Below are 122785 nucleotides of genomic sequence, written 5' to 3'. Positions count from 1 at the left end.
ACATTATTACTATATGACATACACAACTAATTATAATAACCCAAAGGAAGCCAGAGACATAAGCTATTGCAGAGAGGTACAAACAATTTATATTAGAACAAGTGACTAATTATGCCTCAAGGAGTTGGTGAAACATTCATGGCAGTGACAGTATTTGATCTGTTTTGATTGACTGAAGGAGAAACTGTTCCTCTACTGTTCTGCCATTTGGCTTAGTCTCTATGTTGTAATGTTCAAGAATGTGGGCTTTGGAGTAAGACAAACTTAGATCGAAGTCGGGACTCAGTCAAACTAGCTAAGTTGCCACATTGCCACAATGGAAAATAAGTCAATTTCTCTGAGCCTTAGTGTCCGATCCTGTAAAGCAGGGGAAAATTATGAGTTTTAAATGAGATAAATACATGTAAAACATAACTTATGTGTGTCTGAAACATTATAAGTGCTTAATACTTGTTATTATGGTGAGGTAAGCTGCTGATCAGCAACTTTGAAGAAAGAAACACAAGGAAATGAAGCAGATGGTTCATAGGAAATAAAAGGCATTCACTTCAGATAAAATCTTTGGGGACAGAATTCTCCCAACACGTAGGTGCATTTTGGAGACATAGAAGACTACAGTTGCACATAGGAAGGGAAGTAATGGACTTCAATGGAGAAAGGATGGTAGCAAGTGAGGCTGATACATCCATCATTGAATCAGCATTGCCTATAAACTCACAAACTGATGTGGGACAAATTGTAATGAATTGCAATGATTTGGGTTCTGGAACTTTAGAATCCCTTTGCATGTTAGTTGGGAAGCCCTATTGATATGGACAATAATGGCAGCTAACATTTTGCCAGGTGTTTTCTGTGGACTAGGCACAGTACTAGCATTTTAAAGTATAATGATTTGGGTAACTGGGATACGTGGTTGAAGGAGGGAGCCTGGTAACCAGGAAGGTGAAGGTTATCTGCCTGGGCCCTAATCACCAGCACTGATTCAGGAGTGATTCAGTTGATTCACCTTGATCTGATTAAGCAGGTGAGTTCTCTTTTCTACCCTTATGCCTCCTGAGGCTTCATACTTGGACGAAGAAAGTGACTTTCCTGGGTAGATGAAAATTGTTCTCAAGGTAAAATATACAAAGATTTGAGCTCCTCTTCTGAATCAGCCCAAGAAGACTCACAGATTTCAATGGTGGTGATGGAGGAGGAGACAGTTTTATGCTGCTTCCTGGATGAAACGAACAACAGTGCGAAAGGATAAAGGTGTGTGCAGAGTATATTTGGGGATCTGTGAATAGTTTGGGGTGGAAGCATATAAAGTGCCTGGTGGGGCTAAGGTGGGAGAGCAAACTGGACAGGTAGATTGAGCTACAGTGAAGGATCTTGCAGTCTGGATTTTACTGTGTTGGCGATGAGAAACCAAATAAGATTTCAAATAGGGGTGTGCCATGACTAGACCTAAGTTTCAATGAGATAATTTTCTGCAGCTATGTGAGGGATGCTTTGGAGTCTAGAAGTCCATACGGAGGCTATTAACAATAGCCCAGAAAGTGAGAGTTTTTATATTTTTTCCTTGTTTTCAAAGTTACATGAGCTTATTATAGAAAAAAATAGTATACAGAAAAAACTAAGAGGGTATAATAAGCAAATACCAGGAGTAACAACTATTAAACATTTTGATGTATTTTATTCCAATCTTTTTTCTCACAGAATTGAGATTTTACTGTAAAGTTTGTTAACATTCTGATTTTAACATGTATTTTCCCATATCAATTTTTTAAAAACCCATAATAAACACAGCTTTGATGGCTACATAAGGTTCCACTATAGATTTTTAATAATTTACTTAAGCATTCTCCTAATATGAGTGTTTGAGGTTAAACACCTAACATGAGTTGGGCCAGTCAGAGTCCTTTTCTGGAAATTTTCAAACAAGAATTAGGAGAATCAAGTCATTCCTTCTCTGGAGGAAATTGGCATATTTCCTGCTAAATGAAGTACTCTTGTGGCAATAAAATCCCTTTTTTTCCTTTAGGAAAAAGAGAATAGGGGGAAATGTGAGAGGAGATGTGGTCCCTGCATGAACCAGTTAGCAGAAAAGCTTCTCCACCTTATTAGTCCTGCTACTCACTTTTGCTTCCTCACTCCCCACATTCCCAAAGACTTTGCTCCCCTGGAATCAGCCCAGAGACTCTGCAGTGAAGTCCAAATTCCATGACAGCTAGGAGGTGGGTGGATGGGTGAAATGTGTTCTCGGCATCTCAGGACTACTTCAAGCCTTTTTCTAGAGAAATATGGTTATCCATGGTGGTTAATTCTTCAGGATTATACTTCAGTACAATTATGGGTTACAAGTGTTGTTACAGGAACCTGACTACCATGTATTTTTTTCCTATGGAAAAAATGTCCAAACAACCACTGATAAACACATTTTTCAAGCAAATACTTTATAAGTTGTGACTAACTTTTCTTGTAAATTGAGAGTTAAATTCATTTCTAAGCTATGGCAGTATCTGACTTTAAGGACACACACAGAAATCTAGAGCATTCAAAATAAAATTTTAGACACAGTCCAATCAACTTACCTATAAGGAGCTTATTATGAAATCATGGGAGAACCCCATGACTTATACATATTGTATATGTGTCAATATGCGTACATACATATGAAACTTACAATTTGCCAAAACAGCTTCCTTTTATATGGATAAAACAAAGCAACACAGAAGACAAAGCATGAGTGCAAGAGAAGGAGGTAATAACTACCATTTTCACTAGTAGGACACCTCAGCTTTGACAATGAAAACATTAGGTATTTCTTGAAGATTATTCAAAAGATAATGCTTGAAATGGGTTTTGTAAATCATTTATTATGATTGAAAGGGAAGAAAATGATAGGAGACAAATATTACAATTAAACATGTAACATTATTCTCTTGTAACCAATCATAATAACATACTTTGAATTTTTTAAATGGCTATATAAAAGTAATTTCCCAGAAAATAAAATTTTCACATCAGTTACAGAAAATTGATTTCTTTCCATCAAAATATTTTATCTCTGCTCTATCAAAAATAAATGCCAAGTCTAGGGTACTACCATTTAAGCTAAGTCTTCAGTACTTGTTTAAATTAGATTTTCGGGGGGCTTACCAGATGGTGAACTAACTATTGCCTGAGAATAAAGTCCTCACACGTATGTAACAGCTCTGCCAAGCCTGTGGTTCACCGACTAATGATTATTAAATGGTTTTCTGGGAACTCAGAAACTACTGTATCCCAGCCAAAAGGCTCCTGAGAGTCATCTCAAACTGGTAACCCATTTATTCTCAGAAATTAATTTGCTTACCCAGTGAGTGGTTGTGGTTCAAAAGATTTAGGAGAAATAGTAAATGGCAATCTATTTCTATGTTTTTTTTTTACCTTTGTCATTACCAATAAAGCAAAATCTTACTTGATCAGTATGCTTCTTGGCTCTGTCCTTTCGAAGGACGCTAACATGGGATGGAGCATTTTTAAAAGGCTTATAGTGAGAACAGTACATTGCCATAGGGAGAAAGCAGCAAAAAAGAAAACATGAAGGCTCTGCCAACAAATTAATTCAGCAGCTAACTTTTTTTTCCCAATTGGTTAAAAAAAATACCATACACAGAGTGATAAATATACGTCCAAAATATAAAATATTCTACACATAAATAAAATTAAGTATACTCATGATTACTATTTCAATTAAACATTTTTGCAATATAATTTTCATGTCTTATCACAGTTTCATTTTTATCATGAATAATAAGTATTTTGACACAAACCGGAATGTACTGACCACTTACGTAACCTAGTAAGGTAATACGTTTCTAGACTCTTTCACCTAAAAATTTACCTCCTTTGACAGAAGAGTTACTTTCTCTTTCCTTTTAAAAAATATTTTTGGGAATTTATTTTTAAACTATAATTAAAAAGGACTGTATGAGGAAAAGCTTTAAGAATGGTCTTTGTTTTCATAGATATTATTATTTAACAAAGGAAGGTCAAGATGACCCAGCACTAATGCAATGAAATGTGGGCAATATTCCAGTGAACTTGGGTTATGTTGACAGCCAAAGAATGTCAGGAATCACTGTCTCATTTTAAGTTTTACACTCCAGTGATCTGAAAAAGTGACAGGGTACACTTTCTAAAACCACCTAGGAGGTTCTGGTTACCTAGCTCCTGTTTTCTCACACAATGAGAAATAGGGCCAGAAGACTTACTGCACTTGCTCTAAAATTTACCCTTCAACACCACCCTGCAGCTGTTTCTTAAACTGTATACTCTACTTCTTTCTAAACACCATATCATTAATTAAAAGCACATTTAATTACAGTACTTAATTTTTTGGCAATGAGCATTGCCAAATAATCAACTGGTTTGCCAAATGAGAGTTTGGAAAAACTCCCTTGAATCTCACTTTCTAAAGATTGTTAGAATATTTTTTTAAAAAAGAGAAAAAAGCCTTGATGTGTCTGATGGCAAAGGAGAAGGTGATGGAAAAAAATGACAAATTCTAACCCAGTTAAGCTAAGAGAAAATCAGCACGTGGGAAAATCTGTCTTTAGGTCTTATTACTAGCATTCATTTGCATATTTATGAATCAAATGAAAGAGAGTAACCCTCATTATTTTTAAAGAATGGACTACTACTGTGTGTGTGCCATGCTGCCAGGATGTAAATGAACTTATTTGGAGCCGAGGCAGCCATTGGTTAGAGAACAGGGAGTGAATGTTCAGGTCCCTGAGCTTTCAGAGTAAAGTGGGGCCTTTGGTTGGTCTGCTTGACAGAAGGGGCTGGCTTCCCATCACCCTGGCTTGAGGACCCTGGGTCCGAGCTGAGAGCAGCGCTGGAGCAGAGAGGTGGTGAACCACCTTCTGCTGATAGAAGTTGTTCATGTAGCTGGCGATCAAAAGAGTGATTTCAAGAATCTAAAACAAGAAAAATGGAATTGTTATTCTCCTGAGAAGTTCTCATCACTTCCAAAAGAGAGTGAAGGGTTGGCCATGGGTGGTCTCCATCTGCAAGTACCCAGGCTACCAGACTTCCCTTTTAACCAGATCAAGCAGTGCAGTACAGTTGATCCTTGAACAACACAGGGGTTAGGGGCCCCAACACTCTAAGCAGTCAAAAATCCATGCATAACTTTACAGTGCCCCTCTGTAGCCACGGTTCCTCTGTATCCGCAGTTCTACATCCATGGATTCAACCAACCATGGATTGTGTAGTAATGTAGTATTTACTACTGAAAAAAAATCCATGTGTAAGTGGACCCATGCAGTTCATACCCATGTTGTTCAAGAGTCAACTGTACTTACATGTTCAGCACCATCAAGGCACTGACCTATTTTCCCATTACTTAAACCAGCAGAAAGTGATACTTTAAAAAAAAAAATCAAATTTAGTGGCAACATTAGAAAATGTGACAGTAGTACAATTCTACCAGTTATCCTAAAGCCACATTTGTGAATACATGAATAAGAAATTCAGTGTATTATATCAACTCTTTAAACTAAAGCACTGAGTGTACCATGATCTTCTACACTTACAGACTTCACTTAAGTATAGATTTAATTAAGAAACATATATGTGATTTTTTAAAGTTTCAAATTCTAAAACAGTAGTCTCTTTTAGTTGAGAATTTTAAGACAAAGTCTTCAAAAAATTAATTTCTCATTCTTTTTCCTAAAATCAGAGTTACATGTTAGAATGCAGCCCTTTTATCTACTGCTTTTATTTAGAGACATTAAAACTACATAGTTTGCTAAAAACAGTAAAGAAACAAGTATGCCTTAATTTTAAAACCTCACTCTTTTCAATAATGAGTCTATAAAGTGAATTACTACAAGTACATAAGGTAATGTACTACAAGTACATAAAGTACCTGACAATAACAACTTATGCCAGGACCACTTATTTTGAACTTTCTGTATACCAGGCACTGGGCTATAAATACTTTACAATTCCTTCATTTTATTCTTAATCCAGGAAAAAAAAAAGGTAGCATCATAGCATCATACAATTTTTTAGATGAAGAAACCAGGGTTTAGAAAGATAAGGTAAGCCAGAATTTGGACCTATGGTTGTTTGATTGTAAGTAGAGTCTGTTTTCCCATGAGGAACTTATTCTTTGTACAATATATGTTTTAGTCTGAAAAAAACTAGCATAAAAAAGTTAGCATAAAGCCTTCTACTCACCTTGGGTTTTGCCATAGCAAAAAGTAATTTCTCTGTTGGTTTGTCCTTTGAATGTGCATTGTTAATGACTATCATAAAATCATCTTGATAACCTCCAAAGGTCATTAGACTCTTGTACACATAGCTGATTATTAACCTCTTCAAAGAGAAATAACAGTAAGTATGTTATACAATCTTTATTTTCAAAGAAAGATGAGAGATGATTAATAACATGTATCTCCATTAAAATGATGATGTGGTCAACCACTGCAGATGGAAAATATGTTTTAAAAATTCCATAAAGTTCCAAAAAGCAAAACTTGAACTTGCTGTGCACCAGCAACTATTTACATAGCATTTACACTGTATTTGTCCTTAAGATTTCTATCTGTCTGTCTATCTATCTATCTATCTATCTATCTGGTTGAACCATATGAAACTGATTCTTTTTAAGGTTAAAAAAAGGTCAAATATTGGCAAATCCACATAGTTCACCCTGATATATAAACTTTGATATGTGTAAACATAAACAGTATCATGCATACTACTTCTTTTTTAACATTCTGCTTCTTTTAACTTAACATGTTATGAACATCCTTCCATGACAACAAATGTACTTGTATAACATTTTAAATGATTTTATAGACATTTATTTGGATTTTATAGACACATATACATTATTTAACTAATCTCCTATTGAAGAATATTTAAGTTTTTTATTTGTTACTATCTTAAACAATATTCCAATGAATATTTTGGGACATATTTCATAATACACATAGCCTAATTATTTCTTTGGTTATAAACCTCAACAGCTAAAATTGCTATCTCAAAAAAGTAAATCTTTCCAAACTCAAAAAGCTTATACCCATTTACTTTCCCAGCATTACACTTGCTAACACAGGATATCATTATTCTTTTGAAGCTCTGCCAATCTGATTGGTGAAAAGTAGAATCTCACTGTATTAAACTGAATTTATTTGCTTGATGGTGAGATTAACATTTAAAAATACATTTATTGAACATTAGTATTTCTTCTGTGAATTGCCTCAGCCCATTTGTCTATTGGTGTGTTCATCATTTCCTTACTGTTTGAAAAAACATCCACATTCATAAAGGATACCAACCCTTCATCATACATGCAGCAAATATTTTTTCCCAATGTGTTACTAAAACAATTTAAATAATATAAGTCAAAGATGTACAGCCTAAAAGGAAAGGAATCTGCGTATCTAATGATCAGCTTGCAAGATTCTGAGCAGACCATCCCAGCAGTGAACACCTCTAGTGCTGCAGGCTGGCAATGTCTACTTCCTGACCTGTGTGTCCATCTCCTGGGATCTAGGAACTGGTTTACTTAGCTAAGGTAACTCAATACTTGTGTACTACTTCTGTTGACTTTAAGTCACTGACTTTATAATCTATCTTCAGATTATTTATTCAAGAACTAAAAGGCATTCAGGAAACATAAATGCCTTCAAAAAAGTTTTTCAGCAATTATAAGGAGAAACAGTTAACTATAACACTAAAGGATAACCTCGTTTCCAAGAAATTCTCAGTGATCCCGACTATAGCCACAAGTTGGAGAGCCCACTACACCTACCAGGTGAATTTAGCAATCCTTGCCTACCAGGTTAAAAAAAAAAAAAAAAAGAACAAAAATTTTAAAAGTACTCTGATACATATAAAATATGATAGAAAATAAAGTAAATTTCAGATAAATAAATGAGTAAATAGAAATCACAGTTTGATTTTATATTTAATCATGTAAAAAGCTCTAAGATACTGTCTATGTACAGATGAACTGGTAATTGATATTATGGGATAGTATAGAAATTGTTATAGAAGGCTTCGTGAAACTGAACTTAAAACTTTGGTAACTGAAGTTTCTACCTAAATGTTATCTTCAACAGTTGCATTTTACACAGGAAGCAATCTTCCAAACACAATAAATGAACAGTCATTTTACAAATACAACCATGATTGCAATTTGGTCATGGTATCTTAATATTTTTCTCATATACAATATATAACCTGTCTAATTTTGATTTAAAAGATTAAATTGTAACCATAGTTATATTTGTAAAATGACTATTCATTATATAGTATTAGGCAGAGTGTTTTCTGTGTATGAGAAAAGTCAGATAAAGATATCATTACCTTCTGTTTACAGTACACTGAGCAATGGAAATAGTTGACTCAATGCAGAACTTAAGGATTTAATCTTACCATGGAGTTGTATTCTAAGATGCTTAAACCATCCTCATGTATAGCCAGCCACATGAAAGTACTTCCAAGTGATGATGGGGTTATGGGCTATGAAGAGGTGAAAATACACTACATAATAAATGCTAAGCAAAATTACAGAAATAATTTTCAGTGTAAATGCAATGCAGCATTTGCAATAACACAACAACATCTTGTTATCAAAAATCTCACCTGGGGAGCAGGCAGCGTGGTATAATGGAAAGAGGAGTGAATTAGCAGACCTGGGTTTGAGACCCAGATCTGCCATTTATTAACGTGTGCATTTGGACAGGCCTCTTAAGCTAACCCCCAGCAGGTTTCATCTCTCCTTCTTCAGTGTTCCTGCATCACTCTGTTCATGTCACCCTTAACCATATTCTCCACACAGTAGTTGTTTCCAGGCCTATTGCAATACTGGTTGTGAGTTCCTGGAAGTGTGAGTACAACCTATATGAAACCATGGGCTGATGTATCCCTAGAGCTTAGCTCAAAGTTTGGCAAACAGAATTCATAAATACTAAATGAATGAGCAAATGAGTGAGAGAGTAAATGAGTGAATGGATGAATGAATAAAAAGAAGAAAGCAGAGTTCAGCTGTTGTCTTCAGTCTAATGATTAAGCCTACTGAGTGTAAGAAATGATTTACGGTATGGGGAAGTGGAACCAAGGGAAAAGACAGAGACGCTAATGGCTTTCCTTCCCTTTCCTTAGTGTCCCTTCATGGTTTTCTTTAAATTGTTAGAAATTTCCTTATTTTCTTTTAAAAAGCCAAATGTACTAAACCTGGGGTTACTCAGGTTATCACTTTATATTTTACTGAACTGAATAACCCCCCATTCTTTCTTACTTTTGCAAGAAACAATTTGGCACCAAAGAATGGCCACTTCCTGGCTACTGTCAAATAGATTCGCACACAATCAGCAGCACTGTGTCCCCGGAGGGCCATCCATCTGGTTGACAGTCGCTGGCAAAGCTGCCTAAAAAAAGAAAAGAACAAATACAAAAGAAAAACACATAAATAGTGTATGATCCTCCCAAGATAAAGCTCTCCTTGAGCCGATCCTAAGCACCCCCGGGAGACATACTCACAACCTAGGTGAAGCTGTTGTTTTGTGAGTCCCATCTCACCACTGTCTACCCCTTGTCCTTTTTGTAGCATTCCTTCCACCAAATTCTTGTACGGTTAGTGCTCTCAGTATGTATGACCTAAGTTCCCCACTCCCCACCCCCTTTAGGTAAAATTTTAAAATCTGATAAGCTAACATCAAACCGCATAAATTAGTTTAAAAGGGAATAACTTTCATTTTTAAAGAAAAGTACAAGAAGTCAAGACTGAAGAATGAATCCCCAACAGTGGAATTTTAGGTGCTACCACTCCTGGTTTGGAGACATGCTAGCTGCAGGGGAAACCTCTTAAACAAAAGTACGAAGGCAGCCACTTATTCTACACGGACAACAGACTGATCTCAAATGTTTCTGTTTTGGAAAAATTCATGGTGAATTGGATTTGCCTTTATTTTTGAATCTACAGCTTTTCTTTATATGGTCTCAAAAATCAAAACTTCAAATTAGTTCAGTTTAATTAAAATTTTATATTATAATAAAAAATCTTGTGTAAAAAGATAGTTTATTTTTATTCCAATTTGTTTATAATGGAATACCCTAAGAGATAAAAATTTTTTGGTAAACACTTAATAAAATTAAACATCTTATTAGCCAATTTTTTCATTTTCTTTATTAGCACGATTAATTTGGACTAATGAATAATTAATTTGGACTAATGAATAATTAATTTGGACTAATGAATTTGGAGAATGAATAAGGCCAAATGAAAAGTAGATCTTCTAAATTAAGGTAGATTTTTTTCTCATTAAAAAAAGTTTAAATCTAGATACTACAGTTTCTAGGCACATCTTAAATAAAAAGAACTATAACCTCCTGGTATTCAACAGTACTTAAAAAATCCTGAGAAAATTGTTATGTACAATTTTTTTCATCTTTAAAATTTGAACAGAAAAATGTCACTGAAAAACTAGTGTGCATCTGCCTTTTCAAGAGTTACAAATAGTTCTTTACCTTAACTGTTCTTCAGAAGAGTCATCTCTATACCTTTTAGGATAAAATTTCTCTATGAGTTGTTTTATAGTTTGATTTGCTTTGCACTGACTAGTAACATGCCCTGCTGGAGTAGAAAAAGGTCTTTCAAAATCTCCAATCTCCACCTAAGTGGAAACCCAAAAAAGAGAAAATACAGGATATTAAAAAAGAATTTTAAGATAGAAAATTAGTTTCTTTTTTCTAAACATTCTTTATAACATACAATATATAAATCTATTTGTCATGATTGTGTGATTATGGAATTTATAATCATATATAAATACTATTATTTAAATTTAAATTTCATTTGAAGTCTAATTATGAAAATAATCTATAATTTAAACATTCCAGTTTCATTTCTACATTAATCACTCTAGGTTAATATCTGGTAGTATTTGCTAAAGGTCACTTACTCTACCATTCCTGTTAACAGCACCAGATGATTTTTCATTTTTAAGGTACCATTTTGGTTGATAATAGTAAGGCAAAATAGAACTTAGAAGTGAAAAATTAAAAACTTATAAAGCTATGAAAAATCTTTAAATAGTATTACTTGGACTTTTTCAGGATCTCTACCGAACATCCTGGGAGCAAGTACTATTTTCTCATTACTTTCTTCCTAGATTTTCTCCATAAATGTTACTGTATTCATCCCCTCAATCTATTATTCTGTCATTTCTGGAAATAAAGCCCTTCATTCCCCCTTTTCCCTGAATGAAACAATGTTCGATCCTTACTTCCATTAACAGGCTACACAGATGCCATCCTCTACCAACCCATCCAACCACTCACCCATCCATCTCTCCATCTACTCTCCCACTCATTCATTCACCCAAACCTATACTGAGTCCCTGTTATATGCCAGGCACTGTGCTAATTTATATGAGAAAGAAAAAAGCTGAACATAGTTCCTATCCTCAAAGAGTTTACTGTCTAGTAGGGGAGACTGAAGAATAAATAAATACTTGTGATAATCTGTGTTAAATGCTTTGTATAGGGTACCAAAGAGGGCTCAACAAGTGAGATGGGGTGGGGGACATACTGAACATCCACATCCTTACCTAGAGTACTCCCCAGCAAGCAGATGGAGGGTTCCATCAAGACTGGGATGGTCTTACAGAAAGCCCAGGGTCTCTATCTCCGCCTTCAAGTAAGCTGTTAGCACCACCAGCCTCTGAGATTCTGACCCCTGTGACCTCCCTTATCTAGTTCTTAATCTGGCCAGCTACTGTCTAAATTCCTCAGCTGAGCTTTGCCCTTACCGTCTATTCTTGTGACTTTCTAGTTTCCTTGACCTGGTCCCTTACTTGATGGTTTCTTGGCTTGGCTTTGCTGTTCAGTTTTTTCACCCTCATCTCCTATCTAGTCAGGTATCATCTTAATTTCCTCACACCAAATAAAAGTTGTCCACCTGCTCTTCAAATACATCGAAATCCTTCCCCCAGAGCAAGCTTTTCATTGTCCCCACCTATCACCAGGCAGTACTCAGCACATCTAGCTGTGAACCCTTAGACCAGGATTTAACCTCTAAGGATATGGTAGTTGGACAAACAATAGTTACAAACATAGAGGCCGCTTAAGGCAAGCTTGGCTGTTAGGGAACCCTGTAGTGGGATATTCAAGCTCAGGGTCTCCCTCTCTGGCTCCTGGCATACTGTGTGGCACAGAATGAGCACAATAAATGTTTGGAGAATCAACTCCAAATGTTTGGAGAATCAACTCAGATAATCCCCAATATGCCTCACATCAACATGACCCCTTACCAGACACCATGTACAGCAATCAGAACATCAGCTCCAAGAATTTCCTGATTAAGACAGAGAATATCAACAAGGACCTATAGATATGCAAATCTACAACAGAAATAACTATTTTCTTCTACAGATCTCAGATTTCCTTAGCATATTTCATTTATCTTCACAAAAACTGCTCTGAGGAAGAGACCAGAGGTATTATTTAATTTTCCTTTTGTAGATGGAGAAATTATACTTTTTAGTTAGTAATATGCTCAGAATTTTCTAGGTATATGGTTTTACCTTTCTACCCCTTCCGAAAATTCATCTAAAAAATATTAGAAGTGTGTATCTCCAAAGGATATGATAATTTTTCTTGGAGAAGCTTTCCCCAGAAAATTAAAAAGTAAGAAGATGAACTTATTAAATTTTAGCAAAAATAAGAGTGATTTTAACAGAGCATCTGTGCCTTTAGAGAACCAAAGCCTAGAATGGCATGTGATAGGAAATCATTCCTAATTCTATCACCAAGAAAAAATGTGACCTAGTTCTCATTTCTTCAGCTTTTTATCACTAGCAAAAAGGGAACACTCAGTGTAGCACTGAACGCTTTAAAGTCTGGATGACCATAAAATTGTTATGAAAGTAAACTAAATTATCAACTAGTCATTCATCCAAGAACATTTATGGAGAATGGACCGTGTATAAGGCACTGTGTTAGATACAAACATGAACAGAGAGAGCCCTTGCTCTTAGGAAGGCCCCAGTCAGTGGTGCAAAGCAGAAACAAATAACTAATAATAAACCACTGGGGTCAGGACAGTAATACATACATGCAGGGCATTACAGAAACCCCAAGAGGAACATTTAACCCAACCAGGCAGAATTCAAGAAGGTTTTCCTGGAATGAGTGACCCCTAAGATGAAAATTAAAGGATAAGCTGAAGTTCACAGGTAGAGGCATGGGAGTAGAGGTGTTCCAAGCAGAGGAGACAAGTAAAGTTTAAGAGGTGAGAATAAGTGAATCATATACAACTCAGGACCATAAAGTTCAAGGTAAAGAGTATTAAAAGATAAGGCTGGAGAGGCAGGCAGAGTTTAGATCATGACAGTCCCTCCATGTAAAGAGAATGACACAGCTAGATCCACAGTTTTGCTGTATCTCCATTCCAGTTACTGTATATTACTGCTGCCTGACAAACCACCACGGCAGTTTCTAGGCCCAGACCTTAGAAAATGGCAGCTTCCACATCTTGTCTCTTCCGGGACAGCTCTTGCCACCCCACCACCATTCTGTGAGGAAGCACAAGCAACCACTTTAAGAGGCCACGAGTAGGTCTTCTGGCTGACATTCCCCAGCAGAAGATCCAAGTAAGAGCTGGCATCAGCCCCAAGACATGTGAGTGAATGAGCCTTCAGATGATGCCAGCCCTCAGCTGTAGAGTCACAACCAGTCTACAAGCTATGCCAGCTGATGCCATATGAAGCAGAGACAAGCTGCCCTTATACATCCCTGCCCAAACTGTCCTTTTGAGCCGAGTCTTGGAGTCATTTGCCATGCAGCAATAGGTAATTGGAACAATCTCTCTAGATTCTGCATGGAGGATAGAAGTGTGTGTGGGACCAGACCAGAGAAAAACACATTACTTAGAAGCCTGATGCAGGAGAGCAGGCAGGATGTGATGATGGTCTGAACCATAGCAATGGTGGTCAGCATGGAGAGGAGGGAACAGAGTTAAAATGGGCAGGGCACATTTTAACTGGGGGAAAGGGAGAGAGGGAGGGCAGAGTCAATGATGATTCCTGGATTTGAAGCTTGCTTGGCGGACTGAATGGAGGCAGTGAATACGCAAAATGTGAAGGAAAAGAAGGGAAGATGATTAGTTCCCGATATGTTGAATTTAAGGAGCCCATGAAAGAAATATGAGCTGGAGAGAAAAGATTTGGGAATCATCAGCACAGGTGGTAGATAAAATTAAGAGAATGAGTAAGATGTCCTGGGATGGTACGTAGAGTGAGAAGACTGAAAACCCTGGGGAATCTAAGCCAACGACACATCATTTTCCCTTAAGTAACCTGTGCAAAGACCCAGATGGCGTAGAGACTGTGGGTTGTCTCTTATGACCATTCTCTCCTTCTTTCTGAATAATAAAAACCTTGAATTTAGCTGGGCTCACTGCTGCCCAGCTAAGACCACATTCTCCAGTCTCTCTTGTAGGTTGGCAAGGTTGTGTGACTTAAGTTTTGACAGAGAAACATAAATAGAAGCGTTCTGTGTAACTGCTGGGAAGTTTCTCAAAAGCAGGAGGGCATGCCCTTCTTCAGTCCTTCCTCCATTATGATGCCTGGAACATTGATGTAATGGCTGGAGCTCTGGCAGACCTCCAGGACCGTGAAGATGACAGCAGAATGGAGGGTAGGACAAAGCCTATGCCCCTAATGCCTGTAGAGGTGCCAGCATGCCTATCTCTCGCTGGGGAGGGGCAGATTTCCCCCCCACACACATCCCTCTAGAGTTCTCTTAGCTGGTCTAATAATGAAACTGACACAATACAGATTAACAGGAGAAAAAAAACCAATTGAACGCACAGAGGTCTCATAGAAATGGGACCCCTGAAATGACCAAAGCAGGTGTTTATACATCATTTTTAGACAAAGAAACAATTATTTATGAAGATTTAACAAAACAAAGGGGTTTGTGCTTGGGATAGCAGATTAGTGAAGAAGCAACAAAGTTTGTTTATACAGCTTTCTTAGCCTTGAATTCCCTAACTCTGTTGACAAGGATGCTTTTTATCCTCCTGGTAGAGGGAGGATACATTCACATGGGAAGATTTATTTCCTGCTTTTAAGGGAAAAGAGGGAGGTAGGAGTGTTTTTTAAATATATATCATTTTTTTCACCAGCTGTTTCTCAAGTAACTTTAATTAAAAATAATCAATATGCCACTGAGGCATATTTGGGGGCACACTGCCCTGGGCCCCAACACTCTCCATATGAGAGACAAATAACACTTCCATTTTAACTGTCATTATTAATTTGCATGCGTGTGTGGTTTACAGCCAACTGAACTTAATTGATACAATAGGTAAATAAAAGAAAGTACTTTAGCTTTTTAGAAGACTGATCCTATTTGACTACTGAATGATTTTAGCGTGGCAACCGCAACCCCACAGTTCAACACTCAAACTCCTTTATTAAATGCAAAGCCTAGTGGGATATTTTCAAGAGATTAAGAAACTAGGTTCCCTTTATGGAATATTGTCTCATTCTACATCACCGCAATTGTTAGCAACGGGAGTCAGGCTGCAATTATAATGCCTGTAATTTTTAAGGTGTTAATCACAGCAAATTGAATTTAAAGAATTACAAAAGGTATATTGTTTTACTACATTTAATTCAGTGGAGAAATTAGTATTTTATCATTACAAAACATCGCTCTATATAACATGGAAGTTACCTGAGCTAAAAGAGCTGCCATTTCTAACGCCAGGTCCCTGTTCAGAGGAAAAAGTCCATTTACTATTTGATCATTTGTCTGATACATTAACAGCAGCTTTTCTCTATCAGTCTCTCCACGAGCTTGCATTGAGAAATACAGTCTGTAAAAAAAGAGGAAATTTTTCATTAAATGATCTACTTACAAAGGAAAAAAGTAAAGAGAAATCCAGAGGACTGATATGGGGTTGCTCTAACAATAGTTCTCTCAATGATACAAACTTAGACCATTACTATCGGTTAATGACCTCTATTTCTATTCTTTATAACGTTTATCAGCAAACTGAGGAAAAACTGCTTTGAAGTTGAGGCTGATGGATGCTTCTATGCTACCTGTATGCCCTGAAATACCTTAATACCTTAGATGTTACTGAGGAAGGACCTCAGACACCAGTGGGCTGTATAAACCCAGTTTTCAAAACACCCATGATCTTTCCTAAACACCTTGGACACACCAGGGAATAGAAAATGAAGGTTTCAATTCAAAATCAACATCGAATGGTCAAGTGGGGCAGTTTTCTCTGGGAATCTAAAAGATAATATTTGCATATTTAAATGTTTTGACTTTTTTATGCCACGCTCTGATAAACAGCCTTAAGATCTCAGAAATAGTTTACATGTTATCATTATTATTTGTTGAAACATGACATGACTTTTGTTCGCCTAGGTTTTCCTCAATTCATGACCCTCTGTGTTTAATCACTGTGCTGTTTCTTGGTATGTGAGGCTTCTGGGGCTCTGATTCCAGGCTGCAGGGCAGGCAAAGAGCACTGTAAACACTGTAAATGCCGTGACAGTGGGGTGGGTAAGCAGCCCCGTGACATACCTTAATATTGTCATGACAACACAGTGGCAGGAAAACAGAGATTTAGATCTGGCATTTGTTAAGTGTGTGCTCAATTAGCTATAACTGGATTTCCAGCCTTTTTTCCCCTATCCACTTGATGATAGGGAGAGGACACCCTATCATCAGTTACGGAATCTTTCGTGGTAATTACCTCAAATAGCAAGGAATGAGAGGGCAGCAGGTCAGAATCTTGGGGGAAGCACGGGGGGTGTACTTTGAAAAGCTCTTCCTCCCCATCGTTCTGATTATTCTTTCCGTTCACGCCAGCTTAAGAATCACTGGCCTGGGCCATCATTCAGAGTGGTTTCTTTTTCTTTTTTTTTTTTTGCGGTACGCAGGCCTCTCACTGCTGTGGCCTCTCCCGCTGTGGAGTACAGGCTCCGGACGCACAGGCTCAGCGGCCATGGCTCACGGGCCCAGCCGCTCCGCGGCATGTGGGATCTTCTCGGACCAGGGCACGACCCCGCGTCCCCTGCATTGGCAGGCGGACTCTCAACCACTGCGTCACCAGGGAAGCCCCAGAGTGGTTTCTTGATAAAATAATTATCTGTGACTGCATGATGGCAAATTGTTAACTGGTAGGAGAATATGGCTGGGCAACAGAAATAGATTCTATATTCAAAATGGTGTTAGCAAAGGGATATAAAATAAAGAGAATAAAGTTTAAGATGAAAGCCCTCCCTTTCTGGCATGTGAATGTTTTTGTACTTAGCTTATTTTCTCCACTTGAAGTTAAGAACTATGTCTTATTCATCACTATAATGCACTAGGGTTTTTTTAGCTAAGTGTTAACCACTGGAAGGTTCTTAGTAAAAGTTTGAATTGGTAATACAGCTAGGAGGGAAAAAAGAACCTGTAGTTCAAATGGCTACAGGCAAGAAGAGCTAAAGTGCATTTTCTATCATTTCTGGCATGCCAATAAGACTGCACCTGGGAAGGGAAAATGAAGCACTATAGGCACAAAAGAGAAAAATAATTCCAGACACACATATAGGAATACAACCTGTAGGAATCATAGGCTCAAGTCCCTAATGGAACAGTTTGGGCTCCAACAGCTATATAGGGATTTGGAGAGAATGTGAAGAGGAACTAAAGAGTCACAAAAATGATCAGGAAGTCAGAAAATCAAATCCATGGATCTTGAATAGGAAAGGTGCCGGGGTTACATGATCTGAGTCTCTCCCAATATGACCAGCTTCCAGCTGCTCCCCAATCCTAAAGGGGCCTGAAACAGAGAAAGGGGCTTCTGTCACAGCAGGGAGGGCACACGTTGGAAGGCTGGGGCATTCCCAAATGCCCACCTCCTCACTTGACATCCAGGAAGCTGAACACTGTGGGATGGAAATCATGTCACTATGTGGACCAGTATCAGCAAACACACTGCTCCAAGTTCAGCAGAGCTCTCGGCACTGCTGGGTAATCGTTTTGCTCGCCTCCAACCGGCTCCATATTTCAGTCCTCAGAGCATTTATTTCCTACTGTTGCCTTTCTCATCATCATGTAAACTTACTGAGGAAGCAGCCTGCCTTCACTCTCCATTTACCTTCCTTCCTTCCTCTGTCCACCATGGTCTGCTAATAACACTACGAAATCTGCAGTTGTGACTCCCCTTCCCTGTTCTCCTCCGGCCTCTATGGCTACCACAAGTCCTGTGCTCAGAAGTCACCACTGTGAGAAGCCTTCCTCTCTGTTCGCACAACAGACATGCTATATTCACAACAAGAGGGGTATCTACTATGTGTTAGGCTCTGATCCAAGTGCTTTACATTTGCCAACATTTAGTCCCTCAGGCAACCCTAAAGGTAGGTACTGTTTTCATCTCCACTTCACGTAGAGGGGACTTGAGGCACAGAGATGGTGAGTGACTTGTTCAAGGTCACAGAGTGAGTGGGGGAGCCAGGATTCTAACCCGGCAGTTTCTCTCCAGAGCCCATGTTCTTCACTAGTCTGCTATACTGTCACTGTTACAGCATTAATCACATTGCTAAGAATTCATGTCTGTGTCTCCCTATAAACTGTAAGATTTCTAGAGGGTAGGAAAATTCTATTCACCTTTGAATCTCTAGGGCTTCAACAAGGCCTGGCACTGGCAGACACTGGATAGATGTTTACGGCATGAATGGATAAATGAATGGTGGTGAGAATTGTTACATATGGAAACTATTTGCCAAAAAAACCCTGAAAAATCCCTTCTGTAGCCTTGGGTAAATGAGTTAACTCTCTAAAGCTTCAGTTTCCTCATCTATAAGATGGAGATTAATGATAACACCTACCTAGAGGTGTTGTTAGGATTAAATGAGATGACGCATATAAACAGCTCAGCATAGGGCCTGGCATGTGGTAAGTGCTCAATAAATATTGGTGGTAGTTATTATTATTACTATTATGATGATGATGAGCCTTCTCTAGAGGTCTTTAGAATCACAAGAGTCTCTTCATACTAGAATTTTTTTTTTTTTTTGGTGTGAACACAGCTGGAAGAAACGGGATACACTAGGTGACCTGTGAAGAGGCTTCTTGGCTTAGGATCCAATGGATATAGGTGCTCTTACAGTCAGCTAAGGGTGGCAGAGATGGGAATGTTAAACGATGTTCCAGAAAACAGTAACAAAGAATTATTGAAAATAATCTTTCGTTTCAGAGAGGGGAGAAGGAAGAGTTGTTCTCTGTAGAGAAAGACCCTTGCCAGTTTTGTTTTGTTAAAAACATGCTTTGATTTTGCAATTTCAAATAGACAGTAAGAAACCAAATTAAATAAGTGGCTTAAATATGAATAGAATTTAAACGTTAGTTACCAAATGGTTTTCTATGAGAACAAGTTCAAAACCTATTAATTAGATCATTAACCCCTAAATCTAAATAATTAAAATTCCATAACTTACTAAATATAAGCAAAAATTCCATGATAAAGAGAGCTGTTGCTTTAGTTTTGCTTATTACAGTGCTGCCTGACAGATGAAGAATCAAGTCCGCAGCTGCATGGTAGGTCACAGCCAGCTCCCCTCCTAACTGTGTCCCTGGAAATTAGGGCTCATTGTCTAAGCTATTTTACACATGTGCAAATCACGACCACATTTAGAAACAGTGCTTTCTCATAGATGTGGCTATCCAGCCATTTCAGATTTCTGTTAAAAATTAAACATTATGATCGAGTTGTTTTTTCTCTGATGTCAAAGATACTGTCATAAAGCTTTGTTGTTGTTAACAAGGCATTGTGTTATTCATGACTGTCTTTGTCCTCCCTGGTGGTGTTTGCTAGACTTGGCACAGTATTCTTACGTCTTTCAGACCACTTTTCTCCATTTCATCCATTTAATTTTGGTTCCAACTGTGGCCATCACAGTCAAAATCAGTATGTATTCAGCATTCATAAGCTACGCAGTGTTAGGAATAGTCTTAGACATGGACGTAATTCCACTTAGTGCCAACAAAACCAAATGAAAATTCCTGAACCTCTTCTACATAAAGATATATGGCAGGTCAGGTCCAGGAGCTGGCTTCCTTCCACAAAAGACACAGGCAGCAACACGGACCTCTGGATCAGTGCTTCTCAAAACTTAGCATGAGTAAGAATCACCTGGAGAGTTGTTAAAACAGACTCCTGGGCCTCATCCCCAGACATTCTGACTTAGTAGGCCTGACATGGGGCCAAATAATTTGCATTTCAACGTGTTTCCATGTGATACTGAAGCTGCAGATCCAGGACCCACACTTTGAGAACCACTGCTCCAGCGATCACAAAACTAAAACAATCGTCTGGAAGGTCCACATCTTCCAGCTGCTGTTCTTGCCAGTCACCAAAGGGCCACAGATGAAGACTGCCATCAGTGGAGACAGGTTCCTCTGGGAGTACAGCCTATTAGATTTCTAGTATCTAAATAATCCTGCTTATCTCTACGAATAGGAGATTTTAAAACCTTAGATACCAAAGCTTGACAGTTACCTTCTCGTTACCCAGAACTCCTGCGAATCACCTCAGCTCATGAACCCCTGAACAGAGAAGCTCTCGTGGCTCAAAACCACCATTTATTCAGATCAAAGGAGTCTGTTCAAACAGTGGTGACCCTTCAATGTCTGAGTGTGTAAGAGGAATCCACAATATGAATGCACAATATTTATTTAACTGTTCCCCTATTGATAAACTTAAGTGCCCCCTACAACACTTATTTTTCACTGTTATAAAGCATACTGGAATATTCTTGCCCACTTGTGCGGGTATTTCTGTGGAATAAAGTGTCAGAAAAAGAGATCCTGAACTGGATCAAAGGCTGTTACATTCTTTATGTTACATAGTACCCTTACTTCTCATATCCCAATTTCAGATCTATGAACATATTCCAAAAGTAGCCTTCTGAAAGAAGTCAACACTTCACCAATAATTCTACCAGGCTCTTGGTCTGATATTTTAGATTTCTTACTTTATGGGATATGAGTCAAATAAAACAAGAAAATACTTTTTTTAAGTTTTTTTGCTGTTGTTGTACAGTTAATATGACCTGGTCAGTGAACACTCTTTATTAAATACCACCTTCTACTAATACATGGAAGAAAAGAAGATATTAAAAAAAAAAAAAAAAGAAAGAAAGAAAACCTGATTTCTGATCATTTGCCAAAGTCTTTTAAAATTGTATCAGTTGAGAAAGTGAGTGCTCCAGCCCTATCAGCTTTTTCCCAGTTCCTGAAACACTGCACAGCCTCCTTATACAGGCTTTGAACATCCTTTTCCATCCATTTCCATTCTCAGCGCCCTTCTGACGTGGGCATAAGCATCATTTCCTTAAAGAAGCCTCCCAAAGTCTCCAGGCTAGGTCAGGATTCTTGCCATGTGCTCTCACAGAACCATGCTCTTTTCTTTCAGGGAACTTAATATGTTATTATATACTCATTAGAGTCATTGTAAAATTAGCAACCGTCTTCCTCACTAGCCTGTAAATTCCAAAAGATCAGGGATTGTGTCTGCTTTTATTATCATTTTATCCAGAGCATCTACCTAAGTGCCAGGCTTATAGTTGAAGCTCAATAAATACAGAGGAAGAGAGAATATGAAAGAATAAGAATGAATGGATATGAATATATCACTTCTGAAAGACTTGGGTAAACAAATACTTCTTACTACAGATCTGCAGTAGGGTATTTGAGTATTCAGTCTTATGAAAAAATGTAATAATAGTGTTAAAGGAAATTTTGAAAGTGAAAAATTATATCAACTACCCTAAGAGAGCAGCTATATTTTCCTATAGTTTTTTTCTAATCTTTGTCCAAGTGCATATTTTTATAAAATATAATTATTCATGACATTAACAAACTAGAATTAGAGAAAAAAATTTATATGACAGTTTCTTCTTCTTCCTACAGAAACAGTTACCATTTATAAGAAAACATATAAATGAATATAACTTTTAAGGCTATTCAATAGGAAACTAAATTGTAGGTGCAAGATTTGAACATAGACGCATACTCCCACTTTGGCACTTGGCAATGGCATTACACACCTGTTTTTATAAGTGAGACGAACAGTTCTCGTACCTTCCCATTTCCCGGGCTGTTGTTCTTTGGAAGCCTGTTCCCATTTAGAGATAATGTCACAAATCTAGAAGGGAAGTGGAAAATGGAGATTCATAATATTTTTCACATTGGGTATTTTTTGAAGACAAGCATGTCTATAGACTGAAATTTTTCAATTAATGTGATCAAACCAAATGGACTGGTGCTTGCTTCTGCAGCTCTGAGTTTAGAATTTAATTATAAATCACTCTTTGGTCCTCTTATCCTTTTGGACACACATTAACTTTGGACTATGGCCATGAATTTTTTACTCAAAAAGGAATCTTAATGAAGGACTGCATGAGACTGGAAACAAGAAGATTCCAGGAATTTTTTCATGATTTAGTCACTGAAGAAGCAACTTCCCACCTTCTGAGTTTATAAAGATGGGAATAACTGATGTTATACCAAGGAAATCTGAAATATAATGTTAAGCTTTTTGATTGGGAAAGAACAAAAATTCTTCAGGAACCAAATAAATGTTTGTTTGTTTTTTTTTAAACTGGTCATTTGAGAATTATAAATTACAGTTTTCAGAATTATGGGGTAAGCAGTTATTCACCAAAGCCCCTAATATTTACTCAGTTCAAGCCAACCAAAAATACTAGCTTATCTTATTGACTAATTATTAACAGTGCTCAAGGAATGTCTGTCTCAAAAATTTACATTTGGAATTGTTGATCTAAACAGGATATACTTGGAGCTGAGAAGAAAAAGACATTCATTTATCTAGATGTCTCAAAATGCAGCTGAAGAAATAAGGCAGGGGTGGGGTGGAGTGAGGTGGAAATCCTATCTTCTGACCAGTACTCCTTAAGGAACTAAGTATGAGCTTTAACATAGTCTGCGGAACCCCATGGACACCCAACAGATCGTTCTGCAAGTGAAGCTGGGCTTCTGGGAGTTAGATGAAAGTACTGATATTTCACATGTTCTAAACTCATGGATGTGTCCCTTGCTTTGCTCCAATTCTTTAATCTCCAAATCATAGAAATACCTTTACTCCATAACAAGGTACTTATTCCCAAGAGCAATCAAGGACCACATCAAGTAAGAGGGTCCAGACCTGGTTCTAGCTGTTTGATTTGCCATAAATCATTTTTCACTCTGGGCTTCAGTTTCCTCATTTGCAAAATAAGTGGGTTATTTCTCTAAGGTCCCTTATGGTTCTATATTCTATATTTTTAATTGTTGCCATTGCTAGATGGAAACTTTATTACAGTTATTTTACTATGACCTAGAAAACATTTTTAAAGAATCTTCCAATTCTCTGTCTTTGCTCATGATTTTCCTTATATCTGGAATCTCTTCTTTATTTCCACAGGTCCATATTCTACCAATCCCTCAAAGACCAGTTGAGCTCTTCCCTAATTTCCAATCTGAACTTAATCTCTCCCTTTGTAGAATGTTCACCTCGCTCTTTATATATTTATCACTTTCAGATTGAAGGTTATCAGTGTATAAGGCTACTCTTTCCTAAGCAAATTAGAAGTTCACTGTGTGCAGGGACAATTTCTCGACCTTCTTTATACTACCCACAGGGTCTGGACCAGCTCCTGGGACACAATAAACAGTTCCATGAATATTGCTGAGTGAATGAATAAAATGGAAAGCTATTTTATTAGACCTTCCACACCTCCACTCTTTTTACCCTAATATTTAGGGTATTATTACTATTATTAATCCTCTTCCTCTCTTTAACATGGAGTATGTGTGTGTGCAGATTGTATTAAGAATTCTACGGCTTCAACAAAGTCCTGCAATATTATTTTTATTATGAAAATTAGATTGCTTAAATTTTTGGAAAATTCTTGAGCTAAACTTTTTGCAAATAGCAGAGTAGCTTCTTTGCTGTTTTCTGGGTCTGCCTCCTTAAAAGGAGTTGGTTTTACCTTGATGTTTCCTTGAAGACAATGCTCTAAATCCCTGCCAGAAGGATCATCTGTGAACAATGCAAATCCAGACTGTGCTGGCCTCCTCATCCCTGTATCCTGGTTCAAAGTATTCAAAAATTCTTCCACTGTGGTGGATGCATCAAATCCAACTACCTAAACAGAAATAACAAAGTCGTTCTCTTAATAAAAAGGTACAAACATTTCAAACTTAGATTCCAGGGGGGAAACAGGGCATTCTTGATGCATGATTAATGATAGCATATTTATCTAGGTGTTTTAACATTTTTTCCAAAGCTCCGCTGGAGAAATTTAATGTCATCTTAGTCATTAGCTTGATGTAAGAATTCAGAAATCTTGGCTTCAGCCAACAGACATGAATTCAAAATAGAAAGATCATTTGACAGCTGCAAACATCTTGCAGAGATATTATGCCTGCCCATTAGAAGCAAACCAAGAACTACAGTACAATATGTAATCTTTAAGCAAAGGAAAAAAAATAAGCACATTTAATTTTTGTTTCTTTAATATGCAGTTAAGTATCTGAATTCCACGATAACAGGCTTAGAGCTACAAAGACTAATTGTTAGCTTTGGAACATGTTTGCTTGAGTTAATAAGCAAGCAGTTAGATCTGAGTTGGGAGGGCTTGGACAGTTTTCCCAGATAATTCCTGAGATCTGGAGACTTTAAAGAGACTAAACCTGTACACATCCCACACGTTAGTAATTATTTTCTCACCTAGCCGGTACCCAGGTGGGGAAAGGCCTCAACCTTTTTGTTTTTCTCCATCAGAATTATAATGGTAGTGAAACTCCTCCCTTATTTGGTTCAATTATGGATTTTTTTAGTGTGAATCCTTTTTAGCAAAACTGTTTCACAACTCAGCTGTCCTGACAGAAGGTCTAATACATTTGCATATTTATCACTGCCAGGAGCTGACAGAAATAGGGAGACAGTCTCACTTCCCAGTTCCACAGAGTGCACTTAGAATTCTAGACTAAGCATGTTTTCACTGGGTAGAAAGCCTAATCTACCTGATATATCCCATTCATGAAGTGTACGGGGATACTGAAGGGCAAAGAATGATGATACGGGTTTCGAAGAAGGGTGGAAAGAATTTCCATTCTTGAGGGTCTTGCCTCTCGATCTCCATTCTGTTGCGTTCTTTCTACACATCGTTGGCAGTAAATGGCATATTTTCCAAATTCTGTCCTATAATACAAAACTTAAGATAAAGCCTAAGAACAAATTTAATTAAGACAACCTTTTACATATATGAAACCATTAAGAAAGCTTTCCTTGGTATACAAATATTACAATGTATTATGCTAATGTTGACAGTAATTTTTCTTTTCTTTTTTTTTTTTTTTTTGCTGTACGCGGGCCTCTCACTGTTGTGGCCTCTCCTGTTGTGGAGCACAGGCTCTGGACGCACAGGCTCAGCGGCCATGGCTCACGGGCCCAGCCGCTCCGCGGCATGTGGGATCTTCCCGGACCGGGGCACGAACCCGCGTCCCCTGCATCGGCAGGCGGACTCTCAACCACTGCGCCACCAGGGAAGCCCAATTTTTCTTTTTGAGTGATATTAACTGCTGTCACTTTTCTCAAATTCTAGTGTCTTTACTTTTGCTACTGACTAAACCAGACTTCCCCACAAAACAATCTTTATTGTTATTGTATTATTATAGTCACAAAATAAATTTAAAATTACCAGACATTTTATGGTCAATATACAATGATTATATTAACAAATATAAAGAAGATAACTGTATAAAGACTAGTACAGGATAACTTAAGAAGTGCATGATGAGGAGAGTTCTCTTTTGAAGAACATAGAAGTTAATGCCATTCCTGCTAAGCAAGGTAAGAAAATATCTTCAAACAAAAATAAAAATATATTTTCCTTTTTTGCAAAACATGCACTTCTTTAAAAATGTTAAATGTTAAACAAAACCAGTGGAGTAAATAAATCCAGTAAAAGCTAGATAGAGATCTTATTTGCCCTCATTTGTTATATATAATTTTTATTCTGTTTATAAAAGCAGGTTGATAATATCTCTAAATATATTTTTATTCCAGTGCCTTCTAGGTAGACTTTAAAATGTCACCTTTGTCTGGCGGGGGTAGGGGGTCCTCAGTGACTGCTATTGGAATCACATGACCTTGATGACAGAGTCTCCAAAATATATTATGAGCTGGAGTATATTTTCCTACTGCTTTCAAGTTGTTTTTTGATTCATCATTTGTTTGTTTGTTTGAATCCCAGAGTCTATTTAAACAACCTAACATGAACCTCTTGGACAAAATGATCCTGATAACCCTTGGCTGGGTGCCCTGGGTCTCACTGTAAGAAAGCCACTCTGACAGCTGAATTTTATGAGTCTTTTTCAAAGGAGTAAAAATTCTGAAGTAATTCAAATACATACAATTATAAAAGGTGGGAAGACCATCAGAGAAGTCTTCTACATAAAAGAATTCAATGTGAAGAAAATAGTAATAGGAAAAATAAGGAAACAAAATAGTTGCTTTTATTGAATGAACACCCACTAACGATAAGACATTCATACTTGAAATGTACATAGACTTTTCACTTAAAATATTCTTTGTCAGTTTTTCAAGCTTTTACTGTAATCTTCCACAAGAGATTTAACATAACAAAGGAAATATTTTCCCAGCTCCGCATAAATGATAACCAAAGGCTTCCTGTACCAACATTTGTTTCACACATTCTTCCACAAATGTACCTGGCAGGTTACTAAATACCTTTGACTTATTGTAGACACTCAGAGGCCACATAAATGGTTTAGCTGGCTAGAATTCTGCGTACCTGGAATCTGCATTCCTCTTTAGGTGGAGCCTGAGGAGCCACAGGAAAGGATGATGGGGAAGGAAGAGCCCAACACAGAGCGCTAAGAGCTGCCAGCCCTGGGCAAAGAGAAGCATCACAGGTCAGACACCATGTGGTCGTCAGAGATCCAAGTCAGGGCAAGTATGACTGACAGAGGCTGTGAGAGCAAGGGGATGATGACAGTCTTACTTGACCCCACAATGTTTTTGCTTTTTCCATATATACATTACCTGCTTAGAGTGTTTATAATACATAAAAACATAAAAGCTTCCTATTGGGTCAGAACCATAATCCATCTAGTTGTATATGTCGTTGTCTACAACTGAGGTACCAGAAGACATGATATGGTAGTCCTTTTTGATATCACACCCAAAGATCAGGGAAATTGTTGCTTTTTGTTCATTTATGTATTAACTCATTCATTGAAATATAAGTAATGGCACTGAGAAAGGGCAGATTGAAAAATAGTAAAAAAATTATTTATACAAAAAGCAAAACCTATCTACCCATATATAGATACATACCTAAATAAGGGGCAAGTACAAAAATATTAACAGAGGTATGTCTAGGTAATAGAATTGTATGTGATTTTTATTCTTCTCTTGCTCTGGACTATATTCTATTTTCTATCTTAATTTTTTTAATTAAGCAAGTATAACTTCAATAATTTTTTAAATGTCATATAAAAAAGGAGAAGGGGGAAAGGCCCTGCCCTTGAAGAACCTACAGTCCAGGAGAAGACATTATATATTGAAACAGTAATTTATAATAGAATATCGCTAATACATTGTAATAATATTTTTTAAGTATAACCAATGGAGGGAATGACTTACTGTTGCGGAAGTCAGGAAGGAATATATGGGAGAGATGTTGCTTGGGCTGGACGGTGAAGTCACAGGTAGGAAGAAAGCAGAGGGATCCAGGTAACAGGAATAATTCCAGGTGCAAGGTGAAGGATAATGCAAAGGCAGGGTGTGTTTGAAGAATGGGGAGAGTTTATTCATTCACTGTACACTGGAGGCAGGAAGTATAAAATGAAGTGGAGAAAGAGGAGGCCACTGGAGCCAGACTATGAAGGGCCCTTGATTCACATAAAGATTAAGCTTCAGAACCCCTCTATGCACAGGTCCCCTCCAAGTCCCTGGGACAGGCCCGACGAGCTGTCCTAGTCATATGACATGGTCATCCGTTCTTTTAAAATGTGTAAAAGTAATGTATTTTGTACTCTTTTTCTTGGAGAGTATTCGCTGCATAAGCTTCAAGTCCCACAAAACCTGGATCCACCCCTGAGAGTCTTACAGGCTAGGGTAAGAAATTTCTATTTTATCCTGTAGTTGACAGGGAGTCAGTAAGCAAAGATTAAAAGAGGTATTCACTGAAGAGTAAACACAAGTGACCAAAAACCCCCTGAAAATAAATTCAACTGCACTAATAATTAAGGAAATGCATCCAAAATCAATAGTGAAATACTACTTTTTACCTGGAAAGGAATTAAAAGAAGAATTACACTGAACATTGTTGAAGATATAGGAAAATTCTACAAGTGGACTCAATGAAATTCACTGGACTTGTACACAAAATTTAGGTTCAAAGATGTCTAATGTAGTGGTATTTATTATAGGAAAAATAATTGGAAAAACCTAAATGTATAGTAATTGATATTAATGCAACTAGTATTAATGTTTTGTAGACTACTGAAGGCTATAGGAGAAATGATTATGTTCTATAGTTTTTAAAAAGTAGTATGTACACTGTAGCTCTAGTAATGTGAAAAACTGTGAGTGCATAAAGATATACACATATACATTTATATATAAATATAGCAACTGAAAAGATATACATAAAAATATTAATAGCTGTTTTTCCATTTCATACTTTTTGTAATTTTCCAAATGTCTGTATTGAATATGTTTTTTTCTTACAATCAGGAAAACAACATCATTTAAAATTGCATGTATATGTATCAACAGATACCTGCAGTGGTCCTGGTTGATTCTGTGGCTGTCTCCGTCTTGTCTGTTTAATGAGCTGACAGCAAATTTCATTCTGTAGCTCAGGATGTGTCAAACAGATTTGCAAAGCACTCTGGGCTAGAGATATGTGGTAATCAATTGCAGGAGAGTCAACTGCTGCATTTATAAAAAGTTGGCAGGTCTGAATTAAATGAAAAAAATAGGTATACTCAGGGTGAGAAATGATCAGATTTATTCTGCATGAAATATTGATTCTCTTCTTAGCAATAGCTTTTGTTTAAAAGGATGGAAAAGGATATATTGTGATAACACTAATCAAAAGAAATCCAGAGTGGCTACATTAATATCAGACAGAGTAGATTTCAGGGCAAGGAATTCTGCCAGAGATAAAGAGGGTCATTTTATAATGATAAAGGGGTCAGTTCATCTAGAAGACATAACAATCCTAAATGTTTTAATAACATAGCTTCAAAAGACATGGTGCAACAACCTATAGGACTATAAGGAGAAACAGACAAAGTTCACAATTAAAGTTAGAGATTTCAATATCTCCTGTCAATATTTGAGAGAACAAGTAGGCAGAAAAATCAGTATGGATTTAGAAAATCTGAATAACACTATCAACCAGCTTGAACTCATTTGTAGAATACTCCACCTCAGAGCAGAATATGCATTCATTTTAAGGGCATATGGAACAGTAATAGTCCCTGGTCTACCAGACTATAAACATCATAAAGACAAGGACTCTTTCTTATTTATCTTTGTATTCTCTACACAGCACAGAATTTCTAAACTTATTTGACTACAATCCTTTCCCATCTTTATTTTTTTCTAGTAATACCAATTGGCATCTTTAAAAACTAGTTTACTGAGGAAAATATTTTGGGAAATAGTAGAATAAATAACTTAAAATGAATGCAAATAAATACCTTTTCCCCCCAAAGAGATTAAATTTTGGAGTAGGTTACTAGTAAAAGGTTATAGCATAATCTTTCCTAGACATTTTCCAAAGTAGGATATTAATACTTATCCTTCTTCATTTTAACAGTTCATTGTAATAAAACTGTGAAAATTTGTTTTGTTCCTGACTAGAGGAGTAGGTACACTTGCCTGAGAAAGTTTGGGATGGATTGCCTAAAGTCAGGGGAAGCAACTTCAATACTCATAAAGTGTTCTATCTATGAATTCTTAAAAATACTTGCATGCTAATTGAACCCCAAATTATTGTAATAATGTATTAAATAAATTTGTAGTTATAGTGTAATATGTATTTGTTTCAATGAATTAAATATATTGGGCTTATTAATGACATAGATATTTGGGAGTAAAATGAAGTTCTGAGAGTGAAATCAGTTTCTTTTGAGCAGGCTATTTTAAAATGTCAGTCTTTTTTTCTTACAACAAATGTCAGAAAACAAAAGAAGTACTGCTTGTGACAGTATATAGTTGGATCTTGTTTTTTTATACAATCTGACAATCTCAACCTTGTAATTGGAGTGTTTAGACCATTTAAATTCAATGTAATTATTAGTATGATCAGGAATAAATTTTCTATCTTGCTATTTGTTTTATATTTGTCTCATATGTTCTTTTTGGTTTTCCTCTTTTTCGGCCTTTTAAAAAATTACTAAAGTATATTTTATGATTCTGTTTTATGTCCTTTATTGGCTTATCAACTAAACCTCTTTGACTTTTGTTAAGTGGTTGCTTTAGGGTTTTAGCATATATTTTAATCTTATCACAGTCTACCTTTAAGGAATATTATACCACTTCTTGTAGTATAAGAACCTTATAACAGTATACTTACATTTCCCCTCTCTCAGTCTTTGTGCTATTATTGTCATATATCTTATTTCTACATATAATTTTAAACCCCACAATACAATGTTATTATCTTTCCTTTAAACAGTCAATTATCTTTTAGAGAGATTGAAATAATAAGGAAAAATTCTTATATATTTACCCACATATTTGCCATTTCTAGTGCTCTTCATTCCTCTGCATAAATCCAGATTTCCATCTGGCATCATTTTCTGACTGCCTAAAGGACATCACTAAACATTTCTTGTAGTATTGGTCTTCTGGGGAGTAATTCTTTCAGGTTTTATATATCTGAAAAAGCCTTTATGTCACCTTTGTTTTTGAAAAATATTTTCACTGGATATAGAATTCTAGGTTGATAGATTTTTTTTCCTTGCAGTACTTTAAAGATGTTACTCTACTATCTTATGACTTGTATAGTTTTCAATAAGAAGTCTGCTGTCATTCTTATCTATGTTCTCTATGTGTTAGGTTATTCCTCCCAAACCACCACCCTCTTTATAACTTGTCTAAAGCAATTGATTATGATGTATATTAGAGTAGTTTTTGTCACATTTCTTCTGTTTGAGATTCACTGAGCTTCTGAAATTTGAGAGTTTTATAGTTTTCATTAAATTTGGGAAAAGAAAATTTAAGCCATTATTTCCTTGAATATTTTTCTGTTGCCCTCCTTCTTTTGTGGAACTCCAATTCCATATATGTTAGGCTGATTGAAAATATACCATTGCTCACTGTACTGTATTCAATTTTTTTCAGTTTTTTTTAAACTCTGTGTTTCATTTTGGATAATTTTTCTTGCTATGTCTTTAAGTTCACTAGCCTTGCCTACTGCATTATCTTACCTGTTGTTAATCTCATCCAGGGTATTTTTTTCATTTTAGCCACTACATTTTTCATCTCTGCAAGTTCAATTTGGATCTTTTTTTTTATTTTTTTTTTTATTTTTTTTATTTTTTGGATCGTTTTACTATAACAGTTTTTTTTTTTTAACATCTTTATTGGAGTATAATTGCTTTACAATGGTATGTTAGTTTCAGCTTCACAACAAAATGAATCAGTTATATATATACATATATTCCCATATCTCTTCCCGCTTGCGTCTCCCTCCCTCCCACCCTCCCTATCCCACCCCTCCAGGCGGTCACAAAGCACCGAGCTGATCTCCCTGTGCTATGCGGCTGCTTCCCACTAGTTATCTACCTTACGTTTGGTAGTGTATATATGTGCATGCCTCTTTATCGCTTTGTCACCGTTTACCCTTCCCCCTCCCCATAGCCTCAAGTCCATTCTCTAGTAAGTCTGTGTCTTTATTCCTGTTTCACCCCTAGGTTTTTCATGACATTTTTTTTTTAAATTCCATATATATGTGTTAGCATACGGTATTTGTCTCTCTCTTTCTGACTTACTTCACTCTGTATGACAGACTCTAGGTCTATCCACCTCATTACAAATAGCTCAATTTCGTCTCTTTTTATGGCTGAGTAATATTCCATTGTATATATGTGCCACATCTTCTTTATCCATTCATCCGATGATGGACACTTAGGTTGTTTCCATCTCTGGGCTATTGTAAATAGAGCTGCAATGAACATTTTGGTACATGACTCTTTTTGAATTATGGTTTTCTCAGGGTATATGCCCAGTAGTGGGATTGCTGGGTCATATGGTAGTTCTATTTGTAGCTTTTTAAGGAACCTCCATACTGTTCTCCACAGTGGCTGTATCAATTTACATTCCCACCAACAGTGTAAGAGGGTTCCCTTTTCTCCACACCCTCTCCAGCATTTATTGTTTCTAGATTTTTTGATGATGGCCATTCTGACTGGTGTGAGATGATATCTCATTGTAGTTTTGATTTGCATTTCTCTCATGATTAGTGATGTTGAGCATTCTTTCATGTGTTTGTTGGCACTCTGTATATCTTCTTTGGAGAAATGTCTATTTAGGTCTTCTGCCCATTTTTGGATTGGGTTGTTTGTTTTTTTGTTATTAAGCTGCATGAGCTGCTTATAAATTTTGGAGATCAATCCTTTGTCAGTTGCTTCATTTGCAAATATTTTCTCCCATTCTGAGGGTTGTCTTTTGGTCTTCTTTATGGTTTCCTTTGCTGCGCAAAAGCTTTTAAGCTTCATTAGGTCCCATTTGTTTACTCTTGTTTTTATTTCCGTTTCTCTAGGAGGTGGGTCAAAAAGGACCTTGCTGTGATTTATGTCATAGAGTGTTCTACCTATGTTTTCCTCTAAGAGGTTGATAGTTTCTGGCCTTACATTTAGGTCTTTAATCCATTTTGAGCTTATTTTTGTGTATGGTGTTAGGGAGTGTTCTAATTTCATACTTTTAAATGTAGCTGTCCAGTTTTCCCAGCACCACTTATTGAAGAGGCTGTCCTTTCTCCACTGTACATTTCTGCCTCCTTTGTCAAAGATAAGGTGACCATATGTGCGTGGGTTTATCTCTGGGCTTTCTATCCTGTTCCATTGATCTATCTTTCTGTTTTTGTGCCAGTACCATACCGTCTTGATAACTGTAGCTTTGTAGTATAGTCTGAAGTCAGGGAGCCTGATTCCTCCAGTTCCTTCTTTCGTTCTCAAGATTGCTTTGGCTATTCGGGGTCTTTTGTGTTTCCATACAAATTGTGAAATTTTTTGTTCTAGTTCTGTGAAAAATGCCAGTGGTAGTTTGATAGGGATTGCATTGAATCTATAGATTGCTTTGGGTAGTAGAGTCATTTTCACAATGTTGATTCTTCCAATCCAACAACATGGTATATCTCTCCATCTATTTGTATCATCTTTAATTTCTTTCATCAGTGTCTTATAATTTTCTGCATACAGATCTTTTGTCTCCTTAGGTAGGTTTATTCCTAGATATTTTATTCTTTTTGTTGCAATGGTAAATGGGAGTGTTTTCTTGATTTCACTTTCAGATTTTTCATCATTAGTATATAGGAATGCCAGAGATTTCTGTGCATTAATTTTGTATCCTGCCACTTTACCAAATTCATTGATTAGCTCTAGTAGTTTTCTGGTAGCATCTTTAGGGTTCTCTATGTATAGGATCATGTCATCTGCAAACAGTGACAGCTTTACTTCTTCTTTTCCGATTTGGATTCCTTTTATTTCCTTTTCTTCTCTGATTGCTGTGGCTAAAACTTCCAAAACTATGTTGAATAAGAGTGGTGAGAGTGGGCAACCTTGTCTTGTTCCTGATCTTAGTGGAAATGCTTTCAGTTTTTCACCATTGAGGATGATGTTTGCTGTGGGCTTGTCATATATGGCCTTTATTATGTTGAGGAAAGTTCCCTCTATGCCTACTTTCTGCAGAGTTTTTATCATAAATGGGTGTTGAATTTTGTCAAAAGCTTTCTCTGCATCTATTGAGATGATCATATGGTTTTTCTCCTTCAGTTTGATAATATGGTTTATCACATTGATAGATTTGCGTATATTGAAGAATCCTTGCATTCCTGGAATAAACCCCACTTGATCATGGTGTATGATCCTTTTAATGTGCTGTTGCATTCTGTTTGCTAGTATTTTGTTGAGGATTTTTGCATCTATGTTCATCAGTGATATTGGCCTGTAGTTTTCTTTCTTTGTGACATCCTTGTCTGGTTTTGGTATCAAGGTGATGGTGGCCTCGTAGAAGGAGTTTGGGAGTGTTCCTCCCTCTGCTATATTTTGGAAGAGTTTGAGAAGGATAGGTGTTAGCTCTTCTCTAAATGTCTGATAGAATTCGCCTGTGAAGCCATCTGGTCCTGGGCTTTTCTTTGTTGGAAGATTTTTAATCACAGTTTCAATTTCAGTGCTTGTGATTGATCTGTTCATATTTTCTATTTCTTCCTGATTCAGTCTTGGCAGGTTGTGCATTTCTAAGAATTTGTCCATTTCTTCCAGATTGTCCATTTTATTGGCATAGAGTTGCTTGTAGTAATCTCTCATGATCTCTTTTATTTCTGCAGTGTCAGTTGTTACCTCTCCTTTTTCATTTCTAATTTTATTGATTTGAGTCTTCTCCCTTTTTTTCTTGATGAGTCTGGCTAGTGGTTTATCTATTTTGTTTATCTTCTCAAAGAACCAGCTTTTAGTTTTATTGATCTTTGCTATTGTTTCCTTCATTTCTTTTTCATTTATTTCTGATCTGATTTTTATGATTTCTTTCCTTCTGCTAGCTTTGGGGTTTTTTTGTTCTTCTTTCTCTAATTGCTTGAGGTGCAATGTTAGGTTGTTTATTCGAGATGTTTCCTGCTTCTTAAGGTGGGCTTGTATTGCTATAAACTTCCCCCTTAGAACTGCTTTTGCTGCATCCCACAGGTATTGGGTCGTTGTGTCTCCATTGTCATTTGTTTCTAGGTATTTTTTGATTTCCTCTTTGATTTCTTCAGTGATCACTTCATTATTAAGTAGTGTATTGTTTAGCCTCCATGTGTTTGTATTTTTTACAGATCTTTTCCTGTAATTGATATCTAGTCTCATGGCGTTGTGGTCAGAAAAGATACTTGATACAATTTCAATTTTCTTAAATTTACCAAGGCTTGATTTGTGACCCAAGATATGATCTATCCTGGAGAATGTTCCATGAGCACTTGAGAAAAATGTGTATTCTGTTGTTTTTGGATGGAATGTCCTATAAATATCAATTAACTCCATCTCGTTTAATGTATCATTTAAAGCTTGTGTTTCCTTATTTATTTTCATTTTGGATGATCTGTCCATTGGTGAAAGTGGGGTGTTAAAGTCCCCTACTATGAATGTGTTACTGTCGATTTCCCCTTTTATGGTTGTCAGTATTTGCCTTATGTATTGAGGTGCACCTATGTTGGGTGCATAAATATTTACAATTGTTATATCTTCCTCTTGGATTGATCCCTTGATCATTATGTAGTGTCCTTCTTTGTCTCTTCTAATAGTCTTTGTTTTAAAGTCTATTTTGTCTGATATGAGAATTGCTACTCCAGCTTTCTTTTGGTTTCCATTTGCATGAAATACCTTTTTCCATCCCCTTACTTTCAGTCTGTATGTGTCTCTAGGTCTGAAGTGGGTCTCTTGTAGACAGCAAATATATGGGTCTTGTTTTTGTATCCATTCAGCCAATCTGTGTCTTTTGGTGGGAGCATTTAGTCCATTTACATTTAAGGTAATTATCGATATGTGTGTTCCTATTCCCATTTTCTTAATTGTTTTGGGTTCGTTATTGTAGGTCCTTTCCTTCTTTTGTGTTTCTTGCCTAGAGAAGTTCCTTTAGCAGTTGTTGTAGAGCTGGTTTGGTGGTGCTGAACTCTCTCAGCTTTTGCTTGTCTGTAAAGGTTTTAATTTCTCCATCAAATCTGAATGAGATCCTTGCTGGGTAGAGTAATCTTGGTTGCAGGTTTTTCTCCTTCAACACTTTCAATATGTCCTGCCACTCCCTTCTGGCTTGCAGAGTTTCTGCTGAAAGATCAGCTGTTAACCTTATGGGGATTCCCTTGTGTGTTATTTGTTGTTTTTCCCTTGCTGCTTTTAATATGTTTTCTTTGTATTTAATTTTTGACAGTTTGATTAATATGTGTCTTGGCGTATTTCTCCTTGGATTTATCCTGTATGGGACTCTCTGTGCTTCCTGGACTTGATTAACTATTTCCTTTCCCATATTAGGGAAGTTTTCAACTATAATCTCTTCAAATATTTTCTCAGTCCCTTTCTTTTTCTCTTCTTCTTCTGGAACCCCTATAATTCGAATGTTGGTGCATTTAATGTTGTCCCAGAGGTCTCTGAGACTGTCCTCAGTTCTTTTCATTCTTTTTTCTTTATGCTGCTCTGCAGTAGTTATTTCCACTATTTTATCTTCCAGGTCACTTATCCGTTCTTCTGCCTCAGTTATTCTGCTATTGATCCCATCTAGAGTACTTTTAATTTCATTTATTGTGTTGTTCATTGTTGCTTGTTTCATCTTTAGTTCTTCTAGGTCCTTGTTAACTGATTCTTGCAATTTGTCCATTCTATTGTCCATTCTATCTCCAAGATTTCGGATCAACCTTACTGTCATTATTCTGAATTCTTTTTCAGGTAGACTGCCTATTTCCTCTTCATTTGTTAGGTCTGGTGGGTTTTTATCTTGCTCCTTCATCTGCTGTGTGTTTTTCTGTCTTTTCATTTTGCTTATCTTACTGTGTTTGGGGTCTCCTTTTTTTTTTTTTTTTTTGCAGGCTGAAGGTTCGTAGTTCCTGTTGTTTTTTGTGTCTGTCCCCAGTGGCTAAGGTTGGTTCAGTGGGTTGTGTAGGCTTCCTGGTGGAGGGTACTAGTGCCTGTGTTCTGGTGTATGAGGCTGGATCTTGTCTTTCTGGTGGGCAGGTCCACGTCTGGTGGTGTGTTTTGGGGTGTCTGTAGACTTATTATGATTTTGGGCAGCCTCTCTGCTAATGGGTGGGGTTGTGTTCCTGTCTTGCTAGTTGTTTGGCATAGGATGTCCAGCACTGTAGCTTGCTGGTCGTTGAGTGAAGCTGGGTGCTGGTGTTGAGATGGAGATCTCTCGGAGATTTTTGCTGTTTGATATTATGTGCAGCTGGGAGGCCTCTTGTGGACCAGTGTCCTGAAGTTGGCTCTCCCACCTCAGAGGCACAGCACTGAGTCCTGGCTGCAGCACCAAGAGCCTTTCATCCACAGGGCTCCTTAATTTGGGATGATTCGTTGTCTATTCAGGTATTCCACAGATGCAGGGTATATCAAGTTGATTGTGGAGCTTTACTCCGCTGCTCCTGAGGCTGCTGGGAGAGATTTCCCTTTCTCTTCTTTGTTCTCACAGTTCCCAGGGGCTCAGTTTTGGATTTGGCCCCGCCTGTGCGTGTAGGTCGCCGGAGGGCGTCTGTTCTTTGCTCAGACAGGACGGGGTTAAAGGAGCCGCTGATTCGGAGGCTCTGGCTCACCCAGGCCGGGGGGTAGGGAGGGTCACGGAGTGCGGGGCGGGCCTGCAGCGGCAGAGGCCGGCGTGACGCTGCAGCCTGAGGCGCGCCGTGCGCTCTCCCGGGGGAGCCGTCCCCGGATCCCGGGACCCCGGTAGCGGCGGGCTGCACAGGCTCCCCGGAAGGGCGTGTGGCTAGTGACCTGCGCTCGCACACAGGCCTCCTGGCGGCGGCAGCAGCGGCCTTAGCGTCCCATGTCCGTCTCTGGGCTCCGCACTCTTAGCCGCGGCTCGCGCCCGTCCCCTGAGCTCTCCCAAGCAGCGTTCCCAATCCCCCCTCCTCGTGCACCAGGAAACAAAGAGGGACGTAAAAGTCTCTTGCCTCTTCGGTAGGTCCAGACCCCTCCCCGGACTCGCTCCCGGCCAGCCGCGGCGCACCAACGCCCTGCAGGCTGTGTTCACGCCGCCAACCTCAGTCCTCTCCCAGCGCTCCGACAAAAGCCGGAGCCTCAGCTCCCAGTCCCGCCCGCCCCGGCGGGCGAGCAGACAAGCCTCTCGGCTGGTGAGTGCCGGTCGGCCGGATCCTCTGCGCTGGAATCTGTCCGCTTTGCCCTCCGCACCCCTGTTGCTGTGCTCTCCTCCGCGGCTCCCAAGCTCCCCCACTCCGCCTCCCGAAGTCTACACCCGTGAAGGGGCTTCCTAGTGTATGGACACTTTTCCTCCTTCACAGCTCTCTCCCGCTGGTACAGGACCCGTCCCTATCCTTTTGTCTCTGTTTATTTTTTTCTTTTGCCCTAACCAGGTACGTGGGGGGTTCCTTGCCTTTTGGGAGGTCTGAGGTCTTCTGCCAGCGTTCAGTAGGTGCTCCGTAGGAGTTGTTCCACGCGTAGATGTATTTCTGGTGTATCTGTGGAGAGGAAGGTGATCTCCGCGTCTTACTCTTCCGCCATCTTCCCACTCAATTTGGATCTTTTAAATATCTTCCATTACTCTTCTTAAAATGCTTATGCTGTCCTCTACCTTCTTGAATATATGAAGTATGGCTGCTAGTCTCCAAGATGGCCCCCAATGATCTCCATCTCTTGATATTCAGACAATATCTGAGGCAATCCCCTTCCATATTGTACTAGAGTTAGTCTGCGTGACCAGTAGAATATGGCAGAAATGATGCTATGCCATTTCTGAGATTAGGTTATTAAAAATCAATGTGACTTCTATCTTGAGTACTCTACTTGATGCTTAGTGCATTAGGAGGTCTTTCCATTCTGGATGATAGGAATACAAATTGTTTTCAGCTATGTGTAAGCTCCAGGAATTTTTTTTTTTTTTTTTTTTTTGGTCTATTCTTTTCTGGTAGTTCTTTCCCTAGCCTCAGGTAGTTTCCTCACACACATATGATTATCAGTTCTCAGCTAAAAACTCAAAAGGAACCCTCTATGAATCTGTGGAGCACTTTCCCACTCTCTTTTGCTCACTCCTCTCAGTTTTGTGAATTCTAACCATCTTGGCCTCCTCAAATTCTACACTCTGTCTTGGTAACTCAGGAAGACTGCCAAGCACTATCTGGGTGTCCCTCCATGCACTGTGGTCATGAAACTCTCTCCAAGATATTAAGCTGCAACGATTGTAAAGCTTACTTCATTTGTTTTCCTGAGGATCACTGTCCTGCACAGCCTGTTATTCAACAGTCTGAAAACCATTGGTAGGGTAAATCCAGTTCCTGTTGCTCCATCACAGCCAAAAAGCAGAAGTTCTTCCTTTTATCTTCTAACTGGTTGTTGTTTGTATGTGTAAAAAGTTTTGATTTCTGCTTATTAATTTTGTACCTCACTATCTGATTGAATTATCTTTTTTGTTTGTAGTAGTTTTTTAAGTTTTTTTCCCCAGGTATACAATTACATAATCTGTAAATATTTGCATTTCCAATTTGTTCCCTTCTAATTTGTTTTCACTGCCTAATTGCAACTGGTTAGTACCACTAATAGAATGCTAAATAATATTAATAATAATGGGGATATACTCTATACAGATTATGCTTTAATAAGAAGTTTTTAAAATATTAATGGGAGTGAGTATCATTGTCTTGTTCTTCACTTTAATGAAAATGTTTAAAGCATTTCCCCATAAAGCATGACATTTGTTTTTACTAAGCAGGAATATTTTATCATGTTAAGGAAATATCTATCAGTATTTTATGAATGCCTTTTCACCACCTATAGAGATGACTGTCAACTTAATAATAAATAATATTAATAGACATCCTAATATTTAGCCATCCTTGATTTCCTGGAACAAATCCCTCTTAGTCATGATTAGTATTCTTTTAGTATGATGTTGGATTCTGTTTACTAATACTTTATTAGTTTTTGTATGAAATGCTCTGTTTTCTACAATATTTTCTGGGGTTTGGTAACAAAGTAATACTCACTTCACAAAAAGAATCTGGTGACATGATGACTGAGAATTGCTTCAAAATAATCCAATCTTGGGGAGCAGTGGGGTTGGGGAGAATAAAACAAAATTGGTCATATGTTGACAACTGTGGAGCTGGATGATGAGTATCTTATACTTCATAATATTCTCTCTACTCTTATATATGTTTGAGATTTACCCCCAAAAAAGTAAAAGAAAAAAATTTTGCAAAATTTCCTTCTTTCCTATGCTTTGGGACAGTTTAAACAGCATTGAAATTAACCACACTTATAAAGTTTAGTAAATTTCCCTGTTTAAATTTTCATTCACCTGTGTAACTGGTTTTCACCATTTATATTTTGTTATAAAGTTGATCACTTCATCCAGATTTTCAAATATATTTGTATAAAGTCTTTCTTGCTTTGGGTATTTGTGTATTCTACAGGTGGATTTTTAAAAACGTTAAAATTATGGTAATTTTAAAACATGAACAAAAGTAGAGAGAACAGCATAATGTACCCATCACCTGGTGTCAACAATTGTCAACAAGCATTTTGCCACACTTGTTTCGTTCAACCCCTGCATCCACTTTTTTTCTGCAGTATTCTAATGTATATCATGTTATTTTACCAATACTTCAGTAGGGCTCTCCAACTGATAAAGATTTTTTTCCCATAACCATCATGTCATCATTATCCCCTTCCCAAATTAACAACAATTCCTTAGTATTATCTAGTAAATATATAATTTTTTGAGATAGGTGAAATGTAGGCAAGAAAAAGCCAAAAGAGAGACAAAAATTGAGACTTTAAGAGACTATGGGAAAATGAAGTACCAAGGTCCCAGTGCAGAGTCAAGACATGAATCCATAGAAGGTACATTATATTCTGAGACTGGAGTAATGGAGGAAAAAATAGATGAAAGAATGTCTGTTGAGAAGAGAGATTCGAGGTGATCAATTCTGATGCCCTCTAATTTTCCCAATGAACTAGAAGGTAACTTTGTTGTGAGGAGCATTACTAAGTAGGGAATTTGAGGGGATGTGACCAAAGACAAGCAAAAGGAGAGACAGTTGACCCTAAGGAATGAAGACCACAGATTTACATTGGCTCCAGTCCATACAGCTGTTTGATGCTCTCTAGCAGTATGTATGTGATTAATAGGGAAGCAGGCAAGACAGCAGCATTGATCTCGGTTGGGGTTCAGCTGAAGATTGCATGGAACTACAGGTCCCAAGGAACTATGAGTATTAATGAAAGTCATCCAGACTAGATAAAGAAGGAAGAAAAGCCAAGAGGCAGTTATTGTGCTCTCTCTTGATCTCAAAGAAAATAAATGGCTCAAAAAAATGTCTTAGTGAGGATGAGAAATGGAAGAAAGAAAATTAGAGAGCTCATGGGCTAAGAGATTATGGTTAATGAAAGACACATTAGAATTTAAGCTTTTAGAAGTGGTGTACTTATGAGGAATGTTGAGGTCAGGGTGTGGACATGGAGAATTGGAAGGTGAAGCAGGGTAGAGAGGAAGCTTACTGACATTGAGAAGGTCAGGAATCTTAAGGCCGTGGCATTGGTGAGTGAAGTGATAGTAAAGTAATTCAGGGTAATGGCAAGATTTGAGGCAGAGAGAAAGATGTGAGTTGGGAGCCAAAATCCTTAATGAAATTTGAGGAGTTACCAGAAGGTGACTGATGACAGAGATGATGGGGGTGGAGGATTAAGAGTGATATAGTTGAATGGTAAGCTTCAAGTCACCACGGATTTCTAATAGAGGTTGAGTAAAAAGAATGTGAGAGTAGCACTGGAGAAGAAGAAGGATATTGATCCCTCTCGCAACACTGAGGTACAAGTGATGTCAGGAGTCTCTCCATTTGAGAGGTTGAAGAGGAAATGATTCTTCTGATATTAAGTGTTTCCCATGGCCCAAATCATAGATAGTTTACTGCAGTAAATCTCAAATCCTCACTCAGAAAGCATATTAAATTCACCTAATTTTATTTCAGTAGATTTTCTTAATCATCATCACATTTTGAATTTTCTTGAAAAGAGTGAAACTTTATAATCTGAAGTTTTATTTTTTCCTATTAAATTTTTTAACAATATATAACTCCATATAAAATCTTACCTTAAATAATTTAATTGCTTCTGTCTGTAGAGCTTCCGAAGGTAGTGTTGTCAAAGGAGAAATGAGTCCTTCTTTGCTGTGACACAAAGTAGGGTGTCTCCATATCTGAGAGGCTAAACACAGAATGAAATATGAACAGGAAATAGAAAGAATCACTTATTTTGGCCTCACATTAAATCAGTCCTTTAGAAATTACCTCATTCTGGCTTGGCTCACAATTTAAGTCATAAAAGTCATGAAAAACCTCTGATAACATGATTTTATTTCAGTTTCCAGGCCATTGGGATTCTCCTATTTCTGTTTTGGATAAATTAAAGCTAGAAGAGTTTGGTACAAATCCTCTAGGCCAAAACAAGTCTACCAGGGCATTGTCATGTTGCTTAAATGTGCTAAACATTGGTGACCTAGGTGGGGAGATGACTGTACATGAGAGGGAGCTGGGGGAAGATACAGAGAGGAGAAGCCAGAGCAGAAGGAGACAGAAAGATAAAGAGGAACTTGAAGTCATTCCTAAAATCAACATTTATTAAATTCCTATGCTAGACACTGCAAATAAAATGTGATCTCTATTATTAAGTAAAGCAGAGCTTAGAATCTAGGCTCTCAATGGGGAAACCTTAGCCATAAAAAAAAACTTCAGTGCAAAGCAACAAATGCTATAAAAGTTTTAAATGGTAAAGTGCATTGGGATATAATTTTAACATTTATTAGGCACCTTTTATGATCCAGATGCTGAGTTGGGATGAGTTGGCTGGGGGAGCTCCTAAGGTAGGTAGGATTTCATCAAGTTGGTGGGGAATGTGAAGGAAGAAGGGTGTTCCAGGCAGAGGGAGTAATGGGAGCAAAGGCAGAGAGGTGTGACAGGATATGGACATGTCAAGGAATGACGGTGTCCTTAGAGCCGAAGAACCACAATGAGAATCCTGGCCCATGACAAGCAAAGCCTGTGAGAAGATGGGTACATCTCAGGGAAACAGGAACCCGCAAAGTGAAAACTCTATTAGGCTAAGGGAGTTAGGGGCCCATTTCATAAACCATAAAGCCTTGTACGTTATAAACTTACAAGGTTCCCCTTCTATATTTAGCAATTTGCAAACGAGTTGTTCAAATTCAGATCCAACATTTACATTGTTACTTCCAGCTGCAACAGTCAGGTGATAAAGCCAAGTGTCCTTAAAAATCAAAACATATTAATAGAAATGTTAACCAAGAGACAGTTTTTGATGACTTAAGGAAAAACACAACTTGCATAAACAGTAGAAAACTTTGACAATGGAAAAAAAAACACTCTTAATTTTTAAATAATAACTAAAAGCCACTTAAAGAGTTCTGAAGCCAGCTTATTTGAATTGTGCTCATAGTACCTTTTCCCCATTGTTCACATTTAGAAAAGCATAAGAAAATTAAGAAAGTAACGTGACATTAAGAGACTAGAATAAATACAACCAATTAATATTCTTTTATGAAATACAACAAATTCTATCAAATTTAAAATCTGACTCCTAGTACATACAAATAAAACATATAAAATACCTAGGAAATCCAGAAAATTTAAAGAAGGAAATAATACCCAGAAGGAACATACCTCAACACAATAAAGGCCTTATAAGAAAAGCCCACAGCTAATATCATACTCAATGGTGAAAAAGTGAAAGCTTGTCCTGTAAGATCTGGAACAAGGCAAGGATGCCCACTCTTGCCACTTCTATTCACCATACCACTGGAAGTCCTAGCCAGAGCAACAGAGTAAGAAAAAGAAATAAAAGGCATCCAAATCGGAAAGGTAGAAGTAAAATTATCTCTGTTTGCAGATGACATTATCTTATTTGTTGAAAACCCTAAAGGTTCCATAAAAACACTGTTAGAACTAATACATTTAATAAAGTTGCAGGATACAAAATCAACATACAAAAATCAGTTGTGGGGACTTCCCTGGTGGTGCAGTGGTTAAGAATCTGCCTGCCAATGCAGGCGACATGGGTTCGAGCCCTGGTCCAGGAAGATCCCATATGCCACGGAGCAACTAAGCCTGTGTGCCACAACTACTGAGCCTGTGCTCGAAAGTCTGTGAGCCACAACTACTGAGCCCACATGCCAGAACTACTAAAGCCCGTGCACCTAGAGCCTGTGCTCCGCAACAACAGAAGCCACCGCAAGGAGAAGCCTGCATACTGCAAGGAAGAGTAGCCCCCACTCAGCACAACTAGAGAAAGCCCGTGCACAGCAATGAAGACCCAACACAGCCAAAAAATAAGTAAAATAAATGAACTAATTAATTTTAAAAAATCAGTTGTGTTTGTATACACTAACAATGAATTATCTGAAAAGGAAATTAAGAAAACAATCCCAAAACAATGGCAAAAAAAAAAAAGAATAAAGTACTTAGGAATAAACTTAACCAAGGAGGTGAAAGATTTGTACACCAAAAACAATAAAGCACTAATGAAAGAAACTAAAGCAGACACAAGTAAGTGGAAAGACATCCAGTCATAGATTGGAAGAATTAATATTATTAAAATGTCCATACTACCCAAAGCAACCCATAGAGATTCAAAGTAATCCCTATCAAAATCCCAATTTTTTTTTAACAGGAATAGAAAAAACAATCCTAAAATTCACATGGAACAACAACAGACCCCAAATAACCAAAGTAATTTTGAGCAAGAAGAACAAAGCTGGAGGGATCATACTTCCTAATTCAAAATATATTACAAAGCTACAGTAATCAAAATAGTATGGTACTGGCATAAAAACAGACATTAGGTCCATCAATGGGCCTAATGATTGCTTCATTAGGCCAATGGGACAGAATAGAGAGTCCAGAAATAAAACCATGCATATATGGTCAACTGATTTTTGACAAGGTTGTCAAGAATACAGTGGGCAAAGGATTGTGTCTTCAATTAATGGTGTTGGGAGAACTGGATATCCATAGGCAAAACAATGAAGTTGGAGGGCTTCTCTGGTGGTGCAGTGGTTTAGAATCCGCCTGCCAATGCAGGGGACACAGGTTTGAGTCCTGGTCCCGGAAGATCCCACATGTTGCAGAGCAACTAAGCTTGCATGCCACAACTACTGAGCCTGCACTCTAGAGTCTGTGAGCCACAACTAGTGAGCCCGCGTGCTGCAATTACCGAAGCCCATGCACCCTAGAGCCTGTGCTCCGCAACAAGAGAAGCCACCGCAATGAGAAGGCCATGCACTGCAACAAAGAGTAGCCCCTGCTTGCCACAACTAGAGAAAGCCCATGCGCAGCAACGAAGACCCAACACAGCCAAAAATAAGTAAATAAAATATATATTTAAAAAAATGAAATTGGACCCTGATATCACACAGTACACAAAGTCAATTCAAAATGGAATAAAGACTTAAACATCAGACCTGAAACCATAAAACTCCTAGAAGAAAACATTGAGAAAAAGCTTCTGGACACTGGCCTTGGCAATGATTTCTTGGGTATGACACCAAAAGCACAGGCAACAGAAGCAAAAATAGACATGTGGAATTACATCAAACTAAAAAGCTTCTGCACAGCAAAGGAAACCATCAACAAAATGAAAAGATAACCTACTGAGTGGGAGAAAATATTTCAAATCATATTTCTGATAAGGGGTTAATATTTAAAATACATATAAAACTCATACAACTCAATAGCAAAAAGACAAACAATCCAATTAAAAAATGGGCAGAGGATCTGAAAAACATTTTTCCCAAGAAGACATACAGATGGACAACAGGTACACAAAAAGGAGCTCAACATCACTAATCGTCAGGGAAATGCAACTGAAAACCACAATGAGTTATCACCTTACACCTTTTAGAATGGCAACTATCAAAAACAGAAGAAAACCCCAATAAGACAAGAAATAACAAGTACTGGTGAGGATGTAGAGAAAAGGGAGCCCTGTACACTGTTGGTGGGAATGTAAATTGGTGCAGCACTATGGAAAACAGTATGGAGTTTCCTCAAAAAATTAAAAATAGAACTACTATATGATCCAGCAATTCTACTTCTGGGTATTTATCTGAAGGAAGTTTTATAATATAAATTTATATAAAATAGTAACTCAAAAAGATATATGCACCCCCATGTTCATCACACCACTATTTACAATAGCAAAGACATGGAAGCAACCTAAATGTCCATCGATGGATGAATGGGTAAAGAAAATATGGTATATACATACAATATTATTCAGCCTTAAAAAGGAGGAAATCCTGCCATTTGTGACAACATAGATGAATCTGGAGGACATTTCTGTGTCTGGTTTCTTAGCAATCAGGTTTGTTGCCTGCTAACAAACCAGACACAGAAAGACAAATACCATATAATACCACTTATATGATGGATCTAAAATAGTCAAACTCATAGAAGCAGAGAGGGAATGGTGGTTGCCAGAGGCTAGGGGGAAGGGGAAACAGGGTGGTATTAGTCAAAGGGTACAAAGTTTTGGTTATACAAGATGAATAAGTCCTGGGGAAAAAAAAAGATGAATAAGTCCTAGAGATCTATCATACAGCATGGTGCCTATAGTTAACAATGTTGTATTACATACTTTAAAATTTACTAAGAGGGAAGATCTTATGTTATGTAGTTCTTATCACACACACACAAAAATAATAATTAAAAAAGAGGTTGAGAGGAAACTTTTGGATGTGATGGATAGGTTTATGCCATAGACTGCAGTGATGTTTTCATGCGCACATAATTATTTCCAAAGCATCAAGTTGTATACATTGATTATGTATATAAGGAAGAAAGAAAGAAAAGAATCCATTTTTCTGCTCCCCAAATATACTGGACTTTTTCTTTCTATTAAAATATATATGTACATCATATTTTCACATAGTTGAGATTATATTAAGGACGTGCTTATACTATGTTAGTAAAATTCAGAAATTATAATTATCTATTTTTAATATAAAAAAGATATAAGGCTGCAGGATATTTTATCATATGGACATTATTTAATCAATTTCCTATTGTTGAACACTTAGATGGTTATTAATTTCATGCTGATAAAAAATACCATGAAATCTAACATCTATTAAGTAAAAAAGGGTGTCTGTTATATTTTTTGTGTTTGAAATATATCAGAAATAAAATTATTTTAAAAATACTATGTCCAACAAATCTATACGTAAATCTTTGATTGTACTTAATGGTCATTTGAAAATTATTACCAATACTTAATCATATTAGTCTAAATCATTCTAAATCAACCAATTAGACCTTACATACCTTTTCATGCTTGGATCCAATCAGGAGGTAAGTCGGACCTTGGTCTTTGGGGTGGATCACAATAGTGTAATGTGTGGATAAAAGACTTCGCCCACTGGCTTCATAATCTTCATCTGAATCACAGGATCTGTCAACCTCTTCAACTTTAGCCTCCCAGAGTCTGATCTGACCTAAAGGAAACTAAAGTAAATATTAGTAATTGTAAGGAAGGAACTTTCTAAATATTTTCCTGCTAAAATTTTTCATAGTGTTTTTCATTCTTACCTTTATAAAGCATACCTTTTTTTAAATGAATGCCTAAAGCTAATTGGATTATCCACATTGTTACAAAAGTAGTAGCCACAACCAACATGCCAACTGTGATACTGAAGAACAATTTGAATACTAGACATTTAACTTTTGTGGAAAAAGCAAGAAGCCACTTCCATACAGTGGTTTGGATTATTCATTTGGACCAAAATGACACATTACCTAGTCAAGCAATTCAGTCAAAATATTCATTTGACTTTTTTCCCCACAGAATTAAATTAAGTTATTGGATCAAAAGGACAAGGGTAGACATAGTCTCAATACTATTCATAGAAAAAGTAACAAAGTTAAACAGCTGGTGTGAAGAAGTGTGATTAACTATCACTCTAAACCCCAATAAATGAGGAGTGTTTTGAGGCTATATACACATATATGATTTATTACACATGTAATATATCACAAAAAATGCCATGATTTCTTTCATCTTAATTTAAGTGTAAGAAAAACATCCTAAAAATGATTTATATTAAATTTTACCTACTCTTTTACTGATGAAAACCATTATTTGCTGTGTAGAATATTTAGCATGTTTGTTTTAAAACTTTTCTTTAATTAAGTCCATTTATTCCAGCAACACACACAGTCTGCTTCAGATGTACAACTTCTAAAATATTCGGTCAGGTTTGGAATTGCAGCCTGAAAAAGTTCACTGTAACTCCAAGGACATTTACCATCTTACATTTCCATCCTCGGGCCCAGGGCTCAGTGCTTGGACTCTCTTTTCCCATCTACACTCACTCCCCTGGGTGATGTCATCCAAGCTCATGGCTTTTGCATCAGCAGGTATTAGCTACTTCCAAATTTATAACTCCTGACTCACACTAGCTCTACTTAGATGTCTAATAGCATTGCAACGTCACTTGGTAAGTCCTCCCCCACCACCTGCTCTCCTGAGTCTCTCCCATCCCAGTTGTTCGCAACTTGATCCTTCCAGCTGTCCAGGCCAAAAAGATTGGCATTGTCACTGCCCCTTTTCTTGCTCTCATATTCCATACCCTTTTAGTCAACAAATCCTATCAGCAAATCTTTCAAAATATACCCAGAATCTGGTCTCTTCTCACACCTCCATTGCCACACTAAACCACAATCAGCTCTCACCTGAATTACTGTAAGAGTCTCCTAACCAGTCTCCTCCTAATTCCCTTCAGACAGTAGCTGGAGTGTTCCTGTTAGACACAGGTCAGATCATGTCACTGCTCGGCTCAAAATCCTCAAATGGCTTCTCATCTTACTTGGAGCAAAAGCTAAAGTCCTTACTATGATAAGGCCCCCTGCGATTTGGTCCCCGTTACTTCCCTGAACTCATCTCCTATTATCCTCTCCCTAACGGAGTCCAGTCCAGTCACACTGACCTTCTCACTATTCCTCAAACACACCTGGCATGCTCCTGCCAAGGCCTCTGCACTTGCTGTTCCTTTGGCTTGGAATACTCTTGCCTCTTTTACTTCCTTCAAAACCTAATTAAAATGTTGGCTTCTCAGTAAGGTCTTACCTAGATATCTTATCTGCCTAATAGCTGATTAATAGTACAAAATTAATTCATTTGATTAAATGTGTTGTCTTTTACGAGAAACACTGCTTTTTCCCATTAAATTAATTACAGTTATTTTCTGAGTAGTTACTATGTGCAAAGCACCATTCCGGGGACTGAGTGAATAAAATTTACTTCTGAAGGAAAAATGTGAAATTAACTTATCTATACTTTCAGAAAAAGGCAGTAAAACAAAAGCAAAATAATAGGGCAGAAAAGTCACATTAATAAATAAAAAGCAAGCTTTAAAAAATAGGATAAAGAAAACTAATTCTACTATGATAATACACGACAATACTATCCTAATTGTGTGCTTTAGGCATACCTAATCATATGACAATCAAGGTTCCATCCACCCCAATATTTAAAGATGATTATTCCTTTTACCAGAGGATTTACCATGGTTCTATAAACAGTGAATAGACCGGGTGCTTTTAAATATTTTGACTGAATTTGTTAAAAGACACTGATTGAGATAAAGACAAATTGTTTCTGAAACATCTATAGCACAAAATGAAGTAAGCCTAATACCGATTCACAAGCATTCTCAACACTTTTCCAGTAATTATAATGGATTTCTGTTCGGCTATCTACATTCCTCTGACTTGTTCCTTCTGTGATCAATGTTATCCATTTTTAATAAAAAACAAAATTATTAGTAGTAGTAATAGTAGGAACATTTAAATTCTACTCTCAGCAAATTTTAAATTATTTTTCTATTTATAAAACACGAATATAGAAACTTGGTAAAAACAGAAAGTTATTTAAAAAAAAGGAAGAAAAAAATCATCCATAATTCTACTCCCACTCAACATTTTGGCATAGTCCTTTCTGACTTTTCTGCTATGTGTATCTTTACATAGATGTGCTGGACTGAGAATTATAAACTCAGAATCCCAAACTTCCTGTGGAAGGTAAGCGTGAAAGAAGAGTCATGATTCTTCTGAGACAGCTGCAGTCAGATGCCTGGGCTGATGTATCACACAGGCTTCTCAGTAAACTGCTGAGTACCAGCTGCCTCTGTGCTTTGTGTTCAGACCATTGGTGCTGGCTTCTCAGATCTTCAGTGGCAGCTGCTTCCCCGGCCTCTACTCCCCCAACTTTTCTAAAGTTATGTATGTCCCTAATTCTGCATTAAAATTGTTAAAAACTGGAATACACAGAGTGGCTTCTGTTTTCCTGACTGATAATTGAGTTAGGGTTATACTGAATATACAGTTTTGTACTGTGCTTATTCTTGTATTACTTTTATGAGCATATTCCCACATTACTTCAGAGATATCACTCTCAATGGCTGCACTGTGTTAAGTACCAACCCGTGAGCGATACTGACAATAATGGCATGCATTTTAAATATGGCTAGTCAGAACTGAGAGTGCAGACTATGAAAATAGAGCAGAGAAATACTAACTGACCTACATGGTCAGTGGACCAAGAAGTTTAGTCTCATTAACACGGTAATCAGTCACAGGCTGCTGTTCTGTGGAGCTGGCATCATTGTTTTATGCAAATACTCTTGGTCCATGTTAGTTCAATTTTTATAGTTTCAGTAATCCAAAGATGACATGGGGTATGCACAATGATAATTAGGTATACATTTCATGTTTGGAAGATACCCATCTTTTTACTTTGAAAATGCAATAACTCAAGTTTTGGCGGGGAGGAGATTAGTTAAAAATGAACGAATGGGATATAGATATGCAGATGGATGGATAGATAAGTGGTATCTAGGGATTCGAGGGCCTGGGACAGGACTGGATTCTTTTCCCTTCCCAGCTCTTTTTTCCTAGCTTGCTGTTCCCTTCAATCAACCTTATCTAGTCTGTCAGACCTGAAAAATATGAGAAATTGATGGTTGAAAGTGGGATAGAGGAAGACTTTTCTAGGTCTTAGAAGAAGAATTAATTAAAAGTTACTAAGGCTTATAGTTAAGAATGAAAACCCCTGTATGGGGCTTCCCTGGTGGCGCAGTGGTTGAGAGTCCGCCTGCCGACGCAGGGGACACGGGTTCGTGCCCCGGTCCGGGAAGATCCCACATGCCGCGGAGCGGCTGGGCCCGTGAGCCATGGCCACTGAGCTGGTGCTCCGCAACGGGAGAGGCCACAACAGTGAGAGGCCCGTGTACCGCAAAAAAAGAAAAAAAAAAAAGACCCTGTAGGTCTATGATTACCTTAGTAATAAATTTTATGCAAAATTTCAACCTTATCAAAAATTCTGAAGTTTGAGCTAGCAACAGAACAGTGAAAGGGAAAACTTGAAGCCATAACAAACAAAAAATTCCTCTAATTAGCATATTAAAAATACATACATACCTTATCTTCTTGACTACGAAAATAATATAATGTTTTTCCTATAAGTGTACACCAGACTCTCTTGGAGTAGCCATGTTTTACCTGAAATCATATTTCAAAGAATTACAAATGTAGCTCAGAACTCTGACACCTTAAAGTATAGTTTATACACTTTACTTGAAGTTGTTCGGCTGTCCAGTTTGCTTGAGATATAAGTGATATGCCAACTAGACTATCCAAATGCTATTTAAAACTTACCCATTATAGTAATAGCATGGTATGTTTTGCTTTGGTGTTCACCATTCAACATTTAACGAATGTTTACTATATGTCAAGTACTATGCCTAGGACTAAGGATTCAAAGATGCAGTTTCACAAGTAAGTATATTTCATAGTTTTTATATTACATAGATTTCCAATAACTCTGTAGGGCTCTCTGGGTTAACACTCTAATGTTAGAAACAAGACTGAAACCTAAGAATTCTAGTGATTTCCAAAATGTAAGAGATTCAATCATTCAAAACATTTGATGCCTTTTCCAGAGTAATAATACACTGAACACATTTGATACCTTCTCCAGAAGGATACACACAAAATTGTAAAATAATAATACTAAAAGCTATTATTACATATTGAGTACTTCCTATATGTCAGGAACTAAGTCAAGTGATTGGGATGGAACCTGAATCTGATTCCTGACTCTGAATAGTCAGAGGCTAGTCTAGATACTGGGGGGACAGATATGAATGAGACACAGTCTCCTTCCTCAAGGAGCTCACTGCCTCGTGAGGAAGACAGACAACTAACCCAGCAGCGTGCTACATATCTTCATCAAGAACGCAAGGAGTTTAAAAGCCTAGTTTTTGGGGGGGTATTTTTTGGAGGAAGACATTCTACCAAAATTTGTACTGAATACCACAGGTTTTTCATCGTTTGGTAGCTTTATGAAGATCCTCACTGTGAGTTCCTCTCTGCCCCAGTTCTGCCCAGGTACAGGCATTGAAGATCTTTGCCAGACAGTCCCAGCTATACCCTCAAGCCTAGAAAAACACCAAGAACCCCATTCCCATCAGTGGGTAAGGTTGATAATAGGCTCTGTTGCCCCAGACCTAGAATGCGGTGAGCCTGGTTGAGTTTGCCCTATAATACCCTGGCAGCCCTGCCAACTTCTGCCTTGAGGCTTGACCCTCTCCTGCAATAGTTACAGTGGGCTTCAATTTGGAGTGGCCCACCACCTGGAAACCAAGACACTGGCCGGTAAAACGAAAGCCCAACATTCCATTGTCATGCTTGCCCATGGTGATAAATACGAAGGAGAAAACTACAGCAGGAAAGGAGAAGGAAGTGCCTGGAGAAGGAGGGACGTGTTTTACAATTTAAAATAAGGCGGTCAGGAAGGCATCACCAACACTGATTCAAGCCTTGGAGGAGGCAGATGAGCTATGCAGTCACCTGAGAGAAGAACACTCCGGGCAAGGAAGCAGCAAGCTTCCTTGGTCCTGAGACGGTGTGTGCCCATGTGTCTGAGACTAAGCGAGGAAGGGGAGAGGTCACTGGGGAAGGGGCAGCATATAGGGGTGGGGAGCACACATATTTTGCAGGGCCCTTGTAATGACATAACATTTAAACGGACTGCTCTGACAGTTGTACAATGAGAAGAATATAAATTATTGCCACAACGGATTTTACGGTCAGCAAGTCATGACAGTAGAAAAGGCCTGGATTCTGAGGTCACATGGACCAAGGCTTAAATTCCAGTTCTACCACATACTGGATGGATGATGTCCTCAGGCAACTGACTTGACCTCCCAAGTTCTGTCGTTAACATGGGATTACTGTACACCTCATTCATTGGGCTGTTGTGATGACCAAAGGAGAAAATGTAAATAAAGGATACTAGTAGTTACTCAATAAATGCTTCCTTCCTCACTATGCATAAGGAGAAGTAAAACACATGTTTCGTTTAAACCCACAAATGCAGCCAGCCTTTGGGCTTTCAAAACTATGGTTTAAGCAAACAAATAACTCCATCATCTAACAGTTTGATGGATTTAAATGTTGCTTGAGGAAAAACAAAACAAAATGTCGCATTTGGCAAGACATGTTTCGGTTTAATTAAATTTAGAAACATATATTTACAGATGAATATCCTGGAAGTTTTAAATAGCTTGTGTTATGCAGCTTTTTTTTTTCTCCTTTTAAACAAACTCCAGAAAGGAGTCTTAGCAAAACTGAAGAATAATGCATCTGGCTATAGAGAGTATACTTTTGAAATGATTTATCTTTAAAGAGAACAATGTGTGCCTTTGAGGAACTACAAATTAATGAAGACTTCTGCCAACTTACAGTAAAAGCTGTGTTTTAAAACATAGTCTATCTTTTTATGTACATCTGATTATGTTAAGATTTCTTCCAATTCTGACTTATTCTGAAAAAATCATAATGAAACAAATTACACTAGAAGAATCCTCACAAAGATTTAAAGACAATCTCAAACCTCAAGGCTTTGGTGAACTAAGTAGTTGAAAGAATAAATTTTTTTACCTTGCATCCATGACAAAGTTACTTATATCAGTTCTCTCTGAAACTTTGGTGACAAATAGTATATCATATTCTGATTGGCCTTTGTCATCACACAAAACATAAGCTCCCATGGTCTTCTCCCCTCTCCTATATTTTCACGCCTGTAGCCTTCTCCACCACAAATCCTGCCACCTGTCTTGCTGACTTCAGGATCTAGGTAAAACTCTTGTGATAATAATAGCTAGCACTTTTGGCATGTTTATGATGTGCCGGGCACTGTTCTAAAGCACTTGACATGCTTAAATAATTTATTTAATCTTCCCAGCACCTGTGAGGTTGGCACTATTATTATTCCCACTTTACAGAAAAGGACACTAAGGCACAGAGCCTCTAAGTAATCTATCAAGGTCACACAAGTGGCAACTGTCAGAGGCAGGACATGCACCCATGCAGTCTGGCCCCTGAACTCTTGCCCTAGCCTCTTTGCTGTACTGCTTCCCTACAATCTTAACTCACAGTTCCTTGCTCTCTTCATTTCTAAAAACCTTTGCTATCCTTCCATTTTTGCCATTCATCCGCTTGGCCACACCCTGGTCCTTTTTCCTTCATTGGGAACTGCTCCACTTCCGAAATTTACATTCTACTCTCTGATCCCAACCTCCCCCCAGCTCCCACCCTCCTACTCACACCACTCCTATTCTTTGACCTCATTCAAAACTTTTAAGTCCTCCAACCCTTCCATTTTATTCCAGTTTATCAGTTCCCTCCTGGCTTCTCTTCCTTCTCCACCAACCTTGAATTTGATATTTGATCACAAAATAACTCTTGCTCTAAAACCTGTGATTATGTTGCATTCCCATGCTTCTAACAAATCCACACAATAAAATTTTACCTCCATTTGTTTCTAAGTAATCCAGTGGAGCGTGTAGGAAGAGAAAGAAGGTTACGGGAGGTTTTAAGAAATGACATTAGCCATAGTTAATAATTGTTGAAACTGGGTAATGAATATATGAAGGTCCTTTCTATTATTCCTTCTACTTTCACATGTGTTTGAAAGTGCCCATAATAAAAGACTGATTTAAAAATCATCATCTTGATATGCATAAAGCAAGTAAAATGTTCATTGTGGAATTTAGGTGGTGGGAATATGAGTGTTCACTGTAAAATACTCTTCCAACTTTTCTGCATACTTGAAAATTCACATAATAAAATGTTAGAAAAAAATGACTATCCTCACATCACTACAATGTAAAGTCTCTGCTCTTATTTCTGAGCATCTTAGAGAAGAATAACCAATATGAACTCAAATCACTGAAGTCAGGTGGGCCCTCGGTAAATCAATCCTTCTATCTGTCCTTGGGTATATCTTACTTCCCTTATTCTCAATCCTTTCCTTCACTCTCATGGAACTGTCCACTGGAGTAATCTTCATCAAAGAAAACCGAGGACATCAGACATGATTTCACTCACTGCTCCACAAACTTGTATTTTCATCCTTCCTCACCTTTCTGCAAGTCCAGCCCCTCCACAGTGCCCTCCCGCCATGCCCGATCACCCATTTCTTCTGGACTTTGTTCTTAACCTCCCACTTCTCTCTCCCAGCTTCCTCCCTTCAATTTGGAAACTCAAGGTATGCCTTTCCCATCTGAAAAAGTGCCTCTCCTGACACCATGTTCCCTCCCAGCTTGATTCTTTCTCATGTGCCGGAAAGTATGGACAGTCCTCCACACTCAGTACTGCACTCACCCATCACCTGGTTACTGTTCAACATACCACAAGGCACTTTCTGCCCTAGCACTTGACCGCATCTGACACTACAGATAACTCCCTCCCTGTCAACCACTCCACCCTTGGCCTCCAGGACGTACTCTCCAGGGTCTCTTCATACATCACCTTTATGTGCCCTCAAATTTTGGGAACCCAAGTGTCCCATCAACAATCCCCTGCTCTTCCCACCCTACACAGTTTCCTGGGTGATTTCTCTTACTGTCGTGGATTCAACTATCATATCCATGCTGATAATTCCCCAAATCCTTCTCTCCAACCTAGCCCTCTCCTCTGATGGAGACTGGTGTTGCCACTGCCTGCTGGACTTCTTAACTCAGGTGTCTTCACAAGCTCTAAACGTTGACAGTTCCCCAAATAACCTTTTAGTCATCCTAAACTGCTCCTGTTTTCTGAGCTCTCTATTATCTGGCACGGTCTTTCACCCAGCCATCCTTAACTCTCCCACTTCCTAGTCGCTGAATTCAGTCTAATGGAAGATTTTACCTCCTAACATTATTCAGATTCACCCTCTGGTCTCTTTCCCCATGACCAGTTCAGAGTCCCATCCTCTTGAGGAAAACCACTTCCACTTACTGTTCTTAGAACCTCTAGTTTGCTTCCCACAAATTCATCTTCCTCTCAGCAGAGTAATCTGTTAACAGCATGAATATAGCCATGTTCCTGTTACAAACCCTGAAGGGTTCCACAACACCTTCAGGATGAAGAACAAAGTCCTTAACAAGGCAAAAAAGCCCTCCATGATCAGGACCCTCCAACTTTTTCTCCAAAGGACTTGCTCTTCACATAGGTGGCACTGCTTTGAGATACTGTGTCTTTTGTTCGTGCTGTTTTCTAGCCCAGGATACCTTTCCTTGTCCGTTTCCAAAATTAATTCATACTCCTCCTTGGAGACTTGGCACAGGCAAATCTTCTCTGAGAAGTTGTTCCTGATCCCACAGTCTAAATTAGGTTTCTCTGTGACCTTATGATGCACGTCAACAATAGTATTTTATATATATCATTATAAATATGTGGACGTCCTTTTCTTTCCCAATAGATATGAGACTCTCTGAGGGATGGGGCAGTGGCCTATTCATCTTAATACCCTGCAGCTCATTGCCTGACATGTGGTAACTGCTCAATACATTTTTTAAAAATAGATGAATTTTTATATAGGAAATGTTCTTCCAAAGCATTAAAAGTTGCAAGAGTGACTGTCCAGAATCAAATTAGTCAAGTTCTTAATATCTACCTACATATTTCTGTACTTAATAATAACAGTGTGACAACTTGGAAAAGCCTCCTCCCCTCCAAAGTATTCAAATGCTGCTCTGCCATATCTGGGATTGTAGCCTGAACGTGAGCTCAGAACAAGTCACTCAGAATGAGTTTTTCTCTTATAAGGCTTTGCAGGTGAAAATATGGGGGTGGACAAGCCTTCACAAATGGTAGGAAGGAAACCTAATAAGCATCCTGTCTATAAATTCTAATGGTTTAGTCGTCTGATAATCACATCAACTTATACTCATTTAAAATGCAATTGTGAAATGGGAAGCAGGGAACAGCAGAAATGTAACAGGAGTGGAAACTGACAAGCCATGCCAACAATTAAAAATAAGCAAAAAAACAAAAACACTAATTGTGAAAGAAGTAACAAACCCTTAGCCATGAGATCATATTAAAGCTTAAGGGTTTGATAAACATAGCCCTTGAAACAGGAGGACACCTAGTTACTATGAATTAGAATAAGAATGTGATTTAAAGTGGCACTGTGTTCGTTGGAAAACATATATCAGCACAATACCAAGGAGTTCTCAAGCCCATCAGTAACTGAAAAAACATTTTCATGGTAATGTAATGTTTTGGAAAAAAACATAGTGCATCTCTTTGTTGAATGTATTGGTAATTTTTTTCTCCAATTTTTTTCTCCAGTCTTTGTAAATATTACTGAAGAGCACCCACCTACATTCCCACATTAATATTAAGTATAAATTACATGGTGGCATAGCTCATCTACAGCTAAATTTTTCACCTCTTACATAAATAAAGCACATGAGTGATGACGTAGAGGTTATTTTTGTGGGTAATATTTTGCATGTAAATATCTTATTGTATTGTTCTAAAAGTGACCAATTGAACTTTTAAAAATTTATAAATAATATTTATCTTAGCGTAAATCAATACTTCCTCATTCTAAAAATGTTAGAAAGCAGAACTAAGCAAAAATGAAGTAAAAACCACCCAGAGATATCTAATATACCTTAGTATATTTCTTAGTCAGACGTTTTTCTACAAACATGTTTACCAAAAATGGCATAACAACCATTTTTATGCATTTATGGTAATACGCCATTTTATCACCTAACAATACATCATAACCTATTTCTAAAACATTAAACATTCTTTTACAACATTTAAAATGACTGCATAGTAAAGCATTACCTGATTACATAAATATTTATTTAAAACTATGCTCTATTCTACATCTAAGTTAATCCCAGTTTTTCTTTATTATAAACCATGATGTGCAAGTAACCTTTCTGCAGTAATGGAAATGTTCTGTATCTTGAGAGAGTGACAGTAAATATCTGTCAAAACTCATCAAATTCTGCACTTAAGATCTGCATTTCAATGTATGTTAATTATATCTCATTTGTTTTAAATAGGAAAGGAAAAACCATGCTGTGATGGACATCCTCATACTTAAATCTTATGCAAATTAAGATAATTTCCTAAGCATAAATTTCTTGGACTGAGATTGCTGGATCAAAGGGTACGTATATATGTTCATAAAACATTTAATATTCATTCATTCATTTGTTCACTCAAAAATATTTATTGAGTAAACACTTTAGTCAAGACATTGCCAAATTGCCTTCTAAAGTAATAAACTCACTAGCAAATTTCTTAATTTGTGTCGATACTGCATTTCATACTTTTAAAAGAGGTCCTCCCTGATCAGATTTTTTAAAAATATCCATTATTTCTTGCTTTTTAAGAAAATTATTATTGATAGTAGAACGTTTTCCCATATGTTTATTGATCATTTGTATCTCTTCTCTCTCTACTATCTCTACTTTTCTCTCATTGTGTCCTTTGTTCCTTCCCCTCACTGGCATTTATCCTTTACTTACTGATTAGAAAAAGCTTGTTTTTCATGTTCAAATACCTTTCCAAAGCTTCTCATCGGTCTTTTAAAAATTCTGCTTAGCGAAATTCTGATGGTAAGAACATTTACTTTTTTTTTTTTTTGGTTGTGCCACACAACTTGTGGGATCTTAGTTCCCCGACCAGGGATTGAACCTGGGCCCTCGGCAGAGGTTCTGAAAAGCTGAGTCCTAACCACTGGAATGCCAGGGAACTCCCAAGAACATTTACATTTTTTATGTAGAGTAGTCAAATTTACCATTTTTCATCTTCATGGATTTCGTCTTTGGTATCATACCTAAAACACTCTTCCCCACCCCAAGATAACATAAATACTCAATATTTATATTCTCTGATGCCCACTTTTTTATGATCGGGGGCTAATTCCATCGCTGCCTGGGATACCGCTATGTATAAGAGTTCCCACCTTGGTGAGCAATCCCTTCACCGTTGGTTTGCCCTCAGGTTGGAGGAAAAGGGGGTTGGCAGCTTGTACCCGAAGAGCGTTCTGTAACACTTTAATCCATTCCTCCAATATATTGGGAGAATCTGCAGTCAGATAGTATGTGTGTTTTTCAGTGGTCAACTAGAATGGGATAAGAAAGAGATAGGAAACTCTGAAGATTTTAGGATATTAGCACTTCCTTGTCCATTCTTCAAACATCACTACCTAACATGGAAACAAACATGCTGAACCTTGAATCCTAGGCTCTAAATAAATGATTCCATAAATCACGTAGCATATTTTAACCACTTTGTAAAAATGACAATTAACTTTTTCTGAAATAATTTTTTTCATTTCTGTTTACTTTAAAACTCTTCATAGTATTAAGCTTTGGGGTCATGATTTTTTATCTTGTTTACTCATTACATTTTCCTTTTCTCCCTTAAATGTGCTACAGGTTCCTAGTTGTTGAAATGAGGAGCAGAATGATTTCAGACTGTAATAAAATAACACACTTTAAGCAAATAAAGGGAAGTTATTTGTTATGGAAATGAAGAAATGAATTATAAATAAAATAAGAAAACCTATACAGCAGAAGAGGAATTCTTAAACATGTAATCAGATATTATGAACTCACAATTTCTCAAGTTCAAATTAGCCATGTTTCAAAAATTCCAAATATTTCAGAAACCTACAAATGATTCTTATCTGCCATGCTCCAAGACAAAGTTTTCCCTGATTCTCCTTTCTACATTTTTGGGTAGTCCTCAGGTATTATCTACTGGAAACACTGATAATGTACCTTTCTAATAAAATATTGTATTCTACCCTCCAAAGGAGCAAGATAAGAAAATAATGATTATTGAAGGCATTTCAGAAATAAAGCATCTGAATTTTAAATCACACATACCAAACTGTCTCGATAGCTTGTTTTTTTTGTTTGCTTGTTTTAACTTAACAAAGGTTTCTAGCAAGACTGGCATTATGTGTGGGTGAAATGGTCAGCAGCTACCTCTGCCATGTGACTCAGTGGGAGCCAGGACAGCCCCTCTGCTCACCAATATCCTTCCCACTTTGGTGTTACAGCCTCTGAAGTTCATACAACTGCCATTTTCCGGTTCTCTATTTAATTGCAAACATTTCTGAATTTAATAGTACATTAAATTATGAATATCTTGTTGGGAATTCATTTATCAAATAACCCTCCCCTAAAATAGCTTGACAGTTTGAGAACAGAAAATGGCTGGGAGGGTTAGTGTGGGGAAAGAACCGTGTAAAGGATCAAGGGCAAAGAAAGTGTAGAGGAGAGTTACTAACATATACTCAGGTTATATTATAGTTTTAACTAAGAAGTCCTAGGGTTTCACACATTTTTGGGGCATCAAACTGACCCCCAAAGGGAATAAACAAACAATTGAACACCCAGTTTCCACTCTATTAGCTTACATAATTGAGAACTGAGTTTTGCATGACACAAAAAAAGAAAAAAAAGTACCTGAACTGTTTGTTTGTTATCTCCTCTTAAAATGCTGCAGGATGCACTAAGTTCAATATGGCCCTGGGGTTTTCTGATTACATCACTCTGTATGAAAGGAAGAAAACCAATGCAAAGTGATTACCTATAATAGTCATAATAAGAAATGCTTTGTCTAATTAATTGCATTACATGGAAGAAAATCAATCAGGAGTCTGATTTATAGTTTGAGGAATTCAGTTCTAAATAACAAGCAATTTCCACTCACCGGAGATTTGTAGTAAAGTAATTCACCACCTTTAAGAACAAACCATCTCCGCTTCCAAGTCTTGACTTTACCACTCATTTTTAATAAGTAGCCAGATTTTTCCAGTGGTTCCTAATTAAAGAGATTTTAAAAAAATATTTAAGTTTCCCTTTGGAGGTTCAAACTAACAGATACATTAATGTTAAAAAAAAAAAAAACTGATTCAGTGTTTACATTTTTCCCATTATCACTGGAAGACGAGCAAGTTTTTGGGAGCTTCTGCTCTGGCTGTGAGCACTCTACATCTGTGGAGTAAGCATCTGGGGGAATAGCATAATCACTTTCAGAAGCCACAGAAGAGAGAGACACACCTAGATGAAAAAAGAAATAAATCAAGTCAGTATTTAATAATTGGGTGGTCCAAATGCTGACTGTCAGGTTTCTTAAGAAATACATCTAATCCCAAATCATAAACCTTCCTAGACTAGATGTAGTCCATACCTTTGGCCATGAAGTACCTTTAAAGCAGAAAATAGAACTTAAGCGTAAGGACTATCATGCAAATCTCCAAGGAAGTTAAAGGAACATAAATAATATTTCGGTATGATTATAAGCACAGCTATTTTTACATATATAAAATGTATGCAGTAGCCTAACAATATCTTTTATTAAGGATTAAAAATATGTGTATTTACATATTGGCATGTAGGCAAACAAATGTTGAACCTTAATTTATCAAGATTTGTACAATCACACTTTACTGCACTTAATTTTTGTAATCATTTTTTTAACATCTTTATTGGAGTATAATTGCTTTACATGTAATCATTTTTAAAGTAACATCACATTAAAAAAGACACACAAGTCCAATACTACTAGTTTATAGATTTTGAAACTCTTTCATAAAAGAGATGCAATAAGACTTAAAGATATAAACAGACTATTTCATTTGCCAGCAGCTCTAATGTAAAATTCAAGGGAGCATTTTTCACAATAATTCACTTGTCATTTTAGAAAACAACTTGCAAGTTGCAAGCCACATTTGGAGAGTCACTACAATTGGAGATTTTGAAAATATTAAATAAAATCAGGGACTTAAGTCATTATTCATTACAGTATGTGGCAATTTTTTAAGTGTTTATTAACATTTAAGGGAAACATTAGGACAATGTCACTATATTATTCCTCTTATTTATTTGACTAAGACAAGTAATGGCTGTGGTAATAGTAATATCTTTACTTTTCAAAGAGTAACAGAAATTTAGATCTACAAAGGACCTCAGAGATCATCCTGGTTCATGCCCTCATTCTCTAAGGAGACTAAGGTCCACAGATTAAAGGATTTGTCCAAAGTCAAACAGCTAGGCAGAGGCAATGTTGGAGTGCAAATCTCAGGCTCCTAGCCCCAGGGTGCTAGGGGCAGAGCAGAGAACAAAACGAAGAAATTTCTGCCCTCATGGAACACAGATTCTAGTCGGGGGAGACAGACAAAAAACAGGGAGCAAATGCCATGGAAAAATAAAATGTAGAGTGGACTAAAGGGAATAAAAAGAGCTAGCAGTCAGAGAAGGGCAAAGGACTACATATGAATGGTGTGCTCTGGGTAGATCTCCTTGAGAAGGCAGTGTCTCAACTGGAGGAGGCAAAGGAACATCTGGGGCAAGAATACCAGGTAGAGCAAACGATCAGTGCAAGGTCCTGAACTAAAGGAATGAATGGCATGTGCCGGGAACAGCTAAAGGGTCTGGATGGCCAGAGCTGAGTAAGAGAGAAGAAAGGAGGAACTGAGGTCGAAGACATCAAAGAATCACATAACATGTTATAGTCTTTATAAGAGGTCCTTGCAGTGTTTTGAGCAAAAGTGTGATATAACCTGATTCTGGCTGCCAAGGGGGCAAGGTCATATAGCAAAGGGACTGATGGAAGCCCAAAATATTAAACCTATGAGAGCTGAACAGCTCCTGTTGAAGCTGAGGGGTTTGGGAGTACCTAGGGGTTCCATGGAACACAGTTTGAAAACCAACATACTGTGCTGCATTAAAGGCTTTTGTAAAATACAGATGCCATTTAATGTGACTGGCTCTCTCTGTAACCTGTATGCCAAAAATTTCTTCAAAATCTACAAAAATCGTAGACATGCCCAAAGTAAGTTTTTGTTGGTTTCCATCTTAATATCAGATTAACCACCACATTTTTAGGTATATTCTTCTGCCATTTAGCAGTGCAACAAATTTAGCTGAAATAAGTCCATCCTATAAATTATCCAAAATCCACAGTAACTGTAAAAGAAGAACCTAATTTAAGCCAAGTATCTCACTTTATTCCTATAACGAAGTGATCTCTCTTTTACAGAGAAGGTTAAAAACCAAAAAACAAAACAAAACAAAAAAAACCACTGTCTTGTCTGGAATCACAAAGAGAATTTAAAAGAGAATTAGGACTAAAATATAAGCACCTTAGTCCTAGGTGAATACTCTTTTCACTATGAGTTGAAGGCAGCTCAGATTTTTTTTTTTAAGTCCTATTATAGAGATAAAATTCCCATTAAATATTCTGAATATTTTGGGGTTGTCTTGTATGCCTGAGACTCTCCCTTACCTCGTTTCATTGCTCTGGGACTGCCTGGCCCACTCCGACTGCGAGAGTCTGACTCTGAAGTCCGGGAGCTGGATCTGGAACTATCTTCTTCCTCTGACCCAGAGGAGTCATCCAGGAATGGGTTGCTGCTTATCTGGGTCGCCTTCTGAAGAAAAGCAAAACAGCCTCCCTGTGTCCATCCTTAAAGTCACCACTCTCTTTAGGTATAGAATGTTTTACCAGAAGTTATGGAATAAGTTTTTTTAAGGAATACTAGAAAATATTTTGCCATTATCAAAGTCACGTTGTTAAATCCCAAATTCCAATTAGCAAGGCATTTGTCAATTATAAAAGATTCCTAAGAACATAAGCCTGTTAATACCTGATGATACTTTTTTTTCTGATATTTATTTTCATTAGGTACTTCACACAAAGGAGGGGAACCCTGGCAGTGATACAAAGATCTTTCTATATTAGGAGTTTTCATTACATCATTAATACTATTTCCTTTAAACAATTAACAGCTATGGAGGGGGTGGAGACTCACATGTAGCATAACAAAAACGGAGCATATCAGACCTCTAATACTCCAATAAAAATAAATATCTTCTCTAGATCTTTCCATTTCTTCTCTTTTAATAATATGCTAGTGTGAACTTCTAAAACTCCCTTTAAAGGGACAGTCCGTGTAAAATGTCAAGAATGGAATCTGGAGCTTGACTAAACAGTTTCCTTGATTCATCATGAAGAGCCCCACATGTTTAACAGTAACAATAATGAGTTACCCCTTTTAAAGTTGTGTACACTGGGGTTGTCATATTCTTGTATATCAGTGATGTATAAAGTCCTGATGTGGTATAGGAAAGCACTGCAACAGAATCTGAAACAGAAAACAAAATGATTAAGAAAACAAACCTTCTAACTAGTGCTTATGTCTATTTCTTATGAATGTGAATTAGCAAAACTTCCAATTAAAGTGAAACTGGATGAACATACAATATTCATTACACAGTCTACCTGAAGAATTATGGCATTTATGGCAGTTTTAATTATACACTCTCTTACATGGTTCATTATGTCCTCAGGTGTGCCAGTTCCCCAACTAGACTGTAAGCTCTTTGAGAGCAAGGATCTTAGCTTTTATTTCTTTGGCATCTCCATCCAGCTCACAATGGGCAGAAATGAGTACAAACACCTGCTGACTGATTCAGTGAGCAGTACCCTATGAAGATATTTTCTGACTATTCAGAGACCTATTACTGACACGTGTTAAAACATCGTCACTTTTAAACCTTTATGAGGTGAACCTCAGATTGAAAGGTTAGAATGTATTTCCTGAGTGGCAAGAACAGAGGATAGCTGAAAAGGAATAGAACAACAATAGTCACCTCTAAGATACAGATCAGAGGTAGGATAGGGAGGGGGCCAGTAGAAGGCACCACAGAAAAATTTTTTTTATTCCAGACAGTTCTCTGTTGTTTGGTTTTATTTTTCATAATGAACATGCATTGTTTCTATAATAATATTTTGAAAAAAGAAAGAAAGGAGGAATGTGTTTTAAACTCTGGAAGAAGAAGACATAGAGATCAATAGTTTTACAATTTTAAACAGCTGAAACTCCACAGTTTCTTAGCTTTAGCCTCTTTCAGGTAAAAACATGAGGTATTTGCTACATAAGAGTTGAACATCTATGTGCCCCTATACTGAGTAACATGAATTTCAATTTTAAAATATAAATCAGCAACCTCAGAAAGCATTTTCTGGAAGTTGGCAAAGTTGTATTTTTTCCAATGACTTTGGACAGTTAGGAAGTTCTTGGCTAATGAAATGGCAATACAAAATCACTTATTTTTTAAAACATTTTTTATTGTAGCAAAAAACACATAAGATAAAATTTACCACCTTAACCATTTTTAAGTGCATAGTTCAGTTAGTGTTAAGTATATTTACATTGTTGTGAATCAGATCTCCAAAGCTTTTTTATCTTGAAAATCTGAAACCCTATAGCCATTAAGCAACTGCTCCCCTTCCCCTACTCCCCCTAATCCCTAGTAATCACAACTCTACTTTCTGTTTCTATCAGTTTGACTATGTCAGATATCTCATATAAGTGGACTCATACAGTATTTGTCCTTTGTGACTGCTTATTTCACTTAGCATAAAGTCCTCAAGGTTCACCTGCATTGCAGCATGCAAAATCACTTACTTTTATTAACATTCTCCATATTGAAGGCCTCAGACATTCGAATGCCTGATTTGGCTACAGCATAAATTCTGCTTTCCTAATGTAAAAGAGAGATTTAAGCTGGATATTTAAAGCAAAGAAACAATTACTTTCAATACACATGTTTTTCATTTGTGCTTCATTTAATTGTCACCAGAGTACAGAATTATTATAAAACTGTCACCAGTGCCAACTAAAATATGCCACTGTGAACAGCACTGCAGAATTTTCTTCCATCCATTAGTCACTCCATTATTTATCTTTGTTCCCAAATTTTTGCTTGGTATTTTAAATTCTTTTGAACAGACAGGAAAAAAGTAAGAGAAAGCTTATTCACAATCACTGACAATTCATAAATACCACCATTAATGTTCCACCATTTCACAACATGGTCAAAAAAAAAAAAAAGGAAAACTCTGAATAGCTGTAACATGAAGCCACAAACCATTTATTATCATTGACTAGACACAAATATTATCTTTAATATTCTACCATTCTAGAATATGGTTAAAGAAAAAGAGAAAGCCAAAACTTGAAGTCAGAAAGCACACACAAAGTAACATTTAGTGCTATCACCTTCATATCTCAATGTACATTTCAATGAAGTAGAAGAAATACCTGAGGTCAAATAATAAGTGAATTTGAGAACTGCAATGGAATTTATAGGATCTTGTTCCAAAAGCAGGTTGTTATTTTGCTTTCTCTTCTTCTCTGAGAGAGATTTCTGAAACGGGCACTGGAAGGCTATTGGCCCTGCCCCCTCTAAGAAAAGGGACTCTAGGTTGTTCCTAATGCATAGATCACCATGTCCTGAACTTTGTAACACACCTAACCTGGACAGTTATCTGGATCGGGGCACAGGGGGCAACTAAGGCAGTCCTCTTTGGGACTGCGCTAGACAGGGGCCTGTGTGAGGCAATGGGCAGGAGATCTCTAACCATCTGAGACACTTTAGATTGAAGAGTGGCTGAATGAATCACTCTCACAGCTTCTTTGAGAGTGTGATGGTGAGATACACAGAGAGAGACAAACAACAGAGTGGACAGAACAAAAAGACATATAAAAATAAGGCAGTAAGTGAGGCACTTACAGGCCATGAGAGAGCGAAGGAGAGTAGTTAGCAGTCATGGGAGAAGCAGACAGTCACTGTAGACAGGAGAGGACAAGCTGAGCCATGGGACCAGGGACAGTGGGTATCACCTGTTTTTCTAAGGAGTTGAGCATCAGAGGTGCTCCTGAATCATTACATGCTGTCCTGCTAGAGTGACTACTGTATTTTGGAATGATATTCCAGTTCAATAAGAATAGCCTATGCCTTAAAGTAAACTCTTAAAAATCCTTAAACTCTCATAAATTGAGGTGACTAGAATGTATCTCTTTAACTTGAAACTTGAAAATACCCAACAAGCAGAAATAAAACCTCAAACTTGGCCAGTTTGCTAGAAGGCTTTTGCAAAGCGGTACTACTTTTTCAGGACTGGATAGTTTCAGAAGGCAAGAAGAGAAAAAGGCAAAAAAGTAGTAAAAATGGTTTGCCAAATAAAATGAAAGTGAACGTCTAACCTAAATCTCTGCCAATCTCAACATAATGAAAGAAGCAAAATTTCAACTCCTAACTGCCTAAAGGGTAACGTAGTTGGAATTCCAGAGATTCACATGCCAATAATGTCCATTTTTTATGCTATCCAGAGTTTAGTAATAAACTGCAGGCGGTTTCACATGGACTTTGCAATGAAATGTTCTTTTAAAAGTAAATAAGAGCAGATACATCTCAAGGTCTGAATTTATACTAGGAAAACATAATTGCCTTCATTCGCTTAAAGTTGCCTTGGTCACTAAATAAAAAATAATAACAGAACATGACTCCAAAAACCAAAAAATCCCACAACCCAGATGATTCTCTGGAGGCCAAAGGTTAAATTATGTCAATATGTGAAGGAAAACTTCAATCTACAAAACAGATAATTTCACTTTGTTTCAAATATAGGAAGAATTTTTTTTTAATCTAGAGATTCCTAAGAAGAATCACGCAATTAATGGGTTAATTATTATATTAATGGTCAGTGTTTCAATGGGAGAAATTTCAATCTATTCTAGATATACAGGAAGATGCTTTTGGTTACAGCAATAGATTTATAAGTTCATGAAGAGTAAAATTAAATTTCTCTTAAAGCCAATCAAGTAAATACTTAAGTTCAGAACCTGATGACCAGTAAGTGCCCTCATCCAGGATTTACCCACAAGTATTATACAGTTAGAGAGAGCCCTTCTTCCCCACCCCAATGTTTCCTTCCATGTGGAGAGAGCTCCAAAAATTGAACATTCCTGATCTCTAGCCAGTGATTCCTAGAAGGAGAAACCGGACATGCAAAGCCTGGCACCTTCCCCTCTCCTTTCTATTGAGAAGTAGCTGTGTGCAGGAAATAACCATTTGTTCTTTCTCTAGACTGTAAGCTTTAGAGGAGCTGGGCCTCACTGGAGGCAGCCTGGGGTGGCTGGCCAAGCGCTACCTGGGCCTGGGTGAATAAACCTAGCTTTTTCCCAGGTGCAGTACTTGCTCCTTTGCCCACCAATTCTCTAAAATCCGTTTTATCAGTAAGAAAGGTAACATTTTGATCTTGCTTTGTCTTACCCTTCTCTTAGTTCTCGACTGGTTCAGGGGAAAGAGAAGGGGAAATTGAATTCTAAAAACTGGGAATTGTCAGAGCAAAGCCGGACTGGAAAAGAAAGAAGAAGAAGTGGAGTAAAACCTGAAAATGAGCGTTGAGCAAAAACGAGTGTGTGTGCGTTGCACACAACACATAATTTACCCAAGAGGGAAACCGGTGCAGGGGAGGAGTTGGAGGTTTCCCACAGGCCGCCTTCTTTGCTGAGTTGCAGGTTTCCTGGTCGTCTGAACACGGGGACTCCAGGGAGCCGTAGGAAAATAATCCATCATCACAGCTAGTGTCCATAGTCTCTAAAATTTCTGTACTGTCACCATCAACTAGATCAAGATCTGTTTCCTGAGGTCTCAGTGGCCGGATCATGCTTATAGCATTTCTGTTTGCACCAAACATCCTGTCGGAACTTAACTGTGGCTGGCTTAGGTGTCTTTTGGCTAGAGCTACACTTAAGCTGAAAACATTAGGAACCCTTAATTTGGGAAGTGGCAGGCTTGAGGGGGGCACTAGTTCTGTGCCTTTTCCAGTGAGTGAGTTAGGATGCTTTGGACTCAAAGCTGGGGTCAGAATAGGGCTTGGGGTGTTGGCTTCACTCGATGAAGATGAATAATCCAGTCTCTGAGACTGAAATTTTTTATTCAGTTCGTCTGAGGAACTATCGTGCTCCTTTTTACTTGATTCAGAATTTCCCTTTCCGAGAGGACTCCACTGTGCCTCCTGTTGCCAAGAATACAGCTTCTTGTGTTCTGGTCTCTTTATGCCAAAAGTCTCTTCTTCAAATATAGAACTGCTGTCATCAGAGGCTGTCAGATACGTCTCACTGCCCATTCTGCTACACTGGACCCCCTCCTCTGATGTGTGGCTGGAAAGGGTGGACGTATACCTGGACTTGGATCTTCCTTTGCCCCCGTCGTCCTCGTCGGAACTCCAGTCACTCCCAGGAGCCCCAGAATTCTGGGATATGCCACCATCCGTCACAAAGCTTGTCCTTGTTTTCTGATTCTGCTCTGAGACACAAGGCACTTGATGCAATGTTCTCTGACCTCGGTTGTTTTCTTGAATTTGGTTATCGACAGACTTTTCTGGTATTTCCATTTCTAGAAAAGCATACATTATATTGGCATGCTGCCTTTAATCATACAATCTTTTTGTAGTTATATAAAGCTAAACGCTTTATATAACTACATTGTACAAACTGGAATTTCCACATGAGTCAGATTAATTTACATTATCCTTTTTTAGTCATATGCCTTTTTTAAACCCAAGTTTGAAAACTACAAGCTTTCTATAAAACACTGAGCCCTTACACTTCAATAGAATAATATCAAAATGAAACTGCTTTTTACAAAGAAACATGAAGGAAAAATAAAACTGACAATAGTCTAGGGTGAGATAATACGAGAAGCAAAATGAAAAATAAGGCAACACTGACTATCAAAGAAAGCAGCCACTAAAGAAATGAACATCATCAATTATATTTTAGAGGCAAAGACAATGACACCCTCTTTCTACTAAACTTCAAAATTATCATAAATAAATTAAAACATAATAAATATAAAGCTATAGTTTAAAAAAAAAAACTTTGTTCCCAAGCTTCACTACATGAAATATGCAAAACCGTAAGGAAAACATACACAAAGAAAAGCTTTATTCACTCTACTTTTGGTTTAATCATAAATACAAAATATGTCTTTACAATAAAAAATAACAGTCTTTAAAAATATCTTTAGATATGGCTTATTATTGTTTATAACATAATTAATAGAACGAACCATTGACTTTATAAACAGTGAACTAAAAATTTAGACTGAAGAATACAAAAGAAACTTTGAAAACATGAAAATATAGATAGGAGCTTCATAATTAAGGATACAGAGGCTGAACAAATAAACTCCACAATTTGGTATCAGGCAGTTTGTTAAATTTGCAAATGAGCAAGAACCGCAGTACAGGCAACCTCAGCTGAACCGAGTTGTACTCAACTATTAGAAAGTGGGAAAAAAACTAAAATGACTTCTCAAAAAAGAAAAAAGAAATCCATGTAATGGCATGAAAACAAGTACCAAAGGAGCCTTCTGAATGGAAAAACATTATATAGTTTTCAGAGTTTCAAAACCAAGCATAGAGACAGTTCTTAGGGCTATAATTTTTCTCCTTTGGAGGAAGGAAGCAGGAACTGAAAATAGAGAAGATACAAGTTCAAGTCTTTCAAAAATATTTGGGAAAAGTCATACTAGTGGTGGCAAAGCAGCAACCGCAAAATTAAGCAAAATTTAGAGGGGCTTTAAGACTAAAAGAAGGGTAGAAATCTGCACACAGGTCCAAAGTTTAAACATCTGGCAAATATTTTCCTCTTTGAGGCAACAAAGGGAAAATCAAAGCAGTTACTAAATTGTCGCCTGGTGTTCTTTTTCTTTGTAAGTTTGCTGTGTCACATTTAATTTCATATTGAATATCAGATAATCTTTTTATATTTTCAATAAATAATGAATAGAAAGTTCATACTTCTAAAACTCAGTTAAAACAAGTAGGTATGACTGTACATTTAAAAATTTTAACTATTACTGCTACCTATTGCAGGAAAAAGTATCAAGAAGGGAAAACCAGTTTTTCCTATAAATCATTGGCAGAGAGTCTCAAAAAACACACAAGATAACTAGATACACAGAGTTAAATGCTGTTTTGCTCTTTAGAAATAGTCTCATAAAACATCAAGTTGTCAGGAAAAAAATAAGGAAAATTAAGCGATCTTTGCATTAATCTTAGCAAATGATTTTTCCTTTTTAAAAAAAATGTCAAAGTAAATTCCTCTAGTCCATAAATACCTTCTATGTCTTTTCCTTCAGTGAACTCAGGTTCTTTAGATGATATCTTGCTCGTTTCCTCAGATTTTACAACTTGAGGAGGACTCCTTGCTCGGGATAAAAAGCACCCAAAGGTCAGACTGCTCAGACGCTGGCCTTCTGTGAGCTTCGGTGTGGAGACAGTGGACAACTTCTTTCCTTGAACTTCTGCAAGATCATTAATCAAAATGAAGATCTGAATTTTTTATAACAATTTGTTAAACAGAGAACCAAAGCATATAAAAACGTGGACAAATCACTCCTTGAACCAGAAAAAAGCCTGAAGTTCATCTTTATTTATGTATAGGAACAATGACCCCTCAATGTCTAGCATCACACGCCAGTGTTTAAAATCTGTTTATATATTCTGAATGCACAAACTATTTTTTAACTGCAAAGAGAAACATTTCTAATCCCTTTAAAAGTAGTTAGTTCTCAAACAAACAAACCAAAATCCAGATATAAACACCTAGGAAGTTATAGCTTCTCGCAATGTCAACTATTGGTAAATACCAATCAAGTACTGGTAAAATTTGATTGTTTGGTATTGCTACTAATAGTGAGAAAAAAGGGACTGAGGTCTTGGTTGCCAAGACAACCCAGGAAAATTTAGATGATCACTGGGGCAAATATCACATGATCACTGGAATAACTTTTACTTATCTTAGTTTTTATTTATTTATTTATTTTTTGTGATACGCGGGCCTCTCACTGTTGTGGCCTCTCCTGTTAGCGGCCATGGCTCACGGGCCTAGCCGCTCCGCGGCATGTGGGATCTTCCCGGACCGGGGCACGAACCTGCGTCCCCTGCATCGGCAGGCGGACTCTCAACCACTGTGCCACCAGGGAAGCCCTTATCTTAGTTTTTAGTGTGCTTCTCATAAGAAAGCAGATGAAGGGACTTGGTCTATGGTGACCACAGCATGGAGAGCCTTAATCACTTCCTTAAGGAACAAAAAGGGGAGGGGGCAGTCTCTAGATTGAGAATTTAGACAGCTAGGTGAGTGATTAATCGAGCACCTAATCGAGCACCTAATCATGGGTTTAATTCATCTTCTAGGAATTGTAACATTGCTGCTTGTAAGATCAAAAGCATGGAGATCCCAGTGATAGTAAGAAAAGTTTCCAAAGAAATTAAATTCTCAACTCTGGGAGAGCACCAAAGGGTTAAGTTAAATAGCAACTGATAATTGAGTATAGAAAAATACCTTTATATAGTGTATTCCTTCAGATGTATCTTTTAATATTTTCATGTTGCCATCACTCACAGAACTAATTCATGATATTTTAGTAATCACATATATACATATACATTTTTAAAGTACTATATTATATCTACATAAGTTGTATCTGTTCTTCTCCAGTAAAGCCAAGGTTCCAAGGATCAATAATCCTTAGTCTCCAAGACTAAAAGGCTGCCAGTGAAGACTAGAATTGTAAGTTAAGAATATCAGGGAAACAGTATTTGGTGAAGGGGCTTAATACATCCAGTCTATTTCAAAGAGGGTGAACACCACAAGGACCTAAAACTTTAATTATAAACATGGAATTCCAGATCAACTATAGGAACACCTATTTTTTTCATCATATAGGTAGAGGAAATGTGTGATGTGTGATATAAGAAATAGATTTTGGTCTTCATCCATGGCTCCTGGCACACAGCTCCTAAAACCCTTGGAATGTCCTAAGAGCGATAAAAGTGTCTTTTGTTTTCATAACAAGCCCTTTTAAACACATCTGAGTATGTATTAATGAGGTGACTTCTGGAAAGCCCCTAGATGGTCTCAGGATGGGGCCTGGTTGCCAGGGGAACCAACCAAATCATAAGAGAGTTGGAAATTTCAGCCTCACCCTCCACCTCCTACCTCTGACTTCAGGTGAGGAAGAAAGGAGCTGGAGGTTGAATTAATCACCAAGGGCCAATTATTTCATCAATCATGCATGCCTACATAGTGAAACCTCCAGAAAAACTCAAAAGGATGGGGTTCAGGATGCTCCAAGTTGGTGAACATGTGGAGGTGCTGGGAAGGCGGTATACTTAGTGAGAGCCTGGAAGCTCTGTGCCCCTTCTCCCGTATCTTGCCCCACGCATCTCTTGCATCTGGCTGTTCCTGAGTTACATCCTTTGTAATAAACCAGTAATCTAGGAAGTGAACTGTCTGACTGAGTTCTGTGAGCCTCTCTAGCAAATTATTGAACCCAAGGAAGGGATCTTGGGAACCTTGGATTTACAGTCTGTTGGACAGAAGCAGGGATGCCACCCTGTACTTGTGACTCTGTCCAAAGTGTGTGTTTGTGTGTGTGTTCAGTGCCTGCTCGGAGGTGCTGGTGGGTAGTTTTGTGGGGGTGAGGGATCTGGTGCTATCCAAGTAGATAAGTGGGAATTGAGTTAAATTTATAGGACATCCAGTCGGTGTCTGTTGAGAATTGGAGAATTGCTTGGTGTGGGAAAAACGTCCACACATCTCATGTCAGAAATATTAAGAGAGGGAAAACAGGATTTTTTGCCTTAACAAAAGGATAGCAATAGGTACTAACATGCAGTAGACAAAGGGCTTTCACATGTCCTATAATCAACAACCCCCCATGAAACCAGTAAGACACTATTACAGTCACCATTTTACTGATGTAAAAAAAAAAAATTGGAGATATAAACACAGCTATTAAATTGTAGGGCATTAAAGTTGACGTCAAAGTCCAGGTTCTTTCTACCATGCCGGTATTTTTCCAATGCATTCTAGGAAACCCCACGGCTTTATGGAAATGTTGCAGAGGATGCAAGAAATGAAAGAAGAGTCATGGGTGAGACCAAGTCTACAGGACTCTGGACCCATCACCCAGTACAGGTTTTTTACCTATTTTATCCCTTGAGATTCTATAGGGAAAAAAAATTGTTTAAAAAGGGTTCTGCTGCTAAATAAAAGTTTAAAAAGCACTATTAGGCCATGGGTCTAATAAGCACAGGCTATCCATACACCCTGCTGACTTACCTCCTCTTCAGCTAAATGTGCACTTGAGTGGCTATCATACGAATAGCATATTAAGTGAATCTCTATCATTAACTCTACCACCCATCCTTTGGCTTTAAAGTTAAAAAGAAAGGAAATAGCCCTAAGCATTAGAAAATGCAAAGAGTTTATTCACATTATAAAATTCTGCTCAAAATATTCAGGTTGTAAGAATTTCAATCACCATTGAGCACAATGCTACAAAATGAAAATAGAAAATAACAAGGCTGATTTTTTTAAAAGTAAACATACCTGAAATTAAACATCCAAATTACCCCCTTTGGGTTATTCACTACTGTCTAGCTGTGCTAATATGGACATGTGGCTATTAAAATTTAAATGAATTCAAATTAGATAAAATATAAAATTCAGTTCCTTAGTTGTACAAGTCATATTTCAAGCGCTCAATAGTAAAATTCTAGCAAATAAATCTAACTAGGCTATCTTAGTCAAAGTGCACATACCTTGTAATTTTGACTGTATTGTTCTTATCTCTTCGGTTTGGTTTTGGTTGATCAAACGAAGATTCTGATTCTCCAATTCCAGCTAAAAGAACATAATGGTTTTCTTTTATACAGGGATAACATTTCTAAAATGTACTAGTAAATTAAACATTTAGAAAATGTTAATGTCTCATTAAACACAAGCAAAATACAAAAGAAATAAGTAAATATCAGATGAATTTATCAGCACAGATTGTCAGCCTAGATAATTATGGCTTTAATATTTGTTTCCAGAGCTAAAAGTTTTAAATGTTTTTCACCCCTATGCCTTTTCCACTGTAAAGTTATTTTAAACCAAATTATTTTGGCATTTAATCTGCCATATAAACTAAATAATGTGTACTTCTCAGATACTGAATATATTAATTTTATGAGCTGTGCACATATATTCTCTAATTATTTAAAGTTAACTAATTAGAACTAGTCAACTAATTAGAATGAGGCTACTTAACACTGATTACCATGGGTCTATCAATATTTTTAATTTTAAAATTACATTAGTCATTAAAGTGAAAGCTACCTATCTCATGTTTGCCAAAAGCCAGCAGCACCACCAACTGATCAGAATTTTGTTTCATTCAGATATTCTGATGACTTATCTATTCAAAAGAAGTAAAAGGTAAAGAAAAGACAAATATGGCAATAAATACCTCATTCAACTTAACTGTTACCCATTCTTTGATCTTAGCTGCTTTCTCTTCTATTATTTTAGCTTCTTGAATCCTTATTTGTTTCTGAAATAACATTAGCAGTTTGTTTAGTTCAAACAGAAGCTCACTGGTCTGGAAACGTTACAGTCATAGATATAAAAGGCAAGTCCACTTAAAACCTGTTTCCAAGTTAAGACGTCTGCCTTTAAATTACCAAACATAGGAAAAAATAAGAATGGCTGTCCAGCAGAACAATAATAAAAGCATACATAAATATTTCTAGCTTTAACATCTGCTATTCCCTTTCTCTGAAAGATCATATACCAAAATCAATCCACTGAATTTATCAACAAAATAAACCATTTCTGGAAATAGTCTAGGTTTAGAACAGTGGAATAGAGTTCAACCAGGTTGGGGAGAGGAGAATCAGAATCTCCTCTGGAGAATGGCTTATTTTCCCCTCAAGTGCTAGTTTTAGAAGGTCCAGAAAAAATAGAGATTGAGAAACTCTAGCTCACATCCACCAAACTTTAAATCTGGTTATGGTCACAAAACTACTGAGAGTGTGACTATCATATAAATCCTAGTGGGTGGAGGCTGAAAGCCACTGACCTAAAGGAACACTGACGCCAGAGAAATGAAAAAAATGATTAAACATTGAACAGTTCTATAGTGGTCATGTTTAAAAGACACTAAATGACCTTTTAAGTAAATAACCCTAGTGCAACTTTTTTCCTAAAAACTAAAAAAAAATAAACTAAATACTATATTTGATCTCAATGAAGTGGTTTAAAAACAGTATACACATTTCTAAGCAGAAGGATTAGAGTCAAATCAAACACATGTTTAAAATTTAACCTTCCATAAACATTTCCAACACCCTAACAATCTAAAGCAAAAATTTATTGGAAACATTTTACAGACATAAATACCTGCTGATAACCAAGTGTTTCCAACTTAAGGAGTATTGTCACATCCAAAAAGTGGTAGATACTGCCTTGGAATCACCCCGGATTTAAAGTGAATGTATTTAACTTGCACCTTTCACCAGTAATGTGATGTAGTCCTAGGGGGTCACCAAGTAAGATTTCTGATCAAAATTTAGAAATTTTGACTCTCTTTTTAATCTTTGCGATTATGTATAAATGAATGCACATATTTAGGACTCTTTGATGATCAAATTCTTCCTAACCTGCTCCTCAAGTTGCAGTTCCAAGTTTTGAATGATGTCATCTTTTTCCTGTATTAGGGTTTCCAGATCTTGACACTTTTTATACAACCTCGTCTCTGATTCACTGGTTTGAATATTAGCTGCTTTTAATTTTTCTTCCATAACTTGTACCTAAATTCAGAGGATAAAATATTAAAACTATGCACGTACTTAATTTATCATAGTATTAAATTCAGAATTTTACTTTAACATTAAATTCCTAAAAGGTATCGTCATAAAAGGAAAACATTGAACAGCAAGTTTTAATGTATTTAACAATTATAAAGTCTGAAGACTATTTTGCTAAGTGATGCTACCCCTGAGGTGCATGAGGGTACATGAAAGATTCTCATAATATTGCTATCATGTAAAGAAATGCACATGTTAACTAGATCAATGATAATATGCAAAGTATTTCATGTGAGCATAGAATTAGAAAGCTTCCAGCTCTCATTTTTTCATACTTTATAAAAAAGTAAGAATATCAAGTACAGACATTGAGTGGTAAGATAAGACTCAGACTGGATGACCTAGTATAATAACACATCTTGGGAAAAAAAACTGAACTTAGCTGAAAAAGGTACACATATACAACAGAAAGCAAAAGTAAAACAAAAGAACCTTAAAGGGACTTCCCTGGTGGTGCAGTGGTTAAGAATCTGCCTTCCAATGCAGGGGATGCTGGTTCAATCCCTGGTCGGGGAACTAAGATCCCACATGCCGTGGGGCAACTGAGGCTGCGCGCTGCAACTACTGAGCCCGCACGCTCTGGAGCCCATGGGCCACAAATAGAGAGGCCACGCACTGCAACTACTGAGCCCACGTGCTCTGGAGCCCACACGCCACAACTAGAGAGAAGCCCTCTCTCCACAATGAAGAACCCAAGCGCTGCAGGGAAGATCCCGCGTGCCACAACTAAGACCCGCAGCCAAATAAATAAATAAATATTAAAAACAAACCAAAAAAGAACCTTAAAACCCCAATGATGAAATCATAGAGAGTAAAAAAGTATGACAGTCAAGATATAGGTAGGAGAGTACATTCCGTGAGGGTTTATTGATTCAATACTTTAACAAATATTCAATGAACACCTGCCAAGTGCCAGGTCTATACCAGGTCCTGGGAAGACATCAGTGAATAAAGCAGACCCCCAAATCTCTACCTGCATAGAAATTACATTCTAGTGGGTAAGAGAGATCACATATATTGTAATGACTAAAAATCACACAGTTTGTTACAGATGGCAATAAGGGTAATGGGAAAAATAAAGCAAGATAAAATAGATCGCTGTACGGCTAGGGGTTGTGGTGCCTCAATTTTAATATCTAAGATATACTGGCTCTGCTTGGATCTTCTGCAAAACACATTTGGGCATATGAAATGTTTGAAGAGATATGTGTGATGTTAATGTTAGTAAGAAAGAAAATAAAGTACTGGGCACCGTATACAATATTAAAACTTTTATTCTACATACTCCAAATAGGTAAGAATGTAATCTTAGTAATGTTTTAGATTATAGGGGGCAAAGAAGAAAAATATGTAAAGGCATTTGAGAAATTAAAGATGATAGTTAAGATGAAAAGTCTTATAAAACATCTCTGAAAAATCAAAATGAACTTACTTAAAGCTCAAAAATACTTGATTAATGAGGGTTCCTAGAAGGAGGGTGTTAAGGTTAGTTTGGTTTTGTTTTTTTAACTATGAATACAAAGTTTCATCTGTGAGTTCACTGTATAAATGTAAATTCAACTCAAATGCCAAAACTGTCCTATTTAAATACCACCCACATGGCTGGAAGCTATGAAAATAAAAGCAGATCCAAAAAAATAGGAGAAAAAATATATTCTACTATCCAAATGATAATTTTAAGTTATTTTAAGATTTAGATTTTTAAACATAATATAGCAGGCTTTCTGCAGGAACTTCAGACCAAGAGGTCAAGGACAAAGGCCTATATCAGAGATGCTGTCATGAAAAAAGCCAGAGCAGGACAGAGAGCTGGACAGTAAATACCAAAGGTCAGTCTTAAAATGGTACAGCCAGTTCCATGCAGGGTATTCTGTAGCTGTGGAAGCAGGGAAAGAAGAGCAGAGACCAAGTGCAAAATGGTAGTCCTCCATCAAGGAGGGAGTAATAGATCATAATACTCCAGAAAGACAAAATTAATAAAAATAAATATTACCGGACCTACATCTACAGTCTTCTTTTATTAAATTGGGAGCAAGCCACCCTATGGACATTGGGCTACCATATAAAATTGTCCTATTATTGCTTAGAAAAGGCCTATGGTCCTGGAAAACTATTTTTCCAGGACCTTCTTCCTCCCTGAAAAACACATTCAACTTGAAAGGTGTTCCCATTTTACGAATGAATGCTAGAGTCAGAGCTCCTTGGCTGCACCTTTGCCTTGTGCAACTGTTTCATTCGACTATTACTTTTAGATAAACAACTTTCCTGGGCAAGAAAAACATTGACAAAGGTGGCAACATCTCTGCAGCAGAGAGATCACAAAGCAGTTACAGGCAACCTTCTTCCAGCTGGCCCTGTTAGGACCAAGTTCCACAGGATTCACCAGCCTTCCTTGGCAATTAGTATGAATAAGAAATCTGCAGAAAAGTTAAGGGGCCTACAGAAAAACTAAGCAGCCTTTAAAAATATCTTACCACAAGTACACAGAACATAGGTCAGATCTTTTACCATTTATTTAACTTGAATTATACAATTTTAACGACTCAGAGACTGGCCAGTAACACACACCTATGAATTCAAATTAGTTGTTGAATAAACTCTTGCAGTTACCAATATGTGGATATCCTCTAGTGAGGAATGTTTTGTACTTTCAGGCTACCTTTCTCCTTTACTTCCAGGAGAGCCTCTCGTTGCATCTACCTACCCCCTCAGCACAGTCCTCAGCTATTTCCCGAAAGTCTTGTTGATTCTGAGCTTTTGTGCAATGAAGGGTTAATTCAGCAGACTTGGGGTGCTCAAACCCTGTACATTCCAAAGAAAGAACTAGCCTTTGACTGTCTGCTGGGAAATAACCTCTGAGCCCCTGGAATATTCTGCCTGATAAGACTGTCTTTATATAGCTGATATACCGGGCCACACCAGATAGTTTATGCTAACAGTGTGACTTATACTGAATACCTTTTTTGTTTACTTACCTGGGTCATGGGCCACACTGTATCAAGTTTGACCTCTGGAGGGGTTGGAAGTTGAGTAGCTAAGGTGGGTTATGCATGCATTTCGTGCTTATAAGACTGACCCCTCCCCACCCCACCCACCAATAAAAATCCTGGACACCTAGGCTCGGATGAACAACCTTGGTTGGCAATACTTCATATGTGTTGTCCCACATCACTGATGGGAGAACCAAGTGCATTCCTGTGCAATTCCACTGTGAGAGGACAAGTGGAAGTTCGTACCTGGTGTCTCCTGGACTCTGCCCTATGTGCATTTTTCCTTTGCTGATGTTAATCTGTATGCTTTCACTGTAATAAACCATAACCATGAGTATAACAGCTTTTCAGGATTTCATGAGTCTTTCTGGTGAATCATCAAACCTGAGGGTAGTCTTGAGGACCCTGACACAACTTCCAATGCTATTTTCCATTTTCTTGTCTATCCTGGAGAAAGCAGAAACTGCAAGTATTTTCCGCATTGTAGCTATCCATATCAATATTTCCTTCTTTTCATTTCTAACTTCATCCCTCCCTCCCCCACTACAGGTAATCAAGATGTGACTATATTTTTGAGCGAGGGGTGTAAGTTTCTATTCCTGTATAAGTATCGCAGTGACATGACAAAGATACTTAATCATTCCAAAATACAATGATGAAACTGTTAAGAGTATTTTGAATCCCAGACCATTTTCCAGTTAATTAAAATTTATTGCAAATTAATTAATCATTCTAATCATATTTTAAACATAGTTATTTCAGCATAGTGCTCCAAAATTTATGCAGTAAGGCCAGGCCCATTCTCACTGAAGGTGAAAGGGAACATCACTGGATAAAGTAGGTTTCCATGTAATGAAGCAAATCATTACACGGTTTTGGATGTTAGGATGACTGAGTAGTTATCATTTACTAAGAACCAAAAATAACTTGGATACTAAGAACCAACTTTATAAAAGGCAGATGAGCCCACATATTAGAATGGTCAGAAGGAAATTTAAATCCAACTCCTACCAAGCCTGAATCAAATACACACAAGTGACTGAGTCCAGAAAGACAGAATTGAAAAGACAAACTCCTACAGGGGAAATTATCTAGCCCTCTTTGGTTAGCATAAATTAGTGTATTAGATTGTATTATATACCTAACTAATCAGATACTTGAGAAGGAATCCTGTTTATCAGTGTCTCCCAAATGTGCTATTTGCTGCTTTTCTGCCTCACAAGAGTTCTCATAAGTAGTATTGGGTTGATCTGCACATACTGCTTTCAAAATTTGTGAACAATAACAATAAAGATGTACTACAGCATCAAGTAAAAAGACTGCCAAGATTTCTCTGGAAGAATGTTTAATTCTTTTTTCTATCAGCAACTTATTTAGTGATTATGCAAGTGATGCCCACACATTAATAAACAAGGAGAAAAATGTACAAAGCTAAAGTGTAGAGCTGAGCTGTTTCAGCTGACTATTGCTTTTAGTGGTGAAACATTCTTTCTAGGTTAGTATAAATACAGTTTAAGTCTTAGGATATGGCTCAATGACAAAGGATAAATTATGAATTTAAGCAACATGAACAGCAGATAGGCCATAGTCCCATGGAAACTGTTAAAGACAGTGAAGGATTCAGTTACTCTAAGTTAATAATATTTACTTAGTCTTGCAAAGGCAAAAAAAAAAAAGTAATATAGTCAGTACATTAGAATTCATCTGCTCTCTTTATATTTCCTGTTAACTTTTAGATTCATTATGAAATATTTAAGAAAAAATTCTTCTGAAGCATAACAAAAATACGTACTGTATAAATTTAAAGTGTATGACAAAAAGAAATATCTACAGATTATAAAGAAACTCTGGGAGATCTTCAATTCTCACTCTTTTGGGGGGGGTGTTGATTTAAGGCAGTATATCTAAAATAACCAATCATTGTATAATTTTGCTTAAAAATGTGGCACATAGAATTAAATAACTTTACATTTGATATCCTCAAAGGACAACTTCAAATAAGATATTCTTCCTGTTAACTTATTGAGATCAGTGGTTGGGCCCTGATGGCTACAAACTGCCACGGTTTGCTTCCCTTGAGTTGAGAATGGGGATTCCTTTTTTCTTTCAAGATCCAGTGAACCAAAGGGGTAAAAAAAATGAAAATCACAAATTTAAAAATTCTTCATTTAGTTTAATTTTCAGAGCTAAATAAATTTGCTGCATATATAAATTTAGACTTTTAACTTAAGGCAAAACAAAACCATCTTCAATTTCCTTCTTTTTTTTTTTTTTCCTATAATACGAGCAGTTAAAGGAGAAAAAGGGAAGGGAAGGGAAGGGAAAAGAAAGCTAGGAAAGAATAGACAGAGAAACGTATAGAGACAGCCATGGGTACAGAAATAAAGAGAGATGTCACCAGGAAAGGCCAAAGTCAGAAAGGGAAAGAAAGGGAAGGAGACATGAAAGAGAGGTCAACAAAATGACAAACGTATGCTGCAAAAGGCTGAAGGCTGAATAGGGATGCACACATATGGCCCACCACAGAAAAAGACATTTGGTATAGAGTGACAGAGAGTGATATAAACACAAGAGTCTTTCTTTTAGAATGTAAGTGACCTTTAATGACTTTACTGTTAATTATTGGCTTTTTATAGATATATGTAGAGTAATTACTATTTGGTCCCATCAACTAAAGAATATAAAATACAAAAAAACCAAGCAGGGCTTCCCTGGTGGCGCAGTGGTTGAGAGTCCTCCTGCTGATGCAGGGGACACGGGTTCGTGCCCCGGTCCGGGAAGATCCCACATGCCGTGGAGCAGCTGGGCCCGTGAGCCATGGCCGCTGAGCCTGCGCTTCCGGAGCCTGTGCTCCGCAACGGGAGAGGCCACAACAGTGAGAAGCCCGCGTACCGCCAAAAAAAAAAAAAAACAAAAAAAACAAGCAAATCATACATCCTTACCATTACTACTAGTACTTGTATCAAAATCTACATTTGAGGTTTTAAAAAATTATTGGTAATTTTTCGGTGGGGTGATGGTACTGTAGCTATGATTTTTAAGTCTTTGTTTGTAGATGAGTTGCTGAAATACTGTTGGGTGGAATGATATAATATCTGGGACTTGTTTCAAAATAACCTAGTGTGGGGGTAGGGAAGAAGTGGGTGGAGGTATATACTAGCTGTGCATCAACTAACTGCTGAAGGTGATGACAGGGCTTCATTATACTATGTTCTCTGCTCCTGTAGTGGTTGAAATTTTGCATAATAAAGTTTTAAGATTTTATCTTCAAGTATAATTAATTTAAGAAAATTAAGGATTAGGTTAAATTGGGTTAACTTAGTCAAGCCACTAAAACAATCTACGGAGTAAAATTAAATCTTTTAGGTGAAAACAAGATTTGGTAATACTCAAACTGAAGGAAGAAACATGACAAACTTAGAGCAAGTATAAGAAATTGAAGATACACTCCTTGGAAGAAATAATTTTGTATTTAAGACTTCTGAAATTCTTGACTTGACTGAATCTGACAGAGATCTTTTCATAAAATGTGAAATTATCAATTTAGGCTCCTTAGACAAACTTTAAGGCTGGTGGGCTCATCCAAACCGCTCATTTTACTGTTGTCAAGGCCCAGAAACGGTTAAGTGATTTATCAAAAGATTAGTTTTTTAAAGTAAAAGTAGTACCAAAATCAAAAACTAGAAAGTATGAATATACAGAATAAAAAAACCAATCATCCATAATTCCACAAACACAAATTTTTTTTGTTGTTGTTAAATTAAAAAAAAACAAAAATAAAAATATAAATGTTAAATATAACATCATGTTAAATACAAAAATCTGTAAATATTATTCCTAATATAACTAAGCATTTTTCCATATTTGCATATATTCTTTGTAATAGTTTTTTGTTTTTTTGCTGTACGCGGGCCTCTCACTGTTGTGGCCTCTCCCATTGTGGAGTACAGGCTCCGGAGGCGCAGGCTCAGTGGCCATGGCTCACGGGCCCAGCCGCTCCGCAGCATGTGGGATCTTCTCGGACCAGGGCACAAACCTGTGTCCCCTGCATCGGCAGGCGGACTCTCAACCACTGCGCCACCAGGGAAGCCCGTAATAGTTATTTTTAATTGTTGTTTAATATTTCATGGAATAGATACAGTTCTCTAATTCATTCTCCTACAAAATGGCATTCATATTATCTCCAACTCTTTATTACTATAAATAAAGCTGCCATGAATATATTTATACATAAACTGTCATTATGGTTAGGCATAACCATAAAAGTCATATTTGATTTTTTTCATAAGTAAGATAAAACTTCCAAATAGAAGCATTTTTGTCCTCTTGAAAATTTATTAAGGGGCAAAACAAAGTTAGATTCTCCATTTTCTCTATGGAACCAGCTCATGAACAGTAAAAATGATAAAATGAGGAGGACAGCTGAAGACTATTTTCAGGATTGTTTTGAGCAAAACAATGTTTATACTGGTAGAGGCAGAAAACAATTTTTTAACTAAAACTATACCTTACCTGTTGAAAAGCTTTTTCTGCTTGACGTTCAGCATCAATAACTTGTCTCTCCAGCTGCTGCATCTGAAAAATGAGAAAAGATATAAAAAATAGAAAAATTCATATTTCCCTTTTGGAATTCTTTAAGAACATTTAAAGTACTTCAGTGAATATGATTTCATACAATTTAGCACATTAAAAGCTCTTTCAGGGCATATTTAAAAATGGATCAAACAAAATACCAAAGGTTTGATACTTTTAATACAATGTAATATATACTACATGAGTATTCATCAATAGAATTTTCTTCATTGGACTATATGTTAGAAATCACCGGTTAACACATATTGAGAACAATAAATTAAATCTAAGAGAATAGTAAGACCTCAAATGTCATATTTGATTTGTTGATCAAAAATAGACATTTCTCCAAAGAAGATATACAGATTGCCAACAAACACATGAAAGAATGCTCAACATCATTAATCATTAGAGAAGCGCAAATCAGAACTACAATGAGATATCATCTCACACCAGTCAGAACGGCCATCATCAAAAAATCTACAAACAATAAATGCTGGAGAGGGTGTGGAAAAAATGGAACCCTCTTGCACTCTTGCTGGGAATATAAATTGATACAGCCACTATGGAGAACAGTACGGAGGTTACTTAAAAAACTAAAAATAGGGCTTCCCTGGTGGCACAGTGGTTGAAAGTCCGCCTGCCGATGCAGGGAACACAGGTTCATGCCCCGGTCTGGGAAGATCCCACATGCCATGGAGCAGCTGGGCCCGTGAGCCATGGCCGCTGAGCCTGCGCATCCGGAGCCTGTGCTCCGCAATGGGAGAGGCCACAACAGTGAGAGGCCCGCGTACCGCAAAGAAAAAAACTAACTAAAAACACAACTACCATATGACCCAACAATCCCACTACTGGGCATATACCCTGAGAAAACCATAATTCAAAACAAGTCATGTACCACAATGTTCATTGCAGCTCTATTTACAATAGCCAGGACATGGAAGCAACCTAAGTGCCCATTGACAGACAAATGGATAAAGATGTGGCACATATATACAATGGAATATTACTCAGCCATAAAAAGAAACGAAATTGAGTTATCTGTAGTGAAGTGGATAGACCTAGAGTCTGTCATACAGAGTAAAGTAAATCAGAAAGAGAAAAACAAATACCGTATGTTAACACATATATATGGTATCTAAAAAAAGGTCATGAAGAACCTCGGCGCAGGATGGGAATAAAGATGCAGACCTACTAGAGAATGGACTTGAGGACATGGGGAGGGGGAAGGGTAAGCTGGGACAAAGTGAGAGAGTGGCATGGACATATATACACTACCAAATGTAAAACCGATAGCTAGTGGAACGCAGCCGCATAGCACAGGGAGATCAGCTCAGTGCTTTGTGACCACCTAGAGGGGTGGGATAGGGAGGGTGGGAGGGAGGGAGACGCAAGAGGGAAGAGATATGGGGATATATGTATATGTATAGCTGATTCACTTTGTTATAAAGCAGAAACTAACACACCATTGTAAAGCAATTATACTCCAATAAAGATGCTAAAAAAAAAAATTCCCAATGAGCAGGGGAGGGATAAATTAGGAATTTGGGAGTAACATATAAACATTCCTATATATAAAATAAACAACAAGGACCTACTGTATAGCACAGGGAACTACACTCGATATTTTGTAATAACCTATATGGGAAAAGAATCTGAAACAGAATATATATATGGAATCACTTTGCTATACACCTGAAACTAACACAACATTGTAAATCAACTATACTTCAATAAAAAATAAATAATAAAAAATTTTAAAACGAAGAAAAGGGCTTCCCTGGTGGCACAGTGGTTGAGAGTCCGCCTGCCAATGCAGCGGACATGGGTTCGTGCCGTGGTCCGGGAAGATCCCACATGCCGCGGAGCTGCTGGGCCTGAGAGCCATGGCCGCTGAGCCTGTGCGTCCGGAGCCTGTGCTTCACAGCGGGAGAGGTCACAACAGTGAGAGCCCCGCGTACCGCAAAAAAAAAAAAAAAAAAAAAAAGATACATTGACACAGGCTTAATATAGGAAAAAAAAGTCCCAGTGATATCAGAAAGTGTTGTATTCTCATAAGCTCCATAGGTGGTATGTTTATGTCACAACTGAGGAGTTTTAATTCTTACAGATCATGATGGAAAGAGTATAGAAGATACTCTGATTAAACACACATGTCCACAAAAGCATACAGCACAGAGAATGGAAAAATATTTGGGTATTTTTTTAAAGTTCTGTGGAGAAGAGAAAGTTTGGAGATTTTAGAGGGTGGGGAATTAAAAAAAGTTTGGAGAGTTAAATAGTAAAATGAATATTATAAATAAAATAAACAAAAGTATTAAATAGGACCCAATGCAGTTAACATCATACACAACCAGGATGTAAAACTAAATTTTTTGCTGAGTATTGAAATCTGGTCAACACTAGAGCCGTCTGTGGCTCAGTCTGTGGCTCAGACTCTATCAATTTTATTGTTGGCTGATATTCCCAGACGCCCTGAACTTCCAGAACATCTCAAACTCACAGCACCCTGGGTACCACCCCCATAGCCGACACTCCAGACCTGTCCCCTTCTTGAAAACCACAGAGAAGCGGCCTCCTGCAGCTACAACGGCCCAGCAGGGAGCTGCCCTCTCTGGACTGCCTGGGTAACAGGGACCCCAACTGAGGTGTGCTCTGTTCTCAATGCCTGAAAGATGGTTTCTGTTATGAGTGTACTGTATCATTTTTTAAGGGTACACTGGTTGGGAGAATTTGCTGTGTTTTGATAACTATGTTTGGGCCAATTACCATTCGACACAGATAAAACTCAAGACCATGAGCATCATCACCTTCACTCACCTAACACAAAAGATTTCTTAAACATTTCAGAAGTGGAACGCATGGAGCTCAGTAAAAGTATCTGTATTTACTCTACCATCCTTGTAGAACCCAATGATGAGTATTATTGGGCTGTACTGAAAAAGACTTAGGCCAAACACTGTGACAAAACAGAGCGCTACAGTACTAAAAATGATGGTTTGAGATAAAAAATGACATGTGGACACAGATAAGGAAAAGGTACAAATATGTCTTTGGGAAGCACGGCAACAACGACAACTGGTTCTTTCCTCCACATCCCACTACATTTACTGTCATTGAAAATAAAGTATCTTCTGTTTACTAGGGATGCATCACAACCTTTCTATCTGGGCCACACTATAACATCTGGTGACCTTGAATATGTGACTATGGGAGAAGAAATTGTTTTAAGTATAGAGCTATGAAAAGACTTAACAGACTTCTGAATAAGTCTGAAAAGTGTGCAGATCAAAGTGTGATTTGGAAGTTATCTGAAGATAAGCAACTTGCAGTCTGCCTGAAATATGCAGGAGTTCTTGCAGAAAATGCAGAGGATTCCGAAGGAAGAACTCTATTTATAAATACAAAACTACTGCATGTCTTATTCAAGAGACAATGTCTAGTAACCCTCAGCAAGTAGCAGAAGCCTGCTGTTCAGATATGGCTATTACTTTTAATGGACTGACTCCCGAGAAGATGATAGTAATGATGGATGGTGTGTGCCAGCTCAGGGCATTTGGACATTATTTCAATGACACACTGATTTTCTTGCCTTCAAATGGTTCAGAAAATGACAGAGGGCTGGGAAATAATAGGACTGTGTTGTCCAGGAGTGCTTGAAATGTGGCTAGTCCAAATTGACATGTAGCATAAGTATAAAATACACACTCCATTCAATAATATTATTTGAAAACCTGGTATAAAAAGTATAAAAATCTCAGTAATTGTTCATACTGACTCAACAATGAAATGATAATATTTTGGATATGTTGCATTAAATAAAATATAACATTAAAATTAATGTCAACTGTTTCTTTTACAGTTTATTCATGTTATTAGAAATTTTTAGCATTCTTTTATTTATTTATTTATTTTGGCTGTGCCATGTGGCTTGTGGGATCTTAGTTCCTTGACCAGGGATTGAACCCGGACCCGGCAGTGAAAGTGCCAAGTCCTAAACATTGGACCGCCAGGGAATTCCCTATGGAAGATTTTTTTTTATCTTTATTTTATTTAATGGAAGATTTCTTTTTAGCTTTATTTTATTTATTTAGGAAACTGTTAATTACATGTGTCTTACTTTATATTTCTATTAGATAATAAAAATGTAAAACATTCCATTATCACCATATGTGTCATTTTAACTTCCTGTCCACATGGCAGCATTTTTTAAAAGGAAGTTTACTGTAGGGATCTATATTCTGGAAGAGGTTTCAAATATTTGGATATGTAAATAGATACTTCCCAAGTGCATTCTCTGGACATCATGTCACCTTTAATTTTTGTGAAGCTATTTCAAATGTTTAATAAGCAAGTATTGCTGTCTAAAAGCATTTTATTGAGTCATTGTTACAGACTGCAGCATTATGTCAAGCAGTTGGACAAGCATGGTGTCTCCTGTCTAGGATATTCCTTATCCAAAAAACTAACTGGCATGTACATGCCAACACCACATTCTTTCACTACTGACAATATGCTAATAATCATCACCTCTGCAAAGCAACTACATTGTGTTTTCAGGGGAACTTTTGCAGTAGTGCAGCCTTAGCCTCAATTTTGAATATTTTTGAGATTGCCAGGAAAAACAGGCAAATTCACAAACAGATTGCTGCTCTGTAAAATTTTGCTAGTAAAAAAAAAAAGACTGACATACCTATTAGAATGGCCAAAATCCAGAACATTGACAACACCAAATGCTAGCAAGAATGTGGAGCAACAGGAACTCTCATTCATTGCTCATGGGAATGCAAAATGATATAGCCACTTTGGAAGACATTTTTATGGTTTCTTATAAAATTAAACATACTCTTACCATACTATCCAGCAAGTGTGCTCCTTGGTATTTACCCAAAGGAGTTGAAAACTTATGTTCACATAAAAACTTGCACACAGGGACATCCCTGGTGGTGCAGTGGTTAAGAATCCGCCTGCCAATGCAGGGGACACGGGTACGACCCCTGGTCCAGTAATATCCCACATGCCACGGAGCAACTAAGCCCATGTGCCACAACTATGGAGCCTGTGCTCTAGAGCCCACGAGCCACAACTACTGAGCCCACGTGCCACATCTACTGAAGCCCATGCACCTAGAGCCTGTGCTCCACAACAAGAGAAGCCACCGCAATGAGAAGCCCGCGCACCCCAATGAAGAGTAGCCCCCACTTGCCTCAACTAGAGAAAGCCCACGTGCAATGGAGACCCAATGCAGCCAAAAATAAATAATTAATTAATTTAAAAAATATCTTTAAAAAAAAACTTGCACACAGATATTTATAGCAGTTTTATTCATAACTGCCAAAACTTGGAAGCCACCAAGATGGACTTCCTTCAGTAGATGACTGGATAAACTTGTATATCCAGACAATGAAATATTATTTAGGGCTAAAAGCAAATAAGCTATTAAGCTATGAAAAGGCATGGAGGAAACTTAAATACATATTATTAAGTGAAAGAAACTAATCTGAAAAGGCTACATAAAGTATGATTCCAACTATATAACATTCTGGAAAACTATGGAGACAATAAAGAGATCAGTGGTTGCCAGGGATTGGGGTGGGGGAGGGATGAATAAAAAGAGCACAGAAGCTTTTTAGGGCTGTGGAAATGCTCTGTATGATACCATAATGATGGATACATGTCATTATACATTGTCCAAGCCCATGCAATGTACAACAGCAAGAGTGAAACTATGAACTTGGGGAGACAATGATGTGTCTATGTAGGGTCAACAATTTGTAGCATGTACCATTCTGGTGGGGGATGTTAATAATAGGGAAGGCTATACATGTGTGGGGGCAGGGATTATATAAGAAATTTGTATCTTCCACCCAATTTTTCTGTGAACACTAAGCTGCTCTAAAAAGACAAAGTCTTAATAATAATAATTTTTAGAAAGATTTAATAGTTTCTCAAGAGGCCCACTGTGATCTGAATGTTTGTGTCCCCCCAAAATTCACATGTTGGAATCGGAGTGCCCAATGTAATGGTGATTAAATCCTGAGGGTGGACCGCTCATGAATGGGCTTTTATAACAGAGATCGCACAGAGCTCCTAGCCCCTTCTGCCAGGTGAAAATACAGGAAGTCTGCAACTCAGAAGAGGGCCCTAACCTGATCTTGCTGGAATCCTGGTATCAGACTTCCAGCCTCCAGAACTGGGCGAAATAGATTTCTATTGTTTGCAAACTACAGAGTCTGTTGTATTTTGTTATAGCAACCCAAACAGACCAAGACAGAAAATTGGTACTGAGAGTGCAGTGCCTCTGTAACAAATATCTAAAAATGCGGAAGCAACTTTGGAACTGGGTAACAGATAGAGACTGGGAGAATTCTAAGGTGCATAGTAGAAAAAATCTACATTGCCATGATCGAACCATTAAAAGCAATTCTGGTGAGAGCTCAGAAAGAGAACAGGAAAGCTATAGAGAAAGCCTCAATCTTCTTGGAGAGTGTACCTAAGGATTGTGAACAGAATGTTGGTAGAAATGATGGATGGTAAAGGCTCTTCTGTTAAAGTCTCAGACGGACATGAGGAACATGTTATTGGAAACTGGAGGAAAAGTGATCCTTGTTATAAAGTGGTAAAGAGCTTTGCTGAACTGTGTTCATGTCCTAGTGTTTTGTGGAAAGGAGAACTTATGAGTGATGAAATTGGATATATAGCTGAGGAAATTTCTAAGCCAAGTGTTTAAGGAGTGGCCTGGTTCTTTTTGAATGCTTATAGTAAAATGTGAAAAGAGAGAATGACTTAGAGGTGGAATTGTTAACCAAAGAGGATGCAGAAATGGAAAATTTTTGGCCTATCCATATTGAAAGAAATGAGAAAGCTTGTTCCAGAGAGAACAGGGTGTGGCCAAGCCACCTTGTGATTAAGAGATTAGTATGGGTTTGAACCACAGACTGAATCAGCCACCCCAGCAGGAAAACAGTCCGTTTGAACTGAAGAAGAAGGAATGAGGAAGGCTGTTGGACTTAGATTTTACAGGACAGGACTACATGGCTGTGAACATGGGCTATTCTTCAAGACAAGGAAAGAAGGACCATAAATGTAATTCAGAGATCATCAGGGCTCCACAGCTAACCAACATTGTTCTCAATGGTGAAAAGCTGAAAGCATTCCCTCTAAGATCAGGAACAAGGCAAGGATGTCCATTGTCACCACTTTTATTCAACATAGCTTTGGAAGTCCTAGTCATGACAATCAGAAAAGAAAAACAAATAAAAGGAATCCAAATTGGAAAAGAAGAAGTAAAACTTTCACTGTTTGCAGATGACACGATACTACACATAAAAAATCCTAAAGATGCTACCAGAAAACTACTAGAGCTCATCAATGAATTCGGTAAAGTTGCAGGATATAAAATCAATACACAGAAATCTCTTGCATTTGTAAACACTAACAATGAATGATCAGAAAGAGAAATCAAGGAAAATCACATCAAAAAGAATAAAATACCTAGGAATAAACCTACCTAAGGAGACAAAAGACCTCTACTCTGAAAACTATAAGATGCTGATGAAAGAAATCAGAGATGACACAAACAGATGGAAGGATATACCATGTTCTTGGATTAGAAGAATAAATATTGTCAAAATAACCATACTACCCAAAGCAATCTACAGATTCAATGTAATCCCTATCAAATTACCAATGGCATTTTTCACAGAACTAGGACAAAAATTCTAAACTTTATATAGAAACACAAAAAACCCTGAATAGCCAAAGCAACCCTGAGAAAGAAAAACAGAGCTGAAGGAATCACACTCCCTGACTTCAGACCACACTACAAGGCTACAGTAATCAAAACAGTATGTTACTGGCACAAAAACAGGCACATAGATCAATGATACAGGATAGAAAGCCCAGAAATGAACTCACACACCTATGGTCAATTAATCTCTGACAAAGGAAGCAAGAGTGTACAATGGAGAAAAAAACAGTCTCTTTAATAAGTGGTGCTGGGAAAACTGGACAGCTACATGTAAAAAATGAAATTAGAACACTCTCTAACACCATACACAAAAGTAAACTCAATGAGCCACAATTACTGACCCTGCACTCTAGAGCCCGCAAGCCTGCGTTCTAGAGCCTGCGAGCCACAACTACTGAGCCCGCATGCTACAACTACTGAAGCCCACACGCCTAGAGCCCGTGCTCTACAACAAGAGAAGCCACTGCAATGAGAAGCCCACACACCGCAACAAAGAGTAGCCCTCTCTCTCCGCAACTAGAGAAAGCCTGAGTGCAGCAATGAAGACCCAACGCAGCCAAAAATAAATAAATTAATTAATTATTTAAAAAGAAAAAGTAAACTCGAAATGGATCAAAGACCTAAATGTAAGGCCAGACACTATAAAACTCTTAGAGGAAAACACAGGCAGAACACTCTTTGACATTAATTGCAGCAATATCTTTTTTGATCCACCTCCTACAGTAATGAAAATAAAAACAAAAATAGGGGCTTCTCTGGTGGCTCAGTGGTTAAGAACCCACCTGCCAATGCAGGGGACACAGTTTGTTTTTTTTGCCGTATGCAGGCCTCTCACTGTTGTGGTCTCTCCTGTTGCGGAGCACAGGCTCTGGATGCGCAGGCTCAGCGGCCATGGCTCACGGGCCTAGCCGCTCCGTGGCATGTGGGATCTTCCTGGATCGGGGCACGAACCCGTGTCCCCTGCATCGGCAGGCGGACTCTCAATCACTGTGCCACCAGGGAAGCCCGGGGGACACAGTTTTGAGCCCTGGTCCAGGAAGATCCCACATGCCGCGGAGCAACTAAGCCTGTGTGCCACAACTACTGAGCCTGTGCTCTAGAGCCCATGAGTCACAACTACTGAGCCTGTGCTCTAGAGCCCGCGAGCCACAACTACTGAATCCTGCACACCTAGAGCCCGTGCTCTGCAACAAGAGAAGCCACCGCAGTGAGAAGCCCGCACACCGCAACGAAGAGTAGCCCCCCTCGCCGCAACTAGAGAAAGCTCACATGCAGCAACGAAGACCCAACACAGTCAAAAATAAATAAAATAAATTTAAAGAATAAAATAAACAAGTGGGACCTAAGTAAACTTAAAAGCTTCTGCACAGCAAAGGAAACCATAAACAAAATGAAAAGACAACCCACAGAATGGGAAAAAAAATTTGCAAAGGGAGCAACTAACAAGGAATTAATCTCCAAAATATACAAACAGCTCATGCAGCTCTATGTCAAAAAAACGAACACCACAATCAAAAAATGGGCAGAAGATCTAAATAGACATTTCTCCAAAGAAGACATACAGATGGCCAAAAAGCACATGAAAAGATGCTCAACATCACTCATCATCAGAGAAATGCGAATCAAAACTACAATGAGGTATCACCTCACACAGGTCAGAACAGCCACCATCATAAAGTCTACAAACAATAAATGCTGGAGAGGGTGTGGAGAAAAGGGAACCCTCTTGCACTGTTGGTAGGAATGTAAATTGATATAACCACTATGGAGAACAGTATGGAGGTTCCTTAAAAAACTAAAAATAGAACTACCACATGATCCAGCAATCCCACTATTGGGCATACATCTGGAGAAAACCATAATCCAAAAGGATACACGCACCCCGATGTTCATTGTAGCACTGTTTATAATAGCCAAGATAGACATGGAAGCAACCTAAGTGTCCATCAACAGAGGAATGGGTAAAGAAGATGTGGTACATACAATGGAATATTACCCAGCCATAAAAAGAATGAAATAATGCCATTTGCAGCAACATGGATGGACCTAGAGATTATCATACTAAGTGAAGCAAGTCAGAGAAAGACAAATATCATATGATATCGCTTATATGTAGAATCTAAAAAAAGGTACAAATGAACTAATTTACAAAGTATAAAGAGTCACAGAGGTAGAAAACAAACTTATGGTTACCAGGGAGCAAAGGGGAGAGGGATAAACTGGGAGATTGGGATTGACACATACACACTACTATATATAAAATAGATAACTACAGGCTTCCCTGGTGGCGCAGTGGTTGAGAGTCTGCCTGCCGATGCAGGGGACACGGGTTCGTACCCCAGTCCGGGAGGATCCCACATGCCGCAGAGCGGCTGGGCCCATGAGCCGTGGCCGCTGAGCCTGCAAGTCCGGAGCCTGTGCTCCGCAGCAGGAGAGGCCACAGCAGTGAGAGGCCCGCGTACTGCAAAAAAAATACAAATAAAATAAAATAAAATAGATAACTAATAAGGACCTATTGTATAGCACAGGGAACTCTACTCAATACTCTGTAATGACCTATATGGGAAAAGAATCTTAAAAAGAGTGGATATATGTATATGTATAACTGATTCACTTTGCTGTACAGCAGAAACTAACACAGCATTATAAATCAACTATACTCCAATAAAAATTAAAAAAAAAAAAAGGAGAGAGAAATCATTAGGGCTGCCTCCTCAGTTTCAAAACGTGGTAGATGGATGGGGTTATTGCCTGGGTTTCAACAGGCCAGATGACTGACCTCTGCCTAAATCAAAGTGGTACTGCCCAAAGCTATGGGGGCTCTATCCTGCCCAGCAGAGCCATGGGGGCACGGCTACCTTCACCTAGATTTAGAAAGATGAAGCAACCTGGAGCCATGGGCCCACAACCCAAGCAGAGGGTCACTTGAGGGCAAGGTCGCTGAAGGGAGCCACTACCAGGGCAGTGCCAGTGAAGCCATCAGGCCACCCTTGGGGCCCCAGACTGGTAGAACCACCAGCATGCAATTGCAACCCATGAGAGCTGCTGTGTGGCTACACCCAATAAAACCATGGGAGGCGAGCATATCCCAGTGTGTCCAGAGGGCGAGACCACCCCCACACCATGCCTCAGGTGGGTCTGGAAGGTAAGACCTTTGTCCCACAGAGCAAAACATCTAATTAAAGAAGATTGTTCTCAAGCTTTAAGATTTAATGTTGTTTGTCTTCTGGGGTTTTGGATTTGCTTGGAATCTGTTACCCCTTCTTTCTCCCTTTTGGAATGAAATGTCTGTTCTATACCTGTCCCATCATTGTATTTTGGAAGCACATAATTTGTTTGATTTCACAGGATCACAGCTAGGGGGGGATTTTCTTAGAATGAATCATACCTTGAGTCTCACCCATATCTGATTAAGATGGTATTTAGAATTAGGAGTTTGAGATTAACAGATGCACACTACTATATATAAAACAGATAAAAAAACAAGGACCCACTGGATAGCATAGGGAACTATATTCAATATCTTGTAATAACCTATAGTGGAAAAGAATATGAAAAAGTATATATGTGTGTGTGTTGTGTATGTATATATATATATATATATATATATGTGTATATATATATATATATCTGAATCACTTTGCTGTAACACCTGAAATTAACACAACATTGTAAATCAACTATACTTCAATTTTTAAAAAAATGGTATTTATATGAAATTTTATTCTTTAGACTTTTTTTGTTTGTGTCCCCCCAGTTTCACATGTTGGAATTCTAACACCCAAAATGATGGTGTTAGAAGGTGGGACCTTTGGAAGGTCACTGGGTCATGAGAGCGGGGCCCTCACAAATGAGGTTAGTGCCCTAGATCCCACAGGACTCCCTCTGAGTCCTTCTACCGAGTGAGGATATAATGATAAGTCTGCAACCCAGGAAAGTACCCTCACCCAATGTTGCTGGAGCCCTGATCTCAGATTTCCAGCCTCCAGAACTGTGAGAAATAAATTTCTGTTGTTTATGAGCACATAGTTTGTGACACTTTGTTATAGCAGCCTGAATGGACTAAGACAAGGACTAAAAAATACCTTGTCAGATTTCTCTTTCTGAAGTGTTTGCTTTTTAGCGATAACAGTGAGGGCAGAAGCCTTGTCTGTCTGCCTCACTGTTACATACCCTAATACAGCTCTTTATACATAATAGGTATTCAATATATTATAAATTATTGAATGAAATGACATCTGTAAAGCACTATGCCTGTATGAAGGATAGCAGCATTATTTTTACCACTGTCAAATAACTTTTTTTTCTGTTCCTATGGCATTTACTTTCTACCTTGTACTATTTTCAAAACTATACTGTAAGTTGCTTGAAGACATATTTCATGTGTGAGTACCCTTTATATCCTCCATAACACCATATCTTTGCACATACCAGTCACTCAGTAAAATTCTAAAAGCTTGCCAGCAAGAAATAACCTTACAAAAAATGATTTTTTCCATTATAAAAAGCATTACACACACACAGCATTTCATAGGACTTGGTATATAAGGTTACAAATAAACTGAATTTGCTGGACGTGAAAATTATATGGATATGTGAATACAGTGAGTTAATTAAAAGCATATGTCTAAAAAGTAGTTTTGTTTTTTTAATTTAAAAGGGGTAGTCCTTGAAATATTAATATAGGGAAAAGTGGAAAGAGCACTGAACTTGGAGGCAGGAAGGCCTAAATCAGAATCCAGATTTCACTACTTCTAAGCTGTGTAATGATGGGTAAGACATTTACCTTCCTGAGTCTACATTCCTTACCTGTAAAGTGAGATAACACTTATCTCATACTATTTATGTGACGATTAAACAGGAAAGTGTCCAGCATAGTATCTAATACTTAATGGGTGTTCAATGAATATTTATACAGAAAAATTTAAAGCTGTGTATTTCCACCACATGTATTACTTTTATGAATAACTTTAAGTTAGCAAGGTTTAGTTGAAAATGAACTAACTATAGATTTAAGACACTGGGTTCTAGTTCTAATTCTACTATTTACCAACAATTTGGCATTGGGCTCTAAAATTCTTCTTAATTCCCTATTAAAATAGGGATAATGTAACCTATTCTACCTACCTAACAGGAAGTTATGAGGATAAAAAACAAAAAAAATGTAAAAGTGATGTGAAAGAGCTGTTGGTGTTTCATTAATTAGAAATACATGGTAGCAGTTGTGGTGTTATAATTTGAATGATAAAAATAAAAGCCATGAATGTCCCAAAACAGTGGATTGTCTAAATATTTAAAGAGATACCACATATTCATTAAAAATATACACAGATGGATTAAATAATATATTGAGGCTTTGCTTCAACATAACATAGGAGAGGAGAAGTAGGTCAGGGTATAGGTGAAACAGGATTGGTCCTGAGTTAATAACCATTAAAGCTGGGTGATGTGTACCTGGGGTCCATTATAATATTCTGCTCACTTTTGTATGTTTGAAAACTTCTTTAATAAAAAGTTTTAAAAAATATGTAAATGACATACTGAAAGACACATGTAAATGAAATGTAGTATGATTAAATAATATATGTAAATATATGCTAGTTAAGAGGTCATTAGTGACTTTTGTGAGTTCAGCTGTAATGTGAGGAAGCAAGGACACAAGTTGGAATGCAAGAGTCTGAGTGAATTAAAGTGACTGATTAGGGTTAGACAGCCACCCAAAATGGCCACCATCAATTCCTTTCCTCCCTGTAAGTACATGTCACTTCTCTCACTGAGAGGTGAGGTCTCCTGTCCCTTTTCTTGACTCTGTGATGGCTTTGTGACCTGCCTTAACACACAGAATGAAGTGGAAGTGACATCGTGCCATTTTGGGTCTAGCCTTTAAAACATATTTATACTTATATTTTTTCTTTTTATGAAAACACATTTATATATATTACAAATTAAAAGTCTGCTACTGTTGCAAAGCCATGGCAGACTAAGGAGTTGCTGAGGGCTAAATTATTCTCCAAGGTGAAAGATTTCCTTCAGTTGTATTAATATTTCTACCCAAAATGTGATTCCATCACACCCTATCCCAACGTATCCCCACACCACCTCAGGCTTTCAAAGTAGGCAGTTTCATGATTATGTTGGAAAAACCACTAGTTCTCTTTAGGAAAGATGGGGCAATTGAAGTCTTTCTGGTTGCCTGACATTCTCCCATTTTATGGCTTATACTGGACTTACACATTTAACATCTTCTAGCATCTTCAATGCTAAATAATTACCTAAATTCCAAGAGCTTGACTGAAAGCTTAAATTGAAGTGCTGTTTTTTAAGTTCTAGAAAATGCTCATTCTCTAAAGAGTGCTCTCTAAAGAAAAATCAGTGCTGGCCATCCTAACAGTTTCAGCAGTTCCTGTTTTGATGCTCAGCTCTCCATTGCTATTCGTTTCCATCCTTTCCTTCACCAACCCCCTACCACAATGCCACCTTATATAGAGGTTTTTTTTTTGTAATTATCACCACCTCCCTAATGTTTCCTTGATACATTCTGTTTCAAGTTTTATTGTTACAATATAAAGTATTTTTGCTGGCCTTTTTTAAAAAAAAGAGTTAAGGACAATCACTTAAAAGAACAGAAATTCAGTCCATAGCTTCCAAAGCATCAGAGAGGAAAAAAAGCATGGGAACAGGGAGATAATGAAAACTTCATCAATATGATATATAGAAATAATACATTTATTGTGATTTCAGATACATTTAAAGAGGCCATACGTTAGGTGATAAAATCAGTCTTAATAAATTTAAGAGGGTTGAAATCCCATCAAGCATCTCTTCTGACCACAATAATATGAAAACAGAAATTGATTACATGAAAACTGAAAAAATTCACAAATATGTGGAGATTAAACAACATGCTACTGAAAAACAAATGGGCCAAAGAAAAAAATCAAAAGAGAAATAAAAAAATACCTGGAGTAAATGAAAATGGACATGTAACATACCAAAATCCATGGGATGCCACAAAAGCAATTCTACGAGGGTTGTTCACAGCAATAAATGTCTACTTCAATAAACAAGAAAAGTCTCAAATAAACAACCTACACCTCAAGGAACTAGAAAAAGAGGAACAAACAAAGTCCAAAGTTAATAAAAGAAAACACTGCTAATTATTAGAGAAATGCAAATCAAAACCATAATGAGTTATCACCAGTCAGAAAGGCTATCATCAAAAACCCTACAAATAAATGCTGGAGAGGGTGTAGAGAAGAGGGAACCCTCCTACACTGTTCATGGGAATGTAAATTGGTGCAACCACTATGGAAAACAGTATGGAGATTCCTTAAAAAACTAAAAATAGAGCTACCATATGATCCAGCAATCCCACTCCTGGACATATATCTGGAAAAGATGAAAACTCTAATCTGAAAAGATACATGTATCCCAATGTTCACTGAAGCACTATTTACAATAGCCAAGATATGGAAGCAACCTAAGTGTTCATCAACAGATGAACGGATAAAGAAGACGTGGGCTGTGTGTGTGTGTGTGTGTGTATGTGTGTATGTATACACACATACACACACACACACACATATATATATATACAGGAACATTACTCAGCTATAAAAAAAGAATGAAATATTGCCATTTGCAGCAATATGGATGGACCTAGAGATTATCATACTAAGTGAAGTCAGAGAAAGACAAATATTATGATATCACTTATATGTGGAATCTAACAACTAATACAAATGAATCTATTTACAAAACAGAAACAGACACACAGACAGAGAAAACAAACTTATGGTTACCAAAGGGGAAAGGGAATGGGGGGGAGATAAATCAGGACTATGGGATTAACAGATAGACACTACTATATATAAAATAGATAAGCAACAAGGATTTACTGTATGACACAGCGAACAATATTCAATATTCAATATTTGTAATAACCTATAATGGAAAAGAATCTGAAAAAGAATATATATATATATATATTCTGTATATACATACACAGACACACGCATATATATAACAGAATCACTTTGCTGTATGCTAACACAATATTGTAAATCAACTATACTTCAAAACAAAACAAAAAAACCCAAAGTATATAACCCAGAAGGTTTGATTCTTTTTGATATACTCTGAAAACACAAAATAAATTATTTTGTTTAGAAAATGATTTCCATGGAAACATCCTATTAAGAAGATCTCCTTCCAAAAGACTGAATAAGTCCATCTATTTCACAATTTAATTTTTGTTTTTTTTATGTTGATCAAAGCCATAAATACACATTGTGTCAACCAGTTTCATAAGATTTTTTAATAAAATAATTGTACTCTTTTGGTCAATGCTCTTATTATTTCCTTAAGTGTTCTAAATAACATGCTTCTATTTCTGTTGACTTCTTCAGTTTAGTGATTTCCTACTTACTTCCTGCATGAAGAATGAAGATTTAGCTCTTTGATCTCCTTGCCATCAACACAGGTACACTCCTGTTCTTCCAATACGTTTATATCTTACCCTTGGTTAAATTGCTGTTCTTAATTAGTATTATTGTGACTATGTATGATAGTCAAAGAGGAACCATGTAGTACACTATGGTTACTTTTTCCTTTGCTACATAACTTTTTTCCCTAGTGTCTTGTTCTTTTATTTACTTAGCTTTCTATGAACTTAATAGTTCAACTCCAAATTCACACCACTGTCTAAATCATCTCTCAGGATGCTCATTCACATCTAATTTTCCATCAATTTCATCTTCCTGAAGCAGCTCCTAAAGCCTCTGACCTGTGTCAATACAGACTGGCTCCTCTTTCTGCCTGGGCACTGCTGTCTTCTTGGGAAGGCCCTTCAACTTCCTCCCACATTGAATCTCCTATTTACTATATCTTATGCCTTCCTCTTTTTTGGTTTACTTCTTCCTTTTAATGGAGCATATCCTTCCGGAGATTCCTCAGAAAGGTTACCAGACCCTGCATGTCTTAAAAATCTCTTTATTCTACCTTCAGATAAAATTCATAACTGGCCTCAGTACAGAATTCTGAGTTTGATGTCACTTTCCTTCAGAATTTTGAATGCATTTTTTCATTATCCCCTAACTTCTAGCGTTGCTTTTGAAAAGTCCAAGCCATTCTAATTCCTGATCCTTTGTATGTGACATGTTTTTTCTCTTGGAAGGCTTGCAGAATCTTTTCTTTGGTCTATATATTCTGAACTTTCATGATGATGTGCCTTGGGGTGGAACTATTTTTATCTGTTGCACAAGGCACTTGGTAGACCCTCTCAATCTGGAATCTTGCATCCTTCAGTCCTGGGAAACCTCCGTTCATCATTTCACTGACATTCTCCCCTCTAGATTTCCTTTATCCAGAGCTTGGACATAGTGGACTGGTCCTCTAAATTTCTCTTTTCTCTCCTGTGTTCCATCTCTTCAACATCTTTCTCTACTTCCCAGGAACTTACCTTAAGTTTATATCCCAAACTCTTTATTAAATTGATTATTTCTTCTATCATGATTTTAATTTTTTGAGGGTTCTTTTTATTTCCTGAATATTCCTTGTTTCATGAATGCAATACCTTTTCTCTCTGGGAATATTAAATGATAGGATTTTATTTGTTTTGTTTCTTTTTTCCCTGCATAGGCGATATTGGTTTTTTCTGATTGGTTGTTCTCTATCTTCCATGTTAGAGGCCTTCATCAGATGTCTGGTCATTCATGAGATGCCCACTGATGTTTAAAGGTAAGGAACTAAAAAGCTGACTAGAAGTTTTTACACATATATGGGGCTTGCTGATCATGAACTTTAGTATTAGGTGATCTGGCTAGACTTTCTGTTGAAGAACCACTGATGTCAGCATTATTACCTCTTTCCACCTGGGCTGATAAGATTGCCCAAAGACTTTCAATCTCCTCCTGTAGAATTGGCTGTCAGCATTTTAGGAACCATGTAGGAGAAGAAGGCTGGGAGGGGGAGGACAAGTTCACCATTAAATATACATATTTCACTTAATTCTCTTGTTTTTGGTGAAGCAGAGTGACAGAAACCACAGCCTAGAATAAGGATTGGAGGGTCCTGAACTTCTCCCCTGGGAGCTGAATGCCCTGCACAACCCTGTAAAGACCTACAAGGGGAAGTGAGTGTGAGGCTGGGAATAGTGGGTATTAATGGAAAACACGTGGCCCTTAGAGTCAACTAACTCCCTGAAACCTTCTCACTTATCCCCGTGTGCTGAATGTGCAGCAGCTAAGCATTTACTTCCTGTTAAAAAACTGAAACGTTCTTCTCTTATAATGCTGAATAAATTACTTGGAGGGCTCTAGTCCAACAACTGTGGCATTTATGGGCTCATGGTGTAATAAGCAGTCTCCCACCCACTCATTCTAAAGCAAACATTGACAGTTGACCAGCACTGACTATTTATACACAATTGTTGGTCAGCTTTCCAGATATCTCATTCTTAAATATAAATGGACCACCAAAGATCATCAGACATTTGAGAAAAGCTTGCAACCTGAAAACAAACAAACAAACAAACATAAAAGTGGAAAATAATCTCAGAGGAAAGAAAAATAATTCAGGGAAGAGAACTTTTAAAAAATTAGAATGTGTTCAGGAACCAGGAATTTTAAATACATTATTTCACAGTCACGTCATAAGACAGAAATCATTATTCCCATTATAAAGACTGGGAAATTGGTGTTTCGAATGAGTTTGCCTTGTGTAAGCTAATGCTCCCAGCCAGTGACATGGCTGGGATGTGAGTCTTCACGTTCAGATTCCCTACTGCTCTTTTAGTTGAACCACAGCAGCTTTGGTATTTATAAACTCCACACACAGTGTATAGCTCTACAGAACCATATGAAGATCAGTCCCAAATACGTGAAACCACAAAATCTTCGGCTGGAAAGCATTTGTCTTTATTTTTGTCCCTTGTATGCTATTCTTTTGGCCTAGGAATCTTTTATTGGTAACTTAAAATCATTAACATTCATAATAGGAACAACTTTAAGTTGCATGTTCTCAAGAAACCTATTGCAGAAGGAAACACAGGAACACAGGTATGACCAAGAGAGGCTAAATTTAGAATTTGAGATTCTAACCAAATTCTACCTAAGTAGTCTCTCCCCAGATTTGGGGTTTATTATTTACTTACGTAACATTGGTTGTGGCAGGGATCATGAATACCCCATAACAGAAACTCAATAAATGTGTGTTGAACAAATAAAAGAAAGGAAAAAATAATGAATGAATGGATGAAGGTTTCAACTCTTTCCAAATAATTATTTAAAAGCAAAGATACATTTTGATAAAACAAAATCACTAAATTTTCACAATCTATGTTAAACATCATAAATACCAAACATTTCACACTGCATAAATGTAAATACACATTAAGTATATCCAATAAAGTTTAGAACACTTTAAAATCAGTTTAGGGACTTCCCTGGTGGCACAGTGGTTAAGAATCCGCCTGCCAATGCAGGGGCCACAGGTTCAATCCCTGGTCCAGGAAGATTCCACATGCCACAGAGCAACTGAGCCCGTGTGCCACAACTACTAAGCCTGCGCTCTAGAGCCTGCGAACCACAACTACTGAGCCCACGCGCCTAGAGCCTGTGCTCCGCAACAAGAGAAGTCACCTCAATGAGAAGCCCACACACCGCAACAAAAGAGTAGCCCCCGCTCACCGCAACGAGAAAGTCCGTGCACAGCAACAAAAACCCAATGCGGCCAAAAATAAATTAATTAAAAAAAATCAGTTTAAACATAAGCATAGGATGAAAAGCAATACTTTGTTTTTCGAGTGATTGTTTTTATAATCATTCAAACTGGGCAATAACTTTGCAAAATACTAAAAGTGAAAAAAAAGCAATGCGGGAAATACCCATTAAGTTTTTACTTTCACAATGTAGACTGTAATGTAAAGCTTGGGTCAATTCCACAGCCAATCCATACTAAGTCAGTAAAAGAAACCTGAAATGATCCATATCAGGCTTTGGTCAAAAATAAGTCTTTTATGAATAGGCCACTAATACAATAATAAAATGAAGAAGCAAATTCTAACCCTGGTGCTTTGATTTACCACAGTGAAAGTGCCCTCTGTAGCCAGTGTGAACACAGCAGCAAGTGGCAGAGGGAAATCTGCCACTGGTCCAGATTTTACACACACACACACACACACAGAAACACATACATACATAACACCACCATATGTAACACTCAGTGATCTCATTGTTCCATGCATTGTATACAGATAAACTTATTTAATGAATTGGTTACTACAGGCAGAATACTTTAGAACCTTCAAACTCATTGATGTGGACAGAAATTCCTCATTAAGTATCTCTCTTCTTGACTTTTCCCCATAGAACCCATGAAAGACGTTATCACCATTTAAAAATTTTGTTATTAAAAATAATATCCTCAGTCAATAGCCCAAAAATGAAATTTAAATTAGCCTGAAAAATCTCATTATTAGTATATGTATAATTTTCACTGGGCACTGTGAAATATTAGGTGGGGCAAAAGAGTAACAGGGCATGTGTGGTTTAAATAGGGCAATCACAGTGGTGACTGGACCGTTACATGAAAGCAAATACAATGCTATCCAGATACTCCTTATTCTTAGACAAGAATCCTAGACCACCTCAGGGGAATCATATTCACAAGAGGAAGGTCAAGTGGCAGGAACTGCCAGACAGAAATGCTGTATCAGGTAAAGGCAGCATTAGGTTATGTGGTCCATGCTGATGCCCAAAGGGAAAATTCATATTTTTCACCTTTTCCTTTTCACTGCAAATCTAACCTGTAGGAAATAACATTCACTTCAACTGAAAAAGAAACTTTCCCTTTCCCTCCCTGACTCCAAAAATGAACTAGTAATACGGTAAAGTAGGAAAATTACTTAAATCTCAGCTTCTCTAAAGCGTTTATGTTTGGCATACTAGAGATATTTCCAACACCATTCCTTAAATTCCTCTAAAGACCTCTCCCACTTACAGCAGGACTTGCCCAAGACTTCAATAAGGCCTTTTTCTTCACAAGCTTCAATATTCGAAGTTACTTGGAAATTGTAATGGAAAAAACAAATAGGTGAAAAAAATAGTTTAAAAAAAATCCCATGTATTCTCCTAATCCATCTCCCAAACTATACAATGTATATATAATTGAAATCCATCTTGAATTATAAAAACACTCTGAGATCCTCTCATACATTTTTTCCTAAAAAAAATCAGAAAGATGTCCCCCATCAATCTATAATTACATTAGTTTAAGTCATCTCCTTGTACACTTAACCAGTGTGTCCAATCAGAAGGATACAGGAAAATAATAATGAGTTACTTCTATGTGCCATGCACTCTTTTAGCTGCATCACAAAAAAAGCATGAAAGAGCTAAGGTTTCATGCCAACTCTGCTATTTGCTAGCTGTGTAATATTGGGCCTACTACTCAAATGCTCTCAGTCTTAATGTCAGCATCTGTAGATTGTGGGTAATAATAGTTATGTCATAGAGTTACTGTAGGGTTGAAACTAGCTAATGGTTGTAGTCAAGGCTTAGGAACCACAGTTAAGCACCTAGTGTTAGATGCCTCAAATCAGTGCCAAGAAAACAGAACTAAGAACAAGAACTGTAGCAGAAAGGAAAAGTTGGACAGAATTTCTGACAAAGAGCTGAGGAATCAAATTAATATTCCCTCAAGAATCTTCAGACTTAGGCCTGCAACCATCTGGAGGGAAGGTATGGAGAACTATTAGGAAGAAGCCTTGGGGCAGACTGGTTCTCACACAAAACTAAAGGTTACAGATGGGACCAGACTATCCTCTAGAATGCAACAGGTGACTCAAGTCGTGTTGGCACGCAGAAGCAATGCAAGAGGGTTTGCTTTGAAAAATACGTAATATTATGTAAACTGTTATTACTACATCCATAAATGCATCCTAACTTATGCAGACGTGTGCTGCCAAGCAGAGATGGAGTTACATGCTGTGTGGCTGAACAGAGAAGACAGAATAGGTGAGTAGGTAAGAATATCAGAGAAAGCAAAGAATGTGGTAACAAAACTATATTAGAGATGCCATATAGGGTGACAGCTAAACATTCAAGCTCTAAAAACAAAATGCCTATTTTCAAATCTTGGCTCCACCACTTACACTTCAGCATGAACTCAGGCAAGGTAAATAAATAACTTTTATGTGCCTTAGTTTCCTCCTGTGTAAATATGAATAATATTAATAGCTACCTCATAGGGCTGTTATAAGGATTAAAAAGTTAATATATGGGCTTCCCTGGTGGCGCAGTGGTTAAGAATCCGCCTGCCAATGCAGGGGACACGGGTTCAAGCCCTGGTCCGGGAAGATCCCACATGCCGCGGACCAACTAAGCCCACGCGCCACACCTACTGACCCTGCACTCTAGAGCCCAAGCCACAAATACTGAACCCACATGCCACAACTACTGAAGCCCACGTGCCTAGAGCCTGTGCTCCGCAATGAGAGAAGCCACCACAATGAGAAGCCTGCACACTACAATGAAGAGGCAACTAGAGAAAACCTGCGGACAGCACCGAAGACCCAACACAGCCAAAAATAATTTTAAAAAAAAAGTTGATATACATAAAGCACTTAGAACATTGCCTGGCACACGGTAAGCATCATTTTCCTAATCTGTAAAATGGGAACAATAAAACTTATTAATTCATAGATTGTTATAAGAGCTAAATAAATCATATCTGTAAAGTGCTTAGTACATAATAAATCAATATTTGGTATTTTTATTAAAACATGGGTGGGTACCAAAAATAATTTTTAATCCAGAGAAAAATATTTCATAGTGGAAAATAACAGAAAATATCATGAAAAGTGTTATTCCCATTTTGGTGTTGACTTTATTTACTGGGAAACCATGAGTAAATCTGGCATGCTTATCCTCTTTCCACTGTATGAAACACATCTGAATCATTCCATCTCTGAGATCTGTCAAAGGATTTAAGACAGATACAAATTATGGAAGACAAAAAAGAAGAAGAAGAAGAAGGAGGAGAAGGAGAAGGAGAATAAGAAACCACAAATAAAACAGCAATTCTGAAATAATATTCTTCTGTGAATTCCTCTATAATTCCTCTGTGAATATTCATTCACTGACAAAAAAGAAAATTTAATAACATAAATTAATCACCAAAAAACTATTTCCAATTTTACTTACAGAGAAAACGACACTTTTAAAATTTACAAAATGGGCACTCATAAAGAAATTTGTTACGATAAGCCTTCTGAAGAACAAAAAAAATGTTGGCATTAAATTAAGAATTTGAAAGTCAATTAATTGGAACCCAAATAGGCATAACTTCTTATAATGTCCATAATGAAACCAAGAGAGTAAGTAGTCAACGGAACCAAGAAAATTTTGAGGAGGCTGTGGTCGACAGCGGGCCAACTGTTGAGAGGCTAAGGCACCTGGGATACCTAGGAAGTGTCCAGTGAGGTTTAGAGGCAAGGTTATAATTGGTGATATTGACAAAATCATTGCATACGGGATTGGGATTGTGGAAAATACCAGATAAATCACAGTACAACCCAGGAAATGATTTTTTTCTCTTCTTTTTTTTTTTTTAAATCATGAAACAGCTTTATTGAGAGGTAGGCATCACGTAACCTAAGGATTTGTGCCTATCTATCTACATATATATTTTTAACATCTTTATTGGAGTATAATTGCTTTACAATGGTGTTTTAGTTTCTGCTTTATAACAGAGTGAATCAGCTATACATATACATATATCCCCATATCTCCTCCCTCTTGCATCTCCCTCCCATCCTCCCTACGCCACCCCTCTAGGTGGTCACAAAGCACCGAGCTGATCTCCCTGTTCTATGCGGCTGCTTCCCACTAGCTATCTATTTTACATTTGGTAGTGTATATGTGTCCATGCCACTCTCTCACTTCATCCCAACTTACCCTTCCCCCTCCCCATGTCCTCAAGTCCATACTCTACATCTGTGTCTTTATTCCTGTCCTGCCACTAGGTTCATCAGAACCTTTTTTTTTTAAATTCCATATATATGTGTCAGCATATGGTATTTGTTTTTCTCTTTCTGACTTACTTCACTCTGTATGACAGTCTCTAGGTCCATCCACCTCACTACAAATAACTCAATTTTGTTTCTTTTTATGGCTGAGTAATATTCCATCGTATATATGTGCCACATCTTTTTTATCCATTCGTCTGTCGACGGACACTTAAGTTGCTTCCATGTCCTGGCTATTGTAAATAGAGCTGCAATGAACATTGTGGTACATGACTCTTTTTGAATTATTGTTTTCTCAGGGTATATGCCCAGTAGTGGGATTGCTGGGTCATGGTAGTTCTGTTTTTCATTTTTTATGGAACCTCCATACTGTTCTCCATAGTGGCTGTATCAATTTACATTCCCACCAACAGTGCAAGAGGGTTCCCTTTTCTCCACACCCTCTTCAGCATTTATTGTTTGTAGATTTTTTGATGGTGGCCATTCCCACTGGTGTGAGGTGATACCTCACTGTAGTTTTGATGTGGGAAATGATTTTCATAGAGAGAGGAGCAAAAGACAAAGCATGAGTCACTAACTTTGAGTTAGGATAAGCTTCTCCAACTTGGAGATATTCAAACTGGGATTTTTTTTCAAGTTATAATTTTTATTCTAATAGTGATAAATAAAGAAAATTGATATTGGGGATTCATTCCACAAATCCTATTACTGGGTCACCCTATGGCCCAAAGTGAGTAGGATAACTTTAATCTTTCCATCTAACAGCTGTTAATACACAAAAATTTATGATGATACATATGAAAGGTTAAACCGAACGATGTTTTACTGGATTTTATTACAATTCTTCTGTGCTAAGAGACTCTTGGCTAGCAATGAAAGTAAGATTTAACACAATTTTTGGAGATGTTAAAAATCTCCAAAAGGATTTTTCTCCACCCTAAAAGGATTATACAGACTAGAGTTTAAGAAACCACCTATAAATTCTTCTGATCAGTTCTGAATGACCATTAATACCATTTATCCATCCATCCAGTAGCACTGTCCAACAGAAATATAATGTGAGTTGCATATATAGTTTAAAATTTTCTAGTACCCATATTTAAAAAGTTTAAAAAAGGTAAAATTAATTTTACTATTTTCCATTTAATCTAATATCCAAAATATTATCATTTCAACATGTAATCAATATACAATTATTGCTTAGGTATTTCGCATTCTTTTTTTCATACTAAATCTTTGAAATCCGGTGTGTATTTTCCATTTCCAACACATCTCAATTTGAACTAGCCTAATTTCCAGTGTTCACCAGCCACTTGAGGCTAGTGCCTGCCACATTGGACAGTGCAGGTCTAGAATCCAAGTTCTCTGGAAATAGGAACATGCATAGTCTCATTCACAGATGTAACTGTAGCATTAAGAACAGTGTCTGGCACAAAATCAGTCCTCAATGAATATTTGTTGAATGAATAAACAAACGAATTAATCTATCAGTTTTATACACATATATTTTTTTTAAATCCTATGACATAAATGAACTTTTAATTACATGATTGGAACTATTAAAAGAAGCATAGAATTATATTAATTCAATTCTATAGTTTAATGATACATAGTCAACACAAATTCCTAAATAGGTGTATACTTCCAAATACAGTATAAACACATTTTACTATCAACAGGGAATGAACAATAATCACTTTAAAGATGATTTTCCTAAACATTTAGTAGATGAAAATGTTGTCACACTACTCTAGTAAAATCAAGTAAATTATAGCTGTTCTCTCTGGAATGAATGAACTCCACATTCATCAAATACACACAATTCTTACATAGCCCACTACTATTTGCAAAGAAGTGTTTTTTGTCTTAATGTCCAATCCATTCTAAAACTGACAAAATACCCTGAGAAAAGCATAGTTCAAAAAGAGACGTGTACCACAATGTTCATTGCAGCACTATTTACAATAGCCAGGACATGGAAGCAACCTAAATGTCCATCAATAGATGAATGGATAAAGAAGATGTGACACATATATACAATGGAATATTACTCAGCCATAAAAAGAAACGAAATTGAGTTATTTGTAGTGAGGTGGATGGACCTAGAGTCTGTCATACAGAGTGAAGTAAGTCAGAAAGAGAAAAACAAATACCATATGCTAACATATATATATGGAATCCTAAAAAAAAAAAAAAAAAGGTTCTGATGAACCTAGTTGCAGGGCAGGAATAAAGATGCAGACATTGAGAATGGGCTTGAGGACACGGGGTGGGAGGCGGAAGCTGGGGCCAAGTGAGAGTAGCATCAACATATATACACTACCAAATGTAAAATAGATAGCTAGTGGGAAGCAGCAGCATAGCACAGGCAGGGAGATCAGCTTGGTGCTCTGTGATGACCTAGAGGGGTGGCATAGGGAGGATGGGAGGGAGGCTCAAGAGGGAGGGGATATGGGTCATATGTATGTACATGGCTGATTCACTTTGGTGTACAACAGAAACTAACAGTATTGTGAAGCAATTATACTTCAATAAAGATCTAAAAAAATAAAATAAAACTGGCAAAAGAATATGCCAAATATAGCTTCAGATCCCTGACAAAATGTTAAATTATATTCATTATTTTTAAAATGCTTTCCCTAGCCTAAAGTACTGAGATTATTTAATATAAATGAAATGGGCCCCAAATAGCTGACGTTTACTAACAAAGGTGAGGGAGAAAAGCTTACCTTCTCTGCTAAGAGCTCTCGTATCTTGCTCGCTTGAACTCTAAATTTCATGAGCTGGGACTCCAGGGCTACACATCGTTCTTTCCAATCTACTGGTCCTTCTGTCTCAGAAAGCTCTGCCATATTTATTCTAGGAAGGAAAGAAAGCATTCAGATGGCATAATATCAATTAGCATTCAGGATAATTCATTAAATCATTGAACACACATATTCTAGTCACCATCTAACGATATCTAGACGTAAGTTTTGAATTCTAAGATAAATTCCAGAACTGGTGACAGCTCATGGAAAGAACTTAGGGGAGACAAGAGGCCAGGGTTGGAGGCCCAACTGGGTTACATAAACTTTCTGTTTAACTTAAACTTTCCGTGTCTCAGCTTATCCAATCTAGAAAAAAGGGGGAATGTGGCAATAACAAACCATTCGTCTCATGGGTAGGTTGTAAGGAACAAATTAAATACTGCTGTTCTTAACAATACTTTGGACAATATAACAGCACCACACAAACAAAGTACTGTCATTATTTTAGCTCTGCCCAACAGCTGAGGTAAGATTTTTTACATCTGTCAGTTCATAATTTTACCATGTTCTTAAACTTATAGAATTATTACAGTTTTGATTCAATTGGTAGCATCATAGAATAACCTAAAGAAACTTCATATCAGTGCTACAATTATGGCTTAGACTTATAATTATTACTTACCACCACCCTATATTTGTCCAGGTCTAGGCTGTCTTTCTTTTTTTTTTTTTTCATCTTTATCGGAGTACAATTGCTTTACAATGGTGTGTTAGTTTCTGCTTTATAACAAAGTGAATCAGTTATACATATACATATGTCCCCATATCTCTTCCCTAAGGCTGTCTTTCAAACCAAAAATCCTTTGGCATATTTAACTGGGCAAAGTATTATGACCCTGGACAAGTTTAGATAATTTTTATTTGGTGTAAGAAGAGAAAACATATAAACATGAAATTTAGAATCCCTACATTAAGTAAATCTGGATCAGTGTTTTCCATGATGCTAACCTTCCTTTTGGAGGAGATTAATCCTAAGGAGAAGCACGGTTAAGGGGAAGCCAAGAGGCAGGGGAACTGGTTTTGAAATTCTAAAGTGCAAACACTATTGCTTGACTTTGGAAGCACAATTATTTTTAGCTCTGGGATTCATAAAAGTAGTTTTAAATGTCTGTTAATGTTTCATCAGACCATTTTCATAAATGGCTTGATAATGTATTTCTGAATTGCCCTTGCTATGAACTGACAAAATCTGCATTAGAAATGGCTCTTCAGGAGAAGCCAAGTCCTAATCATAGCATATATGTGACAGCAAACTCTCAGAACCCCAGGATAGAACTGCAGTTGAAGCGTATTATTCTGTTCTTCTGTTTTACAAAAACATGCCTCCCTCACAAATTAAGCAAGTTTATTTTCCCAATATTTAGTGTAATATAACCCCTTCTTAAATCTATACCAGTTTTTTAAATCTGCAAAAGATTATTTTCCTAGCATAAATATTGATTTGTGCTTAGATCAGCTTTCACATTATCACTCAATAATTTAGAAATAAATATAAGCGAAGTTATTCTACAAAGGCTACAACTTTATTAAGAGTTCCCCAACCATCTCAAAGCCTCCAGATGCTCCTAAATTCTAGCCATAATTTAAGGGAAACTTATTGTAGAGCTAAAAATTGTTCTCTTCATTTCTTCGTTTTCACAGAAGCCCCACCCCACTGTTTTATGAGTTTTTCCTAACAATATTAGCCTTGTTAATGACCTTTTTTTCATTACTCACATCAGCATTTTCTATTAATGATTTAGAAGTAAATAAGTAGTTTGTCAGTCACAAACTTTTTCTCAAGTCTACTGCTATTTCATTTCTTTCCTCATTAGCTTTAGAGTGGACAAGGAATAAAATACAGATGAAATATTAAAAATAAAAAGCAGTCCTGAAATGGATCCTTAAGTCTTGAACCATTCATATCACTGCACAGAAATATAGGGACACTCCTTTATCTTAAGCAACAAGAAGAGTCTATTTCATGTTGGTTAATTTTTGCACTACATTTAAAATAACCTGTTTATGTTCTACTGTAAAATTTCTACAGTTTTAAAAATAACAAACATATTTTTCAACAAATGAAAATCAATGTAATGAACCATATGAACAGAATAAAAAACAAAAACCATATGATCATTTCAACAGATGCAGAAAAAAACATTCAACAAAATCTAACACCCCTTTATGATAAAAACATTCAACAAACTAGCAATAGGAGTGAACTTCCTCAGCCTGATAAAGAGCATCCATGAAAGCCCACAGTTTATATCACACTTAATGGTAAATGACTGATCCGCCTAAGATCAGAAACAACATAAGGATGTCTGCTCTCGCCACTTCTATTCAACGTCATACTGGAGGGTCTGGCCAGTGCTAGAAAATAAAATAGAAAGCGCACAGATTGGAAAGGAAAAACTAAAACTATTTCTATTTTAAGATGTCATGGTCTTATTCATAGGAAATTCTAAGGAATCCATTAAAAAAACTATTAGAACTATTTGAGTTCAGCAAAGTTTCAGGAAACCAGATCAATATACAAAAATCAATTGTTTTACTTTATACTTGCAAGGAAACTCCAGAAATGAAATCAAGAATATATTCCATTTACAATAGCATCAAAAAGAATTAAATACTTAGGAGTAAATTTAACAAAAGAAGTATAAGATTTGTACTCTGAAAACTACAAAACATCATTGATCAAGAAGAAAAAAAATAATTACAAAACATCATTGAAAGAAATTAAAGAAGACCTAAATAAATGGAAGACATCACACATTCATGGATTAAAAGACTTAATACTGTGAGGATGGCAACACTTGCAAATGGATATACACATTTAATACAATCCCTATCAAAATTCCAACTGCATTTTTTTGCAGAAACGGACAAGCTGATCCAATAATTCATATGGAAATTCAGGGAACCCAGAATAGCCAAAACAAATCTTAAAAAGTTTTATGACTCACTCAATTTCAAAAATTACTACGAAGGTACAGTAATCAAGACTGTGGTACTGGCATAAAGATAGACATATATATAGATCAGTGGAATAAAATTACGAGTACAGAAATAAGGAAATAAGAAATAAGGATGGGGGGCAAAATAGGTGAAGGGGATCCAGTGGTACAAACCTCTTATATAATAAATAAGTCACAGGGATGTAATATACAGTATAAGGAATATGGTCAATGTACTAATTTTGTACGGGGACAGATGGTCACTAGACTTATCGTGGTGATCATTTCATAATGTATGCAAACATTAAATCATTATATAGTATACCTGAAATTAACATAACATTGTACATCAACTATATTTCAATTAAAAATATCTGTAACAACCCTACTTCCAAATAAGATTATATTTTGGGATACTAGGGGTTAGGACTGCAATACATCCTTTTTGGTGGCGGGCGGGGGAGCTATTCAATCCATTAAAAAAAGTACATAAATAAAACCTCACATTTAGAGAGAACTGATTTTTGACAAGGTGAAATGAATAGTTTTTTTTAAATAAATGGTGCTAGACAACTAGATATCCACACGCAAAAGAATGAATTTGGACCCTGGCTGCATACCATACACAAAAATTAACCCCAAATGGATCAAAGACCTAGACGTAAGAGCCTAAGCTCTAAACTCATAGTAGATTAAATCGGCATAAGTCTTTGTGACCTTGAATAGACAATAGTTTCTTAGATATGACATCTAAAGTATAAGTAATCAAAGAAAAAATAGGTAAATTTAACCTAAAAAGAAAAACTTTTGTGCTTCAAAGGACACAATCAAGAAAGTGAAAAGATAACACACAGAATGGGAAGAAATATTAACCAATCACATTATCTGATAAGGGACATGTATCCAGATTATATAAAGGACTCTTACAACTCATCAATACAAAATCCAGTTAAAAAGTAGGCAAAGGAGGGCTTCCCTGGTGGTGCAGTGGTTGGGAGTCCGCCTGCCGATGCAGGGGACGCGGGTTCGTGCCCCGGTCCAGGAAGATCCCACATGCCGTGGAGCGGCTAGGCCCGTGAGCCATGGCCGCTGGGCCTGCGCGACCGGAGCCTGTGCTCCGCAACGGGAGAGGCCACAACAGTGAGAGGCCCGCGTACCGCAAAAAAAAAAAAAGGAGGCAAAGGATCTAAAGAGATATTTCTTTAAAGAAGATATACAAATGGACAATAAGCACAAGAAAAAATGCTCAACATCATTAGCTATAAGGGAAAATGAAAATCAAAACCACAATGACTTCCCACTGCATACTAAATAGGATGGTTATAATAAAAAAGACATGTAATAACAAGCGTTGGTGAGGATGCAGAGAAATCTGAACTCTTATGCACTGCTGTTGAGAATGTAAAAATAGTACAGCTGCTTTGGAAAGTAGTTTAACAGCTCCTCAAAAGTTTTAACATAAAGTTACCATATGACCCAGCAACTCCAATGTTAAGTATATACCCAAGAGAACTGCACACCTAAGTCCACACCAAAACTTGTACACAAATGTTAACAGCATTATTATTCAAACAGCCAAAAAGTGGAAACAAACCAAGTGTCCATCATCAGATGAATGGATAAACAAAATGTGGTATATCCACACAATGGAATCTTATTCAGCCACAAAAAAAGGAATAAAGCACTAATACATGCTACAACAATGGATGAACCTTGAAAACATTACCCTAAGTGCCTAGTGAAAGAAGCCAGACACAAAAGGCAACATACTGTATGATTCCATTTATATAAAACAGGCAAATCCCAAGAGACAGAAAGTAGCTTAGTGGTTGCCAACAATTGTGAAGAGAGGGCAATGGTGATCAACTACTAATGGGTTTGGGGTTTCTTTCTTAAGTGATGAAAATATTCTAGAATTAGTGCTGTTGGTTGCACAATCTTGTGAATATATCAAAACCCACTGCACTGTACACTTTAAAAAGGTAACTTTCATTTGTGAATTATACCTTAATTATAAAGAGCATATATTTACAAATGAGTGAAGAAAAAGTAACAGTTTAAGTGGATGTATATTAATAATCTATTGTTTGTGGTTATCCCTGCTGAGAATTCCACCATTAACTCGAACAATTTAGAGTTAATTGTTAATCTCAAATATGACAAGTATCAGACATATATTTTACCAAGAGTACTGTGCTATAAAAATGACACATCAAATAAATTCTGTTAAACACACCTATTCATTTCTATAGTTATACTAATTACATATTTTTACAGTGAAGTAGCAAAACCTTAAGAATGTTATTGGCATTTAATGTCTGCATTCCCAGTTACTAGAGTCATAATTTTAAAAATTCAAAACTACAGATTGGTTAGCTAATGGTCTATCCTGAGGTCTAGACACCTGATTTCCTCATTTCATTCTGTAATTTCAGTTAATATAAAGTAACTGCTGTGTTAATGCATCATCTTGAGTAAAGCTTCTAATTTTGAACAATATCCACCATCCTTTTCCATTACCACTGATTTTATAGAGCCTAATGATATAGCTTTGGGAGCTATACCACTTGCTAAATAAACATCATTTCTACATTTTGAATTTGAAAGTAATCTAATTTTACTGCAGCCGATAGGAAAAAGTCTTGGTTTCCCAAATACCCCAATGACTTTGGGAAACATTTACTGACACGATTGTGGAATGAATGCTCTTTTCTCTGAATCTTTGACTTCCTGTTTCTCTTCCAAATCCCTAAAGGGAAAGAAAAAGAATAGAAAGAGTTCATCTACTTAGGCTTCCCCTGATGAAGCCCAAGGTAGCCACTCATACTCTTTAATTCTCTCCTCTTAAGGGACAGCTTAACTTGGCCCGGTGAGAAAGAGAGACAGAGACAGAGACAGAGACAGAGAGACAGAGAGACAGACAGAGAGAGAAAGAGGTGTGTGTGTTTCTAACGCAGAGAAGATGTCTTTCTTGACCACACTGAGGCTTGCCTTGTTTAAGCAACCTCCCGACCACCACCCAGCACCACTTGGGCAAAGCCTGCCCTTCAGTAGCACTGCTCAGAACCCGTGCTCCTCACTCCAGAGCTCCTCAGGGACACACACAGCTGTGTGGTCGAGGCTTGCGACTGGCATTTTCACAAAGAAAGCAGTGACCTGCAGGTAGCACAGCACTAGGACTTTTCCAGCGTTATTGTTTCAACCTCTCTTTCCACTGCGTTTCGCACGTCAAAAATTTTGGCTGAAATGTTCCATCTTTTAAAAAGTGGCCGAATAACTTGAGGGACAGCGCAGTTTCATGGTAGGTCACCTAAGGGCACTTTGACATTCTGGCAACTCAAGGTGTAGAAAATGGTTCTTTAAAGTTTTGAGAAGTTTCGCCCCCGAGATCACAGTGGGGCTCCCAAGAAGCGGAGGCCGAGCCGCAGCATCCCTAACTGCGTGGGCCACTCAGCGCGGGGACGCGCAGCAGCGCCGTGTGCCCCCCTGACTGCCCACGCCGCGCCACAAACCTGGGCCCCGACTTTTCAAACAAAATGTCACGGGAGACCAGTGGGCTAGGAGCCGCCGGCCACCGCTCCCAGAAGAGACCCCAGTCCTGCTAGCAGCAAGGGGAGCGACGTGGAGTGCGGAGGCTGCGGCGGGAGGCGCGGAGTTGAGTCCGGTGCCAGCCCGCTCCATCCCCGGGTCCCGGCCCTCCTGATCAGCCCGCCGCCCCCATCCTCCGCGCGACGCGCCCACCCGGGACGGCGCGCTCTAGAGGGGGCGGGGATCCCCGGGCACCGGAGTCTCTGAGGTCGCCCTTCGGCTCCCGGCCAGTCTCATCTGCCTACCTCTGCGCTGGCCCCCGGGGGCAGCGCCCGTTGTCCTGGGTGCGTCTGGTGCGGGTTTCCTGGGGCTCTCAGCCTGCGCCCGCTTCACACCAAGCCCGGAGCGGGCGGGGGAGAGGGTACCGCCTCCTCCCCGGACTGGCGGCCGTTGTAGCCAATCAGAGACCTCAGTCGACCTCCTGACGTCACCTGGGGGTGTGGGTGTTGACTACTCCTAGTCCCTATCCCAGGAGGGAGTTCTGTCCAGGAGTCTCTATCCCTGGCCTTTGGCACTCTTAGAGCTCAGAGCCTGTTGTAGCGCTCACCTCCTTTCCATTCCCTCTGCCTCGACTCGGCATCCTCCTGTTTGGTCTCCCAGCCTGAAGTGTCTCCTCTTACCAGTCTATCCTTCAACCTCTCGCCAGGTTAACTGTCCTTAAGTGCGGTTTTGATGTACACCCTGACAAAGACCTTCATTGGCTTCCTTTTGCTTAAGTTACCAAGAACAGATCCCTTAGTGTAGCATTCATAGCTTCCAACCTACTTTTGTCAGGTTTATTATTTACAGCTGCCCTTCACACACCTGACTGTTGCTGTGCACTTCCCCACCCCAGGGAAGTCCATTTGGAACATTTACCTACTATTTCCTATGTCCACCTTTAAAAGTTCTAACTATCCTCTAAGACACAGCTCAAATCATCTTCTGCTTGTAACCATGCTTGTCGCCCCACCTAGCAGTAATCCCTTCTCTTGTTTCTGCTCCCTGAGCATTTACGTTTTTTCTCCTCTTGGCACTTAGCTCATTCTGCCTTGTGTACCATTCCTTATCTCCCCATTAGACTGTGAGCTCTTTGAAACCAGGGATTTGTTTTCTTTCTTTTCGTATCCTCCTCAGCACCTAGCACAGCGCATTGCATGAGTAAGTAAGTGATAATTTTAACATAATTGGATTTTACATCCCAAGATGGGGTCTGGAGAGGCCAATCCCAGGGTTAAAAAAAAAGAGAGAGAGAATTCTGAATGTTATGGGTAATCCTTCCCCAGGTCACAAAGCTAGGTCAGACAAATTACTCCCATTGGTTCATAGTTGGCCAATAGAAAGTGCAGGAGGCTTTTTTCAGTACAATCTTTTTTTTTTTCCCTTAAGCTTATCTCACCTTATATAGAAAAAGCACAAAGCAGATAAAGATTTACAAAGTTCCACAGAGGGGAAGGCAATAAACGAATAAGACTAAAAGGCCAGCAAGTGAGTATCAGGCTTCCATGTTTCTTCCAGATGAGCACTAGTTTTGGACTGGATCCCAGACTACCCCCACACATCAAATTCCTTTTGCCTTCTGTGGGAGCTGATGATGCATAGCATATGAAAATCTGTCTCCAAACAGCTTTGGCAAACAAGCAGGCTGGACTGGGCTTATTTTATAGAGCACACAGGAGTTAAATAAACAAAGTTTAAATAACTTGCAAAATTTAACACAGCAAGTCAGTAGAGACCAAAGAGCTTAGTTCAGGAGAAAGAGAAAGAATGCCAAAATAGAATCACTTCCGTTTGTGAGTCAGAATACTAAATAGACTAAGAGAGCTGAGTGAATAAAGTCACTCATGGAAAGAAGCTTTCTAAACACGGCTGCCACTCTTGTAAGACTCTGCCAACATTTGCTTACTGTCACCTTTTTCTAGAAACATGACAAACTGGATTTGGCTCTGGAGAACACAGTGGAACGGTATCCTGTTTCTGGTTGTGCTAAGAAAAATACATGAACAGTGGAATATTATTTAGCAATAAAAAGAAAAGTACCTTTAAATGCTACAACATGGATAAACCTTGAAAACATTATGCCAAGTGAAAGAAGCCAGTCACAAAAGACCACGTTTTGTGGAATCCCATTTACATGAAATGTGCAGAATAGGCAAATTTATAGAGACAGAAAGTAGATTAGTGGTTATGAGGGGCTGGGGAGGATAGGAGTGATGGCCAAAGAGAGAGGGGTTTCTTTGGGGGAAATGAAAACATTCTAAAATTTGTGGTGATGATTGTGCAACTCTGTGAATATACTAGAGACTTTCGACGGGTACAGTTTAAATGAGTGAATTGTATGTTATGTGAATTATATCTCAATAGAGCTGCTCTTTAAAAAATACATGCTGAATTTTATGTTTTCATATTAAGTAGGGGCAGTTGGAAAATATCTCTGACCAGCCCTCATGAATGTTCATGGCACTATATACCTTTGTCGCATAGTATTTACCTTAGTTGTATTTACCTTAAGGTACTATTTATCTTAGTTGACAGTTGAGCTCAGGTGTGAAGCCAGGCAAGAGCAAAGAGATAATGAGAAGAGCATCCCAAGTCATGGGAGCCACAGGTGCCAGGCTCTGCAATGAGGAGGAGCCTGAGACATTGAAAAGACTGAATGAAGGCCAGTGAGGCAGGGGCACAGTGAAGCATACGGAGCAAGGGGACGAGTAGAGCAGGACGAGGCTGCAGAAGAAAGAGGGTCAGACCGTGTGGGCCCTTGAAGATACAGGGCTTCTCAAACTTCAGTGTGGATCTTGTTAAAACGCATGTTCAGACTCAATAAGCCTGGGCTGGGGACCAAGAGTCTGCATTTCTCATAAGTCCCAGGGACGTGCTTTGAGTAGCAAGGCTGTGACGACATTATTCCAAGAGCCCTAAGAATCCACTCAAGTTTTTTTAAACAGGGACATGATAAGATCAGATGTGGCAAGTTACGGAGAGTGGATTAGAAAAGAGCAAGAGTGGATTCAATGTATTTCAGTTAGCCCGGTGAGAAGTGGTGGCAGCTGGGGAGGGGTGGTGATGGAAAAAAGCAATGGGGGACCAAAGCTGTGCTTTAGGAAGTTCTATCTAGTGTGCTGGAGAGAATAGCTAGAAGGAGGAACAATTAGGAGGCTAAGAGAACAGTTCAATGAACATCTGAAGTAGGGTGCTCGTGGTGAGATTGAAATGCAGGCCATGGTGGGAATTAGATTCTGGGTAGAACAGATAAAAATAGTAAACAAATATGTGGCACTTACAATGCATATGGAGCTGCTTTAGCATATACAATCTAAGGAGAGTCCTATGATATAGGTACAATTGTTATTCCCATCTGACAGATGGGGCAATCGAGGTACACAGTTAAAATAACTGTCACAAGGTTGTACAGACATTAAGTAGCAGGACTGGGAATTCTGGCTTCACAGTCATCTCTACTGCACCTCAATTTCTTTCAAGAAATTGAATCTTCAAGTTCTGAAATCTGATTAGAGCATAGGGACGTGAGGCTCTGGGAGGCTCTGAGTAACTGGGAAATGATGGTCCCACTAACCAAAGCAGAGAAGCAAGGAGAAGAAGGAATTAGTTTAGGGGAAGAAGAATGAGATCTGGCTTGGATGAGCTGAGTGCAACCTGAAGTGCCTTTGAAATATCCAGGAGGAGAGAGCCAGCAGGAAATTAGTCAGACTGAGTTGAGGACAAAGGCTTGGGTTTGAGTATACATTTCAAGGTAATCTGCACAGAGGGGAGATTTTTGTAAATTGCAGAATGATTGCTGACCATATAGCCACTTGGCATACTGGGAACAGGAGCAGAGAGGTTGAAGGAAGCAGGGATAAGGGATCTGGGTAAATACTAGGAAAGAAGAGTCTGGCTCTTTAATCCAAATGCACATAAAATCCAAAAAGAAACAAGGGGAAAGGAGACACTGGCCCCACTAGAATGAGCATATGGCTTCTGGAACAGAGATATTGGAAACCCCAGTTCAGAAAGTACATGTCCCAGCACCTGGGGAAATATAACAAAGACAAGGAGAAGAAGATTGGGAAAAAGAAATAGGGCTTGTAGGATCAAGCTCTTACTGGCTGACTAGAGTACAAAGTGGGGTATAGGCCCAGGCACCCCAAGCTGTTTACCTGCAACTCAGGAGACCAGCAAACTCTAGACACCAAAGTGTCCCTAGAACCAGGGAGACAGACAAACAACCTGGCCCTCCTAGAGGGGTGGACAGGAAGATGACCTGTCTGGTGTGTCCCCAATGCCCAGGGCATAACAGCCTGTTCAGTCCTTCGGGGCTGAATGAAGGCAGCCTCACCAGGTGAGCTGAGCCCCCTCTATCACAGACTGGTGTGGGCAGCAGGTTGTAGGTGAGGCCAGGCCAAGGCCAAGACTGGTGAAGGTGAGAGTTTAATGGGCACTGGTAAGGCCACAGAGAGAACAAGCATGCACAGAGGAAAAAGAAAAGAGCTAGGGCAGAGCTTTGCGGATCACTTATTTTAAGGCAAGTGAAAGGAGAAGCAGACCATTGAAACAGATTGAGGGGGATAGTCAGCAATGACTTGGTCAGGACCCATGAAGTTAAAAAAAAAAAAAAAGAAAAAGACACCACACATGAGAATCACACAGGAAAACTGTGACCCAAACCATATAAAAAAACATTAAATGTGAACAGAGGATTTACTGTATTTGGGCTCATTACCTACCAGGTAGAGGCAGCTATTCTGGTCCAGATCCTCACTACAGCTAATAACTAAAACTTTTCCCTCTCTTTTTACAGTGCATAAAGGGACAGCTTAAGCCAGAAGTAAAGGAACAGAAAACACAGCAAAACTGACCACAACATCCCCTGACAATGACAGTTAAAGACACATTATAAGGACATTATTATGTGCCTTGGGATAACTGTAAAATCATTGCCTATGGAATATAGTATGGATGTTTCAGAAAACCTGGCAGGGTGACTGAACAGGTATTTGATTGCCACTGAATGAAGTACAAGCCTAATGTGTTTGATGGTTATTGGAAGCTTGCATGGAGCATTTATTTGAAGGATAGCAGATACATAGCAGGAAAATCCTAAGAGTTGAGGTGAGAAGGAGTGGGCAGATGGAGCAAGGGAAGTGTAAAAATGAGAGAGGGCTATATGTAGAAACAGAAGAG

At 37.7% G+C, this 122785-nt stretch overlaps 2 protein-coding genes across 3 annotated transcripts; one reads left to right on the top strand and one right to left on the bottom strand.

Annotated features, from left to right (window-relative positions):
• Positions 1–3445: 3445 nt before the first annotated feature.
• Positions 3446–117954, bottom strand: PLEKHH2 (pleckstrin homology, MyTH4 and FERM domain containing H2). 2 transcript variants are annotated; one of them, XM_082851606.1, is made up of 30 exons: positions 117871–117954; positions 111018–111147; positions 84452–84514; positions 76743–76892; positions 75551–75634; positions 74862–74943; positions 71372–71557; positions 68694–69643; positions 65866–65941; positions 64445–64539; positions 63681–63825; positions 61317–61453; positions 61104–61214; positions 60857–60943; positions 59344–59502; positions 51501–51581; positions 47349–47528; positions 43170–43278; positions 42107–42219; positions 28875–29054; positions 26880–26977; positions 25087–25264; positions 24051–24206; positions 22107–22204; positions 15730–15871; positions 10516–10661; positions 9287–9416; positions 8422–8508; positions 6214–6351; positions 3446–4946 (listed from the first exon to the last, which is right to left on the bottom strand). In XM_082851606.1, the coding sequence occupies exons 2-30, from the start codon at positions 111138–111140 to the stop codon at positions 4767–4769; spliced, it is 4464 nt and encodes a 1487-aa protein (XP_082707732.1). In that variant the 5' UTR covers positions 111141–111147; positions 117871–117954; the 3' UTR covers positions 3446–4766. The 2 variants fall into 2 exon arrangements, with proteins under 2 accessions (XP_082707732.1, XP_082707733.1); XM_082851607.1 differs by lacking the exon at positions 8422–8508.
• Positions 86625–88171, top strand: C1GALT1C1L (C1GALT1 specific chaperone 1 like; the record flags this gene model as incomplete). Its single annotated transcript, XM_082852411.1, is given in 8 exon segments — positions 86625–86636; positions 87204–87292; positions 87294–87459; positions 87463–87513; positions 87516–87634; positions 87636–87748; positions 87751–87918; positions 87921–88171. Coding segments are annotated over 8 exon segments (969 nt in total).
• Positions 117955–122785: the final 4831 nt, after the last annotated feature.

Source organism: Leucopleurus acutus, assembly GCF_964270905.1.
Source record: "Leucopleurus acutus genome assembly, chromosome: 12".
Taxonomy (NCBI): domain Eukaryota; kingdom Metazoa; phylum Chordata; class Mammalia; order Artiodactyla; family Delphinidae; genus Leucopleurus; species Leucopleurus acutus.
The sequence above is the reverse complement of the archived record's forward strand: the minus strand, read 5'-3'. Positions and strand labels throughout refer to the sequence as shown.

What these genes read in the sequence shown, in the direction of transcription:
- PLEKHH2 (XM_082851606.1), bottom strand. Translation starts at nt 111,140, where the DNA reads ATGGCAGAGCTTTCTGAGACAGAAGGACCAGTAGATTGGAAAGAACGA. An exon ending in TTGGATCCAAGCATGAAAAG is followed by an intron (nt 43,279 to 47,348) that starts GTATGTAAGGTC and finishes TTGATTTTTAAG; the next exon opens with GACACTTGGCTTTATCACCT. An exon ending in CCAAATTGTTTCTTGCAAAA is followed by an intron (nt 8,509 to 9,286) that starts GTAAGAAAGAAT and finishes ACCTCTTCATAG; the next exon opens with CCCATAACCCCATCATCACT.